This window comes from Seriola dumerili, unplaced genomic scaffold (assembly GCF_002260705.1).
Source record: "Seriola dumerili isolate Sdu_G_001 unplaced genomic scaffold, Sdu_1.0 BDQW01000035.1, whole genome shotgun sequence".
In the NCBI taxonomy this organism is placed as follows: domain Eukaryota; kingdom Metazoa; phylum Chordata; class Actinopteri; order Carangiformes; family Carangidae; genus Seriola; species Seriola dumerili.
In genome coordinates, this window is record NW_019174290.1 from 4,868,279 (window position 1) to 5,012,457 (window position 144,179).

At 39.7% G+C, this 144,179-nt stretch overlaps 4 protein-coding genes across 6 annotated transcripts in view; 2 read left to right on the forward strand and 2 right to left on the reverse strand.

Annotated features, from left to right (window-relative positions):
* Positions 1-416: 416 nt before the first annotated feature.
* On the forward strand, positions 417-70,516 carry nr3c2 (nuclear receptor subfamily 3 group C member 2). Of its 2 annotated transcripts, none has more exons than XM_022738243.1 (9): positions 417-540; positions 2,049-3,860; positions 43,541-43,668; positions 52,109-52,225; positions 56,588-56,932; positions 58,556-58,700; positions 62,910-63,040; positions 69,057-69,214; positions 70,040-70,516. In XM_022738243.1, the coding sequence occupies exons 2-9, from the start codon at positions 2,068-2,070 to the stop codon at positions 70,193-70,195; spliced, it is 2,973 nt and encodes a 990-aa protein (XP_022593964.1). In that variant the 5' UTR covers positions 417-540; positions 2,049-2,067; the 3' UTR covers positions 70,196-70,516. The 2 variants fall into 2 exon arrangements, with proteins under 2 accessions (XP_022593964.1, XP_022593966.1); XM_022738245.1 differs by lacking the exon at positions 417-540 and adding an exon at positions 1,663-1,729.
* A 7,091-nt stretch (positions 70,517-77,607) lies between these two features.
* Positions 77,608-123,019, reverse strand: arhgap10 (Rho GTPase activating protein 10). The gene is made up of 23 exons (XM_022738336.1): positions 122,460-123,019; positions 111,047-111,142; positions 110,743-110,804; positions 109,248-109,319; positions 108,955-109,056; positions 107,006-107,116; positions 106,695-106,799; positions 105,914-106,043; positions 105,480-105,586; positions 105,259-105,353; positions 104,515-104,596; positions 104,264-104,306; positions 104,084-104,152; positions 103,419-103,493; positions 100,509-100,593; positions 98,393-98,451; positions 96,724-96,829; positions 94,908-95,067; positions 92,242-92,383; positions 88,331-88,496; positions 82,654-82,749; positions 81,133-81,224; positions 77,608-79,114 (listed from the first exon to the last, which is right to left on the reverse strand). The coding sequence occupies exons 1-23, from the start codon at positions 122,611-122,613 to the stop codon at positions 79,026-79,028; spliced, it is 2,298 nt and encodes a 765-aa protein (XP_022594057.1). The 5' UTR covers positions 122,614-123,019; the 3' UTR covers positions 77,608-79,025.
* A 1,348-nt stretch (positions 123,020-124,367) lies between these two features.
* Positions 124,368-136,997, forward strand: prmt9 (protein arginine methyltransferase 9). The gene is made up of 13 exons (XM_022738165.1): positions 124,368-124,762; positions 125,547-125,746; positions 126,231-126,379; positions 126,537-126,773; positions 126,958-127,125; positions 127,272-127,374; positions 127,947-128,056; positions 128,228-128,420; positions 129,832-130,015; positions 131,680-132,361; positions 132,452-132,605; positions 135,604-135,726; positions 136,339-136,997. The coding sequence occupies exons 2-13, from the start codon at positions 125,549-125,551 to the stop codon at positions 136,576-136,578; spliced, it is 2,541 nt and encodes an 846-aa protein (XP_022593886.1). The 5' UTR covers positions 124,368-124,762; positions 125,547-125,548; the 3' UTR covers positions 136,579-136,997.
* A 62-nt stretch (positions 136,998-137,059) lies between these two features.
* Positions 137,060-144,179, reverse strand: part of tmem184c (transmembrane protein 184C) — an 8,869-nt gene continuing 1,749 nt past the window's right edge. The window contains exons 1-10 of one of the 2 annotated variants that reach the window (XM_022738166.1): positions 142,000-142,622; positions 141,513-141,643; positions 141,384-141,420; positions 140,970-141,175; positions 139,999-140,073; positions 139,797-139,890; positions 139,554-139,666; positions 139,268-139,367; positions 138,936-139,107; positions 137,060-138,836 (exon numbers count right to left, since the gene is read on the reverse strand). In XM_022738166.1, the coding sequence (XP_022593887.1) occupies positions 138,526-138,836; positions 138,936-139,107; positions 139,268-139,367; positions 139,554-139,666; positions 139,797-139,890; positions 139,999-140,073; positions 140,970-141,175; positions 141,384-141,420; positions 141,513-141,643; positions 142,000-142,116 (1,356 nt within the window). In that variant the 5' untranslated portion in view covers positions 142,117-142,622 and the 3' untranslated portion in view covers positions 137,060-138,525. Of the gene's footprint in view, positions 138,837-138,935; positions 139,108-139,267; positions 139,368-139,553; positions 139,667-139,796; positions 139,891-139,998; positions 140,074-140,969; positions 141,176-141,383; positions 141,421-141,512; positions 141,644-141,999; positions 142,623-144,179 lie in introns of those variants that run through there. The other variant, XM_022738167.1, reaches the window with a different exon arrangement.

Genomic DNA, 144,179 nt, shown 5'->3' on the forward strand with positions numbered 1-144,179 from the left:
TGTTGGTCTGAGAGTTGATTTCAAACAACGCTGCACTGAATACGGTGCCCTATTTCCAGACGGCTCTGACTACCTGCGCTCTGAGCCCCTCCCTCCCCTCTCTGCCTCACCCCCACCACCTCAGAGTTTGTGTTGCACTCGTTGCAGTAGGAGGGTCCATGTCCACAGAATGACGTCGCTGTGACTGCAAGTCCGACAGACTCCTTCGTTTGTTTTTATTACTCTTTTTATCTAGGGCCCAGAATCGGTAATCTGTAAAATTACGGCCATAATGTGAGCTCATCTGCCGCTGTCGTCCGACCCGTCGCTGCCGTTCGTCCTGTCAGGAGCAGCGGCTCGCTGTTGAGGATTACTCGTGATAATACGCAGTAGACTTCTCCAGTGTGTGTAGCTGTCAAACTGAAAACTATGTATTGGAAAGAGTAGACAGAGCACATTTGTTGATATTCATTGACTTTGCTGTGCGTGTCTTTTTTTGTCCTCTGGATTATCGCTGCCCAGCAACACAGCCACCTGACAACTCTGAATGTCGTAATTAAGGTAAGGAAGGACAGAGCTCAGTGTTTGACTGTACATTTTAATTTGGCGCTGGGTCTCAGAGAATGAAAGCAAACTCTCCGCTGTTGAGTCGGATAACTGAATACTTGCATCCCCGGTCCATGAGCTGTGGGAGAGGGATCCAATAACTTTCAACCGGGACCGTTAGCCCCGTGTCTACTCCATAATAAAAGTCGTCAAGAAGTTTATGCAGCCTACTTTAAGTATTTACAAAATTAACCTCAACAATTTCGTTCAAATTGAGAGTAGATTTTATATTTATGTACACACCTGTCTCGACGTGCTGAGAAATATCTCGTGCTGCCAGTTTTTTTTTCTTCTAAAAATATGACTTAAATAATTTATATTTTCTTCCTACTGCACTTAGTCCTCCGTTTTATTCAAAAAGCCTCAAATGCAACAACTTTCACACGGAAGAAAAAACTTCCAACAGCAACAATATAACATAAACCGTCATTTAGTATTTATTCTGCGCAAACGCAAAATGGAGAGAAATGCAGAGAGCTGCATGTCCTACAGAGGCAGGACAATCACGGCTGGAGTATAGGGAGGAATTATCAAGATGACATCTCTTTTATTTTTCATGCTATATTTAAGGATCGGCGCATATGTGTTGCTGATATTTTGCAGTCAACCTGCATAACTTTAACTCAGATATCGCGGCTGCTGGAGGGCTGAGCCCTTCAAAGTGTGCAGCGTAGCATGAAAAATAAATATTGAAACATCACCTAAAGCAAAGCCGTGTCATCGTAATTGGCTATGTCTTAATTTTTGTCTGTATTTTTATTGCTTTTGCACTTGACTGGGCTGCTCCGGCCACTAAAACAACATTTCAAGTTATGTCGCAGCTATGTTGTGGCTGCAAGAGCAATAACTATTGAGTGACAGCTTCCGGACCAATCCATGAATGGCCTGATGAAGCTGGTGGATTTCTAGCTCAGCTGTCCAATAGAGGCGCAGTAGAGGTGGGCATTTAAACAAAAAGCCCGGCCGACGTCACTTAGATACATTAACCCTTGCCATGCATTTTTCTTCAAGTTATCACTGTACATCCCCTGTAGTGCAGCGATAAGAAGCTTTATCTGTGAGAGAGGAAATACTGTACAGACTTGCTTTGGACTTTTTCAGATTTCACATATTGTTTACAGTTTTTGTCATGGATTTTTAAACGGTAAGCCATTATAGTATCAAAATAAGTTAAATATGTTATTTGTAAATAAAGTATCTCTACCGCTTCCTTTCTCATTTGACTCATTAGGTTTATAGCCACTGAAGCAGAATTTACTGCTTTGCTACCAAAACTAAAAGACGATATTTACAATGTAGATTTAAAATTGATCCGTAAATTGCTGAATATATAATTTAGTCTCACTTGAGAGCTGTAATCTCTTCTTAAAGGCAAAAACCCATAATACAACTGGCTTGAAAAAACAGTATTGTGAACTTTTCTCATTCTTTTCTTTTTGTTTCCTTCTTGCCTTATTTGCCAGGTGAATCAATGAGCCAGCAATGGAGACCAAAAGATACCAAAGTTTCTTTGATGGAAGCGATACAGAGAACAGATGGTCTCAGGTCCCCAGCAACATGGAATACTGCTGCAGCACAGAGGATTCAAGTCTGACTAGCAGTGATATCCTGATGGACATAGTCAATGTCAGCTGCCCTGCTGGAAGCCCGGCCACCGACTGCAAAGACAACAATACAAAGAAGCAGGAGCAGCCAATGCTTCGGCTCAGCCAGAACCAGCCATTTGTTCTCCCACACTTCAACAACTCTCTCCACGGTCATAAGCAGGAAATGGACTCCAAGGAGCTTTCCAAGACTGTGGCTGAGTCCATGGGTCTGTATATGAATGCTGCCAGGGAGGCAGACTTTGCCTTTAGCCAGCATGGGGGCAGTACCAGCCCTGGCAAGATGTATCCAGCGTGTGGACGGCCCCTAGAGGAGACCCAGGGTGGCTCCACAAAGAGCCCCAAGTTAAAGCCATTTGGTTTCCAGCAGTCCAGCGCCACTCCCAGAGAATGCACCACTGGGACTCCAGTTAGCTCAGCGTCTATGCTGGCCTCATCTCTGTCCTGCAGCCCCCAGACCTCCAGCTCTATCTCCAGCCCTGGGGGCAGCAACAATATGGTGTCGTCAACCACCAGTCCTCCTACGTGCTTTGGACCAGTGTGCTCATCCGTCAGTAGTCCTGTCAGCCAGACGTCTTGTGCTGCAACTCTGGCCAACATCAAGCGCAGGAATTCAGCCACATGTAGCCCTGTAGAGTCCACCACAGTGGGCTCACCACCACTCACCAGCCCACTCAATGTCATGAGGTCTCCCATGTCCAGCCCCCAGAGTATGAGTAGTGTGAGATCGCCTCCGTCCTGCAGCACTACGTGTAACATTAGGTCATCTGTCTCGAGCCCCACAGGTGGCAGCTGCACCAGCACTGCCAACAACTGCAACACAGTAAGGCCCTCCATCTCCAGCCCGGCCACAGGGAGCACTATGGCTGTCAGCAGCCCACAGAATCCGTCCTCTGCTGGGTTTCCAGTGTCTAGTCCTGCCGGTGGACTGGGTTTGGTGCAGAATGACACCAACAGCCCAGAAGCAACAGGTCTGACCAGAGACACAGACTTTAAGAACTTTGAGTTCCCTAAAGTAGAGATGGTAGACGGGGAAGTGTTCAACGTCGGCTTAGACCAGATGGGCATGGTTAAGTACATTAAGAACGAGCCTGGAACTGACTTCAGGAGCATGTGTTTAGGTAGCTCCAAATGTAGTGTGAGTAGCACACCCTTTATCACACAGATTAAGAATGAGCCAAACAAAAATGAGGGATGTATGAATCAACAGCCCTATGGTGAGCAGTCACCGTCTCTTGGTCTCTTCCCTGCATCTGAGACCACCTATTTGTCCCTGAGGAATAACATTGATGAATACAGTCTTTCTGGTATCTTAGGACCCCCTGTCTCCTCTATGAATGGGAACTATGAGCCCGATGTGTTCTCCAACAATGTCCTGTCTAAAGGGGTTAAGCAGGAGACCACTGATGGCAGCTATTACCAAGAGAATAACAGCATGCCCACATCGGCCATTGTTGGAGTTAATTCTGGTGGACACTCATTCCATTACCAGATTGGAGCCCAAGGAACAATGTCTTTCACGCGGCATGATGTGAGGGACCAGTCCAACCCTTTGTTGAATCTAATTTCGCCCGTAACGGCGTTAATGGAGTCGTGGAAATCTCGGCCAGGCATGTCGGCCAGAGGTGAAGGATACCCGGGTCAAAACTGCATCGCGGACAGCATGTCAAGGTAAGGAGAATGAAGACATCTCTATGTAGTCCAACTGAGTGTCTATCGCCGTATCTCTGTCAGATCTCTGGCTTAAAAACTGTGACGCTTTCAGAGTTGTGATAAACATTCCATCTTAGCTTCATAGAGAGTAGTAGTTTTCATTTTTCCTAAATAATGATTTTTTTTGTGTCTGCACCTGTGTAATAGCCAATAGCCTGTCTCACTAGAGGATCAGATAAATGGACAGCCAGTTTGTTACAGTTAGACTCGTATTGCACAAGGGATTTAGGGCGTTTGCTTTGAGTAGTGCTAAATAATAACAACAGCAGGGCTTGGGAAAGGCAGCGGGATGCTGGCTGGGGGAACAGGAATTAAAGGACGGGGTCCAGGTCATTGTTATAGTAGCATGTGATCACAACATCATCTCTGCTAGCACTGCCCTGTGCTCTACTGTAACACAGAGGCAAAGTTTACCTCTTATCAGGGCCTGTGTGTATGTACAACAACAAAATTTATTGGTCTGTTATCGGGAGGTCCAGCTAAGACCTTGTGTAATGCAAATATCTGTTTTTATGGGCCCTAGGCCATTGGCAGCATCATAAATTATGAATGATTGATCACATGCCTTTGTTGCCAAACTGATGAAATAAACAGTTGCTTTTGTGAGGGTGGGGGCTGAAACAAAACAAACAGGCCAAAGGGAAAAAATCTATAACAGCCGCCAATCTGGCAAAGTGCAACTTTGACACAGTTGTTTTGCTTCCAATGTATTCTGGTGTCCTAGTTGCATGTGAAGTTGAAGGAAGTAAATTGTCATCAGTGTGTTTAATAACAGTGAATATCAAAGCCATAATCTACACATAGGACTGGTATGTATATGACCCTAACAGTGAGACATGCTGCTGTTTCTTTACAGTAAATCAAAAGGACGATTTGTGGTCCTGTAATTTGGATGTGATGTGGTTTTTGTATTTTTAAATAATAGTGACTGTCTATTGGTGTTTTTATAAAGTACATTGCTATCATCTATTTATGCATGGGATGTCATAAATTCACGGTTTTTATGAGCTGGAGCAAAGAAGCACTAAACAAAATCATAAATGACTTCCTGCTTACTCTGCTTTGATAAGAGTCAGATGCTTGCTTTAAGAGCAGTACAGTGCTATATTTGACATTGGTGGGACATTGGTGCACGTTGCTCCGCTATGTTTGACTGTGACTTGACCATGACAAGTACAGACTGAGTTTGGGCAGTGATGTTGCACAGAATGGAGATTTATTAGATAAAAAAGTTTTCCTGATTGAATTTCTAGAAGCCAACTTTGCGCTGATTGCGGTGCCAATTTCAGATGTCTGTTTTCATTTTCTTCAGCTCAGCTGGTGTCATTCAGATTGCAGGGACAAGTTTGGAGGAAGGCAGGGGGGAAAAAAAGTCTGTTTATTACAGTGTTAAATCACCACATAGTTACATAGGTCGTCAACTGCCGACGGATTTACTGTAGCTTGCGCGTTAACATTTTTTAAGTTAAGAGTTTATGCATCTATCGTAACTTTATTACACAATATATATTAAAGAAAACCTTTTCCTTCCATCTTATACTGCAAGATATTTGGTCTGATTTGGTCACACTTAAGTATATACTTAACAAAAAGCTACACTAATTACGTTTTGCTTATGACCAGAAGAATTATAAAATAGTTTTCATAGCTCATAAAAACTACATTAGATGACTGTCCTGATAATTTTATATTTCTCATGGAAAACATGTAGAATTTTATTTTATATATTCTTCATCTCACCCATAGATCTGACCAAATTATCTTACCGTCAGTATTTTATTATGTCCTCTCTGTTTGACGTGTTTGTTCAGGTTTATATGTACGGTACGCACTCGTCTAGGGAGTAGATACTCCGTCTGTGTGTGTGTGTGTGTGTGTGTGTGTGTGTGCTATAACAAGGCTTGCAGCTCTGAGGAGACTGATACAGCCCGTTACCTTGGAGGCGACCCATATGGCAGGAGCCAAAGCGATGTTGACGGGATCACTGCCACCTTGGTCCTAATGAGATCCAGCTTAGCCCTAATGTCAGACAGGATGACAGTAAGAGATGGGCCACATGGCAGCCAGCCAGGCCGGCAGAGAGGCAGACAGGCTCAAACACACATATACATACATACATACAACTCATGCATATAAACACACACACACACACACACACACACGGGTAGAATGCAAGAATCTAACATTTTTTAGAGGTTGCTGCCTACTTACACTGTCCTGTTACACCAGTAGTATTGTATTGACTGACAGCTATACTTAGAACTTAGACATAAACATAGGCTTATTGTATCCTGCCTGAAATCTCAAAGTGCACTGCAGGAAATCTGTGATACCGTCAAGCTTTGGACTGACTACATGGTGCCCAAGCCCAATATCTCATAGGCAAAAATATTACGTAACCATTAAAAAGCACAACTAAAACTCTTTGATCCACTGAAGCCTTGGATGACAGAGTGTAAAATCCCTTGGCTCTTTTTTTTCTCACTTTGGTTTCCTCTGTAAATGGATTTAATTAAAAATGGCTGCTCATCTGAGCAGTCTGGATTACTTTGTGCAAAAAACGTTTTAACTCAGATTCACAAGAGGGGGGGGGCAAGGGGGGTCGCCCTAACCAGAAGTGTAGTATTTATGTGATGTTTTTAAACTTATTGCTTAGATAAACCATTCTTATTTTTTTCATTACAAAAAATTTAATTCCTGTATTTATTCTCTTGAAGAATAATAAAAAGCTGTGCACTATAAATCAGATTTGTACAAAATATATAAATATGGAAATTATGATAAAATGACCTACATTAGTGCGCTAGATTATGTTTGCTTGCTGCCTAAATCTCCAAATCTCTTCTCACCCTATTTAGGACATTTTTGTGCTGGTTTTCACAGCAATGTTTCACCAAATAGAATTACTCTGTAACTTTTAAGTCCTCTGACCTAATAATTTCATAATCTGACAAATGGTAAAGATTCAAAAGAGACGCCAACAATGGATTTTTTCGTTAGTGAGTAGCACCTTTCTATAGTGTGACATTTTCCTCGCTGTAAGCTTGCAGCCCGGTTCTATAGATTGACAGAATGCTCATCACGAGGAGGCACCAGATTGAAGAGGGGAGAATGCTTTGCACTGGACTCTGGCCAACTCTCAATGTTCTGTAGAGGGATGAAAAGGCATACTCCTGAGAGCACACTAATAAGGCTGTAATTGTATGTTCCTCCACTAAATTAATGGATGGAAATGATTTGATTAATTCAGACACTGCTGGATACTAATATCCAATTAAATCCCAACACCAGGCATGCACAAGGCCTCCTAGTGCATTATGGGTTCCTGACTATAAAGCGGGCAGCTGCTTGTTTGAGTTGTGAGAAGGATGCTACAGGTGAAGGTGCTGGGGAATGGTTGTGGGTCTCATCAGTCTATGCATCAATTTGTGCATTCTCCTGTGTGCTGTCAAATATTTAATATACAGTAGTAATTAAATGAAGAATACAATCATTTAATTGTGCTAAATTCTATCTCAAGCGCATATGCTGACAAACTTAAAGTAACAGGTTCATGTTTTTCTTTCATTAGTGTCACTTAGTAAATTGATTAAATAAAATTTTATGAATGTCAGGGAGTCATCATGTGCTCAGTATACAGACTTTTGTAGTCACATTCAGGAAGAAATGAACCCTGTACTTTCCTCTTATTCTCACTGCAGAACTATAGAGTTTCAAAAAGAAAAACATGTATTTTTAAAAAATTATTTAATTTATCAATTTATCAAAACTCTAGTACACTAACTCATAGTGAAGTATGTTGCGAATCAAGGATGCTGGGAACAGTTAATCTCAGCAAACAAGTATTTACAATAAAGTGATATACAGCACATAAAAACAATGTACAAGTACCTTGCAGTACAATTGTGTGACATTAAAAAGTTTTACTTGGAATGACAAAATTTGAATGATAAAAATTTATGTCAGACACTACAGGGTTTGGCAGGACAGACACTAGAATGCTTTGTAAAGGTCGATGTAAAGGCAGATAAAGATTATACTATATCCCTATATACACATTAGAACAATGTTAGACGTATCAAAGTATATTTATACATATTTAATGTACACTGAAATATACTGAAAATGTCTTCTGAACTGTTATCATAGCACTTTGGAACAAGCACATGAATAAATCACTGTCTGTGTACAAGACTGTTTGGCAGTTAAAAACTTGCGTTTCAGTGCAGCAGTCCAGTCCAACAGTGAGTAATGTAAATTAGCTTGTTCTCCCAAGCAGATATAAGCCTTTTTTTCCCCCACATTGAACTCACAAATAAGTGCAGAAGATTTATATTTTAACCCGAGAATCAGTTTAACAATAGAAAGTAGTGTTAAACAATCTCTATACAAACTGATCATTGCAAATACATTTTTAGTATCACAGGATTTGCCATGCTCAAGGACAGACTTGAAGCAGCTACTGGGCCACTTCAGTGTCCTAAACCATTCCTTTTAAAAACAGAAATAAACAACATTTGCCCTTTTTTGTGAATATGTGAATGTGAATGCTATAAATATCTATTCATGGCAAAAAAAATGACGACTAATGTCAACAGGAAAAAATCTAAATGAATAAAACACCTGAATGAAAAAAATATTAATACATTGAGCCCAAGAGCATCCAGTTCTTTTTTATCTTCTGGGCAGCCCATCACTTGCTGGTGTGGGTGGATTGGAGTCCGTGTAAAGCAGAGTGGGGATGCAGTATTCAATGTATGAGTAGTAAGGGTTGGTCCTACTGGTGAAATCCTACTCCCTATTGTTCTTAAAATATAAAGAATTATTCTTAAAAATGAAAGTCTGGTAAAGATAAAAGCTCTTTGTGAGGCGTTTTAGACCTTGGCTGCGAGGTGAAAACATGTTAGAAGTAAAGACGAGCTCAGGAGTTTTTAAGCAAGGTTCATATGTCTACATGAGGCAGAGACAGGGGAAATGTTCTCCAAATGCGGGATACTGTTAAGTGTTTAGATGGTGCATTTCACAACCTGAAATGAAACTGACAGTCAACTAAGGATTACCATACGCAAATAAATGAGTTATCCTGCACCATACAGATATTGCAAAAATTATGCAATGAGTTGAAACATTTTGTTTTGTTCAAACAAAGATGTTTTTTTTCCAGTATCTGTACACCAGAATTTTACACACTACAGTGTAAATACGGAGTGTGGTTCTGTTTATGCAGTTGGAATCATTAAAAGATTTGCTGAGAATTTATTTATCAACCAAATATTGTGAGAATATTTCATTTAAGGTAACTAAGGACATAAGATTTTACAGAATAAACTTGTGCCATGTGTGATAAGCGCCATCACATGCAGACAATACACCTTGTTGTACTGCAGTTCCTTTCAGCTCCATTTACCATCTTTTAAGTCCCTTGTGTGGTTTTTCTCGTCTGCACACTCTCATCAGCCGAGTTTCCAACAGCAGCAGCGGCAAGCAGCTGTTTTCCATGAAAAAGCTCTGATAAACCTACTGTACGCTACCTACCCAGCATCAAACAGTTAGCCACTAGCTACAGAACACAGTGCAGCATTTTGCAGCTAAAGAGCAGATATTTCCCTCAACAGTTGTTAGAGAACCAAAACAGAACTAAAAGAAGATTGAATATTGAACTTTGATATTCAATCAGGTGGCCAACTACAAATCCAAATGAATGCTAATGTTGCTCTGGGCCTGCTGGATGTTTAAATAAGCAATTTTTGCTAACAAGATCGCCACAGCAACTTTATAAGGTGATAATATGTCAATGTTGTGTTTACAGCTGGTTCCATTGGCCACGATCTATTTATGCTGTTTTAAGGGGAAAGTAAAAGTCACTGTAAAAATGTTTGGCTCACCATTATCAGCCTGCTGACTTCTCTGGCTGATTTGGTTTTGCGAGCAGTTCTGTTGAATGCCACAATACCCTTGCTTTGACACAGTGACCTTTGACCTCTGACCACCAAAAGCTATTTAGTTCATCCTTGAGTCCGTGGGAATTTTTTGTACTAAATTTGAAGAAATTCACTCATGGTACTCCTGAGGTTTTCTTATTCATGTGAATGGGACGAACTGAAGGACAGACACACAACCCAAAGACATTATGCTTCCCGCCATGGCTCGCCCCCAGCATGGAGGAATTAAAAAAAAAAAAAAAAAATCTTTAAATACCTTACAGAAGGAAGTTACAGATCTGATCTAAATGTCCAACAATGTTATCTTAAAAGGTATAGCCATGGGGGCACATGAATGGATGTTTTTTACCTTGTGCTACTAGAGTGTAGGAGAAAATGCCGACTGTGGCTGTAATCTTTTTTAAAAGAACCAAGACGATACAGTGTGGCACAATGATCGGGTGCTTTTGTTGCACAGAAGAAAAACCATGTTAAAAGTCTCCACTCTGCCTCTCCCACGCAGAGCCATGCACGCACACACACAAGCGCACAACACCGTCGCAGCGGCCGCCAACGACAACAACAACAGCACACATTCTAGGCCAGACTTGACACCCCAATAAAAGTGTGGTTACTGCTGGCCAGGGCTTCTGGGATTTGAATGCTTGTCTTGTCCTCATTTGAACTTCTTCCTGAAACACAGTCTGGTGACAGAGGGCCAGATTTCCGCTAGGCTAGGCCTGTAGTTGGAGATCTACTCTCTATTACCTACCGCTGACATTCCCTTCTGTTGTTGAGGTCATTAACAAACTGCATAAAGGCAGCGGAAACTGAATACCAGAGCTGCAACAAAGCATAGAGCATGCTTGTGTGTCATTATGAATGCCCTGATTTTTATAGCGTGCCGCTTTCTGAAATACTGTAGCTGAATGGCAGTCTTTTGTGAACGGAGTACTTTATTTACCTAGCACGCAAGAAGTCTTAAAGATCCCTCACAAGTGGTCTTAAAGATGTCCTGAGTCATGAGCTGTGTAGGTAGGTTTTGTATGGAGGAGAATTTGAATGAAATGCAGCGTCATCTGAGAGGATATAGAAACATGCAGGTATTAGTAATATAAAGCACAGTGACTACAGGGAAACGTACATAATAAATCACAAATTACCAAGATTAACTGGTCATAAGAACCTATCACCACTGTCATAAATAAAAAAGAATTGTTTGTTGAGCTAAATGCAGTGCAAATGTCTAATTCACTGGGTGGACATTATTCATTCACGACCATAAAAAGCAATGAGATCTATATTTCATTTTTGTTGGAGAGGATGCAGAGAGACGCACTCTCCTAGCATATTATTGTCTTCCTCTTGTATCCCGATATCCTTGACTGTGCAAACAAGGCATGCCTTTATCATTCATGTTTAATTAGAATTTGCCCAAGTGTTCATGCCAAAGTGCTTACGTTTAAACCCAGTGTTTGTCTTGTCAGTTCCTCCATGGAAAGGATGCCATAAAGGAAGACACTTCAAAAAAAAAAATGTTAATTTTTCAGCTTGAAAGATTCCCAAAGTAGGTCATGCATAGTTGGCTCAAATAAAGTGAAGGGTGTGTGTTTGTGTGTTGGTGGGGGGGTTACTCCGGGCCCTTTTACATAACATTTCTATTCTCTACAAACACATACACACACACACTTTTACGTCAGCAGAACCCATGATTCAGAAAAGTGCTGCTGCCGACTGTGACTTGAAACATTAATAACCTTGTTGCTTAATTCATGGCACAAATGACCAAACAGCAGAGTAAACAACAAGACATGATCTGTTCTTAACACGGTTGGAACCTTTAAATGCAGTGACCTTCATAGATATTATTTCAGCAGTTGTTTTTTCCAGGTTCTTTTTAAGTAAATGCATCTATTTGCTCTGCTGCCATTTTAAATTGTTAACTCAAATTATAAGATACATGACGAGCCAAAAGTTTTAGAACACGCCCATTTTTCCTAAAATAACAATCTTCTAAAATAGGGCAAAGGTAAGCAGTAAACTGCCCAAGCAGTAAGCACTGTATATTGTTACTGATATATTATCAGGATGGTGAGAAAAGGGCAAGCAACAAAGGAAGACAGACTGGTTGGTCAGGGTTTCATCCTACAGCAAGATAACGACCCAAAACATTACAAGAAAACAACTAAATGGTGGCTTCCCATGATGAAAGACCAGCACAGTCTCCAGACTCAAACCCCGTGGAGCTGGTTTGGAATGAACTGGACAGAAGCGGAAAGCACAGGAAGCACAGGAGTGTGCTGCTGGCGGAGTCAAAAATCTAGATTAAATTTAGGATTTTGTTTCTTTAATGTTGATTATTTATTTGTTCTATACTTTAATTCCACAGTATACTGAGACATTACATTATGTAAATTTCAGTAACTGGAAAAGTCAAGGTGTTCTAAAAAATTGACAGGTGGTGTAGGTTTATCTAAATATTGTGTGTGAAACTAAAACTTTGGTCAATTACACATGACACAAATATCACAGCTTACACTTTGAATGTAACATATTTGCACTCAAAACCTTCGTCATCTATCTTTTGGAAAGAATAGATAAAAGCATATTGTACATCATCCCATATACAGCACGCTCAAATCCCACAAATGCACATCGCACATGTTTTAGCACTGAAAATGCATAATACATTTTTTTATAATTGGTCATTATGGTGGTGACCTAGAAAACACACATTAACTAGGTATGTCCTTCTGCTCTGCTGTGTGGCAAAATCTAAATGATGTGTGGTCTTTGTCAAGGATTTAGTAGAATCCATAAAAGGTGGAATCCCTGTTATTCAGAAACCAGCTCTTACAGGTGCACAAATCATATATGTAGTACCACGGCGGCAGCCCATGACACACTGACCCAGCAGGTAAAAAGAGGCTTCCTAGGATCAAGTGGCAACTCAAAAGGAAAATATACTATATCATACCGAGCCTGTTGGGAGAGATCATTTCCTTGCTTGACACTGCAAAAGGGTAAACGTGTTTGGCAGGAAGTGTAATATGATTTCTGTTTTCAGTAGAAGAGACAAGAAAACTCATAATTGAAGGGATATTAAAGGGTCAGCTTTCTCAAATTACACACACGCACACACACACACGCACACACACACACGTCTTAAATTAGTTGAGTACACTCATTGACATATTGCATTCCTTAGCCACTTACCCTAACCTTAACTATTATAAATAAACCTCAACCCAAACCAAAACCTAATTCTAACCATAAAACCAAGTCTTAACTTTCTTTCAGACACACACACACACTTTTTTCTCTCTTACATCAGGTTGTTTGTGGTCATGCAGATAGTTTTGCTATCACTCGTCTAGGTTTTGAGATATATGTCTCTTTGACTTCTGTCTGCTATACAATGGAGTTTTGTTTGTGGTGTTTAGAACAGATCCCTCCATTACTCTGAATAATCATTGTGAACAGTTTTCATTGAAATACTTTCTAGCTCCTATAAAACCTGTTGGCAGCATCTTCTGTGGATTATTCATAGTAACAGTGAAATTCCATTCACCTCTGCTTTACTGGTTCAGCAGCAGAAATTTAGAAGACAGATAGAGCCGGATTTGCAGCCTGAAAACATTTTAGGTATCAATGAAAATGCATCTGAGTATTGAAACCTGTCAAGTGCTGAAAGCTGGGGCTAAATGTCACATCTTGTTTAAATCTGGAACAATCAAGAATAAGCAATCAACATTTTACCAACTTTAGACTCTTTTGTTCAGGCAGACTTCTTGTGTAGCTGTTTGTGTTTAAACAACATTTAGCATTTCAGAAGTTTTGTTTATTTTGTTAAATGAAAAACGTGTATCTGCACCAGTATAAGTACATTTCAAACAACATTCAGCGTTAGAGAGAGCCAACTAAATTTATCTGCATAGCTAGGTATTACAGAGACAAGTAAAACATTTTTGAATGGACCATCCAATCTATGTATTGACATGATGTCTCAGAAACAGGATTTCAGGATGGATTATTTTGCTCTAGTGAATGGTGTGTCTCATTTGTTTCAGATCATAGTGAGCTGTACGTTTGGCAATTTGACCTTTCAATAAAGAAATTTCAGTTTCAACAGAAAGACATAGAGCTGTTGATAGGACACCATGATGGCATTAACTCACTACAGTCCTGGGAAATACTCAGATCTGGACATTCTCTCTGTAGAGTTTACTGCACCATACCTGGCATAAGCAAACATTCTCCTGTCCAATGTCTGCTTTTTGTTTCGCTATGACTTTGCTACAGCTGCCTGTTTCACTCCCCTCTGAAAGGGAGACAGTCTGGGGATTTTTTATGCCTCCGTGCCAGCGACAGCCGCGGCTGGAGGCATTATGTTTTCTGGCTGTACGTCCGTCCGTCTCATTCTCTTGAAAGCGATACCTCAGGAATACCTTAAGGGAATCTCTTCAAATTTGGTACAAATGTTCATTTGGACTCCAGGATGAACTGACTAGAACTTGGCGGACAAAGGTCAAGGTCACTATAACCTCACATTGGTCCCATTCTTGTGAATGTGACATCGCAGGAACGCCTTAAGGGAATTTCATGACATCTGACACTAAACGTCCACTTGGATTCATGAATGATGTGATTAGAATTTGGTGGTCAAAGGTCAAAGGCTACAACTCAAGAATTCATAAACTAATTATGATACAGTTTAACAATGTCTAATAGTGTAGTAGTTACATTTTATATTGAAAAGGTCAATGGTCAACTTCATTGTGGTATCGTAATGTTCTGCAAAAACACTTCTGGCCATCACTCAGCATGTTCACTCAGGAACAGACAGGGAGATTGTGACCATTTTCCTGCAACTTGACTGGTTGGTGGAGGCATACAACGTGAGGTGGTAATTATAATTTGGGTTTTGACTGTTTAACAGGAGCTTTCTCTTTTATTCACAATTTTTCTCAGCTGCTGGACCTTCGAGAAAATGAAAGAATCTGATGCACCATTATTCAACCGAGTTGAGCAGCACATTCATACCTCTGCTAATTTGTTGTTTATCTAATCACACACAGGCGTACCCACAGACGCACATCTGCATTGTTTTGGTTCATGCTATCATCAGGGTGGTGTCAAGATAATTAAGGAAGGACAGTGACAATATGTGACGTAGGCCATAATTCAGGTTTATCTGGTGCATTCCTTTAGTCTGGTGCCATTGTGGCCCCAGCCCTTTAATTATCTCTCTACTTTGTAACCAACATTATGAGAGTAACTTAATTATGCAGGGTAGTTATGTATAGTTCCTTAATTACTAGAAGTTAATTCAACGTTAAACTTGGTACATATTTCTAAAATAGACAATTTACTGAAAGGACAGGTTATATTTCTTTTAAGTCTACCTTAAAACATTACTCATGTCATTTTCTAAAGTTCAGTTGAAGCTTATATGAGGCTTTTGTAGTGTTAGATAGCCAAATCGAATGGGTACATTCAACCTGGCGGTTGTGTGTGGGTTTATTTTTGTAAATTTTTGAATTTTAAATGTTTTGTTTTATCCCAGAAACAAAACAGTAAGTCTACGTGCAACTACCAGAATGTATTGGTCTTCTGATGATCAGCAAGGAAACACTTTAAATCAAGAAGATAACCACTTGATTTGGCCAACTCAGACAACTAAAGCCTCATATTAGTTTTACCTGAACTTTAGCATGCATTTTTTTTTTTTTTTTTTTTAAACAGAATGAGGACTGGATTTTGTCCCCAATCTTTTACATGCTATGAAGGTATCCCTTCACAACCAGTATGGACAGGAGGAGTGATCACAGCTTCCAAAAACTCTTTCAGTATACATAAAATATGTGTGCAGTATTAAAATCTATCCTTTAAATTTGAATAATAATAGTTTAGGGTTCGGGTTATTTGGAGGATACAAAAAAGTCTCTTCATGATCACTTGTTATTCATCTGGTATGGTCACACAGCATTGCTAAATGTAAGTAACATGCTCAGTTGTGGGAACATTTGTTCTTGCAGACCCAAATTTTTCCTTTATTAAACAGTACATTAACATACATGTGGTTCACCTAGATGCTTGCGTGCCACCGTTGGTGAAAAGGTCGGGCCACATCCTCAAGGGCACCACTGTCATTATACAGCATCTCGGCTATCTTAGATCTGTCCTGATGTACCTCTGATTCTGGAAACTAAACATCTGGTTGGTGTTGTTGCAGCTCTCAGCTACGGATGCCAGCAGCCAGAGAAAACAGTGGTCTTCCACAACCCCATTTTCTCATTTTCTCAGCGGGTTATTGATTTGGGGACTTGCACCAAGAACTTTATGGACATGATGATGAATTTTTAACCACAATTTCAACCACTGACCTGAAGCAATGTCCCATTCTATAGCTGCTGTTGTTGTGCAGTCATTATAAGTAAGCCATTCACAATGGCCATAATTTGCCATCTTGGCACCAATTTATGATGCATGTGTGGCTTGTTTTGCCAAATAATTTTTTGTCAAACTTGGTTTTGGAAGTTCTGTTTTTGCAACCTGAGAGGAGAAGCATGCTCCTGCGTCGAGTTTCTTTTGGGTTGATGGTGGAGGAGGATGTTATCCAGCCTGTTGTGAATGTAGCTGACTGACATGCCTTAAGATCTTCCTTCATTCCAGTATGATTACACCCACTCGCTCCAGTGCCAGCGACACATTCGCCTTGTGGTATTTCTGGCTCACCAGGAGGAAGCATCTTATTCAGGTGTGATGCTGATACCGCCTTTGGAATTGCCTGTTTGACAGATTAAGTGGATGGGTTGATAGGCAGCAACTAATTGGGATGTGCTTGTGTCTGATAATGCCATATAACATAACTACAGAAGAATAAAGACACTGAAATTGAGGAAAGTGATGACCTACTTATGCAGTGTTTCCCCTACCATTGCCTTGGGGGCGGGCACAGGACCTCCAGCCCCCTCACGAAATCAAAGAGAAAAAAAAATTAAGAAAAACTAATTATTTTATTTATGTTATTTTCCTAATTTATGTGCACATGTTTCATTTCAACTCAGTGTGAGCGTCTCTTCTGTGTTTTGCTGTCATTTACGGTTGCGTTTCTCTCCTCTGCTTTCTGTTTCACGGTGTGTGTGTCTTAGCCCATCCCCACACACATGGAGCGGAGCAGAGGAGAGGCAGGTTGACAACTCGTTATGTTGAGTGCAATAAAAGCTTTCCAACAAGTGTTATAAATCCCTCTAAAACCAAAGATGGACAGACATCTACAAACCCACCAACCTATCTCATCTCTGGCCCTGGGGGAAACACTGTTATGCATATAACCTGCAGTTTATCGGTTAGCCTTGGTCAGTGGCGATGTAAGAAGATACAATGCGTTTATCTGCCCTGCATGTGGAGATCCCATACGTTTGTATAACATGAGACACATGACTACACTTCAATGCATCTGTTTAAACGTTTCACATATGACCAGGGATTTCCAGTGTTTGCACACATTTAGTGTTTAAAATTACTTTTCTGCCTTTAAAAGAGGTCATTTGCTGCCCTAAATTTACTACAATATGGAAAACAACCTCCACAGGTTTGAAACCACAATTAACATAAAAATATGATTTGGTTTTCTACCTGTTCTGAATTTATCATCAAGTTATTTTTATTTTTTTTGTTTATTTTTTTATTTATATGTGACGGTGCAGATAAGAAAAACATTTGTATCGTCATCCCTCATTATAAATAGTTTTCACCAGTAAAAATTATTCTTAAAATACGTCACAAACTTTATTGTAACATCCATTTATTTTCATTTGGTGTGTCATAGGTACCTGGGTCAACAGTTACTTTAAAGCAATACTGTAGCTTTACCTAAAAAAAATACAAAAATCTGTTTTTTGAATTTTTGAAATGAACAATGGAAACAAAAGACCATGTCTAGTGTCAAAGGGGTCACTTATAGGGATGGATTCACAGAATCATCACCAGACTCTGTGGTTCCTCTACAGAACATTTTAGCATCTTTAAGCTTATTGTTTTGGTAAAAGGACTAGCAACTTTATTGTTTTGGTCAACAAGTCCCTCAGCTTAAACACCCATATAGGTTGTTTGTCCCTACTGTTGTTGGTTCAGTTAACACTCTCATCTAATCTGAACCCACTGCACTCTACCTGCCCAACATCAAACAGCAGATAGCCAAAGTTAGCAACAAGCTGGTGAAGAAAGTGGAGTGTTAAAAGGCTAAAGAAGCAAATATTTTTCTCTAGAGCTGGTGGAGATGAAAACAAAACTAAAAGAAGAGTAAATATTGGACTTTGTCAGGTGGCCAGAGACACAACTCCAAATGAATGTTAATGTTGCTTGGTGTCTGCTGGATGTGTCAATTGGTGTTTTTTGTACTGTTTGGTGCTATGGCTGCCCCACTGTTTCAGCCTGAGAGCAGGTCACACAGCGACCACTGAGAGAGAAGAAATAGGAAGAATGCTCCATTTATGTAAAGCTAATGTTAAGTATAAATTCAGGGTTGGTGTAAAACTACAGAGCTCCAGAGTGCGACCAAAATCTCTCAAGTGCGACTAAACATTTTCATTGGCTGCACCAGTGTGCCTGACATTTAGCAGGTCCGTCTCTAGTGCGTTTGTTTAGTGTTATTTTTTTTCCCCACCCCTTCACCGCATCTGATTATCTCTGACCCTGACCTTCTTTGCTGAGGTGCAGGTGGGGTAAAAAAATGAGGCACGTGTATGTGTGAAACCGCGTCCTGTACTCCTCCCTGAGTGACATCACAACATTGAAAACATACCAGTAATTAAAAATGAAGAGAACTATTAACTGTTCGTTTGTCAAGAAAAATGCTGCAGTGCTCGTTACACCTGTCCCCGGCTCTGAAAGGCCCATCCCACTCCTGACATCATTGGCAAAAGTAACTGTTCCACTGGTGGAGGAAGTAATCGGATCTTTTACTTAAAAGTACCAATACAGCAATGTAAAAATACTCAATTGCAAGTAAAAGTCCTGAATGAAAAACCTTAATAAAGTTTGGTTTGTCTGACTTATATTATTATACATGACATCATTAGATTTGCTGTATGTTTAAAACCTTCTTATATTATCCATTGTTTAAAACTTGAATCTTAAAAGTAAATAGTAAATAAAGCTGTCAAATAAAAGGTGTGGAGTAGAAAGTACAATATTTCCCTCTGAAATGCAGTGGAGTGGAAGTGCAAAATACCATGAAATGGAAATAATCAAGTAAAGTACAAGTACCTCAACATTGTACTCATGTATAGTACTTGAGTAAGTGGATTTAGTTACTGGGTGAGATGCCTAATCCTGACCCGACATCTTTGGCGGAGATGACCTAATCTGACTGAGCCACAGCCAGAGCGTACAACATACAAAGAAGGACTGAAGATATACCTTCTCCAAACAATGGCTTGTCTAATACCTGTTGGGTCCAGCAGTACAACCAATGTAAAAAGTTAGGCCAGAGCCCTGAACTGTATATGCCAGTTCTGTGCAGCATGAACTAATTACACACAGACACACCTAGTAGTGGTCAATAAGTAATGTAATTGCCCAGTACAAACACTGAGTGATTCATTGTTAAGAAGCCAACACAGAACAGAATATATATTAAAGTGGGTAATTCTATGAGGACTACAGTGTCAGCAGGGGCAGCAGGATGGCTGTGCTGTTACTGCCCCATATATGAAATATTTCATGTCACTAGTTCACTAAGTGTCTCAATCTGAAAATATCTGTCAGATCAGGTAGAGGCCCCATATTATTGTCATTTTATTCTCTTGGCCCTGGCAGTAGTTATTAGAGCTCCCATCTGTGGGATGTATTAGACAAGCTCTACTGACAGCATGACATTTTTTTTTCCTCTGTGAACAAAGCTGCATGCTCATTTCATGCAATATGAATTAAGGGCCAAACACTCACAAGTGTTTCAAGGGGTGATTTCCCCTTAGTGATTACACTGGAGAGATGCCAGAAACTGAACAGGAGAAAATTATCATACTGTAGAGAGAGAGAGAAATCTGTTAAAAAGTAATGCACTTGGTGTGCGACTGTGTGTATGTGTACATGTACAGTATGTATGTATGTGTGTTTGCTAAAGACAGAGAGAAAGTGAGTGAGAGAAAGAGAGAGAAGAATATACACAGAGGAGAGTGAGAATTTAAGTACAGTAAACAGCTGCATATTATATTGTATTGTATATCTATAAGACTGAGACTACAGCTGAAAGTAAATTAACCGCAATAGATTCATACATTTAAAAGGGCTCAAGACTGCGGCCGTTTGGTCACATTTTCTGACTTCTTTTAGAGAAAGTGGGAGTTTCTCTGAAAATATGGTCAAAAGCTCCAGGAATAGTTAAGTAAGCGGACTTTGCCTTTAGTAAATTTACCACAAGAGAGCACATTTTCTTGAGAATCAAGAACAAGTAACAATTTAAACTGGTCCTCAGTACCTGTGCCTACTCAGTGGTTTTGAAATCTACAGTCTTACATGTTTGGGTACAGTTAGTGGCTAATATTAGTTTAGTGACTTTTTGAAAGTGACAAAATTATTTACGTAGGCTTCTCTACAGGGCCCATTGCCAAGTTTTAATTGTCACAAATTTCAGGGAAAAAAAACTGCATGTCACTGAAGGGCACATTTGTTTTTTTCTTTAGATCTGGTTCAACTTGTTCATCAGGTCACCTCATGGTGGTTGATTAAAGTGGCTGCCTCAAGAAATCTAGGGAATTTCCACTCAGTTCCAAAATCCTGTATTTCACTTGTGGCCATAACGGCCGTTGTTCAGTAGAGGTAACACAGGTTTCTTTCGGTTAATATTAGTGCAGTTGTTAAATTATAATTTTATGTGTTGCCTCTTACATCTTGTGCTTTGTACCAAAAATCTCAGAGAAATAAAGCTGGCCATGCTCCAGTTCATTGGTAGTAGGAGGGTGGGGATGGGGAACTCCAACATACAGTATCTACTTTTCTTCACCTGCACATCCACTTATGTGACGACGCACACCATTTACACAGTCCCTAGATGAAAGGCAAGACAAAGTGCTGAGTCAAATGCTCAGTCTACCGAATCACGTTTCAACCCAACCCCCCGGCATTAATGGTGTTGAAAATGAGGGCACATCACATGTGTCGACGCAACGGGAGAGGCAGTGGCCTCAGCAGAGCTAGCCTGAGGGCTCAGCAACTGTACAAGCTGCTGTATATACACCCTCATCATGACGCACTTTTCTGCTGCTAATAGATTTGAATAATTATTAATTTTCTGGTCAAAACTCACTATGAAAGAGTTTCTATGAGGACTGACAGTCATTAGCAGACATCAGCATTTGTGCAATTGAACAGCTGATATTAGTTCTTTGAAACTTCTGACTTTCTCTAGAGTTCTTCACATAAAAAGACTCTTGAAAGGAAGAACAGTTTGCAAAAAACTGAAGTTAAATCAATTTATTTCTGCTTGTAATCTCTATTGGGCTACTTCATAGTAAACTTTTCTCCACGACAGTCATGAGTGCTAGCATGCCAACTGTTTCATTATGGTGTTTGTGTAAGGCTTATAGTCCTCCTGTTGTCTAGTTTACATTTGATAGTGCTACATGCAAGCTGACATGGATTCAAAGATTTAGATGCACATTTGTCTAATGCATGCTCACCATTGGTCAGACAGAATTTCACAAATACCACATCCACACAACAATCTGACAGTTTTTGTCCCATCTTTTCTGTCTCATTGTGGTATTTAACAAACATCTGTGGGCTGCGTGATTTAGTTATTCCCCCTCAGTGGGCTCCCTTTGGTTTTTGGTCCCCTTGTGGCTCCCTTTGGGGTGTACACACACATGCAAACAGGCACACATACGTGCACGCTTGTAAACAACCACAGCTGCTTTGTGGACATGTTGATATTTCAGTGTGGCTTCTCATTTTTGGCTTTGTTTTGTTGCATTCGGAGAGAATAAGCATCATTTTAACCATTAATAATAATAATTCTTATGATGCTATTGATGCTACTGAGAGTTTTCTGGAAATAAGGCTTCATGTAGTGTTTGCACAATGTATATTTACCATGTGTGATGGGTAAATAGTAAACTTGGCTTGTCAATATCCCTAAAATGTTAAGTAATTACAAATCCTGTCAAATGAAGCCAATTTGAAAATGTTTAGAAATGTTTGACTAATTAAACTATAATAAAAAGCTCCATATTTAAGAACCAACCGCAACGAACCATCAGTATATGGCCTACCTCATTAGACACATACCATTCTTTTATTTTTTAAATATTTTGTATGTCCGCCTTTATTTTTGATGACAGATTTGATCCTCAGGGATGACACTAACCTTGCCAAATCTTTTTCTTTTCTTTTTTTAAAACTCTTGCATGATTTTTGCAGTGTATTTGGAATCATTGTCATGTTGGGAAATTCCTCTCCTGCCAAGTTTCTTGAGACTGGGAGTTATCTTTTCATTTAGTATTTGGGTATGCACATTTTGCTATGTAGCAGGGACGTCACTGTAGTAGTCCGGGCCAGGTCCACACCAAACATGCTGGACCCCATCTGACCCACACAAGTTTATTTTGGTTTCATCTGTACTGCCAATATTCATCAGGCCTCTCTTCATGTTCTTTGGCAAAGTCATGTTCTGTGCAGTTTTGCGCCATTTTGTGAGCAACGGCTTTCATCTTGGATGCCATCCATGGAGGTCGACTTCATGCAATGTCCTTCGCACTCTCTCATCAGTAACCTAGTCATGTTGCATTAAAGACAACCCAGGCCAAAACTGAGAAAGTTGTGGTGTTCACAGATTATTTTAGGAACTTGTTCATGCAATCAGCCTTAAGTGGAAATCACAGGTCATCATTTTTGTTGCATTGCAGTTGCACTTTGGGGCCTGTATTTTCAAAATAGTCTAAGTGACTTGTTTGTCTCTAATGATAGATAAGATCCAGTACCCTACACTTGAATTTAAAAACAACACACCTATGGTAAGATGGCTCGAATTTTTATCGTTTAACTTTTTAGCTGAGGATACCCACACTACAAATCTCTGATTCTGTGTGTTCAATGAGAATATAATGATTATATCAGGAGGAAACGCGGACAAATTGTGTTTGGACCCTGATGTAAGAGTGTCTATACAAATTAGAGTAAAACCTTCAACTTCGGCCACTGTTGGACCGAGGGCTCAGGGCTCCACCAAGCACAGTGAATGCATGACAACAGATTTCTTTTTTTAGATTGCTTCGATCTATTTTGAGAGATGGGTAATGATACAGGACAGACACTGAAGGACATTCAAACCTGTCAACTCCTCTTTCTTCACACCTCATTGGTCAAAGGGAAGATGGCATTGATGAAAGGTCGTGGTAACTCTGATTAAAAGAGAATATATTCAGCTAATCCACAGCCAGTGCGGGGTAGTTTCTACTCGCTGTCTATCGATGGATCGGGTAATTGATCTGATCTGTCCTCACAGAGTAGAGCTCACTTTGCCTCCAGCATCTGTTAACTCTGCAGTGTATTACAATCAGGTTAGGCTCTTGTGCATCAAGGAGCGTGCCATGGGGAGGGTTACGGTATGTTCGCGTGTGTCAACACACCTCTATACTACAGGATGAGGAACAAAGACAGAGAATTAAGAGAATCCCTATCCTTTTGCTTTAGTGCCCGATACATATCTCCTTTAAAAAAGGCATGTAAATTAACTTTTAGAGGCCAATAAATACCAATCAATTTATTATTGTGAATATTTCAGTTTCATATCATAAATTATCAACTTAGAAACTAGTTGAAAGAGCAATGGTAAACGTGGTTGAAAATGTTGTATGTTGTGTTTTTTCCAGTTTTTGACCACCGTGCTTACCTCTGTCTATAGAAAATAAGAAATCCAGTAGCTAAATTAATCTGCTAATGTTTTTACACTCATATAAAGTGACATGACAATCTGTGTGACTGAGAAAAGGGAGGTGTAAAGCTTGCAGAAAGTTTTGACTTGCGGTATAACATCACCTTGCAAACCTTTGACAGTTTATGTGCCACCAATCCTGAAATCCTTACTTAACAAAATGCTCAAGCAACGTTTACTGTTAGAGGTAATGATACTCTTAGGTATTAGACATGTCTGTATTCAGATATGTTTCTTGGAGGTACTGCAATCCTACTACTTACTCTCTGGGCGTACAGAATTTATAGGCACCAGTGCAGACTCAAATAAAAATTAAACTCAGTAAAAATGTTTAATAAGCCCTCATTTCTCATTTATTACTGAGCCCACATAAAACTCAAGCACCAAAATAACTGCAGCTATCTCATTTGCTTTATGTCAGTGTCCTTCTGAGAATCAGAGATTTACAGTAAAAAGAAAATCGAGAGGAAAAGAGACAAGAGAGGCAGAAACAGATAAAGAGCTGCATAGGGGATGAACGGAGAGGGAGAGACGATGATCAGAGATAAGCAGAGAGAGGAACACAAGGGCAGAGAGAAAGGGCATGCCTAAGCCCCCTTTCAATTTATTCTATATTGTTCATTGCAGATGAAAGATTTCAGAGTGGAAAGTCTCAATAAAGTACCACATGAACATAATTAATCCCCACACATCAACCCACACCTCATTGAACTTATCCTCTTCTTTTTAATTATAGAAAAATGGGTTTATCCAGCAAATGAATCGTGCTCTATAATAATCAAAGCATTATGTTTGAAAAGAGGGAACATGGACATTTCTCTGTGCCATCTGTGAGTACAAATGGTTACAGTTGTTTTAATGAGCTATGGGGTCAATTCATGTAGTCTGAATGCATTGTTGGTTTGTTCGCGGAGCTGTGTAGAACAAATAAAAGAAGCATTAAGCCATGTACAGTATGCTCTTTTTTTTTTTTTTTTTTTTAAACAGAACGGCGAAATACCCTTTACAGTAGATGCCTGAAGGGAGTGAGGAATGTAAGGCAAACAGTCTCTTGTCCTTCCTGTCATCTTTTCCTATTGGCTGGTAGCCAGTGACTTAAGATACATTGCCACTAACTGTATCAGACTTGGATTTTAAACATGTTGTTGCCACAGTCTGTTTTGCTGGTCCTCCAGCTGAGGTACTGCAGGCCAAGGTTTAGTTTTACTTTCACATTTTTAAGTGCAGTGTCAGAGGCATGGCAAAAAACAAAAATTAAAATTAAAATTAAAAAAAACAAAACACTCCACACTCAACTGAACACGGTTGCAATTGTTAAAATGCTAGATATTTCAATCTAACTACATTTTATCAGGGAGTCTGACCACCCCTAATATCATTAGAGAGACAGGAAAAGAAAACGGGTACACAGAGCGATTGCAGCTCGGCACATTGAACAAAGAGCTCGGAGAAGTGACTCCACTGCCTGGAAAGGAAGAGTGAGTAGACAGACCAGACAAACTTGGCAGGAGGACTGAGCTCACACAAGAACGTAGAGGTTTGTTCCAAAATCAATGCAGCCTACTAATATTTGATTCTCCAAAAATTGAGGCTTCCATTGGCAGACACGGCACACACACCAACTGGAAACGCTGCTATATAGATAGCTACAGTATTGGTGTGTGCATAAAAGTGTCTTCCTGCTGAAATAACTCAAATTCATAGGAACTATAAACCAAATTAATTTCACCTTTAGGAGAATAATCAGGTGTTGAGTTAGGTAAAATGCAGCTTTGACTGTTACAGGAAAAGCAGGAAATAGTCAAACAGTGCAAACACGTGCAAGCTGTAACACCTGTGTAACACAAGGAAGAATTACTACCAGCAGATCTAGTTTGCTGTCACAACAATGATTTTAGTTTTTGAAGCACAATGCATTCATGTGAAGATGCCTTTGTGTCTACAGGAAAGTGTACAACAGTCTTTCCTCATTCAACAGCATTTTGCATTGTTTTGACTTTTGAAAATAAACAATGTGACATATGTTCACAGGTTTTAGAAATATATGTTTAGTATTGTTGATGATGAGTTGTCCAAGTCCATTAACTTGCATTTTATACATGAAATGGCAGACCTCCTCAATGAAACTGCCTTGAACTGAGTTGGCTGTCAAATGCCCCCCCCCCCCCCCCCCCCCCCCCGGTCTTATCTGCTGTCTGTGTATTGCACTGACCATTTACTGACAAAGGATTCTGGGAGCAAGGGTGAAAAAAATTGAGCTCTTACAGTGGGTGACCATTTACAAATCAGACTGGTTTAAATCACACTTTCACAATACATGTTTGGCAAATCCTGGCACCAATTTCCTATGAGAAGGTCAATGCCCCACGGTTCCAGAGCAACGTAACTTTATAGTCCCATTATTATCAAACATACTTGTGTTGCATTGTTGATTTCTAAATTGTGAACTTCCTGTCATCTATAGTAATGAATAGTAAGTGTACTGAGAGTTTTATCTGCAGCTCAATTAATAAATAACTGTAATAATAAAAGAATCAGGGTTCACTTCCTGTTTATTTTCGTTTAGTTTTACTGTCTCATTTGCCTCCTCTCTTATGGGCTCTATCTCTGTTTTAATTTCCAGTCCCAAGTTTAAACAAGGATGAGCAAATGCTTCTTTGCGGGACAGGTGGGAGGACAAACACAAAGAGAAAGATCACGCCTGAACCATAACATACATTATTGTTAAACAAACATAATAACCACAAACATATGGCTCAATCCTGCAGTGTGTTTTCCCATGACATTAACTAATGTTCCAGTGTGCCCATTGTTCCGTCATCAAGGTGGAAAGTCAACAAATCCTCCAAATTAAATGTAAGTGCATCTGTAAAAAGAAATATTATCCCGGTGATGATAAAAAAAATGTTTTAAAAAGTAAATAAATGAAAACACACACCTTCCTTATAAATACACTAGTACAGTTTATTTTGATATTTTAAATTTTACATAGAATAGAAAGTTTACACTAATAGTTGTATCAAATTATGTTATTTTAGTGATACCACTGCTTTGATGTGATTGGCATCAGGAAAAAATACATAGCGGTCCGACAAAAAAAGTTGAACATTATGCAGCAATGCACTGTGCTGGCCAATCAAATCTGTGCAAACGCACATTCCTGGTACATGACATTGTAACATGAACAACATGGTAATTCCACTGTTTACTTTTCTACTGTCAAGATGAAAATTTGTGATTCCTGTGATAACTTTTAAAAATGATTTATGGTGCAGGGTTTTGGAATCTGATGAGCTGGTACCTAGAGCAAAAGTCACCCACCAACACTTGTGCTATTTTCAGTCAAAATTCCTTGTAATGCTCAAGATGTGTGCGAAGATGCCCGCATGTTAAGAACTCACATAATAAATTGAAACTACTTCACTGACTAGTACTGGATGGCTTAAGCTCCCACAGACTTCCTCTTGAAGTTATTCCAGTCACATACTATAAACAAAATAGTCTTAAATCTTTTAAGTTCTACATGAAGGTAGAATATATTCGGCTGTCTGTCTATGGCATGTAATAGTCAATAAGCCACAGAAAACGATTAGAAATTATTGCTTTTGAGATTCCTTGAGACTGCCTTCATTACGGCTAATTGGATTGAATGGTGCCCACTCATTGGCCTACATTTATACATTTACATCGTATTTAAGGCGCTTAATCTGAATTGCACTGATATCATGAGACTGACATTTAAGCTCTTAAATCCGGAGGATGTTATAAGGGTTTTAGAGGGAGGGAGAAAGAGTGAGGGGGAGGGAGGGAGAGAGAGAGAGAGAGAGAGAGGGAGAGAGAGTGAGGAAGCAGAAGAAAGAAACCAGTGAGAGGGTCTCAGTGACTGTGTGCTCAGAGAGACAGTAAAGCAGAATGACAGTGCAGGGCTTTTGTTCGAAAGACTGCCAGCATGTCAGTTCCAATGTAACATTTTTATCGACACCCTCCTCGCCGCAACCTGACAGGCGGGCAGGAGCTCAACTTTTACGTTCCACACCAGAAGTTCAGGGTTATTGAAACAGGTTCCCTTGGCAAACTTTGGAGAAAATCTTTCTTTCTTACCCTGTTGTCTGCTGCTTAAGGAAGTATGCAAGACTGGCAATGTTTATTCACTTGACCTAGAAAAAGCTCTTGGTATAACCACGCATATATTCTGAATTCACAAGTCATTTTTGATTTTATAGTGGAACTGTATACAGTGTGTGGATGCACAGTGTAAGCTATTTACTGCATGATTTGTTGTTGTTTTAGAGCATCTCAGAGGGAAAACGGTTTGGGTTTTTTGGGGCTTGCAGGTGTCTACTTCAGGCAATGTACTGAAATAGAGATGGTTCCAAACTGTGAATAGATAAATGTACTCACTTGTGCATAATATTAATCTTTAACCTCCCATTATTACCCTCCTCTTACTGGTACATGAATATCAACCTGTATATTACAAAACTTTGAGTTGAAACAATAAGTTCATAAAACAACAAGTCAGAACTGAAAATAATTGATTTACTCTAATTTTTAAGGAAAAATGCCACAAAAAAAAGAAAGAAAAAAAAAAGATATGGCTCCAGCTTCTTAAACGCGACCATTTATTTATACTTGCTGGTTTTTGTAAAGCCCTGTCACACCAGTAAGTGACAGCAAAATTCATCCATTCAGGTGTTCCTGACAATATGTGGCTTTAGCTAACTGCTAACATACTAGCCAGTTAGGAACAAGCTAGCGCTAGTCAGTCACAAGAGCTTTCTGAGATTCCCTGAGTTCTCAGTTTATTGGGCAATTTAGTCTATCTGGCATTTTGTTTCTCAGGATTGTACATCATTTTACTCAATAAAAGGTTATTTAAAGAGAACAAAAGCGCTGCGAGATAACAGTCTCTTTGGGCGCTAACAGGACAATAAATTCACACGGTTCATTCAAAAGCTGATTCATTCAACTCGAGTCCACTAACTATTCTTCTTTTGTGGACCAGTTTAAACTCCAACAGTGGAGGATTAAATAAAAGTGGATGTTGCAGCACAGCTAATAAGCCACAATAGCTTCTTCCAATCTGGCTCTTGGTTCCCTCAAAGGTCAGCGTTGTCAAGACGGTTTTCTATTTGTCAATGAGTCAAAGCTGAACTGAACTGAATATAGACCTACATTGAGGAAAAAGGAACATATTCATCAAATCAATAACCCTTAGTTGAAACCCTACTAAAAATGTACAGGAAATTAATTTTAATCAGTTCACTGCATTACAATACAAAAACCTTTCCGTTTACACACCCTCATTTTATGCTGCCTTTAAATGAGGCCACTGTTATATTTAGACGGTTTATAGCACTACCTGGCTGTAAACAGGAAGCGCAGCAGATTACTACACAACTGTCCATCTGGACATTAATACACAATAGAAACCCAAAGCTATTTCACCGGCCACAGACAGACTGTGTTGTTCACTGCAGGGCTCAGTTTAAGCCTGGCAACATACATTCATCCAAATTCACCAGACTGAGTAGGACAGAGAGAGTCTGTGTGGAGGAAAGATTCCTTTGATGTCTAATAAGCAATTATTGACATCTCACCACAATTTCTTCTTAAACTCACTAATCCTGAACAGCAAGTTGTTTGACGGCTTAATTCACTGTTAGTACTTTGATTGCTTTTGACCACCTCAAATGATGCAAGCGTTCCATATTGATCCTGTGCTTTGTGTCTTATGTTTGTTTGCCGATTGCTCAATAATCCAATTATTGCAGCACAGCTTTCTCTGAGCCCCTGTGATGTGTGGAGACACTTCCTTAGCAAGCAGAAAGGAGTGAGAGAAGAGGGGAAGGGAAAAAGGGAAGAAAAGTGGGAAAGAGAGAAAAGGCAGAGAGCAAGACAGACTGTGTGAGATAACCTATGTGGGAGAGAGAAGGAGACAGAGAGGGAGAAGGGGAGAGTGAACGAGCGAAGGAGAAAGAAACCACTAAGGGACTCTGCGGCTGTGTGTGTTCATGTGAGAGAAAGAAAAAGACAGAGGAAAAAAAACGGGACTGAAAGTCACAAGCAAAGCCAAAGTTACCTTTATAAATGCACTGACCTTGTGCTCTTTGCATTAACCTCCCTCTCCAAGAGAATTAGTCTGTATCATTCACACTCTGCTGTTGCTAACTGCGCCAATTGATTTCAGTGGACCAGAAAAGGGGAAATTGAATCTCTTGTTACCCTGGCCAAAGACCAAGGGAATACATGCTAATGCTGCACAGACAGACCTGAAATAACATCCTATGCTCACTGTTAGTCCACTGTTGTCTCTCTGGATAGATCTGGCGTGACTAGAATGGCTCCCTAGGGTGAGAGACTGTTGGAAAAGCTTCATAAGCTGTGGCTGCAAGGAATGGCTAAACTCTTTCACTGCTCTCTCTCTCCTCTTCTGTGTGCGTCGGGGTTTCAAACGCAGGTAAGGAAAGAGGACAAAAGAATACAGAATGGGCCCAGTGAACAAATATTTTTCAGTGAGTGACATGTAGCATTATAGTATTGTACCGCAGCCATTCTAACCCTATTAAATCAGCAGTGAGTGTATTACTTCTGATTGATGGCCGAGGGCGAGGAGCTCAGACAGATTCATTTACGCAGCATTTGCTCCTCGTTAATAACAACTGATGCTATCACAACAAAAACAAGTTTTCAAACAGTCCTTTGTACGTTCAACCCTGGCACAAAAGGCTTTGGGGTGCAATGAGTTTAAAGAGACAGTTCGACTAAACATGTATGGATTTTTTAAATGCCTCTGGTGTACAATAGAAGCTGTAAGTCTCCAGCATGAGGCTAATGTTGATGTTTGGTTCCACGATGGAACACTTTGCCTTCTGCAACAAATGGCTTTAATCCACATAAATTAGAAGAAGTTGCTCAGCAGGAGGCAAAGATTACAGGGATAATGCACGCAGTGTGTGTGTGTGTGTGTGTGTGTGTGTGTGTGTGTGTGTGTGTGTGTGTTTTGGAAAAGAGGGACAACGTGAAGGAGTAGAGAGGCTCCAACGAAATGGCTGAGGAAGCAGGAGTGTTTACAGAGGCACGGTGAAAGAGCAGCAGCTGGGGTAAGAACCTTTCAGCAGCATGCCAGAGCTAGCCCACAACAACAACAAAAAAAAAAGAAGAAAAAAAAGGTGGCACGAGAGGAAGGTTGAATCAAATCAGCAGGAAAAGAATCTGTAGAGAAGCAGCTCAAATGGTGTGAAAAAAGTGAAAACAGTGTTGTTTTACTAAGAAACTTACACGATATTAAATATTGTTTTAAATAATGTAATTTTGTGGATATTCTGACCAGGAAATCATGTTGCTTTTGCTGAAGAGGATCGCAAGTTAGAAAAAGTGGAGACACAGAGACACAAATAAAATCCATACATGAAAAAAAATATAAACAGAGCATACAAATCCCTGTTTCTCTGTCCGTCCAGTGGGGTCAGACAATCGCTGCTTGATTTACACCAGCAGAGAATCCTTCATCTTAAACGGTAAAGGTGATGTATCCACAGCACAGCAACAGGCCACCAGGTTTGGACCTTTTTGGATTTATGAGGCTTCATTATTTCAGGCTATAAAACACAAAAATATCCTTCTTTTAAATATGTAGTACTTTACATGACTAAAGCTATAAACCGTAACATGTATGTGTAGGAGCAGTAGGTGTTAAATGGAAATTATGACTTCTGTTTCCTGAGGGGTTTTGGTGGTGACAGATCTATTCAGAGCAGACTGGTACTTCTTCGGAATTTACAGTAACCAGAGTTTGTATGCTTTGGCCATGGATCCCAGTGAAATGGGCATGCTTCACACACTAACATGGCTGTTATGACAGGCTTTCTCCTATAAAGCCTCTGTGGACAGACAGGCCCTGAGGGCAGAGTACATAAAGAGGAGTCAGTGGCACGTTGAGAGGCCATCAATGTGCTACACAGTACATGGTGTCAGAAATCTGGATGTAGTGTGCCAGTCAGGGTTTGGTAGAGAAAGTATATGCTTGATGGGAGATTGACAGACGTCTCTCCCAATTCCACCCTTTGCATCGCTCAGAAAAAACTAATTACGCTCTATTTCCTCCTATAAAGCTACTCATTAGCGCTGACAGGTTTCGCAACATGAAGCAGAACAGTGAATAGATAGAAAATGTAGAGCTACAAGCTGCTTTTCTCCTGCACAAAACCCGCGTTTCAATAGGGAATCCTTTGTTCACTGTATAAATCTCCATGGGCTAAACTCCTGTTCCTGATTCAATCTCCATGGGCTAAAAGTAATGAAAATATTTTTTAAAAATCCACTCAGGTTGGACCATGAGTAGTCTCCTTTAAGCAAGAGATCCAGAAAACAGATTTAATTTCTACTTCTTTATTTTCAGTCATCATAATAGCAAAACCAACACCCTCATCCACCTTTCAGATAAGATACTGTACATACACTTCCCCTCCCTTCTCCACCTGAGACCTCTCTCCCATTCTTAAATATTTATACGATGAGCTGAACATGTCATGTATTTACCCTAATCTTCAGAGTTTCATACACCTCAAACAATGAGATGTAGTGTGTACACAAGGCAGTGAGGGGAAGAGCAGCAGAGAGAGAGAGGAAGTAGAGAAACCTCTGAATCGACAGTATTTCCCTCAGATGGAAAATGTGGGAGATATTCTGAGCCCCAGGAGTATTTGGTTGGGCGAATGTTTTATTTGAACAAGGCGTCTTAGTGGCAAAGCCTGATGTTATGATTTATTAAAAGTGCAACGTGAAGGGAATTATAACATGGATGGAAATGGTACATATATATGTGTGTGAGTGTATGTGCCTGTAACTGTATGTTGATGAATATATTTGTGCACATGTGACTGCTAGCCTGAAGAAAGAGGACAAGGACAGTAGAGTCATATGACTGCGTGTTAAGCAGTGCATTACACTCATTTCTTGGTAGATACTACAGTTCTTCTTTGCTGTGAGTATGATAAAGCAGGTAGCATCTATGAGGATATATGGAAGTAAGGATGGGCAGTAATTAAATATTATTTATCATCTTTCAGTGGAATTATATTGCGATGATATGATCTACGGCTGGAAGTAGAGCTGAAACAATTAGTTTATAAAAAGGATTAGTTAACAGACAGAAGCTAAACTATTTTAACAAATGATCTATTGTTAAAGTCATTTTTCAAGAACACATTCAGTGGGTCCGACTATGACCACTTGCTGCTTTTGTTTTTGCGATCTGGACTGTTGGCTGGATTAAAGAAGTCACCTTGGGTTTCAAGAAATTGTGGTGGGCATTTTTCACCATTTTCTGACATTTTTTTGATAATTCAATCAATCAGTTAATTAAGAAAATAAAATAATTAACAAAGAGCTGCTGGAACTATTGATTATTCTGTTAGTTTAATGATAAATAGTTGAATATATTAAACACAACAATAAATAAATAAAGACAAATGCCCATTACAGAGAAACAGGTGTGACATACAACAGAGGTCCCTGAATGCAGCTCGGTGCAACTGAACACCAGTTTAATTTTGCATGTGACATTTGTATGTGTAGTTGCCAGAATTGAGCCTTGGACGATGCGGTTACATCATGTGCATCTTAATCACTAAGCCACCAGGAAGCTGTTCAATTCCTTATTTTGTCTAAGATGAGTTAAAAAGCCCAAAGGGATTTAGATTATAATATGAAGATAATAATAAGAAAAATTACAAATCCTCACACTGAAGAAGGGACAATCTACAAATGTTTGTCATAAATAATGTAATGTAATCATTCATTAGTTGTTGATTAATGTTCTGTTGATGGACATTTGGTAATCTATTTTTTTTAGCATTCATATGATTATCCAAATGAATGACACAAAGAGTTTTGTATGATTTCATGCATAACAGTGAAGCCCGACAGAATTGGCCAGCAGAAGTCGGTGTCTATGGAGAATAGAATTTAAATATTTCCTTTTGCTTACTACCTAGCCCTGGCTCACTCTGTCCTCTATCCCCCTATTCTCTGTATTCCTCCAGTCTGCCTCACCAGTGCTGACATCCCTGGAAGTGGCCAGCCCAAAAGGTGACATGGGCGCCCGCTCTGTCAGGGCAGCCACATGCACCGCTGCATATCTTTCACCCCATTAAATATACATCAATAGTCAGCCATACCTGTGAGGCAGTTCTCACCTGAGCCAAGGTTATGATGACTGATGTTATTTTTAAACTCATGTTTTGAACAGGAAATTGTGTTTTCGGCTACAATATGTGTCACATATAAGTACGTGATGATGAGAGGGATGAGTGAGAGGTGAACAGTTGATAAAAAACAGCCTTTCCCTCTTGATGTTTATGTTCTTGTCTCTCCCCGACTCCCCCTCCTTGTTCTCTCTGCACACAGCCAACACGTCTCTTTGTGCAACACATAAAAAAAGACTTTGGTGTTAAGGCAAGTCTGGGCATTGTGTGGAGATGGTCAAGGCATGGCACATACCTTGACAGAAGTGCAAGAGATAGATATGCAGGAGTAACAGACATGTTATCTCAATCTAGCTGCAGCGCTTGATTTGTAGAAGAATTCAGGTCTCTGTATTCCTTTAGAGGAAAGCAGTGCTAACTGAAATCAGTGAGTAGTTCTGTTCCCTCTTTGTTAAGGCCAATCTGGTCAAATTTCAAGGGATTCGTGCTTTGTCTGATATTAGGAAACTAAGAAATGTTGATCTAGTTTGTTGGATTGCACCTGCTCAGATGACAATGCCAGTGCAGCCTAAAGTGGAAAGATAAAATATTGTCCTTCTTACAATGAGACATTTCAGAAAACCATTGATATCCATTGTCTACTGCATGGACAAACATTGATTTAAGATCTGGTATAGATTAAAAGCTTGAATTAAACTTTGGTTATGAGTTAGATTAGTCAATACATACTGTATATGTGCTCCTTTGATAGTTCATTGTGTAGACTGAGGTTTTCCCCTTTTGCACTAGTTTTTTTACGAGAACCTAATTGCACTATGTCCCTCAGCAGGTGTTGCATTGTTCATCCAGTGGCCATCTGGGCCTGTAATCCTTTGGAGGTGAACACACTGAATTTGAAAAAGGTCATTGCACAGACACATTTAGTTTGGCCCAACATTTTGTGTGTGTGTGTGTGTGTGTGTGTGTGTGTGTGTGTGTGTGTGTGTGTGTGTGTGTGTGTGTGTGTGTGTGTGTGTGTGTGTGTGTGTACCTGCGCACATCTTTGCCCGCTAACCTTCTTCTCTTTTGCATTTTGTGCTGCATGTGTGGGACATTTTGTACTTGTGAGGTCAGAATCTTAAACTTGACCTTTTAGGAAAATAATGTCAAGCTTTACAATAAGAAAGCCTCATGCTGCTGGACAAACTGTAGTCATAATCCTGTTGAATCTGAACCAATCTCTAAACATGTTATTTTTTAATGAGAATACAGAACTACAGCTTTGAACAATTTAACCATTTGAATCTGGTACTAGGACTTTTTATCTGCAGATACTTTAGTTGAATGATAGAAAGTGCAAAAACACCATGCTGAAACCATCTAAAGATCCACATTTTTATAGTTGTATAGGTGATATCATCATCAACAGGTTTTTGTTCATTACTTGATTGGCTCCTGATTGATGCTGTCAGCAGCACTTTGAGCTAAGTGGGTGAGCAGAGGCAGGACTTCTAGCTGGGTATACGACTGCTCTTCTGCTGTTGAACCTGTCAAATACTATTGAGAGGCTGACTGGAGAGCAGCTCTCAGCAGTTCTGGAGCTAACATGCAGAATGTGCTGCCGTGGTGCTAACCACCTGGATCTTAGCCAACCAGAGACTTGGCTTTGGCTCCTCTGCACAGCCCACTTCTTGAGGTTGTGGTTTCATACCCTGTGACTTCAGTGAACCACTTGACTATTAACTATACATACAATAAACACCCCAGGCAGGTCCGTCTGGCAGCCCGATAGCTAACTTTAGCCCTCACTATGTATATTAATCTAGTATGATTCGTGTGTGCAGTGTTTCCCCTTTGCTCACATTGGACGTGCTGCCTGCTCTTCCTCCATGTATGTCCCAGCAGAATTGTAAATGACTGGTGGGTGGTGAGGATAATCGCATGTGACAGCTAATGCGTAGGGTTGCTGGCAACATGTGTCAGCGCCAGTGTACATTAACCTACATTCAGATTGAGGCCTTTTTGAATCACACTGGAAAGGAAAAGGTCGCCTTTTGAATGAGATGTTTTTTGGCACATTTAAATTCTCTGGTCTCACACATTTAGATTATTTAGTTTTTAAGGTTTTAGCAATTAAACGTCCACCTTCTGTATACTGTAATCTTATTGACCAGACCCTTCTTCTACTTAAAAAAGGTAAGTGTAAACAGAGTTGGCTGTGTGCTAACTGTTGCTAGAAAGAGGAGAACAGAGGTAAGGAGTGTGTGGCATGGAGGTGGCTCAGGTCAGGGCTGATCCCTTAAAGATAATCTCCCTCTCCAGGGATTTGTTTTTCTCTATGTCCTAGGGCCTCTAAGCTGAGTTTGGAGGTGACCTGCTGCACAGGCAACCAGACACATTTGTAAGGAGCCAGGTATTGCATGGAGTTAGTGGGAGAAAGCAAAGTAAGCAGTAAATAGAGTTGAAACATGAACACAAGGAGAGGCCAGGTCTAGAGTTCATCCATGCCACTGAAATCAAAGGATTTGCATCTATAACAAAACCAGTTTTAGCAGTGTAGCTTTGAAGTGGTCCATTTGTGTTTATCTTCGTGGCGAGAAGCTAGATTAGAGTAAATTTTGAGCCATGTTTCACAAAGGTGGTGAAAACAGCCTCCTTTTTGTGTATTTAGTTAGATTTGAGCCAACTACTGTGCTTATTTTTGTTGTCATCATGTAGGTTTATGTTCAGGAGAGAAATGTGATTTAAGTCACTGAACTGGTATTTCATGTTCCTTCATGTGTTGAACATTTTGTATTTAACACCAGCCTCTTGTTTGCATGGTTCCTCTCATTCCCATGCCTGGAAATCAACCTGATGCCCAACAATGTATTTCTCAACATGTCAGCTGAACTGTGTTCCCAGCTGTTGTTTTGGCTGCTTCTGTTTTTAGCAAAGGATCTCGGAAACTTGGTGCTAAAATCAGAAACTTTTGGGATCAGTAACAGATCAGTGTGAGGAGCACGTGAGTACTTAGGTTCTTAAAAGGCAGTAAAGGCACTTTTGTACAGTCGATCAAAACAGTGCTGCAGGACATGACAAGAAGATTTGTTAAGGCTGCTACAGAGCTGCATAAATGAATAGCAGGATTGTTTTATGAGGATAAATTAAGCATAGTAAAGACTGTAGTGGTGTTGTTTTGTATTTTAATGTGTTCAGCTTACATGTAAATTTTTCACAGGGCTGTTGGATTTCACCCACTTGGCAGGTGGTTGATGTTTTGTCCATCTCTTGTGGCATATGACAACTTCCAGCTCTGGAAAATGTCTCTGTGAGTGGAGAAAGTTTTTGAGGTAACCAAGCTAATGTGTAGGATTTACACCCATAAACCTCCTTCTCAGTCTTGTACAGATACATTATTTCCAAAAGAGTTCCTTGAGGTATTAGAGATCTTTGGCCTGGCTCATGCTTTGTGTGTAAATAAACTCTGTAGACTGCATGTGGTCAGAAATGAGCAAGTGGGCGTGTTGACCTCATAAATTGTATAGGAACTGATTCTTTTTCTTATTGTGGCATCATGCAAAAAGCAGAATTCTAATATGGCTGCACTAAAGTTCTGGAGTTTATGTGTGAAGTTTTTCCAAAGCATGAAAAACATGCACACCAGTATTCATTAATAGCTTATCAACATTCACACAGAGTTTAAGTATGTTGTGCTGCACAGAAACCATGAACGAAGCTTTGGGCACGCAGTGGCCTAATTTTATACTGTATGGATGTGATCAGTCCCTCGTTGCCCTTGACAGGCATGAATTACGGGAGTTTCCAGCCACGATAATCCTCCCCACCAGATAATAACACCCTGCCACATCTCCCTGAGATTCATGCCTGCATGCTTTACCACTAGCCAAAATATCTCAGGTGTTTCATTTAATTCACTATGTGAGACAGTGAGTGATTTGGGATAAGTTAAAGTGGTCAAATAGCACCGGCAGGATATAAGCAGCTGAGTTTCACTCGTGCTGCCCTGAAGGCATCTACTGTCTCAATAAAGCCCCTGGGCCATTCAGTTGCTGCGGCATACAGAAGAAAAGGTGAAAGTTCAGCAAAGAGTGAAGTTGATGTTTATAGTTGTTTGTGGGATTTAGAGACAGGTACAGCTTCAGACATGTTGAGTACAAACTGGGTACTGTGTGTAGATCTAAATGATACTGTAGTCTGTGTCGGCCCATAGACCTAGCCTCTAGCGACTCCCTCAAGAGGGCCAAGTGTGAGTGTGTGTGCATTTCTTGACTTGTCTCATTTCTTTGTTTACACTCAAAACAGTGGATTTATAGAAAGATAATCATGATTTGCTGTCATGGGGAAGGTCACTTGAAGTTTGTCGGCATAAGCCTTGGAGGGGAGACAACACAACAGCTTGGAATTTAAAACAAGGAATGCAATCACAGCCGGGATACCAGACTCGATCAGACAGCAAATTTGCCATTTCTGTGGTGAACTACATTTTACATTTTTGGTGAAAATGTTTCATTTGCCTTGTGCTTTAAGTCTTTATCCATTGTATTTCACCAGTAAAAATATTCACTTTGAAAAAGAAAATGATTATTTCTCCTAAAGCACAACAGTTTAAGCTTATACACTTTTTCTTAATCATATGAGACAGCCGGTCAGAGTAGATCATACTGTAACCTTAACAAAAGTGTAACACAAACCTGCCAAAGAGGAAATCTCATATTTCTGTATACTCAGGTACTCTGCCCAATGCCAGGGTCACCTTCACCGGAAAAATAAATCCCTGGTGGCTCTCTAACACTACCCATAAGACCTCTCTCCCTTTGAGAGGCGGTGAGTGGGTGTCAACCTAATGTTTATACTGTCTGCTCATGGTTATGTAAGCCATTTTGTCCTCTCTCTTTTTCTCCCTCTCTCCATCTCCCTTAGCTTGTTTAAACTAATCTACCTTTACCTTTCCAACATGCCAAGTTGTGTGTTACATAAATATTCTTTGAACTGGTCTAGCTTAAGGTTTTTCAGCATACCAAGGTGTGTATTACATAAATATTGTAGGCCAGACTGTAGAGAGGTACTGTACCGTGGAAGCTGTGTTTTTTTTTTTGTCAGAGTCAAGGATGCTTCTCTTTCATGAAGGGCAGGTTCAGGGAGGCTGTGGTACTTGTCTGAACTATCCCTGTGATAACAGCCTCTAGAACGAACGAGTCAGTGTGTCTACTCAAACACACACACAAATGTATCTTTACAGTGGGCGGCTCTACAGCAGTGTAAATACAGTACAGTACACAGATCTTTCGTGTGTGTGTGTGTGTGTGTGTGTGTGTGTGTGTGTGTGTGTGTTGCAGACAGCGTTACATGCATGATGAGGACATTGTTTTTCTATATAACAAAACTCTCTCTGTGGTTCAGCTGCTTGCTTACTGACTCCGTCATACTAATGTACTTTGTGTGGGTCACAGGGTTCAGTCTTACCACGTGGGCCCTGCTGTCCTCCATCATACAGCCATTCTCATGGCCCATTATTCACCCATAATGATGTTATCTTGATAACCTCAGAATAACTACGGCCCCCTTGACTTCCTTTATATCTCTAATTTGTCAGTTTTCTTCAACTTCATGCTGCGTTTCTATGGCAACTAATTGCTCTAGTTATGCCACGCTCAGCTGACTTCTGACCTTTTCTTGTGACCCATATTGACCTGTTTATAGTTAATGGATTAAGAGAGAGATAAAGTGAGAGAGAGCGCAGCTTCAGTTGACTGCTGTGATTACAAGGTGCAGCGTTTCCGGATTCTGATAAATCTTTGGCTTAAATAACCATCCTTTCTGGTCTTATTGCTCGCTGATTTAGAATTCCTTCCACAGCTGAGAGAGGGTGGAGATATTTGAACCATTTGGAGAATTCTCCCAGTGTGACATCCAAATTACTTGTAGAAAAGCATGAAGCCAATTTGAGCCCAAACATCTGTCCTGTGGTTTGTCCTCACACATTTTAGTGGGCACAGTGGGCTTTGTCTGGCTTCAAACTTGCACATTTCTTTTGCTTATGTCATTTCATTAATACTTTCCCTAAGCAGCATGCCGATCTGTGAAGCAGCAAAGGGGGCAGCAAGAGTTAGTAAGAGATACAAATTTCTGCTTGTACATTTTGGTGGGAAGAAACAGGCATTGTGTACTCGCACTCATCTGTATCCTCATGGGAAATAAACAGCAACTAAATCAGTTGTTAGCTTTGTGTGTTATCTTTAAAGATGAAAGGACACTGAAAACAATGAAACCGCTGCCCTGGGGTTTCTGTAGGAAGGGAAAAAAGCAACAACTGGAGCGAAGAATGAAACCTTTGATCTGTGCAGTCAGTCCCATTGAGTTAGTCTGAGACTGTACCCAGAAATAGAGAAGACAGGGGTCAAGAAAAAAAAAAAAAGTCACAGACCCAGTTCACAGAAGTAGCCTACTCACTATTGCAGTACTTTTGTGGGAACAGTCATAGTCATTATTTTACAGATACTGGTAGGGATATTAGATTATTTTTTGCAAAAATGAAAAATGTCTCATCTTTAAGGATCAAGTAGAACAACATTGTTTGTGTTAATATACTGTACAATACAGCTTACCCCCCAAAAATCATCTGTAGTCAGTCAGCATTATCTCTGCAAATTTGCTTCTTCTGCTCTGTGGCTGTGTTTTCAGTATGTGATGAAGGGTGGCACTAGGTTCTCCAGGCAGGTATTAACAGTGTGAACTGCCGGCCTTAACAAGATGTTTCTTTCAGTGGTACATTATCATTTAAGCCTTCATTGAAACAGACATAAATTGCGACCTCAGAATATTTCAACCCGTGAAAATGACAAGCAAAACAAAAAAGGAAATTGACTTGGCATGTCCTCGTGGCCTAGTGGTCAGAAATGCTGCACTACTTAACCACACTGTCCCCATTTTGATTTCAACTTTGTTGCTTGTCATTCACTTATTCTTTCAAGCTCATTAAAACATATTTCCATTATTATTCTTGCACATACCGTACGCTGACAAACGGTAGGCTAATATCTCTGCTGAAACAGCCTGATTTGGGAATGTCTGTTCGCTTGTGTTTAGTTTTGGGCTACTGGCAGCCATTGGTGCACAGTCAGTGCAGCCTGGCCTGTCTGCTCTGGTTTCATAAGCAGACAGAGTGAATGACCTATATAATTCTCTGAGGGAGGGGAAGTCACCTTGTTGGTGGACCAGCAGGCAGGCACACTGGTGCACAGCGACAAGGTTTTAATGTGCAGCACTATTAAAGCGTTGACCACTGACTTGATATTCAAGGCATATTTTAGAGGAACCTTTCATACGCTGCTTGTGTTGCTCTTGGCCTTAAACTTTGCTGGGCTGTTTTTCTTGCCGTGGATCATCTTTCTTGTTAACACTGCTTTGTCATGGTGTGAAAAAGGCCAATGTATGTGGAATATTCAGTAGATTAACATGCTGAAAAACACACCTTGACATGGACTGGATTTGCACATGCACACATACACACATGCACACACTTGCATTAGCTGAAACCATGGGGCCCAGTGCCAGAAAGATCTAGTCAGACAAACACCTCACCAGAGACTCCTCTAAGCGTCCTAACAAATTGAATGTGTGTGTAGATGGACAAGAGGGAATTAGATCAGTGGTCCTGATTGTATCTGAGTGTGCTGTTGCTGTACCCCTTTCCAGCAAGTCCCCTGGAGGAAATGTGTGTGCGTGAGAGAGAGAGTGAGGCACAGTGACAGAGGGAGAGGGAGAGAGAGAGAGCTTGGCAGCTGGTTTGATGAAGGATGTAAGGAGAATGTTAACCAGACAATCACCTTGCATGTTATTGATTGAGATGGGAGAGAGGTAATTAGCACAGAAAAGAAGGGGAAGCTGAGGCCACTTTTAATGTTTTGATACAAGGTGTTCTCTCTTTGTACCCATCTACATGTTGTGTTCTTTGTGAGTGTTTGTGTTTATGTGCATGAAGGGAAATTTATGAAATATTATAGTGTGCGTCCGAATTTTTCGATCTGATGTGTACAAACCTTACCTTAAATGCATGCAACTTTGAATCAACTCAAAATGTAAACGTAAACATGTATCATTTTTTATTACATGTGAGAGCCACCTGATTCAGTCATTCCATTAACAAGTAGCAGAAATAAGTAGCGTACCCTAATATAATGAGCCTATTACAATTTTATTCACACCATTAAGCTACATGTCATGTGCTCTCCTCCACGGAGCAAAGCTGTTCTACAAAATGATGAAACCATGTCAGCTTTCATACTGAAATGTATTTAGTACCCTATTCAGCTTTTTAAATTTCCTTAATTTCTTCTCTAACCCCATCTTCTGACTTACATCTCCATTACAGGGACAAATCGGGTTTTTTGACGTCGGGTTGTGTGAGGTACTCATATATAGTTGGTATATTACCTACAGTAGATTATGATCCCAGTCAGGAGAGCCGACCGGGGCACCGGCAGAGTGGCAGAGCTGTGCCTTGTTGTGCACGGGGCCACGAGAAAAAATATGCTGTAGACACTGTTAAAAAATGGCCACCGAAACAATGCAATATTCGTTTAAATGTACACCTACATGTGGCACTGCTTATAAAAAAAAGTTGCATTATTATTGTTACATTTATGATTATCAAGGTTTAGTTGATAAATTATAATATAGATTGTAGGTAACATTGTCCATCCCTATTTTGAGTGCACTCAAGTATTTTTTGCTTCCTCAAACATGGTAGTGTTTCGCTTTAGTACCTGGATTCATAACAGATTAACTATAAACAGACATTGTCCATTACTTTTGACCTTTAACACCCATTACCACACTTGCATGAATAGGTAAACTGCAACTGTTAACTAATTGTCTCATTTAGCGTTGCATCAGTAAGAACATACTGTACATCCTGAGCTGTAATGGTCATATAATTGTAGAAATCAGTCAGTGGTGAAAGCAGTAAATGATGCCAAAGTAAACAATGCCTTGGATCAGGCAGAAGTGCAGCAGACTGTCATCAGCTCTGTTGCCTGTTGGTTGTAGATCAGAGTAAATAATGACGACATGCTGCTGTACTTACAGTACAGCACAGCACCCATCGGCACTGATTCTCACCTTTGATCTTTGACCCCAAACTGGCTGCACAGTTTAGACTATTACAGTAAAATGTTTGCTCTATCATGGTTTATTATTTTATTCCACCACTCAACACTTCCACAAGCCAGAGCAGACAAGTGTTTTGGATCTTACTTAAATTTGACATCCTGCTCTATGTCTCTGTGCTTATTGAATTTAAATAATCTCCTCTATAATTCTGTCATTGTCATCTCTGTAAGCCTGGTGAAGCTATAAATCAGTTGAGTGCAAAGCCCTCCTCTCTTGGTTGGCAGACATCTTTATGGCTAGCCACATTGTGCTGCTACTGTACTGTGGGTCGTAAAAATCAAAGAATGTTTCACAATGTGTATCAGGCTTTAACACAGGGAGGATGGGGACATTCTGCCCTGGCTTTGTTGTAGACTTTTGAAAATTCTTTGTTGATTTATGCCTGGTCTAAAACTGCGTGTGTGTGTGTCCTTTCAGCTCGCCACTGAGACAACCGTCCTCGACAGTCAAAGTGTGCCTAGTATGTGGAGACGAGGCATCAGGATGCCACTACGGTGTCGTGACATGTGGAAGCTGCAAAGTCTTCTTCAAAAGAGCTGTGGAAGGTACGACATTAACCCCTGTTCAAACAAGATGTCACTGTTTAGAGCTTTTCTACAGCAGCTGAGAGGCGGTAATACACCGCAAGTTCAGAAATCACAAGCAAATGACGACAACATCTTCATCACTTTGACCACACATGAATGTTGTAAATAAGTAAATAAGAAACAAGCACATGCATGAAAAACATCTGATAAATCAACAACACACACGCAGCACAAAGAAATGCACTGTGAACACAGAAAACACAATGAAAGAGAAATGCTTCAGGTTGTATTGATAGATGGAACAACGTCACAACACAATCAAAGATTTTTGGTGGCGCAAAAAAATTACGAACAAGCTAGTAATTAGAAAAAGGCTGAAGCTAGGTGCATTGCCCATATCTCCTGTAATATCGTAAACATGCAATCTGAGTGTTAAAACTAAAATAAATATCAATAGTTGATTTTCAAACATCAATGATGAGTGGTCAACATATTCATCTAGATATAGACATCACATGGACGTCACAATTTGTGTCATCCAGAAACCTTATTGAACCTAGTGTATCTCTGTAATTGCTTGTGTTTTCTGTATTTGCAGCATGTTTCTTTATCCTGCATATGTGTTGTCATGTGTTGCTTAATTACTTTGTGCCCTATTTATATGCAGTGTTTTTGTGTTGGGAATGTGGTCAAGATGTCTTTCTCCTTTCGCGTATATTATCTTTTGTTGCTCTCATACTGAACATTTTCATTCTTCAGAGAAAAGTGACACAGTAGTTGTTTAAACTCTAATCCTAAATGCAATTCTCGGCAGAAGAAAGCCACTGTGCCAGTATTATGCTGTTATTCAGCAGGTTTTAACTCATATTGCATTATTCCAAAATGAATACCCACAATTGGTTCAGTGAGTATCAAATAATTTCAAACAATATCATCTTAACTGACAACTGCAGCCTTCAGAGTTATTGGCACACATTCTGCTCAATTTATTAACAGTGGTTCGTGGGGGCTACCTTATGCCAAGTAAGTTTAAATTTGTGGTACAAGCTTACAACTTTTCCAACTGGGACATATCACTAAGAAAATGTGTGAAAATATAATAACTTCTCTCGATAATCTTCATATTTTTCAGATAATCACTTTTTTCTTGATAGAAAAAAAGACTGACAAGCTCAGTTAAATAAGTGCATGGTTGAAAGCAGTGACGCACCTTGTTCTTTCAGCACTGAATTTTTGGAAGAATTATTAATTAATAGTTGATGCTGGTTTTATTTTTTTTGCAACACACTACCGGTTAATCTCAGTAGAGCTTCTGTATATTTGTTATTTCCAAAAGATCATTACAATTACCAAAAGGGGGCCTTACATTTATAGTAGAGTGGCATATCGTGGAGAAAAAAAAAACATTCAGTAGGTAATTCTCCTACAGCAGCCCTTTATGTTATATTTAGCTTGGGGAAAATCAGCAGCTCCATAATGTGCTTTTCATTTTGTGCCTGTTGCCTGAGGCGTTGGCCTAACTCATTTAGATGAGTGTTTGAATGCAAAACACACTCTTACACACCCCGAGTAGGAGAGAAAAAAAACAAAAACAAACGAGCAAACAAGCCTGCCAGCCAGCCATTAAGCCCTCTAGGTGTTTTCCTGACCATTGGAGGAATTGCACTCATTTCCAATCAAATCATGCTTTAATTTGATGATATTTACACACTGTCATTCTGGAGACCGGAAACCAGATTATGTGTCTGGGGATATCAAATCAAACATGCCATTGTTCTTGCTTGAAGCGTGGCCAACAAAGAGCCCATGACAGATGCTAAAGATCTGAATTTTGGGTGACTGCTTGTCAAGTGAGGCTCTGGAAATCCCAGATTTCTAGATGACTACTAAACTAAGTATTTGTCTCTTATATATATTATTATGACTATACTGATACTGACTCGTTGATTGTGTAATGCCCTTGAAATCTAATGCAGTACTCTTTACTTTCATATCTCTTTATGAGTATCTCTCTGCCAAACAGCCAAACAACTGCAACTGTACAAACTATGAAAGCGTAATACGGGCAACCTATACAGTGTTGTGATGTCCTAAAGGTTGCATGTGAAGCATGCGCCCTTCTGATGTGCAAAGCCATTACCTTACTTGACCCCTCCACAGCTGCCGCTGAGGTGGAAGGAGAGAGGTAAGGTGTAGGGAGGCAAAGGATGAAAATAGTGAGAGAAGGATTTTGCAAAGTGAAGAGAGATAGAGGACAGTGAAACAGATACAGCGAGGGAGGGGGTGAGGAAGGACAAAGAAAAAGTCAGACGCAGACAGAGAGATAAAGAGAGGAGGAGCAAGAGACAGGGAGAGGGATGGAAAGTGATGTGTCAGCAGTGAGCGCCGGAGAGGTGTAAGTTAGGACGTGAGGAGACGTATTACCCCTCCTCTCTACCAGTATTTCCTCCTCCTTCTCCTCCTCTTTTCTCTCAAAGTTAAAAACTTCGACTCTGTATGATGAGATATAAAAGAAGAATGCAGAGAGTGGGCATCTGTACAAGGGGAATAATCCAGCCCATGCTTAATTTCTTTTGGCACCGCCTGCCTCGGGGGACACAACTTTTCGGTCGGCTGTAGCTCATTAGACGACTAACTGGCTCACAGCCCTTTACTACAGAGCTAGTTAGCATTCTGGAGTCATCAACAAATCACATGAAATCCTCTGACTGTGGAGGGTCTCGTTTCCCCTTTATTCAAGTCAGACAAGTCATTGTGTTAGGTAGCTTTATTTTACATCCGCGGAGCTTGGCACAGTTATTATTTGAAGTCTACATTTTAGGTTTATATGTAGACCATCTGTTCGGAATATCTATTGGCCACACTAGCCTTTTACTTTCCAAATCTGTGCACTTATAGTCCTCCTCAGGAGGGCGAATATTCATTCCACTTAATTTTTGTCATATCTACCAGAAGGCACAGCCAACTGTACACTATAAAGTTTATCACCGTGGTCCCAAGAAATATATAGAAATATCAAATTAAGTGCTGAGTTTACTCTGGCTGTAAGCTTTTCAAAATGTCCTCAATTTATTCTTTAAGCATTCACAACACAGTACATATGCACACTCACTTATTTTTTTTTATAAAAGAAACATTCATCCACCTGCTCTCCTATTCACTACAAGTCATGCAGTTTATCTTACACAGTATGGCTGTGGCTCTTATTGTACTCACATTTTATTTACTGTCACATTTTAGATGTTCTTGTATAGTAAACAAACATAGAAGAGGGGCAATAACTTTTATGAATCTTACAAGCTTTGCAATTGTATTGCTACTGTTGACTCAATTGTCAGGTGCAAACATGCAGTCAATTTATAGGCTCTATTGAAATGAATGAATTCTTCAGTATAAATGTTTGTTCTGCACTGCAGAAAAATGCCTACTGACAAACAACAGTTCATAAATGTGTTATCGCTAATGAAATGTGGAAACTGGAAATAGCTGAATGCATTCATATGTGCTTCTCTCCTGAATCCACTCTACTAAAGACTAGTTTGTTGATACAAGGCAGCTGCACTCAATAAACGACTCCATGTGGAGCGCATTTGAAGAGTTGAACGCCAGCTTATTATTCACATGTCATCAGTGGCTTGGCATGTCTGCTCTTTGTAATAATACTAGGCACTGCTTTTAGCTCACTAGCTGTTTTTGCTGGTCTCGTATTGAACTAAGAGCCTTACAAAGACATTAGTCAACCTTGTTATGGCCTCACTGTGTTCTCCAATGTAACTGGGTCGTGGTTTCCATGGAGCCCGTGTCAATCTGAAAACCTGTTCTTCAGTACCGCCTCTGTGGGAGAGGTCATCTGAGGACACGTCTCGCACTGCTTCTGCTTTGACTGGCAACTCTGGCATCCAATAACATCTTTCTTAGATCAGGACGGAGGAATAAAGGCCTCCTCCCTCCAGTGCTGGAGTGAATGCTTCAGGTTATGTGTGTGTGAGAGGCTCATGTAACAACTGCTGGAGAGAAGCCATTTAGCTTGTGTTGTCCTCATCCCAGCTCCTCAACACATGTCTCACATCAGACGTTCTTTGATCAAAAACTGCATAAAACATACAAACACCATCGCAGGCACAAGCTTGCTATAGACACATGCATGGGCACACATTTCTTCGTAAGTAGTGAAGAAATTCAGGTGTACTGCATTAGATAGAAATTAAATCTGCAAAGCTTGGTGCAAGTACTATATGTGTGACCCACATTGCTATTAGGCCTTTAGGTTGGAGAATGCAACCTGAGGAAGGGTCTGTCTAATGTAACCTAGATACAGTTACCCTTACAGTATGTGTGTTTTACATGCTTAAAGCTTTAAAAATAGACACAAGGGCATACAATATATCAGGAATGCATCTAATGATTACTTTTATATAACAAAAATCTGCAAATTGTTTTCTTAGCCTGTAAAATAAAAGAATATAGAAAAACACTCTTGTCAAGTGACTAATCACTTAATGGACTAATGATTTCAGCAATATAATATATACACTGCTTTTTATTGCTTGTGAAGCCCCTTATTACAGTAACAGGTAGGCCTACCCTGTATGTTTGGTGCACGTGCATGATTATATAACTCATTTATATGCACACACTACTTCCTCCATGCCCTCAGTTCCCCTGGCCCCGGGCTGACCTGCAGGGCTGACCGCTCTCCGGTGGATATAATCTGACCTCCATCTCTTCCTTCTCCCTGGTGATACCTTTGTTCTTTGACATCAATGCAAAAAGTATCTAGTGCAGATAGTGGGTTACACCTTTTGTGTTCAACCAAATAAGCTGTGCCAATCTGATGGGCTTTATCGGTGTCTTCACTGATGATTGGTTTGTTACAGATACAGTACTAGGAGAGTGTTGTGGTATTATACTGTGATGCCAGTATGCTCTAAATGTGCATATCAGGTCCACTTGATCTATACACAAAAAATCTTATATAAAGTGGTAGCAGGTAAGAAACCAAACACATTGTTTTCCTTCAAAATGTGAGTTTAAGGCATTCAAGTAATGTTTCTATAGAGATGAGAAAGGAGGTAGGGAGGGGCATATTTCTGTTTTAACGGTTGCCTGTTCTCTCTGATTTGAAAAAAAAAAAAAATCAAATTCATTTCTGACTCCTAGTTGTAAGATCAATCATATGTTTTTAATTTGTACAAATTAATATTTGAATATCTTGGCAAACAATTTGATGTTGTGCTACTGCTGGGAATAAAGTTATAATGAATTGTAGATGAGAGTTCTGTAAGATACAGTCTAACTGCTTCTATCATAAACATTGCAATAACTGGCTATTTTTGTACATGAGACACTTGAAAATATCATATTGAGGCCTAAATAAAGAATAAATGCATTATGTATAGTACACAGAAAGCAGATGGAGAATATCTTTGTGAGAATAAAATGCACTGGACAACTGTCTGAGATATAGCACACTATTATAGAAGAGGAGACATTAGTAAACAAAATAACAGCTTCTATTTACATCCTATTTTAACTTGTGCAGCCTCTCTTTATAATGATCCAGACAGGGAAACTTAATTGTGTAGAGCCCCATCCAACACAGCTGTTTGTGTGTTGTCCAAAGAACTGGAGTAGCAGAGCTATTGCAAGGCAGTGATTTGCATATTGCTGGCCCAGTGGTAACAACAATTACATCTCTAAGAGGCCTGTCTTTTGGTTGTTTGGTATTTTGGCTATGTAATTTAGGTTGCATAAATACCGATGAATGACGATCACAGAATTGACCAAATGCTTTGCGAGTGGATGATTAAATGGCATTAATCCATGAGACTGACAGAGATTTCAGCATATCCTTTAGTTATATTCCATCTTCTGTCTGCAGTACCGGCTTGCAACTAAGAAATTTGCTTCCTCTGCCAAATGCCAGTCTGTGAGTCACACTAGTATTATTGATGTGGGTCAGCTACTGTATCTGAGAGGCTATTTACACAATCAGGGGTCTGAGAACTGTGTAGTGGCTATTTAAATATGTCACATTCAAGTCAGTATTTTAGAAAAGGCCTCAAGTCTGTCTGTGTTTTGTTTGGAAAGCAGATGTACTGTATCTGAGCTGGTGGCAGGAGGACTGCAGGGCAGACTGCGCTTGTTCAAGTGGGGTCCCCACAGGAAAGAGTATTTCCCTCTCAGAAGAATTTCCTCATAACTGATGTATGCTGGAGCTGACAGACAACATAGACTACTCAGCGTGTTGTTGCCAGATTGTGAGATCATTAACTATATGTAGACGTGAGTGGACTCCATTAAAGAGCTCTGAGGGTTTCCTTGTGATGGAGAATGCTGACAGAGTGTGCATTGTACCAGAATTGAGTTTCTGGAATTATGTCAAGTTAATACAGTACAATAAATACAATTTAATACAATCTGAGGAATTTTTATCTTTGTCATGGAGGATCCTATAAAAATATCTTGATATGATTTGGCATTATTTACTGTTTTTACAGTAAAAACAGGACTGATGGATTTTTGGATAAGAACCACAAGGAAGTATGAGTCAAAATATTAGTTAATAAATTAACCACTTTCATTAGAGATGAAAGAAGTTGTTTTTTTTTCCAAGTTTATAAGACATTTTCCAAGGTAACACTCAAAATTAACATTCATCAGTAAGCCTGCCACGTGCAGGTTGATAAGCAAATGCACATATTCAGAGGTAAACATGCTGTGTGAGTGTATTTGAGTGCATGCACACAGTGCATAAATAAACAACTTCTCTCCCGTTCAGATACATACACACACACAGTTGTGCGCATACACACTACTGACTTCAGCTGTCTCATAAAGTGTATTTCACTCTAACAATTATTAACAAGATTCACGGGAATGAGCAAAACAGTTGACAGGAAAGCTCCAGACTTTTTAGAATTGCCATTTGGTCCGGCCTATCCAAGTGAGAGAGTGTGTATATGCGTGTGTGTGTGTGTGTGTGTGTGTGTGTGTGTGCACGAGGGGGGTGGGGAAGGGGATGGCTATGTTGTATTTCCTGTGTCGCAGTTTACTGTTTTTTAGAGCAAGAAAAATGGGCTTATGTAACGGTCATGTGATTTAGCCAGAAATAGTGGTGGGGCTACAGCTGCTGCCTCTCCTCCTGCAGCTTGGTTCCTTGGCTTTTGGCAGCAGCCAGACAGACACACTGCGCACTACTCCTGCTAGCTCAGAAAACAACTTCTGCTCATTCCTACACAAATACAAATACTGTACTGTAGATGAAACAAAGGCAGTGCACAGAATGTACATGTTTGAGCTAACTGCATGTAAACAGAACACACAATCTTCCTTGCAACAACACTAAAGTCTATGCCAGAAAGCTTGGATACTTCTAAAGAAACAAATAGTACAGGATGAACATATAGGAAAATACAGACTGATATGCACCAACATGCAAACTTGCGCATGCATGCAACCATATACACAGTCTGAAATGTGCACATAATTTTAACATCAACCCTAATCCATATACTGGGGTCACTGGGGTCACTATACCACTCCATCTGGTTTGTGTCATGATTTCCATGTGTGTATCCCTTGTGTGTTTGTTTGTGAAAGCAGATACAACATTTGCAGTTTTTTTTTTTTTTTTTTTTTTTTTTTTTTTTTTTTAAATAGTCCAGTGGAGCAGCTTTCTTGATGTGTGTTTGTGCGTGTGCACGCATATGTGTTTGTGTGTGTGTGTGTGTGTATATGAGAGCGAGAGAGTGAATGACTATGTGTGCACGAGCATGAGCCTGTCTGTGTGTGGGCGTATGGCGCTCTGAGGCTGGCGGACGTGTGGAAAAAGGGAAAAAGGAGGGATGGAGATGCAGGCGTAGAGAAGGAGAAGAGTGGAGGAGGAGAGGAGCTGTACAGTGAAGAGCTAGTGGAGCGGAAGGAAGCGCTCTGAAATGGGAGATCATTGGGTTTAGCTAAGGGCTAGGCAGGAGGCAGGAGGGATTCTCGCCATGTTAACATCACTGTCAGGAATAGTCTAGCTGCAGCCAGTGTCCTGGTTCCAGCGAATTCTAATACCCTCATGCCATATACTGTATAATACACCATTAGTCATGCGTTGTAGAATGTGAGAGCGGAATAATCACAATTTCAATAATTTTCACAGTGATAATCATGAAATGTAGATCTCTGATATTGCCAGACATTTCACGGGTTTCTGTGTTGACCTACATTACAACAGAGATTCAACAGCAGAATCAAATATTTACTGCCTTTCAATGCAATGTAATCAAATGAACTATATTTCTGCAATATGTTCAAGGCTATTATTCTTGTTGCATATGTAAGCCTCAATCACTCTCTTCTATCTTCTTTTTTATCACTACACATCACTTTAAAAATATCACTGCTGTTCTTTGTCAAGCTGCATGTATGGTTCACTATGGAACTGACATTGTGTCTTGTCTTTCTCTAGGTCAGCACAACTACCTGTGTGCCGGGAGAAATGACTGTATCATTGACAAGATCCGAAGGAAAAACTGTCCGGCATGTCGCGTACGGAAGTGTCTCCAGGCCGGGATGAACCTCGGAGGTGAGGAGTCACACCCTCATTACAGATTTGACCTGTCACGTGTCTCAGAAGTGACATTTGAGTCAGCCTCGCTCTGCCTATAAGAACGGATAGATATGAAAAAGTAGGTCTGGCTGTGGTCATATGAGGCCCGGGGATGCCTAGTCATAGGATGTTTTTGTGTATGTGTGCGCAATATATTTATATATTTATATATACATTATGCATATGCATACAGTAGGTGTAGATCTACACTACTCTGAATGTTGCCAACTGACAAAGCCTGCAGACATGGTACAGTATTGTATTATGAGGAAAGACAACACTATAGTAGAGAGTAGTGGATTCAGAAGGGAAGTGTGATTTTTTATTTTTTTTCTCTTTTTAAATATATTTGTTTATTGCCACTGGCTTATTCCAATTCAGGGTAGCAGTGGCTTACGCAGGGCAGAAAGCACACTTGATAGGTTTTCAGTCCGTTAGAGAGATTAAAATGACAAATGTTTTTCAATTTTATGCTCTCGAAGGAAAGTAAATTTAAACATGAATGAAAATGCATAAAACAATTCTACATGTAGGATAGTGGACATACAGTAGCATAATGCTGTCAACTCACATGTAATTGATGCCGTTTTTAAATATTAGGGTTCCTCTAAAATAATCCAAATTGAAATTTTTATAAATTGGAATTTTATGTACCTTATTGCAGTGGGAAGAGTAAATAATGATTGCCTTTGGAGAGCCATTCAATCAGACTTAATAGCACCAATGACATTAGACCAACTCAACTGATGTGTTTATATAATTATTATTTCCACGCAAGGTTCCTTGATCTGGTGTCAAAAAAACTAACTATTAATGGAAATGACTAAAGTTGTTGTTCGGAATAATCATTACCCAGTAATCACAAGACTTGTACTGTTGTTCTGTAATTAAAGATTTTAGTGATTTTATCAATTCAGATATGCATTGAGGTGATGATGTAAGAACAGTGACTATTGAATAACGTAAAGCGTAGGGATATTTCAGCACTTTGGGCAGGTTCTGTGACTTAATCTTAAGTACTGTATTATGAAAACTGTCAGTTGGAAATGCACTAGAACTGTCTGCTGTCATGTCAAATCATGTTTATTTATAGCTAAATATCACATAAAAGATGCAAATGAGCTTTACAGGCCCAAAACAGCATCAGCTCCCAAACTAGCTTAAGTTCTCTACGGCTAGAGTCCTTCATGATCCTTGCGATGGTTAACTAAATGGCTGCTGTAATAAGGTTGTAATGACAGGAGACTAAATTAGACACGTGTTATTATGCACAGAGAAAAACCCAATAAAATATTTTACAAAAACAAAAATATTCTACTAATGAGGCAATACAACAAAGACACAAACATGAGAGGACTGCTATTATCAGTACAGTATGAAATGTGTTTCATTAACCAAACTGCAGTTTGGTTATTGTCAACGATCAGATAAATTGCACTAAGAGTATGGGCACTAAAAATTAACTGCTCAGAATAAGGGCCTTTAAAATTTGAGAGGTGAGGATACTCTTATTTCCATTTGGTTCAATGCCTGTGCCTTTAATGTTACATCTAACATGTTGGGAAAACTTTATCCTGGAACCAATCCAAACCACTTTTTTTTTTTCCTGATTTGACATCATCACCCTCTGCAAACACGTACAGAGAAGACTGGGGAGTGGCAGTTGTACACTCTCTCACAGTGGAACAAGCCTATATGGTGCATACTGGGGTGAAGGTGGGTCTTCTGAAATGCTGTATGAAGAGCAGCACTGTTGAGGTGGTGTTTGGGGCATTATAAGAGAGAGGTTAAAGAAGATTTTTAGCAGCAACATGCCAGAGCAAAAGAATGCGCACAACAAAGTCAGCGTAAATATGCTGCCCTTTGTGTCTGTTTCACATTAAACTAATTCATTATTATGTGAATTCACACTATCTATACTCTACAGAGTTGGTGTCCAAATATTACCCCCCCCCCCCAAAAAAAAGTTGAAGGTACAGACCTATTAGAAACAGGACTGAAAAGAGCAACGCCTGCTTCCTGATCACAGGCACTCCCTCCAATCACACACCAAGTACACAGAGACTGGGGTGTGATGCTAAAAACTTTGAAAACCCCATTAGATACAGAATCCAACATCAGCTATTCAAATCTTTCTCGTGTGAACGAGGCCCCAGCCAACATACAGTATATTTCTCCCTGACAATGCACTTACAACCGCTGCGGGTGAGATTGCCATCTACTGAACTTAAAAGGATAAATCTAGACCCAGCACCCAGTGTCAATCATATATAAACATACCAGCTTATCAGCAGATAATTACTAACCTAAGCACATTAAAACCACAAAAACATGACTTGGAGTAAAAACATATCTGTCTAGTGAAATGCTATGTTGAAAAGCAGCTGATGACCTTGAGTTACAAATAAAAGCCAATAAGGTAGCCAATGAGTGTGTCTCTGAGTAGCAGCGGTGTAAACCATTGAATGGGAGCTAAACTGTTTATATCCGATTCTAAGGAGCAGAAATATTTTTGTATTTCAAACATTTCAAATACGAAGTAAGGGGAATGAGTATCCATGCAAGTCATTTTTATATTCCTTCTGCCAGTATACACCAATACCATCTACTACATACCCGGGTGCCTAGCTAAATACAAAAACATCAGTATGACCACTGTTTAAATCAACATATAAGTACCATCATTTCAAACAAAAACCAGAGAAAAAAAATAGCTAATTCAGCTGCTAGCTACCTACATGAGTCACAGTTACAGATACATAACACCATGAGAGAAGAAATTTAGCAGCCTGCACGACCGTGACCAGCACGCCGCGAAACTAATAACTGAATTAAGCAAAAGTTGAAAACAAAGCTGAAACACAACTAAGAAACCAACCGGCAACAGCAACATTAGTCGCGTATTGTACTGACTTTGTTTATAGCACTTTAGCTAGCAACAGCAGCGTTAGCGTTAGCAGTAACTTACTTTTTTTGAAGCGAAGCAGTGACTTCCCGGCATTTTAGTGTGGATAAAATCCTTTGGAAGAGAGGCCGCCGTCCCAAATCACGAAAAGCAGGACAGGTAAACTCCAGCTTCGGTCTTGAAGAACAGCTTGTAGAGAAATAGTGGATGAAGACAAACTTCCAGACGGACGCACTTTAGGAATACCGGTAGTAGCGAGCAGCTAACAGTAGCTCTCCGAAGTGGTGTGAGCAGGCCAGTTTGATTATGAAATGTTTCATCAGTAGCAGCATTATGGCAGTGTTTTTTTGTTTTGTTTTGTTTTATGAAACCGTGAAGCGACAGCACTGATAGAGCATGACACTGCACAGACTATTTAGCTTTAAAAACCCATGGACTTGTTGCATGATTAGTCACAACGTGCACACCGGTCTTGAGTGGAACAGCACACCTGAGTTGATTGCCTGAACAAGCTGATTGGCTTACCTGTGTGAATTGTATGGATGTTTATTAACGTGTACACTCCATTGGCATTATTTAACCTGTCTTATAGAGGTATTGGGTCATCTTAATGGTCTTTTTGGAAGCTGCAGTTTGTGAAGCTGTTGAATTGTAATGTGTTATATGGACAGGTGTTTCTATTATTTTGTCCACTCTATTTATATCATAAATGGGGTGCATAATGCAATGCAGTTCAACAGCACCACAAACTACATCCTTCAAAATCATACAGATGAATCAACACATCTCAGAAACTATTTCATTAAAACTGAACACAATAATCTATTGACAGTAGGATTTATTGCAGGACTGTTGCATTAGCTTTAGGTAGGTGCACCTAATAAACTGCCAACTGAGTTTATGTATTTATTTGCTTGTTTATCATCCTTTAAAGTTTTCCATCTGTGTATGGCTAAAGAATACACAGGAAATTAAACATGATTATTGGACTATTATCTGCTCCTGGTTTTACTGGACCTCATTCAAGACACTTTACAGTTTCCGACCCACATCCTAACATAAACAGTTACAACTTTACAAAAGCTATATCTTCCTTCACATACAGTGATAACAAATTTCCTCAAAAATGATACTGTGGAAATTTGATCAGCACGCCTTTAACATTAACGTGCAAAATAAGAAATTACACTGGTCATTCCTGGTTTAAAATTAAACATTTAATAACAGTAGACAATAATAGTAGACATTGTAACTTGCAACAGACATGAATTTCTGCAGCCAGATAATACTTATTATTTTAGATGTATATCCATATTTGGGTTTAAATGATACCCCTAGAGCATATGACACATTGCAATTATAAACTCAGACTATGAATGTAAGAAATCCCAGCATCAACAATGTGTTAATAAGGACCGTTATGTTCCCCACAGCACGAAAGTCCAAAAAGTTAGGAAAGCTGAAGGGAGTCAGCGAGGACCTGCAGGGCTCTAAGGACGGCCAAACTGCCACAGGTGGCGTTGGAGGTGGTTACCTGTCCTCAGAGAAGGAGCTGAATGCCAGCGCTGCCAGTGCCCTGGTGCCCCACGGGCCTGGGGTGGTCACACCTTTTCTGCCGCCCTCCATCTGCAGCGTGTTGGAGCTGATTGAGCCTGAAGAGGTGTACTCTGGCTATGACAACACGCAGCCTGACACCACTGACCACCTGCTGTCCAGTCTCAACCGCCTGGCCGGAAAGCAGATGGTACGCATGGTGAAGTGGGCCAAAGTACTTCCAGGTTAGTGACCACTAGAGCGATGGGCTGAGGCCTAAATGCTCTTTATGAGTGTGTTTAAACCAGATTTGGAAAGGAGTTGAAACACTGCCCTCAAATATATGTGTATATGAGTTTTTAAAGGTTTTGATATAATGGAGACAGTTGCAGTCTTTTAAGTTGTACTAGTAGTTCATTCATTTTTTCCTGTTGCTTTTAAAAGTCAATAAAAAGGCTGCAGTAAGTGAATTAGATTAAAGCAGCTTGTAAATCTTGTAAATTGTGTGTTTCCAGTGCAATATTTAAACCATTGAGCCTGTTCACTATTACATCTATAATGTTATATTTATAATGAATTTATTATTAAAAAATTTGAAATTGAGTCTTTTTTATTTATGAATGAGTCATAGAAAATGGAAAGTGGTAAAATTATTAGTCTAATAAACAGGGGCATGTATACAATGTAATTATTGACTAGTTTTAATAAAGATAACATGCTATCTTCACTTCTGATCTCTCCATTTTGCTGGTTTTGTGAGTGCAGCCGGCACACAAATTTTAATTTCAAATATTAGGTCAGGAAATAATTCTGCAAAGCTTCAACAAGATTAGCAATGAATCCTATTTTACCATTAAATAGAATCAAGATTAAGATTTCCCAAACAGAACTCATTTACATCATGTTGAACAGAAGATCTAATGTCTGCCTCATTAATTTTTACCTATAAGCCACAGCACGGGAAGAAAACAAATGTTTGAAAAGGGGTAAACAAGTTCCCCTAAAATGCCAGTCAGTGGGAGACATATTGAAAGATGCCTCACAGGTAGCTCTTTGAGGCTGTTTAATTTGCTGTATTGCAAATATTTGATACCTCCACGGTGTCTGCTTGCCATATCCGGACGTATAAATAGAAGGGGAGCCAGACAGAAGGGTCAAAGTGAGTACCTTCGACTTTCAGATATGCCACCGCCTGCATTCAGCTTACATCTGGAGGCTGGCAGGGCTAACACACAGGGCAACATTTACCAAAACTGTCAATACAAAAAGAAGACCCCTAAGTTAATGTTAACTGGCCAAACAGTGTTAAGCCAGGTATTTGACATACCTTTTCTACAAATATGTAAACATTTTTTAAATGATTTGTTTTGGCAGATTGACGGGCGTATAGACTGAAATAGTCCCTAAGCCTTGATAAGTCACTTGTGTGTCCTCACTTGGCCTGTGTTTTGCATAAGGAGTTTCTTGCCAGAGTTTGATTGAGAGTTTGGCAAGTTTCCTATTCAAATCTATTTCTGGTGCTCCATAGACAACACGCCAATAACTGGAGGCCTTGTGGGATTTGCAAAAAAGAAGAATGGGTGAAAATTTCTCAGTGGTGATCATGTCTTAACAAATATTGGCACAAAAAATACACTGTAACAAAGATACGCAGTATGTAATGTGCACACATGCACGTGCCCTGCTAAATAAATTGTTGGTGCTTATTAAGTCCAAATACATTAAATGCCCGACTGTAGTCAGCTACATCAAAACACAGTGCTTTCTTCTCATCAGCCTTATCTGTGTATGCTGTGTGTGTGTGTGTGTGTGTGTGTGTGTGTGTGTGTGTGTGTATGTGTGTGTGTGTGTGTTTTTGTATGTGTTAGGTTTCCGGGGCCTGCCCATTGAGGACCAAATCACCCTGATCCAGTACTCATGGATGTGTCTGTCCTCCTTTTGCCTCAGCTGGCGTTCCTACAAACACACCAATGGACAGATGCTCTACTTTGCCCCTGACCTCATCTTTAACGAGTAGGCATACACTTCCATATCTGCAGAATACTGCGCACATAGGTCTAATGATATTAGAGTGTTCTGATCCTGACATTTAGCGTGGGGCCAGATATTCAGTATTTTTTGATTTACATTATTTACACCATTTTATTTTCAAAATGTTACAAAGAGAGAAGATCACCCCACGACCATCTCACCTGTTAGTAGTAGTTTTGAAACACCCAAATTTCAGCAGATGCATTTCTGTGATGGCACTTGGGTACATATAAAATACATGTGTTGTTGCCTGATGTCCTCTGGGATCTCTAACACACAAACATGTCTATTACAAATGTGAGAACAAATAATTTGTTTTTTAGATGATAAGTAGATGCAGTAATTGGTTAGGCTTTGTCTATTAATCTTTAGTATATTCTGCTATTTTCAGCTGCTCATCAGATGCAAATTTATGCATAAACATCACTTTTGCAAGTGGACTTTGGAGAGTAAGGAGTGGATTTTCCTACTGTACTATTTTAAGCACTCCATTAACATGCCTGAAAACTACTGAAAGAGTTTCTGTCATAATGACGTTGCATGTGTACTTAAAACAAGGTCATAATCTTGCCCCTGATTTCTGGCACTTCACAAGGAAAAATTTTATACTTTTTGTTGCTTCTTTAGTTGCGTCAGGCACAGGCAATCAAAAGCCTAGCAGGGGCAGTCAATGTCCCACTTAATCTGTGTTAATACGTTTGAACAGGAGAGCAAGTGGAGAGGAAGTGTATGTGGGCATGTTCTCGTTGGAGCTGCAGTGCATGGCCGGTGATGAATTGAATGTTATAGAATTAATCAACGAGGAGAATAGCAGCCTCTGTAGGCAGCCTGCTGTAGAGGAGCGGGTTCATGCAGGGGCAGGTTTAAAAGCTCCAACTAATAGCTTGTGTAAGTCAATGTCAGTGGGTCAGTTTGTCCCAAATAAATAAATAAATAAATAAATAAATAAACAACCTCACAAATGCCATTGTGCAACACAGCTACAGCCTCTCTGTCTGTGTGTGTTTTAGCACTATGAGCTTTGTACAGTGGGTAAAAGCATTAGTTTGCCACACCAGTGATCCTCTGATCCTCTAATCTATTTAGTGCCAAGTGGATCACAGTTTATTAAGAATTATGTGTTTCTTCCTGTAAGATGACTAACAGTTTTTGGAGAAAACCTAATTTTGGGATCGAGACTTAATGGTTTGTGTCATTTGGCAAGTCCAGTTCAAAATAAGTTGATAACACAGAGGAAAATACTGGAGTTGCACAAGCATTCATAGAATAAATGAATATGAGAATTGTTTTACTGTACAGTATTCTGCTGTATGCTGTATATGATGCGGTTTCTGTACACCACATCTCAGGAGACGGATGGGCCTGGCATTCAGCCTGACAGAGCAGAGGAGATGTAGACTGGCTGTTGTTAGGGGTGGCCTGGATGTTGGTCACATGCTGTGAGGGTTGCCTGGATGTCACTGCCATCCCTGCTGTGTTTTCTTTTTGGGCCAAGGTGTGTTGTGTGTTGCTTGATGTTAACGTACGCAAGTGTGTATGTTGCATACGTCATTGATAATTCAGTCAGAAATAGGGACAAAATTGGTCCATAACTTTGCTGAGTCTTTGGGGGAGTGGACAGTGGACACTTGTTTCCATAGCTACTTAGTGCTTATTGACCCAGGACATTATGGCATTTATTGAGTAGACTGTCCACTCACTCAGCTATTAGAGTGAAATGTGTCACTGATGTAGAGTAAATACTGCAGGGACAAATGTGCATTTTACATTAAAGACAAAGTAAGCCTGCATAATCTGTCATTTAGTCTTTTATGTGTGGTGAATGCTTGCAACAGATAAACAATGCTATTTCCCTAAAGGTTCTGGGCACTCACTCCTAATTCAATTAATGCACATGTTGGACAGGCAGAATTTATCTACTGTGCGTAAAGGTAGACATGTAATGCGGAATATATAACAATGACAGTAAGATCCACTGTCCACAGAGACAGGACAGACTATATTTTTGGGTTTCAAAGCAGCAGCACCCCCTGTCTGTGCCTACACCAGTCAGTGTGCTGTTGGTTTTCTGTCTGCACAGAGAGCTAACGTTTCATATATCCAAACAAAACTTTTCATTTGAATCTATATTTTAAACTTAACAGTTACAGAGACACACAGCGTTGTTGGACTGCTCTATCACTGGCTGACGGTGGCACAGACAACAAACCACTGTGAAAAATGCACTTATAAAGTGAGTTTGCAGGCGGGATCGCTAATTAGCTGCTCACCTGCGGCACCATAACCAGCTTAAATTTTACCAGAAAATGTCAATGTCAGTCAGTTCACATACTATGAGGTTTGTAGTCTTAATTTGTAAGTAACACTGTCTGTCCTTGATTTGTAACTGCAGTTACCGGTGCAAGATGATTTACATTGTGTCACTGTTCCCGTCAGCTCAGCCATCAATCAAAAACATACACTGGCCCACCCACTCAAAGGCTTAAGGCTAAAAGAGCATTTCTGATGTATCTATGAAGACCTTTTTCCTGTTTCACTTTTAAAAAGATAATTCATTTTAGAATTATTTTTGACACGATATTTGACTGAAAAGGAATGGCTGGTTGTGATTTCAGTCAGACGTTGAGTGATTTTTTCAGTTATACTTTTCTGACCAAATACATTTTTTCAGCTTCCTACAGCCAAAGATGAATCTGAACTTTCCTCAGTTCTGTGCTCCTTCCTGAATCTTTTACTATAGAAACAGAGAAAGAGAGAGAGTCCAACACTGAGAGAGAAAGACAGAGAGAAAACCAGAGAGAGAGCGAGACAGAGATATAGAGAGATGAGAAGGAGAGAGGGAGAAGGAGGGAAGGAGAGAGACTGCTGCCAGTTTTTTTTTCTTTCCTCCCCAAACCAGCAGCTCATTTTGGGCAGTGATTCAGCAAAATTGATTTCAGGAAGAGAGTGTGAGAGAAGGAGAGGGAGAGAGAGAGAGAGAGGGAGAGAGGGAGAGAGAGAGAAAACGTGTGGAGACTTTAGAAACTCCAGCCCAAAGTTGTAGGTATTAAATGATGTTATGCTGCACTTTGTGAAACTGCACACATACAGAGTGCAGCTCAGCAGGGAAACAGGTCTGCTCAGGCGTTGTCACAGTTTATCAGTTATTCAGTCGGGCTCACAGACACAGCTGTACAGTAAATACTGTAAAGCGTTATGCTGTCTTGCTTTAATGGGAACATTATGCACTCATTTTGAATCGGCTCCTTCTGGCCGCCTCTACAAAATGTTTAGTCTAGTTGTTATCAGAGCGAAGTCTCCAGCCCCAAAGCCTATGTAATGATGCCGTTTCACTATTTTGTGGGTAAAACTCTGACCTCTTTCAAGTCAAGCCACACCACTTGCATTTAATTACTGTAGTCTCGATGGGATGGTGATTTATAGCCGAGAGAAGTAGCATCTAAAGCCAGAGTTTCCCTTGAATCTGTGGCATCTGCAGAGCACATTCCTGATTGGCTCATACTATATATCCCTTCTAATGTTTCTTTCCTGTTTTTGTGAACTCTGTGATGTAACCAAGATTATTTTGCTGATAAAATGTGTGTGAAAAACGAGGGGAGTGAGAAAGCGATAGGCATGACGGGCATGCGCGATCAGCGTGTGCGCTTAGTGGTGTATTTTCAACACATCGATTCGCATAAGCCTGTTAAGTAAACATGTAGATCTCAGTATAGTTAACAGATGTTCATGTATGTGTCATTTCTATCAACATAAATACGGGAATTATACATCCTTCTTTAAAGGGTTTCTATGGTGACTAGAGTTAGATAGGGGGTCTTTAGTCTGCCACAGTCTTAGAGAAGTGGTGCATCTGTGCTGTGATACTGTACGCAGCACTCTGCAATCTGGGGGGATTTGGTATTCTGCTCTTAGCCCAGTAGGATCCTCCTCTGCACTGTGTGGAAATATTGTTTCACTGGGCTGAACTAGTATGATAGGAATGGAGTGAGGAAGCCAATGAGCTATGAGTTAGTTTTGACAATAAAAAAAAAAAAAAATCAATTGAGAGAGTACTGAGGATGAGGATTATAACTAATACTGATATAATCTAATACAAGAATTCTGAAAGAAATACTACTTTTTTGTGAAGCTTAAAATGTTTTTTTGTTGTCATGTTCTCCTCCCTCCTTCATCTCTCTTTTCTTTTTTCAGGGACCGCATGCAGCAGTCAGCCATGTATGACCTGTGTGTGGGCATGAGGCAGGTGAGCCAGGAGTTTGTACGTTTGCAGCTAACCTACGACGAGTTCCTCTCCATGAAGGTCCTTCTGCTTCTCAGCACAGGTAGGCAGCGAGCTACAGGCCTGCGCAGGATCTAATTTATTCATCCCATTCCCACCGGCTCACAGTGATTACTACTTGCACTTTGTCCCAAACCTACCTGCGAGCACAATTTACTAATTGTGAAATGAAATGTCATTTGAAAGCCATTTATTAAAAAGAAAAAAAACATTATGTGGTCAACATCAATTCCAGACAAAAATTAATTGAAATTTCCTATTAAAACTGACTAAATCAGAAACATTAATATGAATGCTGTGAATTTACTGGCTATAAGGCAAATAGACTAGACACTACTAATAGAGACTGCTGTTCTGCACCACTTTGGACCATCTCTCACAAGACAACAGCTGCCACATTTCATGTGAGTGACTCAACAAGGGACCTGTAGTGACCCAGTTAAGCTGACCATCAGACACCACCACTTTAAGTAACTGCCGAAGGTTGATGAGTGGATGCTCCTTTTTTTGTTACACTACATCGAAATTCAGGTGGATCGCGATAACCAGGCCGTTAATGTTTTTTCACCACATTGATCCTTCAAATATTTCTGGACAACAGGACAGGAAGCTTTTTCTAATAGAAAGTACCAACCCCCTTGTGAGAATATGCTTCCCTTTAATGGATAGTAAGCTGTCATGCTCCAGCATCAAGGCATCTGTCTACAAGTATTCAGACCCTTTTCTACCATTTTAAAAGGACTGAAATCTGTGCATTGAGTTAGTCATTATAGTGGTGCAGTTTGAAGCAGGATTCACTAGGAGCAACAAGGCTGAAGTTTTTAGTTCACTGATAACAAGTGGTTTATTGTGAACAGTAGAAGCGTCTGTGTATTTGTCTGCTCTAACACTACATACATGCAAAGTTGCAATGCCTTGTGTGTTCCCAAATTAGCACTTGTTTTGTGATATCAACAGCCATACAGTTCACTGTTAAGGCCTGAGCCACCCAACAATCTCCTACCTTCCTTCACCAAAAGACAGCCTCTGCATAGGAAATGCACTGATAAGGTGTCTTGTATTCTGTTCCATCCACCACACGCCTCTGAGACAGTGTTGGTGATGCTCGTACTCACCTTCCTGGCGCCTACGATCATGTTAGATCACGCTTTAAGCTCATTCTTAGTAATCCATTAATATGCATAACAGCTGTGGAAATAGACTTGATGTTTCATGCACCTGTTTGTGTAGCAACGTACAGTAAAAGCAAATAGGAGGCGGTGGATGGGAGGGTGGGGGGCGGGGGCTGTGTGAAGGCTAATCAGGTTTTTATTTTATTTTCTAATTGCCCATGGGTAAACAGAGTACTTCTATCGCTCACTACTGAAGGTCTCACAGTATTGCCACTCTCATCCAAACTTCGCCCACAGGCGCTGCAGCCTCACAGAGAGGATGTGTTGGACCAAGTTGCTCAGCTGGAAACTGAAAGCAGTGGTTTTTCCACAACCTCAACACACAGTGAGCTGCTGCTGTCATCTCAATAGTAACAGTTAAAGATTCCATGATGGCAGCTGTGTCATAACTTCACTGTCCACACCCACACTGTTAGCTATTAAAAAGATAACTGCAACACTTAAAGGTATGCTGGGACGCATGAGACCTGTAGCAGTCTTATATTTATGCAAATTTCTACATGGGGGCCTTATGTGTGTCTGTGTTAATAGATGTGCAGTAGTTGGAGAGATGGACAGAGAGGTGAGGATAAGGGGGATGAGTGAGAGTTGCAGCGAGGTATTTGAAGAGTCTGCATGCTGGCCAGACTTCAGACTCTTTGAACTTCAGCACCAGTGCCAATCAGTGGAAATATTCATTGGCAGAGTATTTATTTTTCCATTACTGAGCCCTCAGAAAGTGGTGCATGAATGCTGGACTCAGATGGGCAACCTTGGAAAACTTTTCTTCATCCTACCATTACAAGTTTTGCCATTTTACATTTGTATTTAAGCATTTAGTTCATATCATTATTCAAAATTAATTATAATGAGTTTGTTTTGTATGGTCTCACGTTTAGATGAAAATCATTTTGACATTGTAATGGGATTTTCACAAGTGTATGTGACGGATGAGCCCACGTCGTCGTCCATCTTGAAAATCTACTGCACCTTTCAGGTGCGGCAGATCTGAAAGTTACGAAACCAACTGCCCTTTAATTGGACTGTCATCATTCAATTAGAGGACAGGTGTAAAAACAGCATCAAACTTCTGCTTGTAATTTCCGCCCTAATGACCCTAGTTTGAGTCACTCACATGACAAGCAACTACACGGTTGAAACTGACCATTTATGGGATTTTTTACTAATGGACAGTGTTTCCCAACTTCTTTGGTTAATAACTCCTAAACAAAGAAACAATGTGCTTCTTGTGCTGTACTCACAGTAGTACATACAAAGGAAATGAATACATTGTGCAGTAGACATTGATTCATTCAATATTTCCCAGACCAATGGATAAGATTGGTTTTGATTTTATAGTACAGTGACATGTGGAAGAGGCAGTGCGAAAGCATTTCCCCGATACAAAATCAGTGTTGTTGAGTCATCTGGAAGCAGGGGAGCCCCGGCTGGACTTCAGCTATTGGATGTTGGGAGAGATGAGGAAGAGAGAGATGAGGCGAAAGAGGATGAGAAACCAACGGGGAAAAGAAAGATTTTAAGAGTGAAATCAGACAAATGTTGACAGTGAGAGCTAGTGTCGGTGAGGAAGAGACAGGTGCATAGCTGTAGGGAGAAAGAAAGAGAAGACAAAGGGGGTGGGGTGGAGGGGTGGCAGAGCCGGTCCTTCTGTTGCTGTGGCCTCCCTCTCCTCCTCTGGAGGTTTTCCAGAGAGCCCTGCTGTACTTAATAAAGGCCAGTCAAGCACCAGGCAATGCTCCAAGACCTGCTATTTTTTTCCACTTCCTTCAAACCCGAGCTGGAATTTTGAAGGAGAGGTTGTGGATAAAAGAAGCAGGTATACAGAATCGAAACGGGGAATTTAAGGTGGCTTCAATCGGCGCTGGTTATTGGATTTAGTCAAAATATAGCAGTAAAATGTGATGGAAGGAGAAGAAAATAATCATCCAGTGCCTCATTTCTAATGCGCAGTAGAGAAATTCCCGTACCTGCCCATTCTAAAGTCTACATGATGGAGCGACTGTACTGTATGGAGGCTCGGCAAACATTTCAGCAAAAGCACTTGTGAATAATTTCAAAAACAAGCAGCCCGTCTCTGAGGCGCTGTAGGAAGCTCGCTTAGTTACAGTCATTCAGAGATAATGTTAGGGCCTCGTGGAAGGAGTAGCGGCAGAAATGTTTACAGAGGAGTTGTCAGAACTTGTCAGCTGAGCAAGTACTACAGAGTCACTGAGTGTGTATGTGCCTTTGGGCTGGTTTGAAAAATGGTGTATGTGTGTGTGTGTGTGTGTGTTAAATTGAGAGCGGGTGAACAAGTGAAAGAGAGAAAAGGAAGGAGGGATAAAGAGAAAAGAGAGAAGGGCTGTTATTCCTCTCTGACCTTGGCTAAGGTTTCACTGAGCCTGCGGCGTCTCATGACCCTGTTTGGATTTGGCGCAGGAGCAGTGGCCTGCTCAAACCAGTTGCACTCCTCACCTCTACACAAAAGTAGATACCATTGCTAGATTAGCTCCTTCATTTGTTCTGTTTCTGTCGAGCCTCATTCCAGATGGTGCAGTGTGTTTATCAGGATGATGGGTGTATATCGCGTGACACCCTTTATAGTTAATTACATAAAAGCCTGATAATTGCTTTACACTATTTCAAGTGCTGTTATAATTGTCACTCTAACCAGTCATTTGACTTTTTGGGTCATATTTAAAATTTCCTGTTTGACAACACCCTAAAGATTCACTCATCCCCTAATGAATAGCATCAGGTGTTAAATCAAAACTGAGAGCTACCCTGTCAGTCAGGTATGCACGAGCAACCCAGAGCAGGAAGCTGCATGTCCTTTAACAACACATATGCTAATGGCATCTCCTAGCTGCATGAGTTATGTTTGCCTCTTTATTTTATGTGCATTAGAAAAAGAGCTTTCCCGGCCTTGTGGTACACATAATAATGTAGCTGCACTCCACATAGAAAATATGGCCTAGTTGAAAAGGCTCTATACCTGCAGCAAAAATCTGTTTGACACCAATTACGGCCGTATAAATGCCCTATTTTGAGGCCAGTCATGGTAACGCCCCTAAATGCCAGGTCAGTTTCTAATCAGGGCGTATGTGGGTCAGTGGGAGAAAAACAAAAGGTCCAAATGGGGGCCTGGGTTTTAGCACATTCTCATCATGTCAGCCATGAAATAAAGCAAAACTCATGCCCTCTGCACCAGGGTCCAATCTGTTTTCATATCTGTTTCCCTCAGCTTCATGTATGTTGTGCCTGAAGGTGTTTGTGCATCAAACTACGATGAAGACAATTACAGACAGAACGAGATAATGAGAAGGAGGAAGACAACACAACACAAACACACATTCTCAGAGTTATTGACCTATAGTGCTCTATTCTCAAAACGATGCAATTCTAACTGACATGAAGTTGGCTTTTGCCTGTGGCTATCCTTTCTGCAGAATTCAAACAGGTCCTGCCATTTGTTGGTTTTTTGCTAGTGTTGCTGCACGTGGTTTAGGTTTATCTGAGGCAGTATGGCTACTCAAAAGCACAGAAGAAAGTAGATAATTACCTTTTTTAATGGAAGTCATTTAAATCATTAGTGCTCAGAATTTCACATTTTGCTGTAAAGGGTATTTTTGTAAGGTTTCAAAGACACTATAAAAATTTACAGGACATAAATGCCATCGCCTCTTCTCAATATGTTTAGCCATGCTGTGAATGCAGAGGAAACCATTCGTTCTCTGAAGCTGTTACATGTGATCGGGAGCTTCTTTGGCCTCTCTGATGAAACATGAGTGACTTCGAGCTATTTTTCAGAGGTGGCCCAAACTGCAGAATGAGATACTGTGTTCTTCGCACTCAGTCTTGTGATGTTCCGCATTAGAGATGTGACCATTAGCTGATAAACTGCATTTATTTGTATTATGTAAATATAAACTGGACACATTTAGGTTTCAGGCTCTCGGATAAAATGATCAATATGAAGATGTCACCTTGAGCTTTAGGGAAATGTGATTGTCATATATATATGATAGATTGATGCTACCGTCCAAATCATTATAATGTGAATGAAGGTTGCCGTCATTTAACAGCTCTGGTCACTGAACAAACTTCTTGATGAATGAGGTTTGTTGGACAAAAGGATTAAGCTCTTTAACACACATAAGCTCTGTTGTTCCCTTTTGTTACTGTCATTATTGCTGAGATAACTTTTAGTCAAGGCTTTCCAGTATATCAGTTGTCTTTCATGAATCAATGGCTACACATGAAAACTAATTACCATTTGAAATGGTGAAAGTGGTTGTAATGAGTTGCTAAATAGGCCTAGGTCGTCAACATGGGGAAAATGTCCAAAAAAGGAAACTGTGTGGGAGTGGGTGCATAATTCACCGAGCACCTCTAATTACACATTTCTACATAAAAGGAACATACTAGTGGTTGTGCATGGCTTAGACCATTAACTGCAAATCATGTTTAATGTGCGTCTGTCAACCATTTTCTATAGCATATCATATATTTTGGGACTTACTTCTATCATTCCACATGGCCATTAGTTTTTCTATTCATTTCGGCAAGTAGGAAAATCAACTTTAGAGGCTTGAAACTTTAATCACCACAATTATCTAGTAACTTGTTTTTTATTTTTATAATTATTTTTTTTATCATTTGAAATTTTGTGGAACTATTTGTACTGAACTAAGCAGATGAGGCCTAATAGATGAAGTAAAAAAATATAAAGTGAGGTATGCAAAACATGTGAACTGAACTGCGGACTTTGTTATTTCATTAAAAAAATCCCCGACAATCGTCTCACTAAAACAAGTTTTAGTCATTTCTAATACATCTGCATAAAACTAGTTTTGTTGTCCTACTCTCCAACCCATCTGATGACAGTGGTATTTATCTGTTTCCCAGTTCCAAAAGAGGGTCTGAAGAACCAGGCAGCATTCGAGGAGATGAGGGTTAATTACATTAAGGAGCTCCGGCGATCAGTGGGAAAAGCAACCAACAACTCTGGCCAAACCTGGCAGCGCTTCTTCCAGCTCACCAAGCTACTGGATGCCATGCATGATGTAAGTACCCTTGCTCTGTCTAGCTCCCATGTGCCAATCGCCTACAGTACAGCTCAGGCTTCCCTTGGCAGCCTCTCGGTACGCCATGCCTTCACACACGGACCAAGGTGTCCAGTGGCACTTTGTGGGTCTAATATCACTGGAAATGTTTTGAGTAAAATGGCAGCATAGTGGATTTGGATAATGCATTTACTTAGCGGTTCAATGGTGCTGTGGCTTGGAATAAGGATTACTGTATCCCAATCCCTCCCTGAGGGGGAGGTTATTTTGGAAGAGGCGGTTACCAGGCTGTATTGGTGAATGGAACAGAAGGGGATCGATGCCAGTTCGGAGTTTATTGGATCAGAGTACACAGTGGTCACTGTGGTAAATGTGCTAAATCACTGTTCGTTTTTTAATGCATGGGACAACTGGAATATGGCATAATGACAATGTAAGCAAAGCCCCAAGAGGTGAGAGTCAGCAAGCAAGAGGTCGCAGAGATAAATGGCCAGAATTCAATGACCCTAATGACTGAGTGAATGGGGTCAGCGCTGAATAGATGACCCTTCTTCTTTCAGGTTTGCCCTGAAAAAAATCAGTGGTGCCCCCAAGTGGTGAGCTGATAGGAACTGAAAAGGGGTTAGTGGCCCCATAGAGTGTAAACTCACTCATATGATTATATGTTGTCGTGTCCTAAAATTCTCTGATGCCTTAAAACGTTCAAATATAAATAACATTATCCAAAGAAAATTAGAAAATAACTTTTTGTCAGCCTTGAAATAAACAATAAAAAACTACATCTACTGTATGTTTCTCATTAAATTTTGTATCTGTGTTTTCCAGCTGGTTGGGAACTTGTTGGACTTCTGTTTCTACACCTTTCGTGAGTCCCAGGCCCTGAAGGTGGAGTTCCCCGAAATGTTGGTGGAAATCATCAGTGACCAGATACCAAAGGTGGAGTCAGGCCTCACTCACACAATCTACTTCCACAAGAAGTGACTCACTAAACAGATGGGACAGAAGCAGCATTAAGAACTGGAAGAGGAGGAAGGAAAAGGTTCAAGGAAGAGAAAGTGTGCAAGGAAGGCCTGAGCAGTTGGCCTGCACCCTGTCGCCCAGTATGCCAGCATCCTCGCCTTGGAAAGTTAAGTGACGTGGTGGCAGAAGTAAAAAGGGGAGAAGGATTTGACCCTGCTGTCACCATGAGCAGGTCAGAGCTGTGAATAGTCGTGGAGCCAGCGTGACGCGCTGAGAAGCACTTGTGACAAATGTGACAATGCATCCCGAAGCACCCCCCCTGTGCCCCCCCTGCCCCAAAGACGATAACAGTATTTTCTATGGAGATAAAGCCATACATTTCTTAGGATGCGCTAGATACATTCACTACGCACGCAGGCACGCACACACACACACACACACACACACACACACACACACATACACATACACACACACACACACACACACACACACACACACATGCACGCACACACACACGTAGAGGGAAATTGATACACATGCTGTCCACATGCCTTCACACAAACGCACAGATGCACTCCACATGCACTAAAATCAGATTCCCTTACAAATCTAGAGAAAAAGTTTTTGCAAATATTAACTGTGGCTTATGCAGTCTTTCACAAATAATAGCACTATGAAAAATAAATATATATGCCGATACTTAGATTTTGCTTTGCAGTGTAGCAACATACTGCAAGACTACAGGGCAAAGAACATTATGAGGAGGCACAGAAATTATAGACTGTAAGGCGAAAGGTCTATTTGAATATATTCCAAGGGCTATACAAGCGTCATCATAAGCTGAATAATTACATTAAATCTAACAAGTCCAAGTTTGAATCTCAATCGGTGTCATAACAGCCATCATTAACATTCACATACTGAGTTTTTAATTCAAATATGTAGTCAAACAATCAAAACTAATATGCAAAAGTCCAAAGCTAAATCTGTTATGAAATAAAAATGTCTCTCTTGTGTAAAAGAAAGCTTGCACGTGAAGCTCCCATGTCATGAAGTCACTATTTTAGGCATTGTGGTGTAGAATTAAGACAATATTGATGAGAAATTTTACCTTTGTGCATAAATGGTCAGGAGTGCTGCAGGACAGAAAACATCATGCATTTAAGGAAATGGTTTCAGTAGAGTCCGCTGGTAATGGATTTGACTGAGGTGCATCCGTAGTAATTGCTGTCATTTGTGTTTATCTCCAGAGCAGCTGTCCGAATGTCTGTTTTTACTCACAATGAAGCAAAACCAGCCCTTTGTGAATCAACACTTATCTACTCTTCCCAGAAATAATAAAAAGCATTTTATAAAAGTGTGTTGCAAAGGTTTAGTTTTTGACAAGCCAGTCATTTTACATTAAGGTGCTTCATTTCTACAAAGCCAGGCAAAACATAACATGTACAGTAACTTGTAAACAGTCCATACAATACACTATGTGGACACACAGTTTAAACACATACTCTGTAAAGTTGATATAATACAAAATGGAGCATTACTCTGCAGTGCTTACAGCAAATGGCTAATGTATCAAAACCAGGCAAATGTGTACAGGTATTAACAACTTCTTAAACACATTCTATTCAGCTGTTGTACAGAAGATGTTTTGAAGTACGTGTTGATGAATGCTTGATGAAGAACTGTTGGTATAATCACCTATCCTAATTTAGTTCATTTCCTTTCTCTTATCTTAGGGCCAAGTACTACTATTTTAGGTATGGTAGGCCCAGTCATCTGGACCATTAACTTATCTCACACCCCACTGGTTTCTGGGTGGTTGTGGAACACTACTATGATGCTACTGAAAAGCGATAGAGCCGCTGGGGAAGAAAAACAGTGGGGGCGTGTGATTTTTATTTTTTTTTTGTGCCCTGTGAGCGTGTATTTACATGGGAGTATGGAGCGAGTATGGCTTAAGTTTGTGTGTGTGTGTGTGTGTGCGTGTGTGTGCGTGTGCTTGTGCGTGTGTGTGTTTTTTTTTCCTGGCAAGCATGTGCATAGTTGATCTGCTCTTTCAGCGTGGGTATTATGCATTTATGTTATAGGATTAGCCATATCCTATTTCCACATTTAGATTTGCACAGAGGAGATACAATGTGAAATGAGGCATTAGTGCAGCTAGCAGGAATTGTCTGTTCTGATAAGCAACTGTGATGATGCGGGAAAAGACTTTCTGCATGGTCAACCAGCCTAAAGTTAGACAACATGACATCATTAGCACAGCAGGGTGGTTGTGTATTGTATTTGTGGCCTCAGCTGTCATAATGACGGCACTGTGCTACACTATGAGGTCTCTTCTGTGGTGTTAACTATGTGAAGATTGGTGTACAAAGAGATGGAGGTGCCAGGATCACAACTGTCATTAGGGACTGTATGAAAATTACCGGGTAGAGGAGGAGGGTCAGAAAAGGGGCGGGGTTGAGCATTTTAAATTTTTGCTCATGGGAGGGTAGTCTAGAGCAGGACAAGGTATTTCAACTATTTCTCAGCCCAAAATTATATTTTTTTAATTATTTCTGGGGTCTAACCATTTAGCAGCTCTCGATTTCAAATTAAGAGACTTGCTGTATTTTCTGTTTTTTTATGCTTGCTATAAACAAATTATTTCGGAGATATTTAGGAGGGTATCGCAGTGTTTTCTAAGTCTTGGATCGGTCTAAAGACAATATTAATTGCACTCTCCACCCCAATAATTTTCATACAATCCCTTATCAGAAGGGCCTCATTTTACAGTCTGTCTTTGTTGTGCATTATTGTGTTCAAGTTGTGAAGGACCCTTAAGCTAATCTCTCACTGTTTCTTTATTTTGCCCCCTTTTTGTCCTTTTTAAGGAACAAAAAAACTGTCTAAAGGTTCATAGGATGAATGGGAAAGTATTTTTGAGAGAATTATATTTTGCTGGAAAACAATATTTAAGTACTTTGTCTAAAAATGATATCCTTTTTGTAAAATGAAATGTTAATGCATGCTTTTTGATGAGATGTTTACATTGTATTTAAAAAAGGGAAACTTGTGCCTTTTTATCTCACCTGATTTACAATTTTACAGTATATATTGTAAATAATACAGCAAGTCCTTATGTTGAGTATAGTATAAAACATTTCTACTTTAACCATCTTGTTGGAGTATTGGAAAAATTTGTCTTTCCCACTCGCCATGTTCTGTGTTGGATCACAGAGAAGAATTTACAGTAAGGGTTGGTGGCAGAAAGGGCCAAATAGAGAAATGAATGTATTATACATTGTGAGAGACTTATGGAACTTACTACCTGAATGTTAGAGAGAGTAAAAAATAAAAATAAATAAAAATAAATAAATAAATAAATAAAAAATAATAATAATCAAAAAGTATTTCTTATTTTGTAACAAGATGTAAGTGATGAGTTGTTGCTGTTGAAATGATTTCCTAACCCATGACGGTATTGTTGATGAGCACCACAATAAAATCAAGACGTCACAAACTATTGAAACTTGGATACGTGAAAGAAAGTTCTTGACTTTTCAGCTGGAAAATACAAACTTTGTGCACACGCAAAATGAAATGAACCAGTGGATGTAGAGACTTGACAGACTTGTTAGGTTAGCCGATTCAAATTTGACTGTCTTTGACTAGTTATTAACTGCACCTATTTCTCTAACTGCCAAAATAGGTTTCAGTCACAATGTAACAAAATTGTCCCAAAGAACGGTAATGTAAAAAATACCGCGATCTACACACAGTAGATTCTTGATAAGAACAAAGTTAACCATGATGTTATCAAGACCCTGAACGACCCTATGCCCTCCAGACGTCTAGGCTTTGACTGTTGGCTATTAAATTATTTTGGCTATTTAAAGTAATAGTTCAATATTTTGGGAAATACACCTTTTTATTTCTTACTAAGAGTTAGATGATCAATACACTCTCATGCCTGTGTGCTAAATATGAAGCTACAGCCAAGCTGTTAGCTTAGCTTGTCACTTGAGTCAGCGTTTGGTGGTGAAGACTACAAGTCTGAAAAAAATCTGGGGGCATGGAGTTAGAAAGTGAGCTTACCCAACCTCTGTAGTCCATTCCTCTTCTCTGCTCAAGGCTACATTAGCCACTACTAGAATAACACAAAGACACACTCCTGTTGGTGGTCGAGTTGCATTGTGGGTAATGTAGGCGACAGATGGGAAGGTAAGAAGGATGGAAGAAGATTTAAAGTGTGGAATATGGTTCTGTTGCATCTATTTTGATCTTTTTTTTTTCAATTGTCCATTGTGAGTCCAACAATGTGAAAGTAGTGCAATGCTAAATTGGTGGCGACGGACATGAGAGTGGTATCAACCTTCTCACTGAGCAAAAAGTGAATCCTGGTAAACGCAATTCCCAAAATGTTGAACCAACCCTTTAGTGGAACAAGATTAATGAACAGCTAATTTAATGGTCATCAGTCACTACCTACTGCAAACCATAAATAAAAACCCCTCCCTTACTTGAGGGAGCAATGTTACCTTCAAAGCTGTCCTGTTTGTAAATTAACTCTCCTTTTGGGCATGAATGACTCAGAATGTGTCTAACTGCTGTTTCACAGTACACTATCGCGTCACTGTATGTGGAGTCATGTCATTGCCATTTTCTGTTCACAGCCATGAATCGGGTGTAAACAGACTAAGCCATATCTCCACAGCCATGGCAGTGCATTTCTTATAAATATATAAATATATTCAAATGCTTTTTTTTTCCAATTCCAAAAATGACTTTTTACTCAGATGCTTTGTACAATATTTCTCAGCAACTACACAGCAAACATACAGTAGACATCCTTCAACATAAACCAGTAAAACATCTTTGAAATCAGTTACTACTGTATATCTTGATGCAGATATTGCCATACTTGTGTTTGCAAAACTATTGCAAGATTCTAATAAAACTGTTAAATTAATAATTTGACATGATGTAATTTATCTGTTTGTGTACGTATGTATGGCCTGTATGTGTGTGATGAAAATTATACCATATGAGACAGAAACTGGTGGTGGAAGGTGCTCCAAAAAAATGGGCTGTTTGATCTGGATGAATTCAAAACAGCTGCATATGGTGGCTGGGGAGTATAATGAGCCAAAAAACACAGAGTTAGCATGGAAGAGCAGAGATGATGTGGAGCAGCAGCAGGTACAGCAGTCACAGGGAGAGGAGATGAAGAGTACAAAGAGAAATGGAAAGTGAAGAGAGTGAAAATGGCAGCGATAAAACATGCAAGGATGAGACTTTTACAGTAAAACGGTGCCTGTGGAGAAAAATCACCATTAACCTTGTTAAAGGCTGATCTGAAAACACGCCTGCTTTGCCAGACTGTAGAGCAGACAGTATTACTTTTTTGCTCATTTTTTTCTCTCTCTCTGAATCCACAGCCCTCTCCAAATCTCCCCCAGATTTCCAATTGCTTTCACTTGTAGTCGTGCCAGATAAACAGAATCTATTGGATCAGGCTGATTTCACGGCTGCGCCCGCGCACATGGCGGCTTCTGTGGCCCACTTTCTGAGCTGAGGGTTTTTTTTTTTTTTTCCCTCCACACTCTCCTTTATGTTTGAAATTCACTTTTCTTCAAATTCCAACTCAGTTTTCAGCCCCAATAATAGATCAAGTCATATTATGGTTATATTTCAGAAGCTTTGCACTCTGAAGGAACCAGATGAAGACACAGGAAAGTATTAAGTTAGTGTAACCTCCACATGTTGGGAAATTCAGACCCATTTGTGGCACTTAATTGTGTCAGTATCTCACCGTTAAAACTGCTGAAGGGCATTGACCTAAGCTGAGTCATGGTGTGGGACTATGTTATGGGGCTGAAGGACACTGCGTCATGAGAGGTAGAGGACATCTGGCACACAGCCAGGATTCGGGGAAATGAGAAATGAACACCTCCATCTGGATTTTTATTCAAACACACCTACATCTAGTCTAAACCGACATGGTGACACTGATGTGTACATCATCCCAGTCTGACATACACTGATGCATAATGCATGCAGAGATGCAGGAATCACCACAGGTAATGCAACCTCAATCTCAAGTGATATTAAGGCAGCTCAGAGGCCTCAAATATGAGTCTGTCCCACCCAGATTACCGCTGTTGTTCATTGCGTCATTTTCACAAGCTTAGGAGGAAAGATAAATGCAAAGAGCTTAACTGATTTCATAAACAAATTACTATTAGAGCAGCAGAAAAGAACTGGAGCACTGACTGACGAGTAGAAGAGGAGGAAGAGGAAAAAGGACGGCGAGGAGGAGAGAGACAGGGAGGAGTTTCAAATAATGCTGAGAGACAGACAGGTAGGCAAGAGAAAAAGGAAGGCAGACGGAGCAACATGGCACGCGTACTGACAGACAGTCCAAAGCAGAGTGAAAGGCAGGCAGGGTGGATGTCTCTATGATTCAGCAGTATTTTGGCAGAGGGGAGATGATGAAGGGCCCCGGGGGTGGGTGGTGGGAGTGACAGTGGGGGAATATTTTTGCCCATCTCATTAGCTCTGCCTCATTTCATTATGTAATCACCGCGTCTGCGGTTGCTTCAGGGAGCTGGTGGACATATGTGTTGCACTGAAACCACAGCTTCTACCTTTATTTATTTATTTTTTAAAAAGTGGGCAAACTGTGTGTTTACTTTTAAATAGTGCATCGGCCTACTTACTGGAGGTCTGAGTGTGGTGGTGGACTGATGGTAATTATGTAACTGAGGCCATAGCACTGGGTCTGGAGGCCATTTGGTGTATTAATTACACAGATGCAGTCTAAGAATTAACATGCGTGAAGCAGAGATGTTAATGGATCAGGGAGGTGGAGGTGGATTAGTGCATGTTTTCCTCTGTGAAAGATTACCATCTATTTTTAATCCCCTTTTGGAAAGTTATTTTGGAAGTAGCTTTTAGTCAGATGGACCGGTGCAGGTCAATATAAAGAGGAAGGATTACATTACACTACATGGCTCACTGTACCAGCACTGGCTGCAGAATGAATCCTCATTTCATCAGTAACTTTATTCTTAGACTCTGTGGGAAACTGTGGGCCTTCTCAGTGACACAATGGATAAGTCATCAAAATGTAGACAGAGCGCTAGAGTTCATAAAGGTAGAACTAGACATATTTCCCCAAATATAAAACTAAACAGTAGACACTTATTATAACTCTCAGTCAACAGAACGTGGCCATAAATGTGGTTTGCAGTGCTTCTCTTAATTTTCTGTGGTCCACAATGTTAATATGTCAGTCTTATTTTGGAAAACACATATCTTACTGTCTAATTAGTTTGTTAAACCATATGAAATCAGTGCCTGTGATCATGTTTGTAAGATTTTTTGATCTGTTAAAGTTTAACTTCTCATTTGTCACATTTATTTCATTGCGAGAACATACAATACAATAACGAACAAAAAAAATCTTTATTTGTTTAACATTGATCAAGAGGATACCCAAAGGTATAAAAATGAAAGAAGTCAAGGCCTTTTACAAACATCATAAATCAAATGTCTTTAAATTATTGAAACCGCAACTGAAAACACAAACAATCTGCAGAACTGAATCTCTCAAAAAAATTGAAATGTCTGGAGGTTTAATCTAATGTGATGTCCATACAAGCTAAAATCAGTCCAATGAAAACTTAAAACCTGTCCATCACTTAACGGAGACTTGTATAATATACTTGGCAGTCACAACTCTTTTAGGCTATATACAGTGAATGGATACTGATAGTAACACTTCTAATCCCTTGTTCCACTGAAGTTGAAGACAAAATAATGCTAAAATTAAAACTGAAATTTCAACTCTGTGGGAGTGTCTCATTTCTCTGCTCAGAGGAAACTGAGCAACGTTAAAAAAAAAAAAAAAAAAGTTTAAAACAAACAAAACATATAATTTGACAAGAAAAACACTTGGTTTCAATCATTACCATCTATTGAAATTTACCTCCGTTGAATCTGTCTGATGCTAGTGTTTAACACAAGAAGGTTGATTGAGCATCAAAGAGGCGTTTTTCTGTAAAGGAGTGCACCAAGAACAAAAGTACAGAGTGTGTTCAAAATTCAAAAGTCATGCAATCATTGTGCCAATTAAATAAAATAAAATTATAGTCGCAATGTGCCTCATTTTCAATATCTAAATAATCTTAAAATGGCATACGAATGCAACATTTTATAAGTGAAAGCAGTAACACTCCAATTCAGTTTCATACATACCTGTACATACATTTACACTAGGTGTTCCGGTGGTTAAGGCACAGAGGTATGGCTTATCTTTTAACAGCTGAAAACTAATTTGTGTGCATCATTGTCAAGAAGGTGAAAAGCCACAGTGATTTGAGTGCAGACATTCTACCTTAGAGTTTCTGAGGATCATTCTTTGACTTGGCAGCTCATGGATACCATGTATAACGGGGCAGAGGAGAGAGTGAGGTCTTCCGCAGAGAGACGCTCGCCCTCTGCTGCTGCTACAAAGTTACCCGAGTGTTTAGAGGCTACAGCATCTTTGTATACAGCAGAACATTGTAAGTGCAAACCCATTTTGGAATTACAATGCTGAAATTCATGTGAATACTCAACCAAAGTAAATTCAAACGAAGAAACATGCTCGTACATGCATCACAAAGTTTACTCGTCAGCTAAAATGCATATACTTGTGTATCAAGGATAGTCCATCACTAATAACATACATTGCTTGCATGAGAGAATTCAGGGGGGTTTGGATAAACAAGGCTCTACTGTGAATTTGAGTTGCAACAAATGCATCTCTGCACACTTTTCCCAGTGAAGGTGATAACTTGTCCATAAATATTTCCAAGTGGGGCTACAGCATCTCCACATAGTTTTCAGGGATGAGGCCCCTCTTTCCCTCCAGCTCCCCCTCCAGCCATCCCGGCTCTCTTGACTGGGTCACTGCAGGAGAGGACACAGCGTCACCAGGGGAACAACACCATAGGGAGGGTGTGGGCAAGGGGGGGGGGGGGGGGGGCAGACAGAGGACACAGAGCATCCAGTGAATGTATGTGCATGTGTCAGAGTGAAGAGAGCAGAGGTTTAAAGGAGGATACAGCAATTATGCGGTTACACCAAACTACACTGTGACTCATTTTTATCTTTACTGTAAATCTCCAGTCTGTTTATGGATCCAACTTCTCTTGAGTTTCACCAGCAGCTGCAAAACGGAGCCTTCACAAACTGTTTAGTATGACAGATGTGTCAGTGCATCGAACATTTTTGTGACATGCCTTTTCAAAATCCTCCCTGGATTCTTGATTTGTCTACAAAATGAGCCAATTTAAAATTTTGAGTGCACCTGCAAGTCAACAGATGCACAGATAAATTGTCAGTGAGAAGTTTTAAGGTCACAGTCAAGATATCACCTAACTGAGCACTTAGTTTTCTACCTACAAGTCCAGCAGTCTGTCTCTGTACACTGAATGTATAAGTAACTTTAAAAGACACGCAAGTGAAAGAAAAGGACCGATTCTCCGAAAAAATTGAAAGCACAGGATTTGAACCTACGGTCACTCCCAAGCTGACTGACAGGTCTTTTAATCCAAGACGACAATTAAATCTGCGTCATTTGTTTTCTGATGTTGTTAAAAGTGTTTTTACATCAGTAACCTTTGGCGTCATTATTATAACATTAAATACACTAGAATGAGACTTGAAAAAAGTACCCCATTCCTATCTGCACATGTATTAGTCAATACATTATTCAAAAAAACAATGTATGAAAATAAATAAGCGAGGCAAAGTTGCTATCCCAATGTTATGTTGGATTCTTTTGTAAGACACTGTATCTATAGTGTCTAACAAAAGTATTCAGACCTCTTGACATTTTGCTCATTTGTTATGCACAAAGTTCAGACTAAAAGTCACAAATACATTTAGAAACAACTGAATCGTGGAACAAAATGTGTAAAATGTCAAGGGTCTCCGAGACACTGTAGATGTTTAGTTAATGAGAATCTCGTCACGTAACATTTATGTAACAAGTCAATCACTTCATCTGAAGCCTGATGAAATGCTGAAGGACGGAAAGAATGTAAGCAAAGCTAAACTAAAACTCCCCAAACTTTGTATCAAGGTAACTGGAGATTTAAGTCGACATCCAAAAGAAACACACACCATCATTCAATAATACTTCCACTAAACGACACGGTTAAGCTCCAAATGAAATATCAGAAAAAGAAAATGGGCCTTAGAATATAATTTAATTTGTTTTATGATAATGTGATACTTTATTCGTTTTGTGTTTATTATTCCAGATAATATGAGTTCATATTCATGAGTTGGAAATCCACCTTCTATTAAATTCAATTTTTCCATTGATTCATTAAATAATTTATCCTGACATGAACTCGTCAATCTGACACTGAAGCAGTGATGGATTTAATATACATCAAAATGGAAAATAGTGTAGTAATCTAATCTATATTTATTGATTACAGCTGTCAGGATTTTGACATTTAAATCATGACTTTAAATGGTAATATCTGTGATGGGAGTCACAACAGAAGCTAACAATGAGAAAAACATGTGGACTGAGTGTCTAAGTAGAAGGCAAAACAAGTTATATAATTACGTACATCATGATGATTGATTACAACGGCAATGGATTGTGGGATCTTATCAAAGTAGTCCCTACATATCCCCCTGTAAAGACTACAGAATATCTACAGTGTCTGTGTCTCACAAAAGAGGGTTTTGACAGAAAATAGGAACTACAAAATCCTCATTTCCTCTGAGAGTGATTAAAGCTCAGTCGAGCCTCTTTCCAGACACACTGAAGAGCAAATCTGTGTCTCCCCCCCCCCGTCTCCTCTCTCTGTTCGATTGAAGATCAGATTGGGTGTTCGGTTTTCCTCCAAATCCAATATGCCAGGGCTGGTTCTGAGTGAGCGACTGGTGTAGGCGATAACACTTACCGGCGTTGAATATTGCACCGACCTGGAAGGAGAGCTCAGAGTCGTGCTCAGCCTCACATGGGTACACTGCCTTGGCTTTCCTGCTGGTGACACTGAAAAATGAAGGCAATCAGTGAGCTGGCGGAGCTTTGAGGAGGATTACTGCATAGTTCAATCTGGGCCCGGGGCCTGCTTGTTCATTCACTCACTAGCCTGAAACAGCAGAAATGGGCCAGGCTGGAAAATAAGCAAAAGTACTAAGAGAGGAGCCGGGTTACTACACACACTTGTCTTGCCCCATCTCCCGTCTGGACGGACTAGCGAGTGAGTCAAAACACACACACACACACGTGCCTGTGTGCGCGCACAAACACAATAAGATGCAGCACTGTTTGTAGCAGGTTTTGTATGACCAAAAAGGCAGGGACACAGCGGGTTCACGCAGCAGACGACCATCTATGGTGAGATAATTAAAAAGTGGCGAGGGGATTTTAAAGTGGGTTTCACACAAACAGGTAGAATAGAAATCTGCCTCCACTGAGCTTCAGCTTTTAAATTCACATTTGTGAGCTTAGAAGCAGCATTTTAAATCAGTTTGATGTAAAAGAGCGCCGTCAAAGAAACCATATTCACTGCTCTGCAAAGGTTAGTAAAAAGCTATATTTATGCCACTCCGTTCCCGAAAACATAAAAACTGTTTCCACAGAAAGGTTGTTTTGCCAACCATTGCAAACCGTTATCTCGAATGCCAGCAACATTACCATGTAGAAATTGTGCCTTCAACACATGATGCCCTGATAAATATTTCATATTCTTTCTGCAGCGCAGCAACAATGTAGGATGAGAGAGGAGAAAGAAGATATACAAACTGAAAAAAAAAGTCTGTGGTCACAGAGTTGTCAATACTACAATGTTCAGCTGAGTTCCTGAATTCAGAATTCTGGAAGAATGCACTCTTGTGGAACCGCATTTGGAAAAATGAGGATTTGTATTTATATGAAAATAACATTAATAGATTGCCAATAGAATGACCGAGCTGTTTGCAATTACTTCAGCAACTTCTGAAAGCAATGAAAATGAATTCATCATTTATTCTGAAGGAAGCAGAGCAAAAGCTCAGTGTAACGGACAGACTTTCTACACAGTGCCATTCAGTTCACTCACAAGCTTGTGTGTGTGTATCGGGTGTTTGACAGAAAGAGAAACTTGCTGCTCCCACTAAAGCCAAGAGTTGTGTTGCATTAAAATCCCTCAGAGGTAAACTAAATCATAAGATAGGTGAATATATGATGTGAAAAGTGAGGGAAAAATATGATGTGCAAGACTGCATGTAGATTTTAGATGAGTGAGGGAATCGGTGGTTCTTTTGAGCTAACATGCGAGATAAGACGGAAGTAATGGAGCAAGTGAATGAAAACGGAGAGAGTGAAACAGTCTCAGAGTGTCTCCGAGTGTGACATTTAACCAATCAGAGTGAAGGAAAACAAATAGAGAAAGGAAAGTAGCAGCAACAGAAGGCAAAGAGAGGGAACCCAGTCTTACCTCTCCTCTGGCTTTTCTTTATCCGAGGCAGGTGTGTTGGCAGCAGGTGGGTTCTCTCCTGAAGCTCCAGGAGTGGACCACGAACCTGCTGTGGCTCTGCAAATAAAAACAAACGCACCACAGTGTGTTAAAATGTTAACAGACACTGTGTTCTCATTCATGGTTAAATCATTCAGTATTGGTTGCAACTACACTAAATGGTGGAAGCAGAGCAACAAGTGAGCTAAACCTGTTGTTATGGAGACAAGGTGAGAGAAATTTCTACACCAGTCCACTGCTTCATGGCGGTGGGAAGTTAAACTAAAAATTACACTTGGGTGTAGTTTAGGTCATAAATATTAATAAAACATTAAAATGCAGCTAAATTTGAAATAAGAGTAATACATCACACATCACACTTGAGTCACCTTGACGAAGAACACATTTTTTTTCTTTTTTCATTCTACCACACAGCAGCTACCTCCTTTTCATTGGGATAAATCTACAGCCTGCACACAATGAGAATTAAAAAAGAGAAACAGACTTTCATATATTAAATCATCCCTTCTACTCCATCTGCCAAAAAGCCTCTTCAAGAGAAGTGACTCTCAATCATTGCTCATACTAACCGGAAAGGTAAACTTAAAGAGCACCTTTGATATATTTCTCTGGAAATCTGATATTTCCACTGCAAAGATTTTATCTGCTCTTCTGTTATGCTTTTGAAACTTCTCATTCTAAATAACACAGGCCAAACAGTAACATTAGAGTTTGACTATCTGGTTCAAATGTGATCTGGACTGATTCTCAATCCCAACCTGTCAACTTCTCTAAAACAGGCTTGTTATCTAAAAACAGACCAGACTGATAACAAATTCTCAGCCTAAAATCATTAGGACTGACTGTATCTGTAAAACACAGAGGCACTGGATTCAGAATTAGAGATGCAAACAGGCATGAATTAAACATGATGTTTGAATTCAGGAAGAATATTCATACACGGGCAGTTATTTGCTTCTCTGTTCAGAGAACAGCCAAAAATAAAATTGTAATTTAAACCTACGTGCAACCACCACTAAGAATCACATCAGAAGAATGAACTCCATTGAGCTGTAGAGGAAGGTCACTTGAAATTGAATACATTAAAAACCATCCTGACGGACAAAAGATAACTGAGTCTCATCAGTACCATCAATGCATAACAATGTGGCCGCGTCCAGAATCTGAATAGATGGACCATAACAGAGCTACTCCCATTCACATGCTGCGAGAGGTCACTTGACGGTTTGATGAGTAAGAAAATGATGTGAATCATACGCTATGGTCTTGACACTCATTAGATCCGAACACCTATGGGACATTTTTGGACCGATGTGCTTGACAGTGCTCTTCACCATCATCAAGAAAACTCAACACTGAGGGAATATCATTTGGAAAAAAAAAAGGTGTTAAAGTTCCATACATACACATACATTCCATGCTTACAGTAATGTACGTAACTTGTGTATGTGTAAAGTCAACTAATAACACTCAATCACGTTGACCATAAGCTTTAACTGTTACAGTGGTAGCTGTGCTTTACACTCGCTGTTGTCAGTGCCAATGAGTGTATGGTCGACCTACAGGATGGAAGTAGGGGTCCTGGTAAAGGCAGAGTGGAGCAGAGGAGAGCAGGATACTAAGCCAGGCATCCCTCTGTGTTCCATGCCTGCCCCAGGGCCAGTGCTAATACAGCACATAATGAGCAAATTGCTCCTAGCTGCCGCTCCCATAGAGACGTTAATAAAGGCAATTAGAGGGAGCAGCTGGGGAGGGGCTGGAGGTTGAGAGGATGTTGTGAATAGTGGTTACGTTGGCACTGGTGAGGGAGAGAGCGAGAGACTGCCTTAAGGGAGGACATGGTAGGGGATCTTATGTGGACATAGGTGGAGGTGAAAACACAGTTTCCCTCTGCACTGCTTCTTCTCTCTGTTTCTTCCCCTGCCTCCCTCTCCGAGCGCTTGTCCATCCCCAGTGGTGGCTGTTCCGTTTGGGCCTGGCCTGACTATAGGTGATTTATAGCTCTGCAGCAGTGTGGGGCCACTGTGGTGCTCAGCTGCTCCACATCAGCATGGGGGGACAGTGCGCTGCAGTGCAGCAAATCCACTCATTAACCTGGGCCCAGGCACAACCACTGTCTGCCTGGGTCTCAGCCAAAAGGAGGGAGAGCAGAGGAGCACCAATATTTCACCCACCTGCAGGTGAACCCACTCACATACAGAGAAACCCCCTATATAAGATGATATTAAAACAGAAAATGCATGTACACATGTACACACACACGCACCCCCCACACACACACACACACACACACACACACACACACACACACACACACACACACACACACACATTCAAGAAAAGTTATCAACACATCCATCTAACTGCTTATTTCAGCTGGAGGAGGATTATACAGATCCTTGAGATTTTTTTTTAATAAACAGATATCTAAATAATTATAGAATAAACAGTTAGAGGAAATCAGTGCATGCCACATGGCTGCCCTAGAAACTTGTTAAATGTACCAGAGGTAAATGGATTCATCCCAAAATTGCTCTAACAATTACAGCTAAGCCAAACCGAGGGAAATCGTTTGCCATTTCTGTTCAACAAAAATAGCATCAAGCTTTGAATTGCTCATCCGTTGTTTTTACCCATCATAGACCTAGCTAAGCTTCTTCTGTAAACATGATTAAATACAGTAAATGGGGACTCATGTGAAAATGCACTGTATGTGAGGCCTGAATGAAAATCCCCCCTCCAGATGTTAGTAATATTTGTAACAAGTTTTTAAGAATATTAAGTTTAAAGTTGTGAGGAATTTTAATAGTTACAAATATAATATACAGAGGAAATTCTATCTTATTACATAAAAAAGCATCATGTCAAAAGTATTAAATTACACTGTGAAAATCCAATTCCAAAGTAAACTGTAACTGGAGGTCTTTTGGTTTATTATTTTAACCATCAAGGTTATCGCACTGCCAGGTTAGTAGCAGGGAGAAATTCATCAACAGAAGTGGACTGCTGCTTCTCATTATTGCAGGAATTTCACCCTGCAGCATCCAGGCCTCGTTGATCCTGGCGGGGAGCTAACACAGGGATGAACAGGGCTATCAGCTGTCTTTCTACTAAAGGAAGAAGGGCAGTGGTGGGATTTAGTAGTGTTTCTAGTAGAAGGTGGGATCAAACCTACAGCCAAGATGCCCGCCCAGCCACCGCCAGTTTGGGTGGGCAGGAAATAAGCTCTGATCCACCATTTTATGATCCACAGCTGTCTGCCAGGGAGAGGCATGGAGGGCTGGAGGTGGGGCGGGGGAGAGGGAGGAAGAGAGGACAACTTCATTGGGCAGGACTTGGGGCAACAGCACCAATGGGAGAAACTGTTACTGAATTTAGGGAGAAGAGGAGTAATGAGGCGTGACATTGAAGATGACGGAGATGATAAATCATGCCACAGTCCACAAAGAGTTATTGCATGATATAGCGACTCAGGATGCATTTGTGTATGACCAGGCAGATTCTGCTGCAGCTATCTTGCAAGAAAGTGACTAAAATGTGCTGTTTTCCAGGTGCACTTTTGAGCACACCAGAGTGCAGATAACACATTCCTGAGAGTGGCTGGAAATAATCTAGGAAATGCCACCCCTACTGCTCCTTTTGGCTAGGACTGAACCCGAATCCCTGGGTTCCAGGCCAGAGAGGTGCTGTGCTAACAGGTCTCCACCATCTCACATGCTAAGATTTATGAGTGAACAAAGCCAGGGCGACACCCTGTGACATATGGCGCAAGTCTTCATAAAGGGACAGGGGCTGAAGCTATAAGGGTAAACAAGATGAATATCTCCCCAATGTCAATACGATTTACACGGCCAACGCACGGCCACCTGTCTCCCAAACAAATAAGAGCTGAGATTTACGACCTCCTCCTGGTTACTCCTTCCGTCCTCCAACATGATGCCACATATGTGGGGAAAAAAAAAAAAAAAATGCCCACAGGAAAAAAAAGGAGTTGGTTACATAATTAATATAGAGCCTTGTCTGTCTAATGCTGCAACTTAGAGAAAAGGCTTCATACAAAAAGGCCTACACACATACACACACACACACACACACACACACACACACACACACGGTCACACACACACAGAGGTCAGTGCGAGACAAACACATTGTCCTCTGTCAGGTTGTGAGGTAGATTTGTTTTTATTTTACAGCTCGTTTCAGCTGATGAAGGGGAGAGGGGACACTGAATGAGAAAAAGTCTATTTCAAGGTGAATGTGTAGACATGACATAGCAGAGAGTCTAACATCTGCAGCATAACCCAATAATTTATCTCTCACATCAGCATTCAAGACAAGTCAGGGGCTGGAAACAACAAAAAGGACCAAGGACTTAGTAGAGAAAGTGAGGACAGAGAGGAGAAGCCAGAGAGAAGCACAGCAAAGCATCAAATCATTTTCCATCAAGTAGTAGTGCCAAGATGGAGAAAGAAGTAAAAACAGTAGTTGACATTTGACTAACAGCATAGGGGCTGAAACTGAAAATCAGTTTCACTATCAATACTATCAATAAAAAATGTACATGACTTTTTGTCTACCATTCCATTCACAATGTTGAAAAGTTGATTCTTGCTCATTAATAATAACAATGGTTTCTCTTTGCTAAATATGTTTTTCTTTACCAGAATGGAAACAATAGAACTGGGCCCTAACCATAAAGTTCAGGAAACTTTTACTGCTTCTTATGATGCAACATAGGAGTAAAAATGAATTGTGTTTGGATGCATTTCTGGGGAAGAAGAAACATCACTCAAACCGTGAGAGTTTTCAGAGCCACCATTTACTGGCTCTATTGGAGTATCCTGCAAGCTAATAGAGGAAGGATTCACCCATCATTTTAGTCTGCAATATGAAACATAATTGACAGCTAAGCTAAGTTTCTGTCTGGTAAGAAGATAAAGATATAAAGCAGAGAAAGTTGCAGTGAGCATGCAGTGTTTTTTCCTTTTAAGTAAGTGTAAGTTAGGATGATCTATAAAGCCATAACCCTTAACACTTTTATATAAAACAATAATAACAATTTCAAAAAGGAAAATATTACACGGATAAACTCAAATCCAACTATAAAAGTTCCATAGCTTCTTCATCCTAATAACTTTAATACAAATAGTAATAATACTTAACATTGGTTGCAGACCTCTTAAATCACCACTAACGTCTCTGATCTGCTCTGAATGAATTAAGTAAGTGAAACAATACAGAAATTAAGACAGATTATCAGGCAAGAACTGTGAGATCAGGTAATTACAACATGCTGAAATCAAACACTAGTGATTGTTGTGACAGTTTACTTGATCTGATGGACCAGTGAGAGGACTTTTAACATGAAGCATTGACATCCAACTTTAATTACGGAAGCAAAGTAGACGAAAACGGAACTAAATCAGTTAAGAGTCAAGTCAGGATAAGTGAAGACCCAGCACCATTAAAATCCCTGAATTTCAGTTCTATCTGCGATCCATGCAGTGTACATTTTCCACTTTTAAATGAAACCCTGTATTTTTTATTTGTGGCTTGTTTACTGTGGATCTGCTTACTACACAAGCAGCACCTGCATTTTGAGTGGTGCAGTCACATATTGATCTGAAGCACTCACCTGGAGTTGCTGCCTGAGCTGAGGCTGGAGTTAAGCGGGGTATGGTCACTCCTCTCTGTAGGCATCTCTGAGGCTGATGCTGACGATGACTGGGACGATACAGACTCATTGCTTCCCATTGATGTCTCATCTGTAGCTAGGCTGGAACAATCTGCCACTGGTGACACTTTGATAAATAAAAAAACAAAACAAAAACGTGTGTTTTAATTTTATTCTACTGTAAAGATTCAGCCTAGTTCAGCTTACTGATGATAGCTTGTCTGATAAAACAGCCTGATACTTTATCAATATACAGTATAAACTAATGCTGCATCAACAAGAGACTTCATAAATCAAACTGCTGTCAAAACGGGCGAGATTCACAACCAAGTTTTTATTGTTCATAATAATACAATCCTGCGCTCATAGACAGGAACCTAAGAAACACAAGGGACATCCAAGCTCTTTTATTTCAATTTTACTGTCAAGTACAGATCTTCCTTTTGGGAGACTGGAGAGGCACACAAGGAACTGTTACTGTTAAAAAAAAGTAGTTTGTTTGAACCATTTCTTCTCTTTTCCCCCAACGAACACTTATCAAAACACTTACACCAGAGGTCCATAGTTAATTAAGACTCAAATGGCACAAGCCTTATAGCCTAATTATTACTGAATGTCATAAAATATACATTCTTTAGTTGTTTATTATATTTTTTGTTCTTTGAAACTACTTTTACATTAATGGAATGATGCTAATAAATATAAAGTTCCTGCACATCCGCACAGGTGTTATGATTGATTAGACCACTGTTTCACTTTTCTCTATAAATTTGTTGTTTTATTTTTTTTATGTCTTTTTAAAGCACTTTGTAGTTCTTGCTGTCAGAGTCACATCTGCTATTCTAGTTTTTTAAGTATTTGTGTTTATAAAAAGTGAAGCATCCACATGATTTACTCTTAAGCCTCTGCCAAGAGTGTTAATACATTGACCTGCTATTTTTACATTAATGGAATGACACCCATTAATATAAAAGTCCTGTACATCTGCACAGGTGTTATGATTGATTAGACCTCAGGTTGAATATAGGTGGACCTATGCTGGGAATTGTATGAGGTCACCAATCTTCATGATAATCAAGATGTCATTTGTCCCATCCTTACAGGTATAACAGGAGGGAATGACACCCATTCATATTTGGGGAAAAAAATTAAGCTCAATCTTTTAGCACATTTCAAAATTTAAAGCAGCTTTAATTGTTATTTTTAGAATAACAATGTATCAAATGACAATGTGAAAACAATGTGAGAATGAGACAGAAGATGCCTGTTAACAATGAACCTGCAGAGAATTATCATCCAAATCTGCAGCTCCATTCAGCTTTACAGAGCTTGATAGTAAGTTTAGCTGTTCGCAACTTTGCTGTTTTGGTTCACTCTGATCACTTTCACTGTCGTTCTCGGCTGCAGCAGGCAGGTGTTTTCAGCAAAAATGCTCTGAAAACTGACTGTACACTACCTGCTGGTCACCAAACAGGGGAGACACAGTAAGCAACTAACTGGTTGAGTTGGTAGAGACCAAAAACAGAGCTAAAAGAGGGTGAATGTAAGTCCAACATTCACCAAGTGGCCAGAAGCACCACTCCAAATTGACTATTGAATGTGTAAATTGCCCATCAATAAATAAAAACAAAACAAATAAACAACTGATGTGTAATCATCTCCTGAAAGATATGATTTGCCTACACTGAAAAGCTTGCTAACAGAAAGACTGATTAATGCAGTTCCCTACACATGGTACAGTGTCACGTCTACAGGGATATTAGACACATGTGGAGTCACACATAGACTCACAAGAGTCACATGCATACATAAATACTCCTCTCTCTTCCCCACTGCATCATCCTCAAATTTGCTTTTACCCTGTGAATGCTGAGACAACTTACTTTAAATCCATTATGGGGGACCCATATAAATGACACAAAGGTTAAAAAAGGATTATGCCTTTCATCCCTGATATTAAAATACCCCACGGTAAAAGCTGGCGCGAGGGAGGCAAAGAGAGGCAATCTGGTAAGCAGATTTAGGCTCCCTTGGTATTGTGGAGGGGAAGGGATTTGACTGGTCCCGGATCAGAACTTGCGGGAGTCACATTTGTTTGGGTCACCAGGTCAGGTGATCAGCTTGCCTGATGCACAGGCGTTCCATCAAACTTTAGAGGGAAGGAAAGTGAATTTTAAGCATCTGAAACGAAGTAAACAAGGGCACACAAAGTCATAAATGCAAATCTCCCCACACAGTATTACATAGAGGAGGAAACTGAGTTCAGTGTGTCATCTGTGGATACTGCTATGCTTCACAGTGGTCACTAGGGAACAGACAGGCTAACCATGAGTGAGTGAGTGAGTGAAGTCGGAGCCCCACGGGAGTCGGTGGCAAGAAACTCTGCTGCCATTTAGGGCTGCCAAGTAATAGTCGACCAAATCCACCAAGTTTTGATTGGTTAGTTGGTCGCAGAGAAAAAAAAAAATATCTAACTCCACAGGAAGTGGTGACACTCGTTCAGTCATGGAAAGACATTGTTTACACATCTGGTTCCTGCAGTCATTAGATAGTAATATCAGGCAGGAACTCTAGAAGTGTGAGATCATTTCAAGACAGTAAAGGACGACCCCTAGAAAGTGACATGCAAACTCTGCAGGCCAAAATTCACCACTCAACATTCACCACTCAAATATGGCTTATCGTTTGATACATGTGAGTAGCCCAACGTTAGCCCCCTAGCATTGCCGCTTGTTCCAACCTTAGATAACCTAGATAAATATGCAGTATTATGCTCATCCAAGTGTTTGTAGGGACTGGGGAAGCTAAAGCTAACTACTTTAGCTGCAAATGTGTTCATTTGTGCACATAGTGCATTTTTCTCTATATTGTGGTGATGCAAGTACAGCTGTGTGATGTTTTGAAATACATCAGCAAAATGTTACATACTGGTTGTTCTGACACATTCAGAATCATTAACACTTATGCCCGTAGCACAGTGGTTACAATGTTACTTATAAATACCTACTTGTTATTCATAGTTATTTCTCAGCCCTGGAAGTCAACATTTTTTCTAATGCCCCCCCAAAATACATATATCTATATAATTAAATGAGTACCATAAACATGCTTGACCTAATGATGCCTGGTCATGCCTGGTCAGAGGAAGCGCTACCATTTTATTAGCAAAAACTAGAACAGTCTAGTACAGTAGTCTTGCAATAAATCCTTCACATAGGACATAATATTTAGTTTTTGTTTTAACTGTTTTAGAGAAGTGTTGATTCAACTTTATGGTTCATTTGGAGGATGTAGTTTGTGGTGCTGTTGAACTGAATGGCATTATACAGAGATGTTTCTGCTATTTACATTGCCCTACATCTCTTTATTTATATCATTAATATAAATGAGGTGTGACTAATAAACTGGTATTTTATTTTGTATTTTGATAATGACGGCAAAAACATTTTTTGTGCTAAATTTCAATTGTCAAATGTCAACAAGTTTTAAGCCTCTATGTGTGGGATTTGAAAATGTCAGACATGTGGTGCCCCCATTAGAGTCACAAAAGACACTATAGCAGATAGTAATACACTCTGTGCTACATAGCTCACTAGCTACATCTGTGAAAAATAGCGCAGATAAAAGTGACACAGCTCTGAAATCCACACATTGATCTGTTCTTTGTTAAAAATATGTTAACTGTTCTTAGCAATTGGTGCCACAGCTTCTGTATCTACTGAGAATGACATCTGTGAGATGGATATGTCACTTGCTACTGATTGATTGTATGATCATATGATCATATACTGTACAGTCGTTTGCTGGACTCAGTTCCTTTAACATATTCAGAGGTGTGAAAATACATAGATGCACATGTGTAGATGTCTTACCATTCTGAATGTCTAGGGCTTGTGGATTGTAGACAGCCAGGGGCCGATTCTGTCGATTCAGCTTCTTAGACTGCCTTGTGGGAGCGGGGAATACTGGGGCAGCAGGTGAAAGAGGGCATGACTCTGGAGCATCTGCAAAGATCTGAATACACAGCAAATGAGTAAGTCTCTAGCAAGACTGAATGCACAGATTCTAAGAGTGTTGAGCAGCAGCAGCAGCAGCAGCAGCATCATGTCCTAGACTGACCTCACTGAACGGGTTTTGAAACTCACAGGCTGTATGTAGTGGTAGATGAATGGAAAAAGGCCATTTGCAGCCACAGCATGTGCTCCTAGGGAAAGCTGAGCAGCTCATTGATTGGACCCTAAAAACTGCATGTGAGAGGATTTTGTTTGTGCCAAAATAAACAAGAGTGGCTCCACATGTAACGCAATCACATCCCATCCAGAAATCTGGGTCTAAGTTAAGGTGACACTTCTCCTCAGAGAAATTGACCCACTCTCTGAAAGAGTGTAGAGTAAAATAAACAGAGTTTGGACTAAAGGAGGGCTGGCCAACTGGCGCAGCCTGTTTACACCGGGCCGTGTTTACATATAAACTTCAGATGTGGAGTTAAAAGAGAATAGGGCTGCAGAGGAGAGGAAGTCTCAGCAGAGCCTCCGAAAGGATCACAGAGGAGGGAAGGGAGGAGAGAGAGAGAGAGAGAGAGAGAGAGAGAGAGAGAGAGAAAGTGGCAGAGTAAGTGAGACAGAGTGTGAACAGGAGAGGCAGACACAGAGGAGGGGGCATGAGAGAGAGAGAGAAAGTTTGTAGGAGAAAGGCAGATAGAAAAAGTGAGAAATCTGATATGGCTGAGAGTTTCTGCTGCTTCTCTCTCTCTCCCTCTCCCTCTCGCCTCTCTCTGCAGATGGAGGTGAATGTAAAACAGAGTCTACTGTTGGTATCTGGGGGTATCAACAGTCTGGAGTGGGACTCAGCTGTGAGGAAAGTTAATGCCTGTCTGTCTGTCTGCTCAACTTTTCCCCTCCTCTAACACGCTGTACTTTCCAAAATGCTCTTGCTGCATTCTAACACTACATCCTTTATCACCTGGACGGTGTTGGACACCCCTGGGTAGTCTGAGAGACGAGCAGTATACACTGCGCTGCTGGTGTTGTTTTAGCACATTTGTATACCCTGTAGGTTTTCACCCGGCCTCTGTATTCTTTCACACCCCGTTTTAGATTTGTGAGCTTGGGTGGGGATATTATTCGCAACACACATCATCTCCCATTAATGAAACTGGAGGGGAAAAAAAAAAAAATCACTAAAAGCTCCTGGTTTCATCTGATTCTACACAGAGTGCAGTGCTGCTCCAAACAGATTAGAAAACTAATCTCAAACCTTTTTCTCTTTTGACACGGAGAATTATCCCCCTTTGAGGATTGATACCGATTAATGACATTCTGGGGAGATTACATGATCCCATGAACTACACATTATGAAACAACTCATAACCAAAATAAATGTATTTAGGAAGGCAAAGGACCTTCCAAAAATTATAAAATGTATATGATAATCTACAGAATAATCAACCGCCTGAAAATTAAGAGAACCATGTGTTTAATGCTGGTATAAGCACTTGGGGCTCCCCCTACTGGCTAGATTAAAAAGTTGTGGAAATTAAACTGCTGTCTAACTCCTCTTTACCTTAATAAATGGGTGAAGGGTATGCTAGGTTAAGGTGAATGTGGTACCCGTCTCATTATCTGAGTACTTTATTGCTGCTCATTATTTTGTAGCGCAAGAAATAAATACAATATGCATATGTCCAAACAAACCACAAAGTACCCAATATATAATATGACACATTTTCATTGCTAGAACATTTGTTCAAAGAAGCTGACTTTAAGGTGGATTAGGCAAGATTTGTATGTGAATATAACTGCCTCAACAAACAGGACCCACAGAAGGGAAGAGCATCACATCCACCCTAATTGAGACTCTTACTCTGCCCAAATGAAATTCTGGTGTCAGGTACAGCACAGTGTGTGCACTTCTCCGCCAACAGAAACTGCCAAATCGAAACTTAAGAACAAAATGCAAAACTTCAAAACAGTAGTGCAACAGTGGGAAAGCACTCTTTGCCAAGAAACCAGGACTTACAAACATTAGATTATAAGCTTTGCTGGCAGATTTATTATCCTCCAGTATCAAGTAATTACATGCTACCGAGGTTGGTAAACACAAAGGTGCTGTGTGCAGCTTACTGTTGTCATGTCACCTAATTCAGATTTCATTTGGAGCTATCGCTGTACCTTCTGTTGTCTACTTTGTCAAGCATTTAGTAAATAGCTGTGGATGGCAAGTGAAAACACAATTATACACAAAATACTGCAGTGACAGAGTGAACCATATAAGTACGGTCAGAGCAATGATGATTTGTCCAATCCAAAACAGATATTTTGGGGAAAAATAGAACATAATAACACAATAAAATTAGTTTTTTTCTCTCTATTACTCTAGACATGGTGCTGATAACCTCCACTGGAAGATGTAGTGCTACTAGTTGACACTTCTACTGTTGAGGGAGTGTTCAGTTTCAAGTGTATTACTGTTGTATTACTTTGTGATTGTACAATCAATACTGCACTGCTGTTTGGTAAATCCCAGTCCTGAGCGTTACCTTTTCATGGTGTTCAATGAGGATTTCCACCACAATGTTCTGGAACTTGAGATCCATGATGGCAGCGACAGTCTCCTCCTGTGGCCTCATTAATGTGGGGCCAAACACCACACCCAGGTTGGCCACGGTCATCAGGTTCTGTTTGCTGTGAGCCGCCACCCTGAGGAAGACAACAACTCACATTATAAACATTTTACATTTTACTTCAACTTACTTACTTAACTTCACTAATATGAACTTTTTTTAAAACAGGGTAGGAAAACATGGCAGAACTACTGTACTCTAACTGTAATGTATCGCTATTTAAAAAAAAGAAAGAAAATGATGCCAAAAATAAAAAAAAATAATAGCAAATGTCAATTATGATGTGGCCACTGCCTGAAAAAAACACTGCTGACTTACAATGAAGGTTTTCACCCTCGAAATTCTTTACTAGAGGTGGTAAGCCACCTTTGACGAAACTCATCTTGTGTTTAACTTAGTTAGTAGATATCGGCCAAAACCCTGTCCACACTCAATGGCATTTGGTAAATAAAATTGTACGGGTCACACTTCCTGGGCAGGTAATCATTCTTGTTGACATTTTTATTTTTAATTTCCCAATAATATAAAAATAAAATCCCTAGTGCTCTTCAAAGGTATACACATGCCACTGAGGCTTTCCTCACATATCCCAAACACCACTATGAATGAGTCTGACATATCAACAGTGCTGAAATACAAACAGGTCATGGCTGGTCTACCTCACTAGATGATATCTTAGCTCAGGAAGGATCAGTGTTTTATTAAATGTCTTCTACAACCATTTCAAAATTGGGACACCTTCAGTAGATGGAACTTTATATTAGGAGGTCAAAAAAAGTGTAGAAAAACCTTTATTTGAAGAAAAAGTTTTATGGACAGGTGAAGAGATTTCACACTCAAAATATGATGATATGCAGTGCATCTGCAGAGAGACAGTTTAAATAGCTTCAAAGGATGCCTTTGAAGACAAAAACATTGGTGACAACTCACATTTATAACATCTCTCAAACCATTTCAGATAGGAGTGTGAAATTCTGGCTTTGCTTCCTTCCCCTGCAGGACATGCACACACGCCAGCTTCAGAAAAATATTCGAGTCTCTCCAGTCTGGAGAATTTCACGCTGGATAATCCAAATTCAATTTCAATAGTGCTGCCTTTTTACCAGAGCCTGATTCTGCTGTGGGTTTCTATGAAATAAGATCCACCAGACTTTCACTGCCTCAGGGAAGAGGGATTATTTACTTATCTTCAATTTGCTCATATTTAGTTTATAAAAAGCTTGCTGAGGTAAAACCTTGTAATGTTAGCTAACATTATTTAAATCTTTCCTCCTATCTAATCTCACAAATGGAGTGATGCACAATAGTGGTCCATCCAGGGGTGTATAGAGTAATCTCAAGAGAGGGCTTAATTTGAGTGGTCCATTTCATTTCCCTTCACTGGTGGGCTGCAGAACCGCATGCTGAACAGGTACCGTAAGCTACACAATCCTCCTCCAACAAATTTAAATATATACCAAAATGACCCAAGAAAAGGCAAAAAAAATAAATAAAAAATGATGCGATGCTAGTGGCATCAATTTTCTTACCCAGCAGTCACTGAGTAGACGGAGAAGAGATGGAGTGACAGCAGGGAAGGGGGAGTGAAGAGAGTGGGAGTGAGGGAGAGAGAGAGAAAAAGCATGTGGAGTGAGAATGAGGAGACAGACAGGAAGAGCAGAAAGAGAGAACTCAGAGGGAGAGAGGGGGTGGAGATTGGGTGAACTATGACCAAGGAACTATGAACACTCACTTGGCCAGATGCTTCATAAGCAGCCCGAGGACTTGTCGATTCCTCTCCGGGAGTTTGTGGACCAGGCAGTGGACGGCTTGGATGCGAGACTCTGGACTACCACCCTCTGTTCAAACGCAGAAGCAGCCATACAGTCGAATTAAACTACAAGGATTTCTCTGTGCTCCTGAGGTGGCAAAGAGCCAACGCAGCTGAGACTGAATACTGTACAACATTAGCAAACAGCAAACTCAAAGAGATGATGATACACTACATACACTGTTGATTTGAGCAGCACACAACACACCAAATAAGTCATTTAGAGGAGGTATTGAACCCTCTAGTATTTCAATAGCCCAAAAAAACTGTTTTGAGACATTCTCGAAAATTTTAAATTGCAAAAGTTAGTGGACCTTTAAGAACACAATGATCAGAGGCAATAACCCTTAAATATAAGGGGTTAAACATTACAGGATGATATATTCCAGTTTAAATAAGTGAGGAAGAGGTGTGATGGTGATATATGGTCTGAAGCCTCCCAGAATTTGGCAGCAGGGACCACTATGCTGGCAGAGGAGATAGCTTTACGTTACTGTCGCTTCCATATAAAGGGGTTGTGTTAAAACCCCCAAGATCATCTCTTAAACATTTCCTCACACATGGGCATCTGACCGCCCACACACAAACACATACACATACACACTCATACACAGACACACAAAATATCATTACTATGGGAACGACAAGGATTTAAACATGGAAAAAGCTTCTTATGGATGCTGTCACCCATCAAAAAATATTCATTGCTAATCCACTTTTTCCCCCTCGTTATGAGGGCATTGCGAGCGCCTGATAAAAATGTCAACCTGATCCAATTAAAGCACTTGTTGTAATAAGATTCAAGTTTGGCTTGCTTTGAAAACATTTCATACAGAAATGATGTTATGTGGGCGAAAAGAAAGAAATGTGTATTTTGCTGTTCAAGGTCACTGGACCATTTGAGGGCATGCAAATTACAGCATATTTGCCATTTTAAACCTTTTATCCTTAACTTTTAATGGCTTATTTGGCCACATATTCTTTTTTTAGCAGCACTTAAAAACAAGCAGAAATTATAAGAATACGGGCAGTAAGCTCACATGGGCTTCTTGAATATGTAATAAATGTCAGAAACTGTGTTGTAAAACAGTCAGAACTGGCACAAAGTATGTCTAAGCCAGCGAAGACAGTTGAAAGGCTCTTTGGTAAACTAGAAATCAACTACAAATATATTTAGTGCAGAGAGTAACAAGTTATTGAATCTGAAAGTAAGAAGTCATGAAAGTATAGCATAAAACATTGGGCTTTTCAAGAGACCACTGTCATGTGAGGACAACTGCGGATACATTCTATTAGCATTCAAGACCACACCACCACACACAGCTTTCAGACTATGCATGCTTAAGATGGTTGACCACTATGACCCACATTCCCTTAAAAGATTGGTAAGAAGTAATTTAAAGGTGTTTAAACTGTTTTTCACTTCAGTGCATGTTTTCAATAACTCACTGAAGAAGAAGAAGAAGAAGAAGAAACCACTGAATACCAGTGCTTGAACTTGTGAAATGTTCATTTTGGGCTGATGACTGTTTACATTGTTGTTTGTTTATGATCTGTACTATAAAAAGGTATAAAAGTTGGTCAAACTTACTCGCAGGGCTGATGAACTCTTTGTAAAGTCCATAGGTCATCAATGGCTCAGGAAGGCTCCTTCAGAGGAGAGAGTGAGAGAAAGAGAGAGGGGGTGAAGTGGGGGGTGGAAGGAGAAGGAGAGTTGAAGTGAGCGAGGGGGGGACAGAAATAGCCGGCACACTGTTTTATAGGGTCTGCACACAGCAATGATTAATGTGGCCAGGCCAGGGGATGGAATTAGATGGTGCACGCGTTGAGATAACCAAGTTCATCTGAAGGTACTTTCACACTGCAGCTGGCCAGTGGCCAGACGTACTTAGCCTCAGAGGAAACTGAGGAGTCTGACCCTGCTTTATTCCAGCAGGCCATACACAAAGTAAAAGACAAGTCAGTGCAACACTGAACATGGCCTAATATAATACAACAATATCAATATACCATGTTAGATTAAAGAGTGTTTCAAAATTTGTAAATGTTGTGGTAAGTATTGCCCAAATGAATAAACTGGAACTGAAAAGGGTCAAAGTTTAATATTAGTAAATCACAGCACAATCTTGACCTCACTGAATAGGACTTGTCATTTACAGTAGCATAGTAGCACTTTATTGTTAACGGCAGTTAAAGTAAAAGAGAAATTAAATAGGAACAATCACTATTTCTTATTTGATTTTTTTAGCAAAGTACATCACACAAATGAGTTACTAATTCAACAAAAAATAGTGCATGGGAACTCTGAATAATGAGACAGACTTACATATATAACTGCTCATATTTACCGCATGTCAATATCAATATTTTGTGAATATTTTCACTGTGTTTGTTCAACAAATTCCAAAGCCGTGTTTCAGTGAGCAGAACTTAGCTTTCTTTTAAATTACCAGAGCCAACTCAATTTGTTGCTAACTGCACTTGTTTACGAAAACAAATTGGCATTTAACAGCTTCTTGCAGCCAAACTATATTTTTAATCTTTGAACTTCACCCTCACTATCTCTCAACCTGGAAGGAGTCAGCGGATGTGGAACAGGCGCACAGTAAGCAATGTGAACTCACAAGGAGTTAATTATACAAAGGCACTTTGCATAATTAACTCTGTTGCCATTTTATAAAAGACAGAGCCGAGAATGAATGAAATGTTTCATATTCAAGTCAACAGAGGGGCTCGATCATATTCATCAAAACAGTGAGTTGTCTCAGGTCAGAAGTGGATTTGCTTTTACATACAGAAACGCTAAACAACGTAGCGTGTTGTGTTTACATGCACACTAGTATCCAGGTTATTGGAGTATCCTATTAATGTTTTGCACATGTAAACAGCTTTGAGAAACCTGGATGTACCTACTACTATACTACTACCTACTACTGTACCTGGAGTACTCCTACAGAAACCAGGATACTGTGGCATCTATACACCATATCCAGGTTGCTAGATAATGGATAACACTATCTCATAGTGGCTGAGATGGTGAGAGATCAAGACACACATGCAGGCAGACCATCAGAAAGCTAGATAAAGTTATTATCATGTACACAGGGAAATGAATAACCAGGTTTTTCATTTTCCATGTAAACGCCATAAGTACAATCAAAAAGAGGATAAGGCTCAAAACCAGGATAGTAATACATGTGTAAATGCACTCAGTGACCTGTAAGATGAATCAAAATGATCAAGTATGCACCGAGCACTGACGTCTCTGAACTAGTCAAGTCACGTTACATTCTCTGTTTAAATGTATTTATATACAAAGACAAAAATTACAAAACTTAACTTTTAAATCTCGAAATATGTATAGAAGCCATATTTGTGAAAATGTACAAGTTCATCGCTACTAACTAGGTAGAAATCAATGTTTTGGAGCTCAGATTAACAATTATTTTCATTGTTGATAAATCGACCATTTCAACATAAGATATTCAGTTTACAATCATATATGACAAAGTAAAAAAAATCTAATATTCACATTTTGAGAAGCAGAGAATTCTGATTATTGAGATATTTCTTTAAAAATAACTACAACAATTAATCAAACACTAAATTACTTACTAATTAACTTTCTGTCAAACAACAAATTGATTAATAGACTAATGCAGTTTTAGGTGGCTCACATGAGTGTCTTTCAACACACTGATCCTTACCTCAGATAAAGCTTCAGTGCACTTGTTATTGTCTTAACGTCCCAGTCCGCGCTGGTAGATAGATCCACTTCATTGCTCTTCTCATCTGAATGAATTCCAATCATGCAACATATCATTACTAAAAAATTCACTGACTGAGGAATTTACACAAAGGCACCAACAAACTATTCTTTTCATGTTAGGAATAGCCAAGGACTGCGTGTGATTTTGTGATCAGCTGAGAAAATCTAAATATGTAATATAAATATGTAACTTGCAATTAGCCATATGAGAGTAAAAGCATTGCTACTAGCCGCAGGGGTCGAGTCGGGCCCCAGTGGATATGGAAGGAAGTTACAGCTTCTGTAGAGGGCTGCTGGTTCTATACTCATTACAAGTTTAATTAATCCCATACTACTTCTCTCGCTCCACAGGGACTCTAGGGCTGTGTTGTGCTGAAAATTCAGGGGGCTTCACTCTCACCTTAAGTAACATCTGATGAATTACAGAGAATCTAGAGGTGCAATGTGCCAGTGAAGTGTTTTGAGCTAGACACATGTAGTATACACAGCCTGGGTCACCACACAGACTTCAGCTTCGTGGGTGGTAGGTGGTCTGTTCTGGTCCTGGAAAATTTATTTTTTTGATTTCATTTATACACTGCAGCCAGGAGGACTGTGTTTCTCTGGCTGCTCTGTCCACAAACTGACCTGTCCAATATCAACTTCTGAAAGCAAATGTTTTTGTGGAGTGTTTGTAGCCACAGGTGTGCCTCTGTGTGTGAGATTGATGGGGTCTGCTCAGGCTCTGTAGTCTGCTTTAGCACAGTCAGGTCTGTTGTTGGTTAGGTCAGGGATGCAAAAACATAATTTTGGCTGTAGCAGTTGGATCGGCATTGATTATGAAACTGCTAACCACAAAGCAGCAGCAAGGTCAAAGGTGTAAATTCTTTATTATTTTACCTTTGTTTTCTACGTTAAGCCCTTGGAGACATTACAGTACTGTGCGGTGATATTAACATAGTGGTTTAAGTAGGAACTGCAGCTCCCATGACACTAAGATACAGAAAAGACCTGTGACAGAAGGTCAAAACAACAGATAAATTTTACAGATTAACCTTACTCCGAATACACAATGGGGTTTGGAAACTTGCAATGAAATTGATGAAAGCAATGCATGGATGTGTGACGCATGTGCTGCAGAGGCATGGAACAAAATGAAAAAAGTTTTTTGGCTTGTGATGCCTTAAAACAAAACAATGTCCACTTGCGACACTTCATCACAGGCTGCTTAGTGTGTGACCACTTTTTTTGAATAATTTTTTTTTGGAGGTAAAATGACTAATTCAGAGGATAAATAAGAGGAGATTGGGAACCGCTGGCCTAGAGGATCCAAGCTAACCAGGTGAGCTAAATCAGCATATAAACCTTCCTCATCACAAGTGTGGATCCTGAACTCAAAGAGACAATCACACAGTGTGAAACTATGTTTCTTGTACTAACCTTTTAAAGTCATCAAAAGATGTCTCAACATATTGTTCTCAACTGATATTGTTAAACGTAAGTAGGAAGCAACATAAACCTTTTCAGCATCTGGTCAGCTCTCTGGAGTATGTGAGCCAGCGTGTTTGGAGACATCATCTGGTGTTTAATACATTCCTGGTCACTTTAATGTGCCTCGCTCTGCAATTACATCTATAGAACTAAAACCTCTAATTCAGCAACTATTATAGTCATATCCCCATCAACACCACACATACATTCCCTTGCCACATACTGTACAACAGATGGGTCAGAGCTCACTTTAACAGTCTTCTTCCTGTTATACTGTTGCCTGACATTCAATAGGTGCTGCTCTCTTTGTTTGTACTGTAATATGATGGTAGACTCATTTTCTATCACTGTGTCCTCTCTGATTGGACCCTGGCCATGTCTGTGGGTGAGAGATGAAAAGGAGGAGGAGTGGAAGGATCCAAACTCTTTCTTCAGGGTTTGAAGCTCACTTCACCCACACACGTGAACTGTTGTATGCATGAAATGTTTCTGAATGTGTTTGTGTAGAACTAGTATTACCTCTGTCACACATATTAGTCATTTCAAGGATAAAGGAAAATGTTACATTCTGGGCAGCTTAATGAAAATATCCCAAGTATTCTATATGGTCAATCAGTAATAAGTGCAAGTAAAATCTGTAGTTTTCCTTAGAGGTATTCAGGCTTTAAAGAAACTTCTTAGAGTGCTGCAGCAGAGTGTTAATGGAGGCTACAGCATGAGTCAGCAGGTTGGGCGGCTGGAAGGTTTTGGAGAGGAAGTTGAGACAGGCTGGCGGCTGCCTGAGTTTGTTGTCATTCTGAACACAGAGCTGAAAGTGAGCTGGTGTCTGCTGGAGACAGCAGGAAACCAGAGAGCAGACAGGGAGCAATGGAAAGGACAGAGGACAAGATCTATAGAAAAGGAGTTGAGTAAAAGCGTTTCAAGACAAGTGAGAGGCATAAAGGAAACTGAGAAAGCTGAAAGACAGACTTAGCGAGCCAACAGCACGTGAGAGGCTGTCTTAGTGGTGTGTTAATGAAGCAAAAGTCAGAAAGTGCAAGGGCACGGAAGAGAAAGACCCTTTCTGCTTGTCTGGGGGATATAAAGCTGGATGGGAGTGAGGCAAAGATACACCCAGGCACTTGTTGCACTTTAGGGAGACATGGTACTGATAGGCTGAGTCATGGGCTGATTGCCAGTCACTATCTTTTTAATATCACCCCAACAGACACATCCATTACATCGGCACATTCAACTAACTAGGGGCAAGCTAATATCACAGAGATAGTGCAGCAGCATATAAATTAAAATTTTAACTTTATTCAGCTTTGACCAGAAACTTTCTATGTGTGGTAATACATTTCCAGAACAGAAAGAAAAGAATAGACTTTTAACTTACCAATCATTAATGAGAGGAGCTTCTGGACCTTGGAGCTTACCCCAACAACTCTGTACAAGCCTTGGTCATTAATACCTGATAAGTAATAATAGTAATAAAAAAAACTTAGCATTTTTCTCATTCAAGTTTTAAAATGCATTACAGTAAATAACACACAAAGCAGACAATAAAAGCAATGCCAAACAAAAACAAACAATGAAATCATAAAGAAAGTTATACTACATATACTGTATATACCGACAGTCCTGAATGTAGAAGATATATAGCAGTTGCAAGAAAATGCCAATGCAACTCAAACCGTTCAGTATGATAGACATTTCTTTATTTCCATAAAGAAAGATTTGGCATGTTGAGAGGAACTAGAAAAATTATTTTTTTGACTCAAAGAGGTCAGATAAGTAAGTGAAGACTGAAGCAAATTAATAAGAACTTGAGTGCTACGCACTGAAAGGCATTCATCATCCCCAGTGCAAGCTGTCTGCAGTACCTGTCAGTCAGCCTTTTGGTTCAATGATGGAGCATGTCTGCCACCTTGTGTACATATAGAGACACTGCACCCATGTTACCTGTTACTACCCACAAATTCTCATGCTAATTTTACGCAAATAAATCACCTTGTAATTCTCTAAACTGAGCTTTTCAGTAATTGTATATCTGAAGCTCACCTCTTGTCTCTATGGCGCTGATGGAGTTCTTCACAAAACTCATACCCACGTCATCCAGCTGGGCATCAACTGCAGGTGGAAGAAAAAAAAAAACTTTCAAAATGTGGCGAAGCATTATGCTCCTGACAATGAAATAATATCCTCTAATAGACGCAAAGTCTGATACAGATAGATGCTTACTTCCTCTTTCTTTAGAATAAGTTCTCTCAAGGTAGTGTCCAATCTGTTTAAAACAAAGAACAAAAACAAACACAGGTTATAGGTTTATAAAAGTGAATCAAGTATTCTTAATCCTTGTCTTTTACAGTGACATGCAGGTATATGGAAGTATATTAAACTAAAAGAGAGAGATGGCAGTTTAACAGAATACACTGAGGCTACATGAGCCGAGTGAGTGGTAGATGATGACATAGTAGAGGCGGCTGACTCACAGGTTCCTTCCCACCCATGGCCTGCATCCAGAACTTATGGTCATCCTCTGACAGAGCCTGTACTGTGAGCACCGTCCCTGGCCTGGGAGAGAGCCATGCTATTAGCAATAGGCAAAGCCTTAGAGTACAGTACATTAATGCATTAGTGATGTTGGTGTCAATATAAAACATCAAATGTACTCAGCATTCTTTGAAACAAAAATCACCCTCTGCCAAGGGCACATGCACCTTGGATTTTCAGTAAGTACAGATATGAACCCTATTACTCATTGCAGCTGGTTTATGAAAGCTACAATCATGGGGGCCAGATGGATATCAAGTTACTCATCACAGTCAAGGATGTGTGGATTCGAATTTCATTCCTAAATCTGGGGTATTGCTTTTCTATTAATACTACAGAAAAGGGGCAGGGCAGAGTTAAGTTGTGTGACAAAATGAGATATCTATTACAGGAGGGAACAGCAGGGTGTGACAAATCCTCCCAGCTAAATGTGTGAGGGCAGCCCTCCAAGACAAATCCTGCTGCCCTGCCCTCTGCAGAACACAGAGCAACAAACAGCTATTGTGTGTAGAGCTAAGATCTTTAGCATCTAAGATCTTTAACTGTTAATGTGGAATATCACAGCAGACTGTGTTCTCCGTGGTCACTATGGACACTCACTTTTGACACTGTAAAAGGATACCTGCACCTAGAAGCATAACTTCATCACAGTGTTTGAGAATCAGTGTGAGGTGATAATGTACCGATCGGTTATGTCGAGGTCTAAACAGAACCTCCTGTCCAACATGTCAGTTGTTTTGCGAACACAGGACTTGAGCGTGACAGACTCAGTCTCACCCTGGAAACAAAAATAATATTAAATGAATTAATCTTACCATTCAGAATGTTGTAGTAATAAAAAAAAGAAAGATTGCATAGTGTGCATGGTTGAAATAATAAAAAGCTGTGCGCCATGACTACTCACAATTTTCCCTCCAGATCTGTGGTCAAAGGTCACCATGTGCAGGATCTTCTGCTCTTTAACAAATGTGCAGTAGCGTTTGACCCAACTGGAACCAAAGGGAGGTGGCCCTAGAAAAACAAGACGCAGATGTGACACAGGCATTCAACACTGTTTGGATCATAACAATTACTTTTGAGTGTCCAGGAAAAAAGATGGATTTCTCAGATTAACATGACATTATTCCTCACATACAATGTTGTGAGTGAGCACTATGAAAGAATATACAGCAGTCAGCAGTTTAACGAAGGATTATTCCACAATGCTGATGTGTGTCAGAGTCAAGGCAATAAAAAAATTTCATTTACACATTTTTACAGCAGCTACACTGTATGTTATGAATGGGTGGAATATGAAAGCCTATAGTAAAACTTTTTTAAACCGTACAAAGGTCTTACGTTTTTCCTGTACATAGAGGTAGCCCTCACAGCTAATGGGGCTGGTCTGTCTGTATTCTTGGGGTGTCTCCCTGATCCTCTTCATCAGCTCATACACCTCTGACCGCGCACCCTCAAATCGATTCCTTGTCTAGGAGGAAAAAGAAACAAATGCACATTCCAGGAAGTCACTTCCTGATATTCAGTGGTTAAGTATGATGATCCCCCTAATGAGAGGCTTGAGCTTCCTTTGAAAATCCCTTCACAGTTTCTGTGAAATTGGATGAATGGTTATTAGTAATCTAAAACTAAGACTGAAACAGGGGCAGCAACTCTTGTAGAGTAGGAGAAACCAAATTGGAAAAGCTATAAAGTTAACAAGTGGCTGAAGAAAATACAACATGAAGCAGAGCCAGATATTTTCCTCAGAAGTTGGTAGCCAAATCAAGACAAAAAGGCAGGCAAATATTGGACTTGCATCCGATAGACAGATGACTCCAATGGTCCATGATGCTCTGGTTTTAGTTTCAGTAACTGTGTTAACTAGGAAATAATTTTCTAAGACGTTAGCCATAAGAACTTGACAAGAAAACAGAACATCAAGGTTTTTTGTTCCTCTTATTTAGGAGATGTTCTGGCACTTAGTGGTCAAATTTTTTAAATTTTCATTCTGGAAATTATTATGAGACTTTTTCTGTTCTTAAAGTAGAACATGAACATACAATTACTATACAGACATTTTTTGTCATTGTTAGAATCATCCAAATGACACATATAATAATAAAACATTAATATTTCTTACATTCTGAATATTGATCTGCAGTGCTCTTTTATAATGATCAAAGTCCTTGGCAAGCTCGAAGCCCTGGTGATAAAAAGTGAAGACTGTCTGAAAGAAGGCCACCATCTAAAAGAAGAACCAGACATAAGACATGCTTATTTCAAATGGTTGGCAAGTGAAAGAGAAAATCATGATAAGACATTATGGCCACGTAACATTATGATGATGGGATTGTTTAGTCACTTCAGAGTAAGACAGAAACTTAAACCCATGTGATATATCCTATATCCAGCCACGTCACAGCTGACATGCCTCGAAGGTCAGTCACTCACCGGCTCCACACACTCAAACTTCTTTCTCTCTTGGATCTCCTGCAGTTTGCACACATAGTCCAGGGACTCCTCCTGAAAGTGCTGCCTCATGGTTTCCACCTGGGTGTCTGCCTGAAGAGGCGGAGAACACACACCATGATGATTATAGTGACAGACAGATGCATGGAAGCAAAGAAAAATCATAATATATTGCAGTGCAATTTGGGAATCTAGAGGTTCTTCTTGGTATGGCATTAAAATCTTAAAGGCATACTGCAGCTGGTAAATCAAGAACTGATAAGTTTATTCATATAGTTTCAAAATAAAAAGTTTGTCTCAGAGGATTGTATGAGCTGTACAACATAAGGCACCTTCTAACCTTTGACTCTCAATTCTGAGAGTCAAAGCCACAACCACCAAATCTGTGGCTCAGGAGGTAGAGCGGGTCATCCAGTAATTGGAGGGTCAGCGGTTTGATTCTCGGCTCCTCCAATCCACATGTCAACATTTCCTTGCACAAGATACTGAACCCTGAATTGCCTTTGATGTATCATCAGTGTGAGTGTGTGATAGAAAAGAGCAGTATGCATAGATAATGTGCCGTATGAATGCATGGTTAATGGGTGTATGTGGCTTGTAGTGTAAAGTGCTTTGAGTGGTTGATAGGACTAGGAAAGCGTTATAAGTGAAGTCCATTTACCATGATAAGGAAAATGTAAACACACGTTTGTACAGCCCTTAATCTAAACTTGTGGGGTCCATCATTTTGCTAGTGTAGTGAACACCTGGTTTTCAAGACAAACATACAAATAAACAAAACCTTAATTGAAAAAAATAAAAAGGAAACCTCTTCAGGGACACAATTAGCAATAGTAGAATTTATAATATAGCCACCCATCCATTAGCTATACCCATTATCTATACCTGCAGGTCCTTTGCAAGGTCATGGATAGTTTCACAGGGGTTACATGTATAGACAGAGGACGCACTCAAACTCACACCTCTGGGCAATTTAGAGTCGTCTAAATCCACACACAGAAAAGCCCCATCAGGCCGGTGGGTGTCATTCCTTCTTGCTGTGAGGGCACAGCATTAACCCCTGTTCCATCCCAGAAATACAGTCTACATTTGAGAATTCCCAAGTATCAATGCTTGAAAATTTTTGGAACACAGAATAAGATGTAACACATAACAGTATACAACCAACATTTGCAATGTAACAATAACTGAATTCTGTATATACCACTGAGATTTACCGTGTGGCCTACTGTAAATAGACTTTAGTAAAGCATCTTGAAATGTAAGAAGTGATATATCTTCAAAGTTCATGAACTGCTTTTCATAATATATGCTACTGTTTGCTGAGCTGACTAAACAACTGATGCAGTGTTGATGAAGTTCATGACTCTTGTGGCTGTGAAAAAAAATCAGTGGGTCTAATTATGCAGGTCTGGCAGCAATCTGTGTTGGTACCACAGACCCTTGTGCCACAAGAGTCACTGAGAACACACTGAGCAGCCTGCATTCATAATGTCAACAGGTTTCAAGTGTCCTCTCTACTCGGTGTATACAACGTATGGGTAAGCCTTACATGGCTGCATGGAACCAAGACAAGAAGACAGAAACATTGTTTCATGAAAGGTTGCTAAATTCTCCACAATTTAAAATTTACATGTCAGTTTTCTGCAGCATATGTTTCACACAAACTACAGCAACCAGGGCTGACCTTGGTAGTACAGTACAAGTGAGCACACATTTCCTTCCCAAACCAGCCAGGAAAACTGTTGCTGCAAGGCACGTCAGTGGAAACTCACATGGTCCAACAGGCTTTGCAGCGAGGCTCTTCCCCGTGGCACCAAAGGCAAAAACCAAAACAGGGATTCTCAAACTAAACAAAAAATCCGTTCCCATTTTTTGTTTGTTTCTGTCATATCTGTACATATTCAGACAGTTCAGACAAGGATAAATACCTCTTGTAGCTGTGGCTCCTTCTTCTTTGCTGACATATTCAGAAGCTTTTCCAGAGAGCTGTAGTATTTCTCTGTCTCTTTCTCATACTTCTTTCTTTCCGCCTGAAGAAAGTGCAGTGGTGGGAGGAGAAGCATATTTGGAGAACAAAATACTAGATTATTCATGGGGACAAAGCAGTGTGTGTAGTACAGTTCATATGCTATTAGCAGCCACCTGTAAAATATGTAATTTTCAAAAGTAAGTAAGAGTTACACAACACATCGGGTAGAGGAAATAAACCATAATACATTACCCTTACTGTACCAAGATGGTCTTTCCTGAACTTCTCGAGGGGTTTCATTAAAGTTTCTGTGATGTTTCTCATCTAGGCAGAGACAGAAAGCATAACTAATAATTGCTCAACTAAGTGACAGAACCTATTAATATTTCATATGACACAAAATTTCCAGGCTTTAGTATTTGTTGTTTCGAGTGAAGAGTGGCAGCTGTATACAGTTTCTTGGCCTCTAGAGGTGCTGCCTTTTGATTGATGCCCTGCTAGTGTTTATATACTATATTACATAATCTAACTAAAACTATCTTTGCCTTCCAATAACTAATAAAGTCAATGCATTTTTCTTCATTCCTCCAGTGTTCCTGCTATGCTAGGACATGTCTATGCCTGTAAGCTCACCCTACTTTTCCGTACTTTGCACTGTGATGTCATCCCACTATGCTGAGCAGCGTCTTCACCATTATGGTCTGAGCCTGGCGCTAAAACAGTCATCTAATGATGCCCACTCCCTAACCTCAGACACTGCACACAGACATTACAAGAGAACGGCTGTTTATAAAAAGTCACAAACTCCGTAAAATGTGCATCCCTGTCTAAAGAAAAGGAATGCTTAGATATATTTCTTTTAAAATAATTTTAACAATCTTTCACTGGTCATTTAGCCTAATGCTTAAATTAAAATAAGTCTTCAACTGAGGAGATTTGACATGTATTCATGTTATCTATCACATTAACATCTAGAGAGGTCACAAATAAACCACAGGACGAGACACTGCTCCATCTCTAACATCATAGTATAACACATAGTGTAACACTTTACAACTTCAAGGTAGCAGTTTATAACACAGTCACACTTAAAAGGTGTCCTTTAAAAATGTTGTAGCTTCCTTCATATTCATATTCTGTTTGTGATTTGTGTGCTTTATAAATAAGCAACTTTAAAAACATTGCCTGATGCAAAAGCTAGTTTGGTGGTGGTATGTCTGAATGAGCTGGATGGATCTGTTGCGGGTAGTAGCTTATGCAATCCGTCTTGGTATTTAAATCTTGGGTGTAATAATATGGATATGCGCTCCAGTCCTTTCTGTAGCCACTCCCAGGCAGGTGCTGTGACAGTGACCCTTAGACAGGCACAAGGGGAGGAACTGTTCAAACACGATCAACGCTAATACACCCACAAGGGAATTGGTTTGCTCTGTGTACTGGATGCTGTGTCTGTACTGTACGCTGGAGGAAATTATATTACAAGTGCCTGTCCGGATCTCTGGTGGATGACAGAGTCAGACATTAATAGATGCAAGGACCAAATATGGGCAGTAATAGGTGTAGCCCGGGTGGAAATAAGCATTCAGACAGTTAAACAATTCAAGTGCAATACACACACACATGGACAAAGACACACAGACACACAGACACAAAGACACACACACACACACACGCACACACAGACACACAGACACACACACAGGTATTTTCCCTGGCTTTTAAACAGGTTCTGACTGGTTGTTCTCACCATCAGCTCTCTTTGGTCTTCTAGGTTTTTGAGGAATACGGAGAACTCTTGCAAAGACTCATCTGTAGGGAAAAAAAACAAAAGAAAAACATAATAAATCCAATCCTTCTGTTTTACTCTCTGTCTTACACACACAGAGCTATTATGATTATCAGCTGTTCCCACCACAGATGCACACCACAAACTGCCCTTAATTTGCTGGTAGAGAGAGAACCATAAACAAACATTTACAGTGCATGTCTGCGTGGTGGCAACAAAACCAGTGGTTAGTTTCCATCATGTGAGGAGACAAATCCACACTTACCAATACATTTCTCATCGTCTGTCTTTGCATCTCCGATGTACTCAAACTGAAATTCTCCCAGGCACTGGGCAAACTTTCGCTGTGCCATTCCAAGCTCTAAAAGCAAATATGAAATATAAAAATCATTTAAAGCAGTGAATATAAAACAAGGCAGAATGCTTATAATTATAATGAATGTTTCCAAGATCTACCAAGTAAACACATTTTACAGAAGAAAAACATTCAGATTACTTGTACGTACAATTACTTGTCATCTTTATTATAGAAATAATATAGATATACTTTACATATAGAAATACTTTGTTAAAAGTTAACACCATATCAGCCGTCTTGAAAAGTAGGCCTGATGCAGTGCACATAGTTAACCACTTTGCAAACATCCTGTCTGTCACCAGTCTGTTACATCCTGTTGAGCATCAAACCCTATTCTACCAGGGAAGCAGGTATCATAAATTAAGATGTGCCAACAAAGCAAACTATATTTAATCATCTGTGTGCAAGTCATAGCTAAGACAAATAAAGAGAGAAGAAATACTATGGCATTACCAATGAAAAAGCTGATTGTTGTATATCAAGATATATGATGGTATTTAGCTTTTTCAGCTTAAGTACTAGTAATAAAAAGTAATGTAATGCAATGTCATTCTTAATTAAGCCCTTCTGCAAATAAGCAAGTTAGCTTTATATTAGCAACAAGATTGATTTGCTTGGGCTTTTGCAGAAATAAAAGATATTGACATTTGGTTTCTACCACAAATTCTGTGGTATTGCCAATACAATATGTAACATAGTGTGTAAATATACATCTGTAGTATTGGTGAAAATGTTACAAAAAGCCTATGGGAGAGCTTGGAACAAGAAATAAATTGAGATTAATTTAATCTTATTGCTGTTAACCTCTTTAATACATGGTAGATTATATAAATATAAAGACCTAACCTAACCACTGACTAGCCAAAACTCAGCAGAGCACTAACATGTGTGACTCTGCACTGAGAGAGCACATGCATCCATGTAAACTTTGCATAAAACTAAATAAATGCTCCTGGATCTGAATTAAAACAATTTCAGATTTTGAGAGGTGGATAAATGTGGTGGAAGTCCACCCTCCGCTACGCTCCTGCGCAACAGTAAAAACACAGCAAACCAAATCTATTTCCAAACAGTGAGGAGATTCCCTGAGGTGGGATCTCTGACCCATGACAGTCCCCTAGGGAAACATGACAGAATGCAGCAAGGGTATTTTAAGACTGCAGCTATGACCAGTATACTGAGGAGCAATGTCATTAGCTTTGGCAGATATCTGGGACTCTATAGGGAACAATAAACTGAGCTACACCAGAGCTGAGCTCTGTACTGAGAATCTGTATCTGCTACAAGATGGCTACAACAAAGAGCTGTAACTATTGTTATTTTAATTAATGAGTAATCTCAGTTTTTAAAACTAATGAGGAACATGCATTACAATTCACCATAGCTCAAAGTGATATTACAAATTGTTTAGTAAATTTGATTTAAAAAGTAATTATGGTAAACTACATTGTTCTGGTTTACACTGGTCAGAGTTCAGCAAATCATAGTATGGCATTTCTGGAAAAAGCCAACTGACATCCAACTACATACTCTCCCTCCATTAGACTCTAGTTGCGAACCACTGGAAAGAGCATGCTAACTGTGAGCATGATTACCTGCTAATGTTAGCAGCATGCTAATATGCTAATTGTTGCATGCTAAACATCAGCATTCCCAATAGTTATATAATATGCAAACTCTAGCCATGACAACATGCTAACATTATATACTCAGACAACACAGCAGACTTCTTGACACATCATAGCTGGAAAAGCACTGGTGTGGTTAATTTAAGGTGTGGTTATTAATTAACATTAATAATAGGTTTTGCCAGTTCCAGGTACCATGAAATTATGCATGCTGCCTCACTCACAAAGCTTACGGGGTAATTGTTAATGTTATTAGTTGCACCTGGACTTTTTCTGCAACTACAAGTCCAAAAAAGGTATTTTATGCTTTTACCAGTTTAAAAGTGATTTTCACCTACCATGAACCTTTAAGGAATGCTGCTGCAGTTAAAGTTGTCAGTAACACATTTAATACAACATTCCTTACAACATTATTTTCATTTTAAAATTTTGGCTGCAGTGTGCCCCAATTTTTGATAAAACAGAGAGGAAATAGACAGAAAAAAGGGTGTGCGTGTGTGTGTGTGTGTGTGTGTGTGTGTGTGTGTGTGTGTGTGTGGGGCAAAGATCCCCAACAGGATTTAAAGGGATGTTGCAGTAACATGATATGCGTCTTCCACAAGGCTACAGTATCTGTGACCCCCAAAATAGGTTTGATTATTGCTGACTCAGGCAGCAGAAGCCACCCAATATTCTCTTAAGGAAAACCCCTGAATGTTCATCAGCTTAACAATTACCTAGACCTATGCAAATACAGGACATTTTTGTTGAATAGAAAACATCAGAAAAACAATTCAACACAGTCACTTTTTTAAATGAATTTATTTGAGCTGTTTTGCTATCTCTACCCATGGCTATCCTGCTGCTTACACATCCCAGGTTCTCTAAGCTGTGTGTACAAATGCTATGGATTAAATCTACAGTAGGGCCAAAAGCCCAAACACGTGAGAGGTGTTGGACAATGTCTGCCTGAGCCTGGAACAAAGATAGCTTCTGCCTCAATAGTTTATTTCAAACAGTTTGGAATCCACCGCAGGCTGCTCTTCAGCTCAATCTTAAATCTATACAATGCCAAAGCACACTAGGAAATATGGGTCAAACAAAACACCTGTGGTCGATTCCTTTGGCCAATTTGTCTAAGTTATCGAACTACAGGAAGCTAAGGGATTCACACCAGACAATGGGACAGCTTGTGTATTACAGTATTTACAATTGTTTGTTCTTCGAGTGGGTCTGTCTATAGCACCTGGAGGAAATGTTCTTTCTTTTCTTGTGTGCGAGGCGACTATTGTCCTTAAGAAATTAAGCACATAAAAAACAAGATGTCTCACGAGGAAATTACAAATCAGGGTCTCTTATCTATCCACAAGAATTTAGCGAATATGTTCTAATGACAGTAAGCAAAACAAAAGGACTAATGGCTAATAGCTCATTTTTTTGGCTCATGGACTTCTGCAAGACACTGCACAGACCTAACTTTAGTTCATCAATCAAGACAAGAGGCACTCTATGTTTGTCCTTTACTCAGACACCAGGAAATGGTAAAAAAAGAAAAAAAAAAAAAAAAGAAAAAAAAAAGGCCACTGCAAGAGCAACATGAAGAGGCAAAACAATAGCGGTGGAGTGTCAAATCCTCTGACTCAGGCACATCTTTAAAGACAGTTTTTAATGAGGTTAGAAGGGATGGAAGATGTCTCATTATTGTCAGCTTACAATCAGTTATATGAATTTATTAAGCAATAGTTTAGAGTAGAAAACTTATATTATAAACTTGTGTCAACCAGAGCGAATAAATTTGGGGCTCATATTACTAATACACTAAAAGCTTTGCACTTTTTGGCCAAAATTTTTCTGTCACAGATAAGACTTCTAACTGATGTAAACACAACCTGATGAACAGTTGTATAGAAATGTTTAAGTATGGCTTCCAACAATATTTTTCCAAAATAAAGGTATGGCAAATACATGCCTGTCAGGCCATTATTTAGGTTGCAAACACTTCATGCTGAACATAGCAATATTCTTTGAAGTGACTGTAAATCTAGAGGGAATCTAAGCCACACAGGCAGCTAGAATCCAGACCAGGGGGTGCAAGTCCATAAAAGGTGACTCTGGTCACCCTGGTCTAGCAAATAGTCCTCAATTTGCAGCGCCTGAAATGACTTCAGACAACATAAACAATCCTATATTGGTGCGCTCTACAGCAACCACTATAATTTAAGGCTATTAAGTCCTGTAGTCTAGTTAGCAGGATGGGGAAAAGACACAAGAAACACAGAATTTCATTGGATCCAGAATCTTACACCTCTATAGGTTTTAAACTGATAGGCTTGAATAAGGTACAGGTCTTGAACAGTGAGAAACTGGTTAATAGTCGTCGTCAATGAAGCACTGTCTCGCAATGAACTGAGAATCAATTTGTTTTGCTCCTGTTTGTGCTCCTTTTTGATACTCTGATAACAGTATTCTTGAATCAGGATTGGGGTTGGGTTGAGCTACATTATCTATACAAATTCATGTAACTAATATTATTTGTTTGGATTTTTAAGGTTTCTTCGTCTGCCCCAGGTGCCCTTCACTTATGGCTCTGCCCAAGGCTTGATCCTAGGCCTCTTGTTGTTTTCCATCACTATGTTTCCTCTTGGTGATCTCATTTTAAAAATAAAACATGTACTTTAATTGGTGTAACTCAATAGTCTTGTCCCTTCTAGTGATCCTCAGAGCAAGGCTTGAAACTAAGAGTGACCAGGTTTCTGCAGTCAAAGCCTCTAGGCTTTGAAGCAATCTGCCAGAGAGGGGGAGAGGATGAGTCTGTTGTTTTTTAAATCTCTGCTTAAAACCTTTTATAGAAAAGCAGTTTTACAGGTTGTGTATAGTTTTATTTCATACTCACATGTGTCTCTATTACTCAAGTTTAGTGTTTTTGGCTCTGCTTTTGTTTGGCTTTGTTAGTAATTTTTTTTTTTTTTTAATTTTTTTTTTTTTTTAATTTTTTTTTTTTTTTTACTTTTACATTTTTTCCACCTGCATGCCAGATAAAAGGATGGAGCTTCAGCTCCAGTACGTGTTTTTGTTATAATCTATTGTTGTTGTCAGTAATAGTAGCGGTAGTATTATCAAGCATCAAAAAGACACATCATAACGTAAACCTAAATTCTACAAGCCTGTCGGGTAATGAGTGACCCTTATGTCTGTTGTTGGTCAACTGCAAATTATCCCAACATGAATGTAGACTGGAAAGTTCAGCTGCTCCCCCAGATAGTAAAAACATGTTTTGACAACATTACACTGAACCTTGACACACCTTAACAAAGCCTCAACACACTACATTGTGTCTGACGTAAGGTCGAGGCAGTATCCAGCATCACTGTATTGTAGAAGATAATGACAAACTGATGCCAGTGTGACCAAAAATCAAGAATTCCTCAAGAGTTCTACTGTTCTATTGCAGAACATAATCAAAATGAATATTTTACTTTGCTTTGTTTTGGTTGAAATGTTATCATGGAGACAGAGATTTCAGTATTATGCATTGTACTATTGTACTTTATTTGTATATTTAACATATCCTTTATTTTGCAAAGACAAAATCAAGGTCCAGATCACTGTGGACAATTAGTGTGTACTGCATGAACAGTGATGTCAATAGATAGATTTGCAGTCTCTTTATTAGAGCCATATGTGAGCGTGGAACACTAATCACACTCATCCACAATCTGATTACACAGGCTGCTTGCATGTTGAACTCACTGCAGGGTGGACAGTTAATATGAGAATATATGAGGCCAAGCTGTGTGGACTTCATTACATAAAACATGAAGAATGAATGTTATCCGGTTACATGAAGTTCCAGCATTAATTGACGTCAGACAACATTCAAGGAAAAAAAATAGCCGCAGCGTTTGTGTCCCTGTACTGTGTCGATTCAAGTTTCAACAGCATAGATCAACGGGATACAATCAGTGGTGCAATAAACAAAAGTGTCAGATGAGAGGTCTGCAGAACAGATTGAAATGATAGCTGCTGTCCTGGAGGAAAGAACGATCACAAGCTTGAAATACCACACACACTAGGGCACACAAGAGTCCAAGGCAAAGGCTTCTCCTGCTTTTTGCCTTTTAAAGCAAGGCATTTCAGAGCAAACCTGGGAACTGTCAAACTTGGCTAGTTTCTCTGCAGAAAGCCAGAGACCCCGGTCTACTGGATTCTGAGTCTGAGTCATACAGACCCCACCTTACATCTATCTGATTGAACAGGCCAGGTTTTTCTGCAGCAGGAAAAACATGAAAAAAACGCCTAACTATGTGACATAAACATTGGTGCCCCCTGTTCAGAAGAGGTGGGAAGAAAAACAAAGATTGCACAGTGGGGAGGTTACTGTATCACATGGCTGGTTATTGTGCAACACCACATATCAAAGTAAAAGTAAATAATACACACTTTGCAAGTAAAACAGGTGCATACTGCAGGTCATTGTTGGGACAGTCACTACTGATTATTTTATTTAAAGATACTGTACATCTATAATTATCAATGATTTTATCTTTTAGTTGTTTAGAGGATAAAATGTAAACAATTAGGTGAAATCCCAAGCACAAGTTACCAATGTCCAAAGCACAGATTTGAAATGTTTCACAATGCTTTTGTCTGAATAACAGCGAACCATCATATCTGAGAGGTTGATCCCAGCAAATGTTTTGTATTTTACTTAGATTTTTCTAAAACTGTTATCAGTGGAGAAGAGAAGAGAATTTGTCAATCATAAATGTGAACAATTTACAGCAAACTGGAAAAAATGCTGCTGCGGTCTATGCTAAAAAATGTAATGTTTAATTTTTCAAAAACAATGCAATCACAGTTTTTATTTTGCCTTACACAAAAGATGAGCGCAAATGAATTAAAATGGTTAAGTTTATATAAAAATAGTGTTGGTAATTTCTTTCTTGGGGCATTTCATTCTTCCATATTTATAACTTCAGGCTGCTGAGACTTTGGGCTTCCATGTTACATACAACGTTTAATATATTATCAGTCTCTTCCAACATTGTTCTATTTCTGAAGTTAGTTTACCTAAGATGATTTAGTTTAAAATCCTGAACTTATTTTTCACTTACTGTATGTTTTAAAGCAGGAAACTTAACATTGCCTGTTCTGGCTACAACTGCAAAAGTTTTCCCTAAAACAACCCAGGAAAGGTATGTATATGTCAAAGTTCAGCTGCTGAAGATGTCCACAGTGTATTCATTGGCATCTGCTGGAGTGTTGTTTGTTATGATTTCTACAGTCTCATCAAATGTGCCACTTAGGTCAGAACTTGCCTGGTCCAGGCCCTCAAAGAGCAGCCAGGGTTTACATGCTGTGCCTTTCCACAGTCCTTCCTGTTCCACTCTCCCATCTTTTCCAGTCTGAATCCCTGCTCCACACTCAGCTCCCACCTCTGCCCTCGACACAGCCTGCCCACCCATCCCCTCCCTCAACCCCTCTCCCCCCAGCTCCCTGCCCTCAAAACAAGCATGACTTCATTCATGACTTCCTGATCCTCAAAACAATTCTGCAGGGTGATGCTGCACTGAGCAGTATCCTGTCAATAATGGCCATGGCTGATCACAGATACAGTATGTTGTAGTAATATTTTGGCACGTATCCAAATAGTTACAGATTTAATGCAGTGAGAAGTGCTTCAAATGGTTTTTTGTATTTGCTTGAACCAAAATAGGAGTGTCTTGCCATCACACAATAATACACTATCACTTTTATAGCAGCCCTTGTTCTTTCTGGAGTGAGACATGAAAAAGCGTTCCTCCCACATGACTTCACGTCTTGTGCTAATGCGATTTTAATGAAAGATTGTGATGTGGCTCTCTGGCAGCATCAGTAATGTGATTACTGAGAGCAACAGTGAGCCAAAGCACACCATGGCAGACTACTCTTAAACCTGTCTGCCAAGAGAAAGACCATCACATGGCTGGCTTTTCAAAGCGGAACTGAAAGTGAAGAAGAAGGAAAAAAAAAATACAAATCATTTTGTTTTATGAGCCAACTGGTCAATACAGAGGAAGTGCAGCTGTGGACGTGACTCTCAGTGACCCTAGTGCAACTCACTCAATTTTCAGATGATTGCAGCAATAACAGAACATGCAAGCACTGTCAAACTAATAAAGCTGGCTGACAGGCACTGACAAGATCACATACAAACAATAAGCTCTCCAGAAATGGAGAGTTCATACTTTCTGCTACTTACTAGAAATCAATACATTTGCAAAAGGACAAGAGTGAGGGGTAGTTGAGAGGGTACAGACAGGACACAGTTCCTGTGGAGGAAGCCCTCTGAAACAGAAGCACATCTGCATGTTGCTCCTCTAGTGGGCACTTCCATGTCATGGCTCTCTGGCCCAGGGCCCCGCTTTAAAGTTTCCTCTCAGAACCAAGGACTTTCCATAGAGGGACATCCTCCCAGCCGTAGGAGTGGAGGGAGTTACTGAAAGGCTGAGAACGGACTGGGATTTGGAGATCAACAATTATCCTCACACCACACCATATCACTTTGAGGTCAAACATAAAGTCAACCACTTTATCATACAACTTGTGAATCCTTTTTAATGGAAGTTGTAAACAAGACTAAATCTGTCAGTGTTTACAACATAATACTTGACCAACCATTTTTACAACACTTGTTGAGTGTTGAATCTTATTGTGAAGCTGATAGTGACCATGATATACAGAGACGATTACACAGCTTAGCCTCCCCAAATCACCTCCACTCATCAAAAACAACTGTCACAAGTTCATCTATAGAGACGACCCTATCTTCTTCAAAGCTGCAAACCACACACGGGCCAGAATTAAAAGAAAAAAAAAAAAGTGTTGGGCTATTTTCTATGATCTCTATAAAGAGAAGAACCACACACATAGTCACATTCTCCTGAGACAAGATAATCAGAGTAAAGCTCTCACCTAAGCTTCAGAGCTCCACCCCGAGAGTGTACATTAACACAAAGTGACACCGTTACTTTATAACTTACTTATACTTGAGCTATAACTAAAACTAGCTGTGTACTTAATGATACCACTGTGCTTACATAAAGTCTGGGAACAGGGTGACCGACTGCAGAAATGACCTTTAAATTTGTGTGGCACAATCCTGGTTTAAAAATGTGATCATTTGTAAAAAATTATAAATACAGATTTCAATCCCTATTAGGCCATCCCACATTATATTAAATGATCAGGTGGAAATTTTGCTCACTGTGGAACATGCAATATCTCATTTGTTTTTCTTTTTTCACCAAGAACACAGATTGAGTGACCACATATCTAGAACTATGGCTGCAACTAACAACATTAGCAATAAATTTGCTGAATATTCACTCTGTAGATTACCTGGCCTGTAAAATGTCAGAAAATTGATCAAAATTCCCTTCACCCAAAAAGATGTTACAAGAAGCAAAGCAAGAAGCGTTCGCATTTGAGAGCAAATTGGTAGATTTGGGTAATTTTCCTTGAACAATGACAAACCCCTAACCCTAACCAACTATTAAGATTGATGCTGATTAATTTCCTGTTAATAAACTAATCATCTAAACTCTATCTGTGACAAGAATGTTATCATTGACAGACAGCTGCTCAGCCCAGTTAGGATAAATTAGCCTCAATCAAAATAGGAAACACCCTTCGTAAAGAGCAGTGTATTGTTGTTACCACGAGGTAAGATCTAACACAGCCCGCACATGGGAACGATATTAATTTTAATACATTCCTGTGGCAGTTGGATGATGTTTGAGCTGCTCTATTACTCCTATTAGCAAGTAAAGTAAACATCTAATAATTACAGTGTCATCATGTCTAAAACAGTAACTTGACATTGGCCAGCAAAGGATCAGCAAATCAGGCACTTCATTAATGTCAGTGCATAAGAAGGCGACCATCAGCTCCTTCCTGAGACCTCAACTGATTTTGCAGTAATCCCAGTGGGAGTGCATGACCAGGATTCTCTACTCTGTGTCATATTCTCTAAAGTGAGAGGCCAGCACAGATATAACGAGGGTTAACAGACTAGATACATATCACTATGTTGGACACACTTTGAATCAACAACAAAAAAGTGACAAGCAACAGTGAATGCCAAAGTTCACCATATCACTCTGTGGTGGTTTTCCTGGCAGCTCCATGTGGCTGAAAAATGTGAGTCTGGAGAAAGGCTGACAAGTGATCTCTCCCTACAAGTCACAGGTAAATAAAATAGGCCTGTCATGACCTTTTGACCCCGTGTCAAGTGTGTACTTTGAACCAAATTACAGCGTACCTGATTTTTCAAGACTGAATAATTGTTGAAATCAGTATCAATATATACTGATATTGAAACTTCTGCAGTGCATAGTATCAGAATAATCTGTTAAAATGATTAAAACAAAACATTTTAATAATTTAAAATAACACATTTTACTCAAAATCATTATAACACAATGTCAGGGCTGCAACAACCAACTATTTGCATTATCAATTCATCTGCAGATTGTTTACTCAATTAATCAACTAATCATTTTGTCTACCCATTATAATTTCCTTCTTCAAAATGTCTTGTTTTGTCCACCCAACCAAAAAGAAAGGAATCCGCAAATTTCAGAGACTGGAATCAAAGACCGTTTGCCATTTTGGCTTGGAAAACTTGGAACGTGGAAAAATAGTAACAGATTCTGTCTGTCAACTAATGGTTACAGCTCTTTATAATACGATCATATCCTCATGACATAATAATAAGTGGGAATATTATATCATTTCCCAGCCCTAAAAATGCCACTAAAAGTCTACTGAACCTTCCTGACACGATGCAGTCAACATGAACAAAGTTCAGCAGCAACTTGCTGAGTCCCTGCCTTGAATAATTTAGGTTGTGCTAAAGGCAAAAGGAAAGACATACCTGGGTATCTGCAACTGACTAACTGCATGGAAACGTGAGAAAATAAGTCTGTCTGCAGGTTTTACAGGAGAAAAAACGTGTTGTGTGACAGTACAGAGCACTGTTGCAGTGACATGCCTGAAGCCTTCCTGTCAACAATGCAGCAATGATACAACTATTAGTAATGATATTTTAAAAAACAATATCAGTTTCACATTACATTCATACAGGAGTGAAACTCTTGGGTGCTTTCAGGCACTCAGTCAGGCAGTTTTAAAACAATCGTTACAAAGAAGTAGTAGGGATTTTCCTGCAAGGCAAAATGAAAGCAGTCCATTTCTAATGACTGTGTGTTGCAGTCAGGCAAGTTAGGGTAAGCACCTTACAACCCCAGTGAAAAGCCCAGCCCACAAGAGTAGAGTTCAAAGAGATAACAATCTAATCATTTTAACCCAGTTGAGGTGTGTGACTGTGAGCAAATAGTGCAGGGGGTTATTAAAATAACTCAAGGAGACTTTTTCTCAATCTCAAAATCTGAACAACTGTCCTCATAAATCAGAAAACACTTTTCAAACAAATTAAAAACAGAAAACGCCTTGATCTGGTTATCACGAGTCTGTTGTATTATGAGAAAGTTTCATCTGTTCTGTAACTTGTAATATAACCAAATGGAAAGAACAAGAACAACTGAGGGAGATGCTGTGAGAACAGTGGACACATCAAGACCCCAAGACTTGCCTGAGGCAAGTGCATGGTGACCATTCCCAGGCAGTTTTCTTACAGTATGATGAGTTTAAAATCATCACAGTCAACTTACGTTTTGTTGCACTGATGAGGTTCTTCCCATCCTTGTACAGCTCTTTGATAAACCTGTTAGTTTTGTCCAACTCTGCTTCGTGTGCCTTTATTTTGTCCCTGAAGCTGGGGCTGTCCAGATAGCATTCACTAAACTCCAGCGGGTGTAGTCCCATTTTTTCTGACAGATTGATAGCTTCGTTTTCAAGCACAGGAAACTGGTCAAAATGCAGCTTACTTTACAGCTAAAACAAAAAAAAGTATCCTTTACAATGAAATTAGCGCTCTTTTCGCTGGCCGTTTCAAGTCTAGCATAGAAAACATAGCTACGTCAAATAGCAGCAGCTAACTGTGGTTAGCATGGTAACTTCTTCTCAAGTTGGTCTTGTTGGTTCCACAGTTGTCAAATAACGCCAAGAGCAGCGAACAGGTATAACGGTTAAAAAAAAGTAGCAATACGCTAACGGAAGAAGTGTTCATCGGAAGTCAGGCACGGGAGTTGTCAAAAAATCATGGTGGCTGTGTCCAGTTTCTCCTTCCTTCATCAAGAGCACTCCACCTAGTAAAGTGACAGATTGAGAAACTCTGCTGACATCTGCGTGCGTGTAGCAAAACTTCTACCAAAGACTATTCAGCTTGTGCAAGATTGGTAAGTCATATCGACTTCCACCTTTGCTTCGCTTGACCACTGACATAGCAGGTCAAAAGATATCTTTGCCGATATCGATACTTTTTGTTATTACAAGCAGCTCATGTACGATCATGTAAGGGAAAGAAATATGTCGTAATTTATGAGGCGAATGCATTATTAATACAATACTTCTGAATATGTTTTACTTCTGAATCACATAATTACTATTCTCTTTTAATTACTTTGAATCACATGAATGTTTAAACACAAGATAGTTTCGATAACAAATGTTCATTATATGATTTCTCTGAACTAAAGGTATGATCTTTCCACACAACAGCAGCAGAGATGCAAATGTTGCAATGTTCCAGCACTGAGAAGAGACATCATGTCATCATGTGCCCACGATGTGATCAAACATGTGATGGATCCTTATTTTTTCTTTTTCTTTTTTTTTTTTTAGTTGGGTGGACAGATGTCTCCATACACAGTAACTGAACTGATACTGATGAGAAGCAACCATAAATAAATGAAATTAAGCTATAAAAAAGAAATGAAAGAAAACTACCTTGGAAAGGTAAAGTGTAGAATAAAAGTAATTTCGATCAGCCATTTTCATCAACTTACATTAAAAAGAGGTTTGCAACACCACTTTCACTAAGTAATCTGACCCGTGGTGGATGAAGTACTCAAAACCTTTACTTTAGTAATGAAAGGGTTGGCTCCCTTCAAAGGGTCACAAGATACATCAGACAAGACTGTGAGGAGATTAATGGAAGAGGAAAGAAGAAAAAAGAAAGTCGTAATATGCAAATGTGATCAATTTACCTGTTTTGGCCTCAAACTGTTTCTTAAATCAAACAAAATGAGAGGTTCAAATGTCTCTTTGCTAGAGCTGCTAAAAACTCATAGAAATGTGAAACATTAGTGGTAGACATTGGGGTTTTTTTTTTGAGAGGGGGGGGGGGGGTGTAAGTGTTTTGTAGTAACTACAGCTGTAAGATGAACAAACCTATACCCTACTTTTAGAGCGCTTCCTTCATTGCTCTAAGGTAGGGATGTGGATTATCTTGATCCTTTGTACTCTTTGATTGTGCCTAAAGGGTTCGTCTGTCATTGGTTCCACCAGAGGCGTATCTGAGGCACTTACGTTTACTTTAATGCATTTTGCAAATAAATACGGAAATCATTATTCACAATGTATCCTACAGCTATTACGTCTTGGTCGTAGTTTCAATAGCTACAACAGACTTTATTAGTTGCGCCTGCGGAACCGTGTCTCCTTACATGTTTGTTTCGGAGTGGTTAAACGCACGGACACATTTGTGGTTGAGCGGTAGCTAATGTGTGATCTTTAGCAGAAATGTGATTTGCAGTTTACACCATCAGTCTGCAGATATAACAGATATATATATAATTTGAACAGATATGGTAATTTTTTGACAAGAAGCTAAGCTACCACAGTGACTGTCAGAACAGCTTTTCTCATGTGAGCTAACGTTAGGCTGCTGTCAGGAGAAGGACCGTGCGCTACGATGCTAACGACTTTAATGGGCAGAACCCTAACGTTAAAGTCTCTGTTTGCAAAATTATCAATATCGCTTTAATGAGATTAAGTTGCATTGAGTAAAAAACTTAATCACCAGTAATCTTCTCTATCGCACACCCCAGCCTGTGATCTAAAACAACTCACAGTAAGTCAACGTAAAGTCAGTAATGCCTGTAAAGAAGCATGTTTAAATTATCCTTATTTAGGTTTTTTTTTTTTTTTTAATAGAAAGCTATGTTATATGTACTACTTATGTCGACGTTATAATAATTATTATGAATATTTTACAAAGTTATGTTATGTATGGAACCCCCATTCCAATAAAACAAAAATCTGTTAGATATTAGGAATGACAAAAAAAAGCCACAATAACAAGTGAGTAAGTCAACATTACAAAACAGCATGCAGGTTAACTTTACTTTTGAGTCTTGTCTCATAATTGTGACTTAGTAAGTCAAAGTTTGGATCTATGGTCTGAAAAATGTGAGTGAGAAGTACAAAGTTTTTCCTGGTGTCACAATTTTAAAAACCAAACGCACTCTTGAATGGATGAATGAATGTTTTTATTTTAGTTTTCACCTGTTAATGTTTTTTTTTCCTGGCAGTCAATTGGTCCATAAAACAGTCTTCAGTCTTCAAATGTCTTGTTTTCTCCAACCAACAGTCCAAAACCCAAAGATATTCAATTTAGTATAATGTTATGACCAGAAAAAGCAGTCAATTCTCATTTTTGAGGAGCTGGAACTGTTAAATATTTTGCTTAAAAAAATGACTTACGACTAATTGATTATCAAAATATTTGCAGATAGTTTTTCTGCCAACTGACAGGTTCTACAGTGGGACGTTATTGTCCTATTGAAAGTGGCTTTAAGTTATTGTATCATTTCCCATTAGACTTCCCAATCAGTGCCTTTTTTCTTTTTTTCAAGGGATGCCAAATACCAGTGCCAGGCCGAAGCATAGCAGGAGGAACCGCAGGCGACGCAGAGAGGACCCTGCCAGGAACGAGCTGGTCTCTAGTTCCCTAGAAAGCGCCCAGCAGTGCCTGTTCCACCAAGATTATGGAACTGCGTTTGTGCACTACCTTCTTGTCCTCAACCTCGCACCTGTGTTTAAGGACTTTGCAAGGGTAATGACTGTTTACACTACTCTGAAAACCAGTCTATGTACATTCACTGCCAAATATTATGCACACATAGCACAGAAACACAATCACACAATCACTGGCTGTGCACAAAATCACTCCCTTGTTCACTTATTCACTACTCTGTATTAATACACGCTCAGTAGTGAGCTGTAAACTGACATTTTGGACACTTCCCTAATCATCATTGTTTTGCATCCTCACTAACAGCTCTTCAGTCAATCAGTGGAATGCAGAGCATTATGTTGTGGGATTGCTAGCAGAAAGTACTGCATTTGCTCTGTTGTGGGATTTCTGAGGGCACTATATAGTGGCCAAATTTACACACCCAGACAAATAAAATTGGGGACAGTGAATGTGCACTATAATAAATAGTCATTTCTGACTTTGCCCACACAGTTGAGACACTGCTGCAGAACAAAAATATCTTCAAATTTTGGAACAAAATTTTGTGACATCTCCCTTTCAGGAGTCCTTCAGGTTCACTCTCTTCAAATGGGCAGAGGAGCTAGACTCTGTGGGCCGTATTCAGGACCTCTTTAACTGTTACGAACAAGCGCTGGAACTTTTCCCTTCTGACGAGGTCATCCTAAACAGCATGGGTGAACACCTGTTCAGGTACCCTCCTACGCTGCGTAAATGTTATTGTTGTGTAGATCAGTGTGCTGTTCCAATACCTCATCAACACAGGGAATAATGTAGTTTTACCTTGATTAGATAAATGATCTGCTTATCTGGTTTGTGACGATATTTCGGTTCTCCTTTTATTATCCAGGATGGGATTTAGAGATGAGGCTGCAGGTCATTTCCATAAAGCCTTGAAGCTGAGACCGGACTACCCTGAGGCCAGGGAGAACTTCTACCGTGTGGCCAACTGGCTGGTGGAGCGCTGGCATTTCTTAATGCTCAATGACCATGGGAGGAACCAGAAGTACCAGCAGGCCATTCAGAAGGCTGTTCAGAGCGGCTGCAACACTGTACTTGACATAGGTACTGGCACTGGGATCCTTGGGTGAGATTTGAAACCTTTTTTATTTTTTTGAGTTATGGTGTGTATTTTATTTGTATGTTACAACTTGAGCCTTTAAATGGTAGCATACTTATGAAGTTTGTTTTTGTTTTGTCTACAGCTAGGATAGGATGTATGTTTTACTACATGCATGTTTTTGTTCTAATTTCCTGTTCTGTCTGTGAAGTATGTGTGCTAAGAAGGCAGGGGCTGCCGAGGTGTACGCCTGTGAGCTGTCAAAGACCATGTATGAACTGGCCTGTGAGGTGGTGACTGCTAATGGAATGGATGGCAGCATCAAGATCCTCCATATGAAATCTCTGGAGATGGAAGTGCCAAAGGACATCCCACACAGGTACAATTTACACCTAACCCCTCTAACATTGGTCCCACAGACACAATACCTTCATCCCTTTTTGTGTGATTATGACATTTCTGCATGTTTGAGAGCTAAGGAGTTATTTTTTCATGTTTTTCTATCCAATGTCTTGTTTTTCTTAGGGTGTCCTTGGTGGTGACGGAGACGGTGGATGCAGGATTGTTTGGAGAGGGCATTATAGAGAGCCTCATTCATGCCTGGCACCACCTCCTGCTGCCACCACAGGTAACACAATCACAGGACAGGAAACAGAACTCTATCCTCCAGTCGCCATCGTACAATGTTTAACATTTCAGTTCTTGGCATCCAAAATCTATTGCTGCTTGCTACTGACATACAGGTTTTCCCATGGTCATGAAAATCTTTAAAAATCTTTGATAAATATGTTGAATAATATAAAATCTTTGAAAATCACATTAAATTGAGAATACTGATGCCAGGGCTGTGTCACAGTTCATGATGTGGGCTTGTAGGACCTGAGGGCAAGGCAGTGAAATGTTTAAGCATTAAAAAATGGAATAAAGGTCACTAAGATCACAAACTCCTCATCAACTCGAAAAGTCAAACATTTCAAAGTATATCGCCATGAAGCTGCTTTTTAAACATCTGGCAAAGTGTAAATCTCATTGCTAAACTGGAGTTCACAGCACAAGTTGTGACATTTCACTCATTTCAACATGTACAGTAACTGTGAAACAGTGTAGTTGTAATAGTAGTAATAGTCCCATGTTGTGTTGGTGCCATCAAAGAGTCTGAATGTGTAGTATCATTAAAAGTACATGTTTCTTGTCCTAAAGAGAGGTGAGAATGAATTCAGGGAACAGTCTGCAACAGGACGGGTCATCCCCGCTGGAGCCACTGTGTTTGGCATGGCAGTTGAATGCGTCGAGATCCGCCGGCATCACAGGTAGGTCTCTGAGTCAGTCTGTATCCCTGTGAATAGGCTGTGTGGCAGATGAGATATGTTTTCCTGCAAACAGAAGATGTGTGTTTCAGTTGTTTTGTAGCATCAGTGTCTGAACCTAGCATTAAATAGCTTCTTCTTTTCTTCTTCTTTTTTTTTTTTTTTTTCATACAGGACGTGTGTGTCAGAGGTGGGAGGCCTGTCCATGGCTGCAGCCGGGGAGCTCCGTAGTCCAGTGAGCTGCAGCTCTGAGCCGGATGACTCCATGGAGCCGTACACCACAGAGAGACTCAGCAGACTGCCGGGAGGATATAAACCTCTCACTGAGCCCTTCACAGCCCTCAACATAGATTTCAATAATGTGCAGGTGAGCAGAAACATCTCTGACCAACTGATGCTGATAAAATCTGTCTAATATATCATCCGCTCAACATGTAACTTTTAATGATGCAACAATGCAGTAGATTCATCCACTATTAATTTAATGTGTTTTAACTTTACCCAACTTTTGCGTCATCTTTGTATCTGATCCTAATATTCAGCTTGTATCTGTTTGCCTAGAGTCAAGCAGAATAATGAAACTGTGAGAAAAATCATTTATTTACCTGACCATATGTCTATTGTCCCCATGAAACTAACACACTGGCTGCCTCACAGGCTTAGATATTGCACATGAGTGGCTGCTCATTATTTAGCTGTAACCCTGCAGGGATTGTCTGATTTATTGGCTCCCAGTATGCACCTGGCAGATCGGAAAGATTGTGTTTCTACCTGTAGGATAATGTGTTGATACTGTAAGTTTATCCACACATGTTCAGTAGGGACTTGCAGGCAAAACCTACCCTGACGACAGAGCTGTGAAACTGTCCAGAATCTGTGAAGCAAACTCACTTAAGCAGAGAGATACTTGGTCTTACATGCACTGCTTTGTGCTTCAGTTAGATCTGCTGGTAGATACATTGGCTACATGCAGATAAAACAAAACAACAAAAAGACAGAACTGAACTGTTTGTAAATCTGCTAAGCCCAGCTTTGAGTCCATGTGTGTCCCTCTCCCAGGAATATGATCAGAGCAGGGCTTCCAATTGAGTAAGTTGTGTTTTCTTCCCCCACGTTTGAAGGGTTTTCACTGAGGAATATTTTGTTTAAGTTGGTTAGTTTGTCTGTTACCCCTATAATTTACCATTGAAAGGGTTTGGTTATTATACTGTATGTCACAAAGAAATATTATTATTTAGATTAATGTCCTCAAGCTCTTAATTCAAACTAGTTTTCCTTATAGAGTATCAGGGAGGTGTGAAATTTTCTATTCTTGCCATCACTATTCACTGGTTTACCTGCAAAGTGCCCACAGAGCTCCAGCCAGTCAGGGTGGATCTGAAAGTATTGGAGAGGATGATGTTTGCTTTAGCCGTCTGTGGTAACACACAGCACTGAACTCTGTGTGACAGAGATGCGTGCAAGGAAGGCCACAGTTAATAACAAGCTGGTCTGATTAGGCTGGAGAGGAATATGAAAACTTCAGAATACTGATATAAATATGTAAGACTGCTGTGCACATATAGTGAAATGCAAACACATTTAAATGTAGATCATTATACTGCTCTGACTCAACGAGCAAGTTGGGATGTAAAAGCTACAAAACCTATTACATCCAAACTATCTATGAAATTGCCTTTTAAGGAACCAGGTCTGTTTTTATACCAGTGTATATGAAATCTTTTTCTAAAACTTTTCCAAAACTTCAGCTTTAACTGTTGTATATTGGTGACCTGTAGGAACTGGAGGGCCTGAGCTCCAGGGAGGTTCAGCAGGTCCACCTGCCTGTCCTTCAGCAGGGCGAGCTGGATGCTCTGGCTGTGTGGTTCCAGCTCCACCTGGATGAGGAGAGCAGTCTGTCCACTGGACCCCAGGAGGACACCTGCTGGGAGCAAGCCATCTACCCTGTGCACACCGCCAAGGGTAAGACACTGATAAACATGCGGGAGACAACGTGTTCATTGACTGCTATATATTCACTGTTTATAAACTACTGGCCACTCTGACTTTTAATTTGAAGGTTTGGTTTAAGCAACACAGTCAATCTGTATGTCCAGGGTATTTCTCTTGAATCATGACTAGTTGTTTCAAATTCTCATGAACCAAACTTGTTTATAAAATAGTTTTTCTCAGCTTGCTTGCCTGTATTCTCTATTCTGTTTGTCATGCATTTCCACGTTACATCAGATGAGGGCAGTGTGTGTTGTAGACTGGATTGTTTACACCTTTAAGCTGTTTTGAATAATACCAGTGATACCTGCAGGAAATATTTTAGCTGACAGTTAGTACAACTATTTTACTACATCTGACAATTTTTTACTGTAATAGATAACGGCACATAAAGATTCTCAAAATTCAGAAAGATTATGCCACAAAATCCATTTAATACTAATAATACATTTACTGAAATTTTAAAGCATTAAAAGAATATGTAACTGTCCCAAATGAATATAACACCATTTTGATGAGCTTTGAGACAATACAGCTATTATAACAAAGTAAAACTGATATTTGTTCAGCAGCGTGCTTAAATTGCTTTCTCAGCATTAAATTAAGGGTGCTAAATATCCCAAAAAGCACTGTACGCTCTTTACTTTGCAATCAGACCCAGGCCACTGTGAACTTAATAGCCACTGACATGAGGTGACATGTTCCAGTTGGCATCACAGTACATCATCTTTCAGACAGGACGCAGCAGCATTTCACTGCACTGCTAATTGGCCCGGGCAGCGTCAGGGGAGCCGCCACCTTTCCCGGTGATCACCAACATCCGTTTCCCGGTCGCTGTGACGTGTGTGCCGTGATCGCCTGTGACACTCTTTAGTGTTCATGAAATTCTTATAGGCAATAAATATGCATTTTTCCCAAATGCCTCTGACGAGCTGCGCACTGACATGAAGACATGAACAGATGTTATTCCTGCAGGAATCCTTTCTGTGCCTCTCCCCCTCTCTCTCCGTGCCCAGTCCCCTGAATCTCATTTCTCCGCAGGGTTCGCTCTCCCTTCCTCTCCTCTTTTGCTCTCCCTCTCTGCCTCTTCCCTCTATTTCTACAACCATCTAAAAATGTTACCAATGATGCTTCTTTCATGCCAGCTTAAAATTAGAAACGCTTAAGCATTGCATTATGAATAACTATTACTATCATCATTTTCCCTTCCTGTACAGCAGGTGTGGATAAACCCTTTAGCTCTATCCACATAGCTGGATATCATTTGCAGTTTTTTGAGATTTGGTATTGACACCAAAATAATACTTTATTCTATAATTTACATTCAGTAATATGTATGTATGGTTGATGTAATGGTGATTGATGTAATTTCTCAGTACCCTTGCTCTGTGTTTTAGTCAGTAGAAATAAAACTCATCACAAAAATGGCAACATTTTTATTTCTATCAGGAAGTCCGTTAAATATTGAATAATAAATAAACAAATCTACACATTTGACCAAATATCCAATGCCAACTTTCAGTTGATAGTATTTGATACTATGGACACATTTCAGTCTGAATCGAAAAAGTATTGAGTTTTAATTCCACGTCCTACATTGTTCCGATAAAGTCAAGTTTCCCTTGTTGTTTCTTCAGGTTTTGTGCTGAAACCTGGAGATGAGCTGATTGTCGAGATCTCCTGCCGAGATGCCTACCTGAGGCTCTGCAGTGTCGCTGTGCTGAGAGAGGGTCATGAGATGCGTCTGGACAAGCGTGTTGACTCGCGGTACTCTGGAAATCCCAGTTCAAACCCAAACCCAGAGGCAGAACTGTGCAGTGCGTTAGCATGTCTTCAGACTGGCCAGAATCAAACCAAAGACTTCTGCATGCTGGAATGTTCAGAAATGGCGCTCCTCAACAACCAGGAGTACCATCAGAGTTTTTGCAGCGCGTTAGGAAAACTCATGTCTCAGCTGAAGGTTAAAAGCCGAAACCGAGAGCAAGGATCAGGTGTTCAGTCTGACAGCAGTGACCTGCTGTACGTGCTGGATGTGTCAGAGGGCTTTTCTCTGCTCTCTCTCATCGCTGCCAGCCAGGGTCATGTAAAAGCCTACAGCTCTGTGGAAAAGGACAAGCAGCAGGAAGTGCTAAAGAGACTGGCTCGCTCCAATAATGTCTCAGAACAGCATCTAGAGTTCTGGCTCAACCACATAGAGGACGAGCACGGGATGCTGAAGAGGCCGTCCAGGGAGAAGCTATGGAGTGCCATCATCCTGGACTGTGTAGAGACCTGTGGCCTGATAAGACAGAAGCTGATGGAGAAAGCTTCACTGGCCAGGTAAGTGTAGCTAGTTGACGACAAGAAGAAATATGAATGACTATTTGAGGGTAATATTTAATGAAAATATATTTGAATGATCCATACTAGGTGTCTGCTGGAGGAAGGAGGACACATTTTCCCAGAGCGGATTGTGGTGTATGGTATGCTGGTGGAGTCAGACACATTGCTGCTGGAGAGTGCTGTCCAGGGCCAGGAGCCGACACTGGGTTTCAATATTGCTCCCTTCATCAACCAATTCACTGTAAGTATACCAACATAAGCTACCATGTATCAAGGTTAACTTATTTATGGTATTTACTCTGCATGTAAAAATCACTACAGGGTTCACTACAGGGTTTTTGATGTACCATGCCACTTAGTGTGTGTTTGTGGGTTGTTTGGTTTTTTTTTTTTTTTGTATCTTTGACTTGAAAAACTAAAGATGTATATATGATAATAATGTATATATACATTATGAGTCACATGATGCCAAATCACATCTTGTGCTTGCTTCTCTAATTTCACAGGGAGGTTACATCTTGAGCAACAGAGTAAAAAGGGAAAGATGATGGTGTACTGTCTGCGGACCATGAAATGGCAGTTGAACATCAATGTTACACCTATTTATTAAACATAACTTCTAAATTAAAAACAATATTTTTTTAATTCCTGCTCGGTAGGGACAAATTTACGTTGCAACTTCTGAAAATATGGCATAAAATGTAATGCACTATATGTTAGCTGCTACAGTTTGATCAGCTTAGAAACAGTGTCTCTGCTCAAGAGGTTTGCATCGCTTGCTCTTTTGTTAACCCCTGCATCTGCTGTGATAGACATCACATGGTTACTGGTTTCATCCAATGTAACTGCACTGTTTTATGTTCTGATGTCTGCCAGTAACTAAGTTCAGTCTAACTAACCGATCAGTGTCAAGTTTAGCCTTGTAAGTTGCCAGTGGACAGAGTCAGGTGACACTGGCATGGCACGATGGTAGTTCAACACAGATTGACTTTCAGTGTATGTGACAGTTGATTGATAATGACTAATGAATTGTTGCTCACCTCCACAGTGGCTTGACCTGGCCTCACTACTCATCACTATTTAACATAACTTAAAATGATTATATTATATAAAATAAAATAATATAAATAGTACATATTATATTGTATAACACTGTATATTGGTTGTCATAATATCACTATACTATTATTATGTTATTTTATACTATTTTATATTCTTATATTTTTATTGTAAGATATATCACTATTACATCGATAGGATCTCATTACTATAGTACTACTATATATTTTTATTATTATCATATTCTCTATAATAACATTCTTTCCTCAATTATATATAGGTTACATCATTTATTATCACAATACTCACTCTGTCCCTATACATGCCACCATGCCATGCTCTTTACCCCCCTCACCAGTCTACCCACAATCACAAAACACAGCTTGCACATATATTACAGACTCATACCACACACATCATATTCTTGTTAATTTTACATACATTGTCTATAACTGTTTTGGTTTTTGTCAAAGATGCTTTAGAAGATGACCATGTCGGTCCACTAGAGAGCGCTGATGTTTATTTATTAACCCAATTTATGGGATTCTGATCAACAATGTGAATGTGAGAAGTTTATAAAAAGGAATATTGGCTAATATATTGTATCAGTATTATGCTCAAAAATCCACTATCAGTTGGGCTTTTGTATACACATTGTATATGCTCTATATACTATTTATTATTTAACTAACTTCCTTAAAATGGATGTAATATTAACATTATAAATGCATCTGATTACATGAACAGGAGGCTGATGGCATTAACATACTTCTGTTGTACTGTTAGTAGTTGATTTAGTATAATTCTTTCATTTATAAAATGTGTTCTTACAATAAAAAGTGGATTAACCACTGTAAGCCCAGGTTAATTCAAAGGAAATCACATTGAAACACACTTAAACCATATTGTTGAACTGAAACTTCTTCAGTCTTCATAACAGAAGTTGCGAAATCTTCCTATTGTACATCTCAGGCCACTGGTATCTTGTATTCTGTCTCATGTTTCTGATGCAACCATCAATCTCATGTTCCTGATGCAACCGTCAATATTGACAGTTTTCACATACAGTATGCTGTGTTTGTAAGCTTGCATCATTCACATTCAGAGTTCGTGCATTAGGTGCAAATATGTTGCCTGAGGTGTTTGTTAAATAAGATTTGCCATATAGTGCAATACTGTAAAAGTACGAAAATAAATCTCTGCTTATATTTTGCTTGGCCAAGATGATAAGTAGACTGTGCATCCAGTTCTGTTTTCTACCATGTATGGGTTGAGTTTTGTTGAACAAGGTAATTCACTTGGAATACCAAGGTCCTGGACTGTGTTTTCTGTTGTGCACTCCTCTTTGATGTGTGCTTCCCAGCTGCTTTAAAGAAGCTGCAAAATCCCTTTGAATTCTTTTCCTTTATTTGGTCTGGTAGTTATCTTTTTTTTTTTTTTTCTTCTTCTTCTTTTTTTTTTTCCCAGTATCATGTTTGTGCTCTAATTTCGCATGCCCCTCACGGGACGGTCGTTTGTTTTAACAGATGTTGTCTTTGAAGCCCTCAGTGGAGGGCACTTTCTAGCACAACTGTCACACAAGACACAACACACAGCTTGGCCCAAGACATTCCTACCTGAATCCATCAGTACACATTACATCAAGCACATCAAACAGCAGGCTCTGAGGTCTACACAACTGTGACAGGGAGGAGGAAAGATTCTTTTGTTCTGCAGTAAAGGAAACAGTGACACTTTCTGTGCTGCCACTTTGGTCTCCCTCAGCTTTTAAGTCTGCCACCCTGCAGCCACAGCCTGTTTGTCAAGTTTGGAAGAGTTTGAAGTGGAAGATTAGTTTCTAAGCATCAGTCAGTGATTGAGTGATTATCCGCTGACACTAGCAATTAAACCTAATGTGGATAAATACTGGTTTGTGAGAAAGCGAGCCCACATCAATTGTGAGTCATCTTCTGCAGGACTCTTAATACACTGAAGTTTTATTTATTAATTTATTATCCGTATCCAAATCTGTACTTTGAGCCAAAATAAGCAACTTGGATTTTTCTCTTTGTTATAAGAGAATTAATAAGTAGTTTCTCTCCATTTTCCATAACAGTATTTATAATGTCAGCAGAAAGTCGTTTCTAATGTCATCTGCCAAGAACTTATTAACATTTGTGTTCATCTTTTGTGTATTTAAGGTACCAGTCCATGTGTTTCTGGACTTTTCCACACTGGAGTGCAGGCATCTCAGCGAGTCTGTGGAGCTCTTTGTTCTCGACCTCATGGATGCCAACGCGAACTACACCAACAGAGAAGTGAAGGTAAGGCACAAATTGGACAACTGAGTGCTGCCAACATGCATTGACTCTGCTAGTATAGTTCAAAAATCCCTGACCTACTTCTGGCACATGAACATACAGCACCAAAAAACTAGAAATGAGTCGTACCTACAAACACAAACCTCTAACATTACTTTACTTTCTAATTTTGTGTCTTTGGTTCCTGCATGAATTCAGCCCAAAACTCACTTTTTGAATTTTCAGAAATAAAACTTTATGCCTGGAACTGCCAGTTTTGCTACATTAAAATATTTTTTATTTATTTTTTTGTTGTTGAATATTTTATACTTGTCTCCAACACGGGTCTATTGACATTCATTAAGTGATCTAACATAAAGTTCATGTTGGATCACTGGGATTCCAAGGATAAATTCACATTGCTCCAAGGAATTTCTTGGTAAGGGTAGAATTACAACAAGCCATTATCTCATTTTTATTTTATTTTTTTTGCATGTCTCATATTGTTTTTAAACCAACAGAAGCAAAACATAAGAGGTGGTTCACAGTGAACGAAAGTGACTGAGAGTATATTAGTAACTGACTAGTCTTTTGTACCATTAAATATCTTGTTAAACCCTAATCTCTGTTTCCCAGGTTCAGGCTACATCTGCAGGCAGAATAACAGCAGTTCCTTTCTGGTACCACATCTACCTGGACCAGGAGATCAGTGTCAGCACCCTCAGCCAGAACTCTCACTGGAAGCAGGCGGCTGCTGTGCTGCAGCAGCCCATAGAAGTACGAGCCGGAGACTGGGTCCATCTCGCTGTGAAGCTTCACAAGAGCACCATCTCTATATCGGCCCATGTAGACAGTTCCCCCAGGCCGATGGTGTAATAACCGCTTACACTCTAGCTTTGGTTTTATTTTTATATATTTCAAGTTAAAATTAGATTATTGTCACATACTCTGTAGGGTATTTATTAATACCAGAAAGGGATTTCCCTTCTCCATTGTCATTTTTCACAAATGTAATACCAGTCTTCAAATTTCCTCGTTTCCCCAGACACACAGGGTCTCTGTTTAGAGATTTACCTGCATGACCCAAACTCTTGTACCGGTGGGAAGCAGATTCATGACAAAGACTTTTCTAACTATGAACCTTCATGTTTTTCTTTGTAAATTTTGCTGTAAAGTCAAAGGACATTTATAATTTGTACTTATAACATTTGTAAGTATATAATATAAATATTATAGTTGTCCCTTGATTATGGCTGCAGTTGTTTTTGTAAAGATGTTTGTGGGTATCAATAAAAAAAAGAACAATAAATGTGTGACATTTCCTTAATAAACAATAGAAAAAAGAAATCAGTGAAAATGTAGTTAATCTGATTTATTGAAGAGACTGTCAGATGGTTTAAATTAAAACATGGAAAAATTACATCAGCTCTGATGTAAACCTGTCAGTTGTATTTAAAAAATAAAATAAAATCACATAAGGCAATGCAACATGTTCGGGCTGGACATGATGCAGATTATCTTGATATGATACATTTATGTATTCACTGACACAACCTGATATCCTACAATGTTCATTAAACATGTCAATATCCCTGCACATATGACAAATAAGCTCAGAAAATCTATGGGAGAAAGAAATGGCTTAGGTGCTTAGCTGCAAAGTTATTTCAGCTTAAAGGCTAAAAAGGATGGAAAACTTATCATCAAATAAAACTGATCCTAGAGTATAAATGCTAAACTGATGTAGTGTACAGACTAGTTCCATGGCACATAGAACAAGGCATCTGAGAAGACTAGAGATTACATTTCTATTAAACACTATAGAGTGAGCTATATGCAGTAAAGCACTGATAGGAATTTACAAGAATGTGCTGATTGTACAGTTTCAGACTGAATTGTGGTATGTTGTTTTAATACTTGGACTGTACTTGCACTATCTGCTCAACCCCTTCGGAAATACATTGTATTAACAGTGACACTGTAATGATGTCACACATCTTTCAGCAGGTATTAGATCTAAAATACTTATCACAAGTTTATTTTTCCACTGAATAAATTTAGTCTCAACTGTGCATCCCGACAACTTGTTGCTTCTGCTCTTTTAATCCCTTCCCGCAGGGATACATATCTTCTGCTGGTTAGGACCAGTCTAATGTGCTTTAGTATGGTAGATTTTCATTCATATTTACTAACGTCAATCTATGTCTTAAGAAAATCACTATAAAGCAAGATACAATATGAAGATAACATTTGTATTTCAAAAGTTGCATATATCTTTTTATCATCCGTCACATTTGAGATTGCGATATGATAAAATTGTGAAATCATTTTCTACTTGGAAAACATACATCTTCATGCTTCACTCAGACACCAGAAGGTTTCAGGTAGACTCTCATCTTAAGAAACATGACGACACAAACACTGGGTTCTTTGAAGAAAGGTGTGCTCTTTGGGACACACATTAAAACTGACTGTCAGTTATTCCCAATTAGTGGATAAAAGCCATTCTGGCATATACTTGCTGAGTAACATAACTCCCTACAACAAAACTTCCAAAAACTATTTGTTTTATACTAATCCTTTAGTCACGTAGCCATAACTTCACCGAACATTCTTGGAGCTGTCACCGGCAGAGGTCCATCTGCTTTTGCCTTTGTCAGCAAATGTCTACAATTACTTAGTGGATGTGCCCTTTCAAAACAACAGTTTTGTTTAATGTTGCATCAGTAAAGTAATGTCTGAAGGAAAATGGCAAGGCTGTAATTGGGTCCTGCCCAACCATGTATGGTAGAGTCTGTTGGTGACATCAGCCTTAATGAAAGGCTAGGTGATCACGATGAGATCTGCCTCTGTTGGTTCTTTGGTTTGGTTGGTCCTTTCTTCTTCCTGGGCTTCTTCGGGTCTGGCCTCATATCCTTCATCCCAAGGGGCTGAGCTGAACCCGGCAGGAGCTGACAAAGAGTGCTGTGTGAGGGTTCTCCCCAGGCCCTGGTACTGACCATTGGGTGATACTGGGTTGGATGCCGCCTCGGTGATGGCATCTTGGGAGCTCGATGAGAGCAAACCAGATCGCTCACCATCATTCTGCGCCTCGCCAAAGTAAGACTTCCTTGGACGACCCATTACTGTTCTCCCTGTTAATGAGGACAAAGAGTGTCTTTACAGTATTCTCAGTGTTGGATAATATGCCAGATGTACTTACAAAAGTACATCAGTAGCCAGGAGGCACTTACCAACATTGCGGACTTGTTCAGAAATGTCTGCTCTGACATCAGAGATGTCCCACATTGCCATGAAAGAGTCAAAGCAAGATCCCTCCTCAGCCTCCTGGATGTAAGGCTTGTAGGTGAAGCTGAAGTGATGGGCAATGGCTGCCAGAAACATCTCCACACATATGATGAAATCCTGACGGAAACAGGACATTCGGTAGTGTTGTAGTTAGGCAGTAAAACCAATGTCACATACTTGTAACATGTCAAACAATTATGATTCACTTATATGCATTTCTTACATAAACTCAGAAATTATTATCACTTCTTTTTCAAATAGATAAGCTTCAGCTTACCTGTAAACCAGTAGCAACGGCCTCCACACTTTGCCAGTCCCATGTACGTTTCTCTGAGATAATGCCCACTTTCACCAGTAGAGCAATGAACACAGCTTGCCTGAGAGAGTTTACAAAGAAAGTAGCAACTTTACAGCCTGATGTCACGGTCTATGTAAAGCATATGTCACCAACATGTATGAATATAACACAAAATGTGATATATACAAAATCTACATTTCTTTTAAGAATATCCAGATATATGAAGGGACAGTCGTGTCATTATGTTTGACACACTGAGAATTACCAGAAAGAGACGAACACAACCATTTTGACACAAAGGAATTTGCCCACTGGTTTGATTGGACTCAGCTCCTCTCTCAGGGCCCTGTAGAACAGCACCAGGCAGTACATGGCAAACTAGATCAAGAGAACACATACAAAGAGAAATCTTGTTTAAAATAGGCTGCTTGTATTCTGAACATCTCTTGACAAACGGTCCTTAATTGAGACCCATTTAAAAAAAAACAAAAAACAGTGGCATCGTTACCAGCTGTGACATATTGTTAAAGATGACCAGGTACGTCCATGCATTTGTTGAACTGAAATTTCCTTCATCATATACTCCACACAGCTGACAGATCCTAGGAAGAAGAAACAGCCACAACAGCCATTAATACAAATAGTGAACAAAACGTTGTCATTTGTGTAAAAGAATAAAATCAAGTGCATGAATATCAAAGCTTACTTACAAGGCAATCACTGTTGTGACGGGTCTTACAACTGTGTACTGCAACACTCCCAATTTGCATCTCAACAGTAAAACCCTGCAGTGGAGATGTATGATTTGAATTAGAAAGAAATTGGTTTAACAATATCTAATTTGCTGTCAGTAGGAATCTATTGAATTTAAGACCAAACAAACTAAACACCCTGGTCATAAGAAACATGGTGAGTGGATCTTTGAGAAGACTGTAATGACAACATATTAACACGGAACTGCGTAATTTTCCTGAACAACTATTCAGTCAGTCATGGTCTATGACATCCACACAGGAAATGCAACAATACTGTCAAGGGTTAAAAAAATTTAACAGGGTAGTACTATTAAATACAAATTTAATAAATGAGACTAATGCTGCCAACCTTTAGGTAAATGTCAATTTGTTCTCCTTCAGTTTTGAAGGAGAAGGACAAAATTAACTACACACAGGCATGTTAACCAGTTACTGATGTTGCCTGACTGAGGCTAATTTGAAGCTGGTGACTGTCATTGCTTTGTTTGCTTTGGGGAAAAAACACTTCCATCTCAACATTTCAGTGCCTTGAGACAAAGTCAAACAAACTACATGTACATGAAATGAACGCATCGCCTTTTATCTCTGAGTCACTTTCATTGTTTCTTTTCTTTAAAACTGTAAACACTTCAATGAAATCAAGTAATATCAAAAGGTACAGTGTTTATGCCATCAGTTACACAAAAAGACCAATAATAAAATTGATAAATATTGGAAAGTCAGTTAGATCTAGTTAGTCATATGACTATGGCCAGACTGAGCATTTTCAAGTTTGTATGATGTGCTTGCTGCCACATAATAAGGTCAGCCTGTTAGAAAGTATGACAAGAAAATATTGGGGAACATCCAGTTTGGTATAAAAGGAGCCCACTTGGATTGTATGTATACACGTCTGTAAAAATTGTGCTATTATAAAGAGAACTTACTCTCCCATTGGCCATGGTGGGCAGCAGCAGAGAGGTGGCAGGTGTTTCTGCTGCTCCTGAACCTCCAGCATCATCACCAGGCTGGGGTACTGATTTTCCAGGTAGTTAAGCAAGAAGGTCATGAAGTTGTAGATGACGTAGGCCTCGTAGCACTCTCTGCACGTGTCCACGTAAATTGCTATTCTGGGGTATTTCAGTGCAATCCACTAAAAAAAAATCAAAGTGATTACAGGGGGAGAAGTGAAAATTTAGAATTGTCAAATAGCATAATGCATAAAAAGTAAGGTTGCTGCTTGAGGTAATGTCTCAAGGGAATGGTGACATTGCAACAAAAATCACTCCAGCAAAATGTAATTTCGTAGACACATACATTTGGTCTCCATAATGGCTTTGATTATATAATACACAACTTACACTATCCAAGCTGTAGATTGGGACCATCCATAATATCCTAAAAACAATAAAAACACAAGCATTTAAAAAACAGTTCATTTAGTTTAACAGACTATTGCTCATGAATGACATGCATTTTGACACCTTTACCTGATTATAGGTTTCTGAAGCTCTGGCTGAGTGTAGTGAACCAGATGCTGGAGAATGCCCCATAATGATATTGGTATGGTCATGAAAACAAATATCCCAGCAATGAACCATGCCTTATTATGCGTGCCAACCTGTCATTAAGTGGAAAGAGACAGTCAACACATAATTGTGAGACTTAGCTCTGCATTAAAATCTGGAAAATCCAGCTCTAAAAATAGCAATGCAACTTTGTAAAATTACTTTACTTCAAAATTAACAGTAAAAAGTGTTATTTCACTCTGAATTGTAAAGGATTATTAGTATAAATGAGTATGAAATTACTGTAATGTTACTCAAGTTAAAAGAAAAGTACCTCAAAACTGTATTTAAGTACAGTATTTTAGTACCACATGTACTACTACATTTTACCTGTGTTAAACCTACACGGCTCCTAGAAACTAAATTAAAAGCAACATGTCAATCACATCAATCGACTGCTGGAACTGACCGCTGACTTCTGCAATTCCCAGATGCACAGGGGCAGGACGACTAATAGCAACAAAATATACAGCACAACGACCAGCGGCCGAATCCATCTTCTCCAATTCCCACAGGAACAAGGCATCTTGACATGAAGAGACGCTGTAAGGCCTTTGAAACTGGCCTCGGGCTCAGCGACAAAACAACTTGACAATTCGTCTAGAAAACGTTGCTAACGCTCGACACATTTAACGTTAGCTTCGCATTTTTAGACTTTTAACGACTCACTGCGACCTAAAACAAGCCCCCTCTACTGCGCATGTATGTTACCTCTTCCACTAATGTTAAGTTTCATTCATGAGGACAAAGCTGTTTGATAATTAACAGCTCATATGACTCGATTTTACAACGCTAGGTCGCTAACGTTAGCTTGTCAGCTGTTTCACCATGTAAACAAACAAAGCTGATTATCCATGCTGCCTGAACCTTTAGAGTTTTCTCAATATCTAACACAATGAAATAGTATTGCAGGTTGATACATCAATCGACTCTCTAGATAAACGTTTACTCATTCGTATTTAAGGGCGGTTTGCGTTTGTAGGTAAAAGTTTCCAAAAAGTAAATGCTGTTGGGCTTGTCCTTCCTGTTGTCTTCGATTTAGTCCCACCTACATTGTAGACGCTGATTGGTGCTTAGGAGGCAATTAACCAATAGATAAAGAGAGTGTGCGTCCCACTATGACGTCACACGTAGCTAGTTCGGTTGCTCTGCATTCCCATTGACCACAGGAGCCGTGTTTTTGCCACCAGATGGCAATGTAAATTAACAATTAGTAGGAAACCAGTAGTAACGTGTATTGTGTAGCAGTAGTTTAAAAACGACAGGACTCTGGTCTTTCCTACACTGTGTATAGATTTAGGCCATTAAGACCTTATGGCCTTTTGTTCAAGCAAAAGAAATTTCATGTCAGAAAAAGCACAGGTGTATTTAATATTAATGATGACTGCTGTCCTGGTATTGTTTGTTCTGACTCACTGGGTAATTTTGTAATGTTATTAATTCTATGTTATGTCAAATGAAAATATTTTTGGTTACTGGTGGCATTAAAATGCCCTTTGCAAACAAATGCTTTTACTCCTATTTACATTTATCGACAGAACAACCAAGGAATCTCTGTTTGTAGAACAAAAATTATTTGTCCGGGAAATGTCATGTTTGACACCTGATTGACTCTGTATTGAAATCATCATCAGAGTTGGTTGCTTGGTTGTTTATTTATTTATTTATTCATTGTTTATTTCATTTAACAGGTACCTGTCTACATATACAAAGAAACATGTCAATGTTTAGGCTGAACTACAACATATTGGAGGAATTTCTACATTACATTTTGTTTTACTTCTAATTTATTTTTATGTTTAAATATATAATTTTGATGCCACTCTCTATACATTTTGTATTGCCTGTACATTGTGTCAGTCAATATTCAGAATATTTGCAGCTTTTTTCTATTTGAAACTTCAAGACTTACTTTAACAATGTAAAATTAACACCAATAAAGAGTACTAGATTACTAAAGCAATTATACAATAAGTGTGAAATCCTTCAAATTGTATCTTATTCATCACATTTGATGTATATGAACAACCCGTATCCAATATATCTGCAAATTGATATACAAGTGTAATTTTAATTTTCATCATGGAGAGAAACATGATTTTCATTTTACACACACACACACACACACACACACACACACACACACACACACACACAATTACACATATAACATTTGTTCATTCCATTTGGAAGGATATTTATCTCAATTTGCAGTGTTTTTCCAGGTTTCTATGATATTTTTTGTTTAATCGACATTAACAGTGTAATTAAAAGAAATTTTCAGAGCATTCCTTGTGTGTGTAGGTGCGCATGCATGAGTGTGTATATCTGTGTATATGTCTGTGTGTCTTCTTGGAAAATGAGGGGAGGCAGAACTCTCCTTTCTGTTGCACCATGTCTCCACTGCCCCACAGTCACAGAAATCACTGGTTGTTGCAGGACAGATTGTTCATGAATTTTGAATTGATCCTTTTGGCTTTTATGAATTAGAAATAGTCTTCGCCACAAGTCGTGCAAGCGAATGCCATGGTGGATAGCTTGGAGGGATTGCCATGCAAAGTGGCATACAGGGTACAGCCGTGTAAAGGC

Bases quoted from the DNA above. Each gene is read 5' to 3' on its own strand.
- arhgap10 (XM_022738336.1), bottom strand. From the start codon at position 122,613: ATGGGACTACACCCGCTGGAGTTTAGTGAATGCTATCTGGACAGCCCC. The intron at 106,044-106,694 runs GTAAGAAATATT...TTTTCCTCCTAG, and splicing joins TGCAGATCAATATTCAGAAT to ACAAGGAATCGATTTGAGGG. The intron at 100,594-103,418 runs GTAAGTTAAAAG...GAATTCATTCAG, and splicing joins GCTCCTCTCATTAATGATTG to ATGAGAAGAGCAATGAAGTG.
- prmt9 (XM_022738165.1), top strand. From the start codon at position 125,549: ATGCCAAATACCAGTGCCAGGCCGAAGCATAGCAGGAGGAACCGCAGG. The intron at 126,774-126,957 runs GTGAGATTTGAA...CTGTCTGTGAAG, and splicing joins ACTGGCACTGGGATCCTTGG to TATGTGTGCTAAGAAGGCAG. The intron at 127,126-127,271 runs GTACAATTTACA...TGTTTTTCTTAG, and splicing joins CCAAAGGACATCCCACACAG to GGTGTCCTTGGTGGTGACGG.
- nr3c2 (XM_022738243.1), top strand. From the start codon at position 2,068: ATGGAGACCAAAAGATACCAAAGTTTCTTTGATGGAAGCGATACAGAG. The intron at 52,226-56,587 runs GTGAGGAGTCAC...TGTTCCCCACAG, and splicing joins GGCCGGGATGAACCTCGGAG to CACGAAAGTCCAAAAAGTTA. The intron at 58,701-62,909 runs GTAGGCATACAC...TTCTTTTTTCAG, and splicing joins CCTGACCTCATCTTTAACGA to GGACCGCATGCAGCAGTCAG.